We start from the raw sequence: 144179 nt of genomic DNA, 5'->3' as shown, positions 1-144179 counted from the left end.
AGAGATAAGAAAGTTATATATAAAATTTGAGTGTAAGAAGAAAATTTTATGATAAGACCTACACCGATTCCTTCTATAATTACTTAGTGTATACGAATTACATACAATTGAGAGTGAATGGACCGTTGGATAAGTAGTTTCACTCCAAGACCATATCCAAACAAGGAAAAGAGCTTAAAGCGAAAACATAAATCATATGCCTATGCAACCTCACTCATGTGTAAACTTAAAGCGAAAACATAAATCCTAATTAAACGTCGGGGTTTACTCGCTTGTTATAGTTTTTATTGTGTCATAAATACTCCTATAGCATTTAATTTTGACATTTTAATTCTAGTGTTACTTTGGTATGTTTTTGAGTTGTTACTCACTACGACTATTCCCCAACATACATTGGTCACATCTCGGATAAATATAGTTGACCAGGCTATACTCATCCTAAATCTGATTACGTATTCTGAGGCTTTGTCATAGAGTCCAACTTGTCTTAATACTTTTGTATGGTTTTAACTATGACATTAAACTGTTGCATGCATGAATTTGTACATTTATGAAAACTAACATTTTAATTTAATGAAGTGTGGTAGGCGTGAAAGTGTTTTGTCAGAGAGTTTTATTCCCTTTACATTTATAGTTTGTATATCTTATGTGGTTCGATATACTTAATTCACTATAAACAATGCCCTGATACCAATCTGTCACAACCCCAAACCAGAACGGTGGAATCGTGCGAGGGGCGGATGACTTCATGTAGTATCATAACAGTTGAACAAATAGTAAAGAAAGCAAACAAAACCATCATAAATATAATTTAAAAGTTACATTGTTGATTGTAATACATGTTTCAAAAGAAATTACATTATGATGATATAATAAGTTTGAAATTGACGTCTTAGCGTTCCTTCCCTAAAAACTATTGTTACTTGTATTACTGAATCTCTGAGAAACACAAGTAATTTTGAAAAAGTGTCAACAATTAAGTTGGTGAGTTCATAAGCATTTTTATGGTATGCCTTTTTGTATAAAGTAACTGAGTTTGTTTCTAGAAAATCCAATATTTTCCGTAAATGAATAGTAATTTTAAAAGTTCCAAAAACCCGAAATGCATAAGTATTTTCCATACCTAAAATAGTGTAAGTAGATTTATATATGTATATATAACTACTAAGGCGTTTAATAGCCCCGTAAATCAAATGTTTTAAAACTTCATGTGAGTTTTATAACCGTACTATTGCCCAGACTGTCTGTCACAACGTTCTTCAAGCATTGGAATGATATGACGTTTGTCACCTAAGACCTGTCGGGCAAACTGTAGCTAACAGTTTAGTTGCGCGATTGTCAATCCTGTATAGATCTATACACAAGTATCACACTCTCCCAATAAGAGATTATGGTATATAAAACACGACTTAAAATGCGTACGTAAAAGTACGTGATGTCAAATGTCTCACAAAATTTGTAAAAATGTGAAAATATAGGGGTATGAACTCACTTGGTAAGTGTGATGATTTGAAGAAAACGAGACTTTTCTCGGGCAGCACTTTGACCGTGAAGTGGGAAATTTCTCGGGATTTCTGGACCTTCGTCGTAGCTTGGATACATAACCGGGGTGTCGGGATAGTTTCAGGAGGCTCTAGAGTGATAAAATATGGGAGAAGTTGTAAATTGGCAAGTGTAGCCGGAACCCTCGCATCCTATTTAAAGGAGGGAACCTGGCCCTCGTACGATGGGTGTACGTTGGGCGTACGTCAGCGATGACACCACCCGTGGACACCGGACTTCGGATGGGACAGGCTAGAGTTCATAGGGAAGACATAGTAGATCTGAGGCCTTGCATCGGGTACGCTGGGCGTACCTTCGTACGCTATAGCGTACCCCCTCAGTTTGTGTGCCCCGATCTTCTAAAATGTGTAACTTTCGCATACGAGCTCCGTTTTTATGTTCTTTATATCCATGAGTAGGTGAGAATATAATCTACAACTTTCGTTTAGACTTCGTTGGCAAATTTTGATTTTATTTTTAATTATATATTTTTAATAGGCCGGGACTTGAAAAGTCCGTTAAAATTTTATAACTTCTTCATCCGATTTCCGTTTTCGTCTGTCTTTTTACCGTTGTACTACTATTGTTGAGATCTTCAATTCTCATTTAGGTCGTGTCGGCAAAATATCACTCTATCTCTATTTCGAGTTTTTAGTTGTCTACCTCTACTCTGAAACTTAGAAAAATCCTAACTTCCTCATACAAAGTCAGATTTGGACGTTCTTTTTATGTACGTTCATGGTTTAATGATATCTACAACATTCGTTTAGATACCTAAGGCTAAAAAGTAGTTTTATTGAAATTTCACATTTTACGCTTAACAGTGTTTTACCGGTTTTGCTGCGGATTTTTGATTGGTCATAACTTATTCATTATAACTCGGATTTTTGTGTTCTTTATATTTCTGAAAACCTTGATACAATATCTATTACTTTATGTATCCCAATTGATACTTTTGAACATTGCATTTCTGATGTTATTTTTATTTATTTATTATTTCAAAATAGATTACAATACTTGACATAGGTCATTACATTGACTTGAAATATCGGGTTGTCACATATATGCTTTGCATTATAACAATACATGTCTCATTCGGAACCATAATGTAAACTTTAACGTGTTAGTACAAGTCTTACAATAGTTGATGTTTACATGAGGACATAATTTCCTAGCTAACAAATGCTAGTTGTGACAATGGTTCTATACCATCCTGGGACACTTGGTGATAAGATATATGATAAGATCATCCAGTTTACCCATATGTAAAGGTCTCAAGTTCTCTCACAATAAGTAATGTCTTTTTCTCACTTTCCAACCAAAACATCCACTCTTCCATCTTTGTTACAACAATTAAAGCTAATAACTCTCTCTTTCTCTTAGCTTTTGGTGCTGCAAATCTCCTAGATCTTGACGTCAAATCCAAAGTCAAGTTGCCTTTCACACTTTTGCCTTAATGATTGATTCTCCCCTACTTGGGTTCAAAATCCCATTTGTTGTTGCTCACAACCGATCAATGCCGATGTTGGCTCTATCTATGTGATTTCTAGCTCTCTTTCTTCTTGCGAGGGATTTTTGATTGTCATATCAATGACTTTAACATTTTAAACATAGTATCACAAATTGCACCCATAACATGTGATCTTCTCGTAAAATGTGATCACAGACCGATCAAGATCACGACCAGCACAAAGTCACCTACCAAGGTATACGTATAAAAAATGGTAAGAGGGTTTTAGTAACATAATGGAAATCACTAGCAACAATGACAGATGATGATATTAACATAATTATTCCGTCTTCTTTGTGATATTTTACCTTGTCGTGCTCCAATTGAACCTTTGTAATGATCTTTCCAATCATATCTAAAACATTTGGGTGAAAACACACACAAGACACTTTGCAACGACTGTAGCTCTCCTATGCTTCTAAACAACAATCAGATAAGTTGAAATTGTTCTCCAAAGGTGGTGTTGGAACCTACATTTGTTCTTTCATCCATCGATGAACCTTCAATCCCAACTCTCGAGTCACAAAAGTGGGTCATAGGCTCAATCCAAGATAAGGTCCTTAATTTGACTATAATACATACTGAATGGTCATACTCTAATGACCTTCCATTGCATAGAGTAATCGATACCTATCGAACTAGACTCTTGTATTTACAAGTCAAACACTAACATGTAATACGTCTTCCATTTCTTTTATCCATCTTGTGTTTACCCCCTGATCCTTATTCTTTTGATTATTGCAGGTTGGCTCACAACCATATCATAAAAGTTATCAGATATACCCACTGGCTACTTAGCCTTAACGAAGGCTGCAATCCGATCACCTTGATCATTTTCTTCTTAAATATTAAGACTAAAATTGGTTATTGCATAGAACAAGATACTCAGAATCACTCAAGTCACTTACATAGATCTGCATTTCTCAGAATCGATTCTTCATGACTACTTGGGCTCAAACCAAACCCACTATCCTAGATGCGATCATGACACGTGTAATAACAGAAACAAACAAAACAAGCTTAAGTACCAGTGCCTTAGTAACCATGTGACCCTTCTTGATCCAAGCACGAATCCTGTGCCAGTGGTAGGATGTGGTGAAGGATTATGATTTTGAGATCCTTTACCATCCAGGGAAAGCTAATATGGTGGCCGATGCTCTTAGCCACAAGTCGGTCACGGCTCTGATTAGAGGTATTTGTTTGAGGATGACCGTAATAACTTCACTTTTGGAGCAGATTCAGGATGCTCAGATCAAGGCTATGAAGGAAGAGAACCAAAAGCGTGAGTGTATAGTGGTTCAGGTGGCTTCCTTTGTTTATGATAATTGAGGGTTATTCACTCTCCATTGGAGAGTGTGGGTGCCGTATTGGGGTGGTGTGTGTCAGGTTCTGATGGAGGAGGTGGACAAATCGAGATTATCCATTCATCCTGGGCGAAAAAGATGTATATAGATCTTTGTCTAGGTTATTGCTGGCCCTTGATGGGTTATGAGCATTCTAACACTCCTAAGTGTATATGCAACCCTAGAATACCTTGGATCTATGTTTGTCTAAAATACATGCAAAATATGATTTCCAAGGTTCATAATCCTATCTAGCATACATGGGGAACTTTTTAACATAAAAGATGGCTAGAATTACATACCTTGTAAATGATTTGATTCCTTGAAAACCTTGAGAGCCTAGCACGCCAAGTGTGATGCCTCAAATGTTTCACACAACACCAAGTGCTTAACTTTGAGAGAATGTATAACACTTCAAAATCGGCCTAGCCCTCTTCTAACTTCATGTAGCCGACTTTGGATGATATTATGTTCTTTATATAGTGTGTCACATCTAGGGTTACACCATGTAAACCCTAATGTGACATGACTCTTCATTTCCATGACCCATGGGTTTGTAACTCCCATGGAGCATCCATAGAGCATCCTATGGGTTTTAGCCCAAATTGATAATCGATGGAGCATTAGCCCACTATACAAGTTATGGATGATTTACATAATCAACCCATATATTTAATTAGTCATCTTTTCGTCACTTAATTAATTCTAGATTAATTCTTGATCAATACTAATTAAACAATATTATTAATATATTAGAGCTTATAATATATTCATAAACCATAAGTGTTATTTCTCTCATTTTAGTTTATCCAAATGAATGGTGCCATGCAACCCAAATGGACCATGTCGGGTCGGGTCAAGTACATACCAAATATAGTTATCGACTTATACACCTTATCCAACAGTCTCCCACTCGGATAAGTCTAATAACTATAACTGTAAGTATGACTTCAGGAACCGATCAACAATCGTAGCTCTTTCAAGGTCTCTCGGAACTGATGATTATTTCATTTCCATGCTAGTTGTAGGCTTAATGATTTGGAAACAATATTGCATATATAATTAAAGAAAACATAGATCAAAAGCATGTAGGGTTGTATGTGCACCATAGGATGTTGTAGTATACTAAAACCCATCAGGAGATACCATACCCCGATTTGTTGGGGGGAGGTTGGTCACAGGATTATGGGAAGGACTGAAGTGGTCCTTCAGACTATGGAGCTTATTCAGCATATCACGTAAAGATTGCAGACCGTTCAGAGTCAGCAGAAAAGCTTTGCCGATCGGCACCAATCCTAGTTGTAGTTTATGGTCGGTGATATGGTATTACTGAAGGTCTCACCTTGGAAAGGTGTGATATGCTTCAGGAATAGGAGGAAGTTTTGTCCCCGATATATTGGTGCTTTTCGAGTGATTTACAGGGTTGGAGAGGTTGCTTACAATTTTGATCTACCTGAGGAGCTCAGTCAGATTCACAACGTATTCCATGTTTCGCAGTTGCGAAAGTGCGTATTGGATGGGGGAGGCAGTGATTTCCTTGGATGATATTCAGGTCGATGAGCGTCTGAACTATGTTGGGAGGCCGGTGGCTATTTTGGAGAGAAAGATGAAAGTTCTGCACAACAAGGAGATACCTTTGGTAAAGGTATAGTGGCAACATCAGATGGCTTCCGGGTGGACCTGGGAGCCGGAGGCTAAGATGCGGGAGCATTATCTTGAGTTATTCTTCACAGAAAACTTCGAGGACAAATTCTAAACCATGTGGGAGAGAATTGTAACATCCCAATGTCAAGGCACTCCTAAATTAAACCCCTTTAATTCATTTATGTTGCAATTGGTCCTAAAGTTCAAGAAATATATGTGAAAGCGCCTTAATGGCATTGTTGTAATTCTTGGGCCTTCGGAGTACACCATGGGTACATGGTGTACGCTGAGCGTACTAGGGCGCACCCTAGTATGTTGGGCATACATCAGTGTATGCTAGGCATACTTAACAGATAAGGAAAACCTAATTTTTAGGGTTTGGTTGGTATTTAAGCACTCTTATTACCTCATTTCCTTCACCTTATCAGCCTCCACCCTCTCATGCATGTTTGTAACCCTAATATCCTCTTGAGGATCCATTTCTAAGCTTGTGTGCTCTTTGGTGCTTTTGAAGAAGAAGGAAGGTAGAGAAGACCACCTTGAAGGAGTGAAGCTTTCTAGATCCAAGATCAGACCAACTTTTGGCACCATTTTGAGGTATCAGGTTCTGAACTTGGTGTAGTTTCTTGTAGATCTTCTTTTGGGTTAGTTGTAGGTTCTTTTTGTCCCAAATGTGGTGTTTCATGAACAAATCATGTTCTTGACCCATTAAGTTGTCCTATCAGACCCTTAGAGGGTCTTGTATCATAAAAATGGGTTTCAAATGGTTGGTTTTGCTCCATACATCTTGTAGAATGTCTTAATTGATTAAGAAGTTGAGATAAGCACTTAATGGGCATGTAAACTCATAAAATTAAAAACTTTATGAGTCTAGAGTGTATTTCAGCCTTGGATCTGAAATATAGGCGTAAGTACTTAATCCATTAAGCTCTTAATGAGTTTTGAAGTTAGTAAGAGTATGCTCCGCGTACTCGGAATATGCCCTACGTACAAGGTCAATCACCCCAATGGTGGTCAACATGTGAGGATGGACAACGCCCAGCGTACCTTTGGAGTACGCCCCGCGTACTCGTAGTTGGTCAATTCGGTTGGGTTGACTCAGTTGACTTAGTTGGTTTGACCAGTTGACTTTGACTTTAACCAATTTTGACCGATTTTGACCTTAAGGTCATTTTGAGTATTTGAGATTCTAATTGATATTGGTCATTTGGCTGGATTAGGAAGCAGTTCGAGCTGAGACTTAGAGTTGAGTCCTCATAAGTTTTTGTCTAGTTACACAGTGAGTTTTCCTCATTGTATTTGCAGGTCAAAGGCACGAAGGTCGGCCCATTGATTTGATGTCCTAATATTGATTGATATGCTAAGTATGGAATAGATATGCATGTTTATGCTACTTCTTGATATGCTATGTTGGTAGATCTGTAGGACTAACTGTGATTTTATCTGCATGATTATCTGTATATGATATTATTTGTTATATGTTGACTTATTGTGGTGCGTTGAGGTTGTACTGCTCCGTGTGGTAGCCAACAAACCCTGGAGCATTCCAGATATGAGTTAAGGGGTCGGGTAGGGCATGTCAGACCCATACTGTGGGCTCATAAGCATTCCAGGTACGAGCTGAGGACCGGTCAGTATGCCAAACTCGTACTGAGGGCTTGATTGTTGTTTAATCTAATGACTGAACTGGTCAAGGAGCAAGCAAGACGTAAGCTATGAGCCCGGGGGCAAGCCAGACTTAAGTTGTAGGCTCAGGGGTAATCCAGTCTTTTAGCTGCGGACCCATTGGATGTTGTTAATTTTTTATATGTTATTTGGTTATGTGGTTGTACTTTGGGGGAACTTACTAAGCAATGGCTTATAGTTTTGGGTTATGTTTCAAGTACTTCGGATGACTGTGGGAAGGAAAAGGCGTGACCATACACATCGTCTTGTTATGATATATGATTTTGGGAAAACTCTGATGTTAGAAATGTCTTGAAAACTATTTTGTAAAACTTTATGGTTTTGGGTTGTACGACCACTTCCAAATTGTCGAACGTCGAAGCTTTCTATTAGTGTAGAGTTTGATAGCTCTAATAAGTTCATCTTTATTCTTAAAATAATTTTCTCCTAACTCTTGAGCTAAATCATGTTTACTTTCAGAATGTGACAATACCCAATTATCAACATTAACTACATCCATTCCTTCTAAACTAGTAAAATTTGAAGGTACCTCAATGCTCCATCTATATGTAACACCCTGGTTTTCAGGTATTTTCAAATCCATCCCTTGGCTTTAAATTATGTCATTTTGGTCCTTGGATTGAAAGGAAGTAGCAATGGGAATCCCTAGTGGCAAGATTCTAATTTTGGGGCAGGAGGTGGACGCTAAGCGGACTAGGGCGCTCCCTAGTACGTTGGGCATACACATATATAGGTTGGGCGTACTCATGTACGAAGGAAACCCTAAATTTTAGGATTTGTGGATATTTAAGCATCTTTATGGATCATTTATCCCCACCTTTTCATCCTCCAAAGCCCTTGAGTCGTTTTTGGCAAACCCTAGTCCTTTAAGAGTGTTTTTAAGCTAAAAGTGTGTTCTTGGTGTGCTTAAGGAAGATGGCGTTGCATGAAGGAGCTTAGAAGTTGAAGCAAGCTTGTGGATCTTGGATCGTTACCTTCTTGGAAAGCTCTAGAAGGTAAAAAGTATTCACCTTGATGCTTTGTTTGCTCAGATCTCATTTTGGTAGCTATATGTTGTTCTTCTAGTCCCGAAAGTCCCATTGTTCTGCATGTTTGGTTTTGGACAATTTGGGATGTCCTTTCAGACCCTGGGAAGGGTCCTAAGCCATAAAATGAGGTACCTTTAGCTAGTTTTGGCTCCTTGTTTCTTGTAGAAGGTCTTAATGGAGTAAGACCTAGCATTAAGGACTTTTTGGATGTGAAAAGTCATAAAGTTGGGAACTTTATGACCCTAGTATGCCTCTAGAAACTTTATGCCCCTAGTATGCCTTTGGACCTTGGATCTGAAGTATGATCTTAAGTGCTAAAGCCATTAATCACTTAATGAATAAGTTAGATCTGCGAGGGTACGCCCCGCATAGCCTGGTGTACGCCCTGTTTACCCGGTCATCCACCCCAATGGTGGTTCTCTGAGAAGCCTTGTGTACGCTGAGCGTACCTCGGGAGTATGCCCTGCGTATTCGCATGGGTCAGCCCATGTTGAGTTAACTCGGTTGGGTTGACTCGGCTGGGTTGACTCAGTGGGTTTATGGACTTTGACCGGTTGACTTTGAGTTTGACCATCTTTGACTTTTGAGGGTATTTTTGGGTATTTTGGGATTTTGATGGAATGGGTCACTTGGTGGATGTAGGTATTGAGTATAGAGCTGAGACTCGGAGTCAGGCCTTATCAGTTATGTTCAGCTTATGAGGTGACTTTTTCCTTACTGTTCTTGCGGGTCGAAGGCACCAATGACGGCCCATTAGATTGATATTATGTTATGCATGCCATTGTGCTGTTGTGATATGTTAGATCGGTATCCTGGTAGATATGATGTTTCCATGCTTAGTGGTCTATAGATCTGTTTGACTGACTGTAAACTGTTATATGATTATCTACTATATGTGCACATGTTTGGTTGGTGGCTGAGGCTTCACTGCTTTGTATGTAAGCCAAGAGGTTGGGGTATTCCAACTCGATGGTTGAGTGCCTAGGGTATTCCATCTCGAGGATGATTAGACCAATAGTATGTTGGCATTCTAACCCGATGGTTGAGGGGCCTGGGGTATTCCAACCCGATGATTGATTGGACCCGTAGTATGTTGGCATTCCAACCTGATGGTTGAGGGGCCTGGGGTATTCCAACTCGAAGTTTGATTGGACCCAAAGTATGTTGTTATTGTATATGTGTTATTTTTTGTGTTGGTACTTTGTGAGAATCTCACTAAGCTATAGGCTTACAGTTTTGGGTTATGTTTCAGGTACCTCAGATGATTGTGGGAAGGTAAATGCTTGATTGTACACATCCTCATGTTGTGTCTTGTGATTTTGGGAAAAACTCTGATATTAAACATCTTTTGAAAATTACCATGTAAACAATTATGATTTTTGGTTGGTTGAAATAGTTGAAATTTATGAAATTTTATGGATGTTACCTTATAGTTACATCTCCATTGTTGGTTTCACCTTTCATCTCCACTTTCATCTCCTTCATTGTCCGTGTGAAATCCACTGTCCACTGCATTGTCCACAATCACAAATTGAGAAATTGTATTAAATTGAAGTCCTCGTGTTGAATCATGTGTGGCATAACAATAGTATGATTTGTAGGTAATAAGGTGTTGCTTATTTCTTCTTCTATCGAATTCGAATCATGAGTTCTGCGCACAATTAAAAATCAAAATCAACAAAAAAACAATATAAATATTTTTTGAAATTGATGTATAAAATGAGTTTTAATACATGGGTGTTATATCAGTTTGATTTTTATTAGTATTGACTTCAACCTCTAAGTATAGAAATGTTGCTTAGTTCATGATGAAGACTAGGCACATTAAACATGATCTCAATGTTATTATCATCCTTAGTTGCGAGATGAATATAGTTCATTACCTTTCCAACAACTGATGGATATCTGCAAATTACTTTTATATGGTATGGTTGCTTATCAATCAATGTTGTAATATGGATTTTGTTGATTAGGCCATTGAATTGTAATCCACTTTTAATTTTGATAACTTTAATTGGGGACTTGTTGTAAGTTATATCTTCTTCTCCGTCATAAATTTTTCTGTCCCAATAGCATCACAATGTAACAAATTTCGGTACCATATCGAGAAAAATTTATAAATAAACAAAAAAAATTATAATTTTAATTGACATAATACGTTAATATAAAACACATTATATTGATTGATTGCACAACCTTAAAAAAGACAAATGTACTGAGAAATCATATTCATGTACTCAACTAAAAAATTATGAAATTGAAATTATGCAATGAGAAGTATATAATGATGATTCAACACAAAAAAAACTAACTATGGTGTTGCACCAACAGAAACAACCAAATTAATATGTAAAACAAAATTTCAAAGTTTAAATAAGAAAATTCAACAAAAAAAACTGGCTCATAAATTGAACTCGATATTGTAGGACATTATGGCAATGGAAGAAGCGTTAATGGAGGTTCCGCTGATGTTAAAGGATACTGGAGATGGAGATAGCAGTGCAGGGAGGATCGACCGAAGAACGTTGGAGGAACGTTAAAGGCATACGAGTGAAGAATTATTACATGAATAAGCGAATTAGGAAAATAGGGATTTTGTTTTTATGTTTAGATAAAAACTACCATTAATTTGTAGTTTAGTTTTAAACTACCCTTACTCTGTAATTAATTTTTTAAAGCACTACAAGCTTGGTTAAAAATCCTCCATTATCAACATGGGGATATTTGAAACATGGCCGAATCTGATGATCAACCAAAGAGAACCTTCATGTTGTAAAATTGACCAACTCGAAAATGGTTATACGTAATGACGCATCTAACAAATGATTTAACAATTCTAACTACATATACTCTCAATAACCACATATTGGGTGTGTTTGACATAGAGCGTCTGAGAGCTTGTAATTTTTCACACTTGACAAAACGTTCCAACTTCATATATTTTGAACCACTATTAATGTTTTCACATGCATCTCCATTACTAAAAACAATTTTAATAGTCTTGTTTTCCGACTTCATTTTCAATTGAAAGAACAAGTTAATAACCACCTTGAAAGATGGTAAAAAAAGTATTAAAGAGACATGGTCGGCCGTGGGCACATGTGGGGTGTGCGATCATACAGACATGCGTCAGAGGGCCCAGAATTATAATTCGAGATATGTCACTAATCTATACTAATATGTTGCTTTTCCATTGTTAATTTGTTACTATCCGTTGTCAATCCAAAATTTTAGCGGCCCAGTCTTAAAATGTGTTTTATTAGACTTTTAAAACTTTTAAGTGGCAAAAGCAGAAAATCACAAAAAACATGATTTCATGATTTTTGAAAAACCATTTTTTTGTTCCTGGTAAAAAGTTGTTTTAGAAACAACTTTTATACTTACCAAACATCTTTTGGACATTTTTTATTTTTAAAAAAAGTTAAAAATCCAAAAGTCATTTTAAAAGCAATATCAAACATCCTCTTAATTTCCATACAAGGCTTTTAAAATAAATGGACCGGCTCTAAAAAAGATGATAGAAGGAGGAAATATGATCGAATATATAACACAAATTTCAACATATCTCCGAATAATTGGCACTTTGACGATATTCACAAAGGGTGTCCATTCAAGAAACCTAAAACATCTTAGATTTAATGGTTTTGTCAGAAAAAACATTTTGCAGTATTCTTATAACAACTAGATCGAGCTATACATATCTAATTAAACTATATCCATCAAATGAATGGTTATTTCTTGATAAATCATAAATATTGAAAATGTAATTATTTTGTTATATAGCCACTCCTTTCTTGGTAATTTTTGGTTAAACGAAACACAAATGAGATACTTGGAAAAATCGATGGACCAATCATATAATATATATATATATATATATATATATATATATATATATATATATATATATATATAAATAAGGTTAGATTATTTTGTTTTCACTATTGTGTGGATATATAATTAATTATGACCAATCATTTTAGTTATTTTAATAAATTAATTAATACATATTAAATGTTGAACATATAATTGATATTAATTACATCTTCAGCATTTAATATGCATTAATTATTTTCTTAAAATAACTAAAATGATTGGTCCAGAATCAATCATATATATACACAATAGATACTGAAAACATTTGAACCTATATATATATATATATATATATATATATATATATATATATATATATATATATATATATAAACTTAAAATTATTAACAAGAACCATAATTCGTCTCACCAAGTCATAATGAGACGATCGTGAAATCACACGGAATTTGAATGGAAAAAGGTCAAATCATCTATTTGACATCACAATGACTTAATAACTTGACATGCATAAGATAAGGTAGAAGATAACCATCACCAAAATTATAAACGATATAATTGCTTCATATATGAAAACATGTTTTAAAACTTGTATATTTAGTGACTTTTGCTTAAGATTTGTGCAAAGCATGTTTGATAATAAAGTTTTCGAACATATAACATCTATGTACCATAAAATTAACATATTTCCTCTATTATATATAAACTTTTAACACTTTTGTTTTTATGTATCTCATTGAAATTGTAACATTATATATTATTTAAAAACGCTCATGTCAAATTGAGCATTTGCTCATCAGTGTTATTACCTAGCGTGGCATAAACTGTAATTTACTTTAATATCAGGGGCACTTTAATGATAGTACATGTATATAATAATCCCCATAAACGAACAGTTGAACACCCGCCATATTCCATCTTCTCCCAAAATCAACTTTTTTTCACACACTTCTCTCTTCCACTGCCTCAAAAACCTCACAAGAAGATTCATCCACCATGGCTATGGCTTTCAAGATGGTATTCATTATCCCCCCTATTAATTTAACATTTTCTACTTTTGATTCTGCCTTAAACTCTTTTTAATTTGGATGCGTAACTCGTTTGCGAAGCTCATGATCGGTTTCCATCTTCGAATTCTTCTCTCTCATATATTCAGTTCGATTAGAACTTTTTTGATTTCTTGATTGTTTGATCTGAAATTTCATGAAATTGCATGGTCAATTTTGTATACCTAGATCGTGAAATTATCTGTTAGTTGTGTGAGATTGAATTGAAATTAACGATGAACTGATTATTATGTGTATGAATTACAGGCGACAACGGGAATGTGGGTGACGGATGAATGTAAGAGCTCGTTTATGGAGATGAAATGGAAGAAAGTTCATCGATACATAGTGTTTAAGATCGATGAGAAATCGAAATTGGTTACAGTTGATAAGGTTGGTGGCGCCGGAGAAGGCTATTCCGATCTTGAAGCTTCTCTTCCCGGCGACGACTGCCGTTACGCCGTCTTCGATTTTGATTTTGTCACCGTTGACAATTGCCATAAGAGCAAGATCTTCTTCATTGCATGGTTTGTCCCCTTTCTCTAATCTCCCCTCTTATTTTTTTTATAATAATTTTATTAGTCCAAAAAAAAAACTAAACGCAATTATTTTTTAATAGAGTAACAAAAGTAATGCTACCATAATGTTGGTGATATAAATGATGGAATACAATACACATTTTATTTTCCTTAAATCTATTTATTATAATAATAATATTGATAATAGCTATAAATGTGTTCATTTAATACATATAAATTTAAATTTTACTTTATTACCCACATTAAGTAAATACATCTGACAATTATATTCTTAGTGTCATCATATTATGAGATCAATCCCACAAAATTTTAAAAATTAAGCTTTAGATTTCTTCCATATGTGAAAAGAAGATTCCGCTAGGAAAAAAAAAGTAAAAGGTGTGAGAATCGTATTCTTCTTTTATTAATTTTTTAATTTTTTATTAAAGTATAAAACAATTTTACAACTCCATCTCTAGCTAGCTTTGATATTACGAAAGAAAAACTTGTAAATAAAAATATATGTTTTCAATTACCTTCTATACAAAAAATAGCTTTTTTCCTAAAATATATTTATACCAATTTGGTAGTAATGCTTACAAATTACAATTCTTTTCTTAGAAAACACGAATGGAAATGAGATCTATAAATTGCAAAAAGGTAATCTTTATTGGAAAATCTACTTTGAAAAATGTTGTAATAAAGTGTCACTTTATTTGTACTATATAGACCAAAAAAGTTATTCTTATTTCGTGTATGAATTCTTAGAATTACATTTATTGTGGTGAAAATATGAAAATAATCATTAAATATATAACTTGCAAAATATACATTTATTTAATGTAAATATTTCATTATAAAGTACAATTTTTATGTTTCTTTTAGGGCTCCAAGTGCTTCAAGAATAAGGGAAAAAATGTTATACGCAACATCAAAAGATGGATTAAGAAGAGTGTTGGATGGCATCCACTATGAAGTCCAAGCAACAGATCCAACTGAGATGGGATTTGATATCATTCAAGATAGAGCAAAATAATTGATTTAATCAAAATGGTTATTTACTAATAAAAAGACTAATTAATCTTGATTTCTCACTTGTTATTTTCGAAAGAAGAACTTAAAAAATTCATAACAATAATAAAGTTACATGTTATGAATTTGATAATTTTTTCTCTGAAAAAAAAATCCAGGACCAAAAGAAGTAAAATGGCGGCTACCATATATTTTCGTGTCGAATTTTATATCTGTATATGCATATTATAAACCTATGTTTCGATATGTTTATACAGAATATGAATATTCGACTACTGAAAATTTATGTAAGAATTGCTAATTTGCTTCTATATTTACCAATTTAAGAAAATAATTAAAAGCATATTTTGTCAAATGGTTAAAATTTAGCTATGGTCTATATGGGATGAAACAATGGACGTTGTTTAAAACAATTTGGTTTTGAAAAAAATTGATAAAAGTGATGGATCATGATAAGGTCTTTTTAGTAAATAACCATAGATTAATGATATGAGATTGGATCGAAGCTATATAATATAATGACCCCTTCACATCATGTTTTGGCATATTTCAATCAATTATAGAGTTGCCATCTTGTTCTTATCACTAGATATCCACTATAAGTTCTTGTTGATTAATGCACTAATGATATAACTTTATGTACTAATTTTGTAATAATTATTGTCTTTTTTTTCTTATCTAATGGAAAAGGCCCCTTTTATGTTTCTCTCAATTAGTTTTGGGGAGAATTTAAAATTCAGCTAATGCTTATGATGAACTATTATTGCAATCAATCTTGGGGAGTTTTGGATGTTTAAAGTAGCAAGTGCCTTTCGACTTCTTTTTGGCCTCTTAGACGATTTACCGATTGCATGTATCTGGATTGCTACGTTTTTTTATTAGCAATTTGGTATTTTGCTATTTCGTTTACTAGTATTATGTTGATTCTTTTCTTCCTTTGTTTTGGGTTAATTTTTCAATTTTCAATTTTTTTGGGTTAATTTTTCGTTTTTCAATTTTCAATTTTAATATGCATTTTGGTTTATTTGTTTGTGGTTCGCGTTCGCTAACCTAGCAAGAATTAATAATTGTGCCAACTACTATAATTTTAGAGTAAACTATAGAATTAGGACAATACTGCAATAATGGTATATACCCATTGTTCTTTGGATCGAGTGCAAATATATTTAAAGTTGTAAATATTGTCATGAGTGTTTATTAATGACTATTTTTTGTAATATTGTCTATATAATATCTTATATTATTTTAAAAGCTTTTTTTATAATTAGGGATCGGCAAAATTGTCTTTGAAATTTGAATACATAATAGAACGGAAAGAATAGCTTTTATGGTAAATATATATTTATTTATATAATAAACACAAATATTGCTAATAGGCCTCCACATTTGGAGTGCGATGAGGAAGACATTAAAACTACATCTGAAGCTGAAGAATAGCTGACGAGGCAATCCTTTAGTGAAGATGTTTGCATATTGGTAGACAGAAGGGATGTGAAAGTCCTGAATGTGATGGATAGAGACATTTTCACGAACAAAGTGGATGTCCATATCAATAGGTTTCGTGCGTTGATGTTAAACAGGGTTGCCATAAAGGTAAGTGTAGAAACATTGTCACAATAAACAAGAGTATCTTTAGTGTGTGTGTGTGTGGGGGGGGGATAGAGTTAGAGAAGTAGGTTTCTGAGCCAACATGCCTCGACAACGACATTAGCGTCACCTTGGTACTCAGCTTCGACATTTACACAAGAAAGATTGGCATGTTGTTTAACTGACCAAGAGATTAAGTTATCATCGAGAAAAACGAAATAGGCAGATGTGAGTTTTTACGAATGGGAGAAAAAGAATTAGTTTGGAGAGTGGTGAATTTTGTTTGGTTTGATGATGTTGAATTTGGACCGAGTTTTTATATGATAAGAAGTAAAAAGGATGAGGATAGTAGTGTTGGATTATGCAGAAACAAAGAAGCCATAAAGGAACATACAACGGAAGTGCAAATAAATCATAAACGTAAAGCGGATCCAGATCAACCTATCCATTGCAACAAAACAACGAATAAAGAGGGTTTACAGATTACATATATTAGTAGTCTTTGATCTACGTGTTCTAGCTAGTTGATTGGATGTTGGAGGATCCAAAAGAGAATCTCAATCAAAAGGAAACCAGTTAAACTCAATCTAAAGGAATAAATCATTTCAATTTTCACTAAATTTAGTCATGTAATATACTCAAATTATCATATTTAGTTTAAATTATATATATATATATATATATATATATATATATATATATATATATAAATTTATGATTTTAGTCTTATTTTGTTGTAGTTTTAGTCGATAAATTGTTAAATCTAATTGTCCATGTGCTATTTTTAAAAGAACAATATGCAATTTTTTTGTTTTGTAGTTTGTTTGTTATATCCCTTCCCTCAGCGAATTCTTTCTCCTCCCAGTACTACCTTCAATATATCAGGTCTTTAGGAGAATTGCTACCAAATCATATCAATAAAATTGAAGAGTTAAAGAAGAAGATTATGCATTAAGAACCTATATGAAGTGAGAAACTTGGAAAATAAATAGAAGTTGATTGTAGAGTGGTTGGCATACTAACACCAACATATGCATTGTGTTTTTTGATCATAGTGATAAATTGAACATGTTAGTGGATAACATACAAACAATTCACATTTCTAATTCATTCTCCCACTCCTTCCCCTATTTCATTCGCTATATCTCACCCCACCTATGCTAAATTTATGGCAACTCACCACCACAACATATAGACAACATAACATACTTGAAATTTAATGATGCTTTTTGACATAACACATTTGAAATTTAATGATGTTTTTTTGTAGTAATCAATTGTATTATTATTTTTTTGTACATTAACATGCTAAAAGGGAGTACTTCATACATACTTCATTAAATAGTTTGTATGTCAACATTTAGCAGTTATTTTACTTAATTCCATTTCAACTTTGCTATAAAAGGACACCAAACATGAATGTCATGAGATATTGGTAACTCATTCAAAGTTGTACTTTTTGTACATAATATTTTAATTTCAAACAAATATTAATAAAAAATAAAAAAAAGTTATCATCAATGATCTCAAAAGAACAACACAACAAAAAAAATATGGGTAAAACTATAATTTTACAATAGATTAACACTCCATTTGGGTATTTCATATGGTCTAAATTTATAACTGATAAAATGTTTCAAGGGAGTACTTCATACATACTTCATTAAATAATTTGTATGTCAACATTTAGTAGTTATTTGACTTAATTCCATTACAACTTTTCTATAAGAGGACACCAAACATGAATGTCATGAGATATTGGTAACTCATTCAAAGTTGTACTTTTTATAGAGAACATTTTAATTTCAAACAAATATTAATAAAAAATACAGAACTTACCATCGATTATCTCAAAAGAACAACACAACAAAAAACCAAAATAGGGGTAAAACTATAATTTTACAATAGATTAACACTCCATTTGGGTATTCCATATGGTCTAAATTTATAACTGATATGTGCATATCTATACATATAATTTTACATCATATCTTAATATTTCTAGTTACTTATATGCCATTTATAGAACAAAAGGCACTTAAATAGTTATGTATTGTGTTGTAGGGGTAAAAGACATACTCGGATCAAAAAGGAAGTAGGAGTCTGGAAGCTGGAAGCTAGGAATTTGAATCAAGTCTTTAAATGAAGAAAAATATACTCTCCACGTCGTGGTGTCATTCCCATGACGTGGTGTTTTGGACTCTCCTGATGGATCTAGAAGACTTGTTGGATACGGGATAACCATGAAGGCCACAACATGGTTGACTTACCATGTCATGGTGATCTATTTTCGGGAAATTATAAATAGACGTCATTCTCCTCTGAATTTGTAACTTTTGCTAGAAGCTACTGTCGATTTTCTAAGGTCAAGTATCTGTTTTGAAGCTTAGAAGTGAAGAAGTCGATCATAGCTTGGGAATTGAGAGCATTAAGGGAATACAACCCTTTATTACGATTTTCTACTTAGTTTAATCATGTTTATTACAATGAATTTCATTTTTATGAGTTTGATTGTTGAAATCATGGGCTAAAACCTTATGACTTTAGTTTAGTGTAGGTTTGCTTGATTTTCTATGGCTTGATTTATGGTTAGGATTAAGTTTTATTAGTTATTTGTTGCATTAGCTTATTAAAGAACCTTCTATGTTTATGAGAACTAATTTTTCTGTTTATTGTTGAGTTTGATCTAGATTGCATGACCATCTTTCTTAACTAAACTTGAATCTTATGATATTTGTGAATTGCAAAAATTATAGGACTAGTGTTTTGACCAAAACCTATAGTTAAATAGAAAAGTGGGTAAATAAATGTAGGAGCTAATATATGATGACCAATCATATATTGAATTGAATCAATAAACCAATTTGATCAATCTATTATAAGCCTATTTTAACTCGAAAAAAACACTTGTAAAGTTGTTAGTTTATCCATCTGATCACCGTATGAATGAGTTTGCTTGCTAAAGGATTACGTTAGTGAATATTAACATGGTCATCTTAAGAATCGGTAACCAATGAAACATTAATACATTGCACTTCCATAAATCAACCATAATAACAAGTAAATCGAAGCTAAACGAAAGTCTCTTAATTACCTTTGTTTAAATCGTCTTTTATGTTTCTTGCTTTTAGTTTTAATATTTGCCTTAATAGTTGATAGTTACTTAGTTTAGTTAATTAAGTTTCTAGTCTTTCAAAACTAAAGAAAATCCATTTTCCTATAATTTAGTTAGTAGTAGAAAAAAATTAGCTAATCATTTCGTTCCCTGTGCTCGATAATTGTCTATTGTGCTATACTATTTTCAACAAGGTACACTCTCTTAGGTAATAATTAGTAAATCAACCATAATAACAAGTAAATCGAAGCTAAACGAAAGTCTCTTAATTACCTTTGTTTAAATCGTCTTTTATGTTTCTTGCTTTTAGTTTTAATATTTGCCTTAATAGTTGATAGTTACTTAGTTTAGTTAATTAAGTTTCTAGTCTTTCAAAACTAAAGAAAATCCATTTTCCTATAATTTAGTTAGTAGTAGAAAAAAATTAGCTAATCATTTCGTTCCCTGTGCTCGATAATTGTCTATTGTGCTATACTATTTTCAACAAGGTACACTCTCTTAGGTAATAATTAGTTACATTAGTAGGATTAACTAGTGCCTAAATATTCAAGCATCAATAACTTATTCTTATAGAGTAAACCTAAAAGATGGTCTATTTTTTTGTAATATTTGTCAAGGTTATTCCAAAAGGAAAAAAATGTCTGAGAAAAGGTTATTACTGATAGGCTTCATTGGTTTCTTATATTTATTTTGTCATTTTAAAAGCATTGAGTCATTGACAAATTACATTTTTTTCCCACCTCCACCACCTTTAAAATATAAATCTCTGCCCCTCACTATTGTAAACTTTCTTCACTCTACTAATATTCAGGATCGTCCCAAAGACTGGGCAAGAGACTAACTAGGGCCCATTGTTCCAAAGGCCCCATACTTTTCGACCTAAGGTAATAACAACTAGATATATTTCATTTTTTCCCATATCCAAGCTTAAAATTAGTTAAATACATGTTCAACTCGTTATGAATGAAGAAGAAAATCATCGGATGTCACCCCATTCTTATCAAACCATTATATGAAATAGTTTATTAAATTAATAGATTGGAATTGTGTGGTAAGCATGCAAGTTTGAAGTGATATGATTAGTTTTGAGTTTCTTTTAAAATAACAAAATTTAATTTAAAGCAAGCTAGTCCACGAGTTAAAAAGGATAAGAATTTATTTATTAAAGTGCATCCTTTTGTTTATAGTAGTTATATGGTTAGTATATTCGTAGTAGATATTGGCAAGAAGTATGTAAAGGCATTCTTTGTAAAAACATGTGATTATAAATAACAATCAACAAAATCTAATAAGGGCATTTAGTAAGTGACAAACATCTAAGACAATGTTAAATTAATTCCTTCGTTGGTATGGTAAACTTACATAAAGATGATATTTAATGAAAAATTAACTAAATTCCATCGATGGTATGACTTATTTGTTTTTCATTGTTTAACTTGATATATTATTTGTAGTTTTGCATCTAAAATATATTGCAAGTATATATCGTAAGTTACATGATTTTTTTTTATTAAGTTTCATCATCTAAGGCCATTTGTTTCTCTCGCCCTAGACCCAAGGTATGTTTGGAACGACCTTGCATATATTTCTATTCTTGAAGAATTAAAAGATCTATTTTCAAGAAAATTAGAGCCTTAAAAAGAAGGCAACACGAGAATCATCAAACAATAGTGGTAGATCCATGATGATGATAAATCAACAATGTAATAACATTGTAGTCTTTCAATACGTAAAATGTTCCTAAACCAATACCACTTCTACTCAAAATAGCATATATAAAGCGGAATGGATGAGGTGAGATGGGGCTAGGTGGTGGGTCTCTACCATAACAATAAGAATAATAATTACAACAATAACAAAAGTATAAATTATGGGCAAAATAGAAATTTGATCATAGTTTTATGGGCAAAAATTGTCTTGATTTTATCCCTAAATACATCTCCAAGGTGATGTAGATAAATCTAAATTTGAAAATTCTTTATCCCTTAGGGTTTTTGGATGTAACGCCTAGTTTTTCAATTTTTTTTTTTTTTTGAAAAAGTTTAACAAATAAAAACGGTAATTATATAATTAGAAATATAAGTGAGATAACTAATTAATTGGAAGAGAAAATAAATGTTAAAAGCATTAGTTTATGTTAATTAATAATTTCAAAGAGAGAAAAATATCTGGTAAATAATTTTAAAGGAACAGATCAAGTGACAATGGAACGAAACTTCTAAAAGGGGGTATAGAGGACCTAGGAAGGGAATAGAGCATCATGTGATGCTCCATGATGAAGATGCGCTATCCTTGGAGGTAGATGTGCCACTCCATAATCAAGGTGCATCACATGTGTTCCTTTGATGAGTCACGGTATCACTTGATGAGCCAATTATGGAAGATAATCATGGATGATGCTCATGCGATGATGTTGATGGAAGATGATCATGGATGATGCTCGTGGAAGATGCTCATCGATGATGATCTTGGAAGACACTCATTGATGATACTCATGAAAGATGCTCATCGATGATGCTCACGGAACATGCTCATCGATGATGCTCATGGACGATGCTCATGAGGTTGAAGATTCTAGAAGTGCCCATATGGCATTCTGTGATTTGTTGAAAATTAAGGCATCCCTTTTATGGGCTAATTATGGATGGGTCTAGCCCATCAGAATTAGGTTTTCCCATGCTTGCCTATAAATAGGCTCATATTCCCATTCATTATTCTTTGTGAGTGCGTGTACCCAGTAATTTCAAGAGATGAATCATCGTGAGGTTGAGTACACATCCTTTGGAGTAGTTAGCAAGAAAAGAGTTTTTTAGAGCTTGAGGTGTAAACTTTGTGTGTGATTGTAATTGTTCTTATACGTTTAATAAAATACTCTCTCTCTCTCTCTCTCTCTATATATATATATATATATATATATATATATATATATATATACATATATATATATATATATATATATATATATATATATATATATATATACATATATCATTCACCCGTGGATGTAGGTCGCCTTGACCGAACCACGTTAAATATTATGTTCAGTTTTGATTTAAGTTTGTCAAAAGTTTTATTCCACAAGTTTCACCAAAGTTTGTTTGAAATTTGTCTGAAGTGCTTAACTTGTTTGGTTTTTACCCAATAAAATGGTATCGGAGTTATGGATAAGGATGGGAGAGTTAAGATCGAAAAGTTCAATGGAAAGGATTTCAGTTTCTAGAAAATTCAAGTTGAAGATTACATCCACCAGAAGAATTTATATGAGCCATTATCCGAAAGAGAACCTAAAGAAATTAAGCAGAGGAATTGGATTTGTTAGATCAGAAGGCACTTTGTGTGGTGAGATAATCCTTGGCAAAGGATGTAGCTTAAAACATTATCAATATGAAGACGACTCATGATTTGATCAACGCTCTATCTAACATGTATGAAAAACCTTCGGCAACAAATAAGGTTTACTTAATTTGACAATTGGTAAATCTGAAGATGAAAGAGGGTGGCTCAGTGACTGAGCATGCTAATTAATTTAATTTAATCCTATCGAGGTTGATGTCGGTTGAGATTAAATTTGAAGATGAATTCATGGCATTGCTATTATTATCATCATTGCCTAATAGTTCGTCTAGTATAGCGATAATGTATAGCAACTTAGTTGGGGGTACTAAGCTGACATTCGAAGGCATTCTTAATATAATCCTTGGTGAGGATGTACGCACACACAGTGTTGGAGAAGCTCCTAATAGTCTTCTGAGTATCAGAGACAAAGGAAGGGAGTCCAATAGAGGGTATAGGGGTAGTGGAAGATCAAAGTTGAGAAGGAGAGGTGCAAAGAACAATAAGATTGACATTACCTGTTGGAACTATAAAGAGAACGATCATTTCAAAAATTTGTGCCTAAAGCTGATGGCAGATAAAGGCCAAAAGGCGATGAATATGGCAGAAGATTTAGAAGGAGACACACTCATTTGTTTAGTTGAAAACTGAATAGAATCCTGGGTCTTGGATTCTAGTGCATCAGTTAATGCTAGTCCTGTTGAAAAAAGTGTCTAAGCCCATAACTATAATTGGTATGTACTTGACCCGATAATAGCATGGTCCATTTGGGTTGCATTCATCAAAGCAATATGTTAGGAAGGATATTTGAGTAAGAGTTTATTTATGATTTATTAATATATTATAAGTATAATATATTAATTAAGGAATCATATTATTCAATTAGTATTGATCAAGAATTAATTTAGTGATCAAAAGAGACTAATTAAAATGATGCATATGAGTTGGGCTAAAGATCCATGGTTTGATTTGTGATGGGCTTATGGATTAATTCATGAAGTGTTTGTCCAAATCAAATGGATGGGTCATGGGCTAATGTGTATGGATTAGGGTTACACATGACCCATGATATTTTACACACACATACACACACACACACATATATATATATATATATATATATATATATATATGTATGTATGTATCTCTAGGTCCAAAATCGGTTACACCTTGTATTCCAAGAAGTAGAATCCGATTTCTAGTCTCCATAACCTCTCTATATTCATCCTAAATTGTTCTTGGTGTTTTGTGATTCCATTTGAGGCATCACACTTGGGGTGCTAAGCTTTCTTCAGGCCAAGTTATTCAAGCTACTACACAAGGTAATATTCTAACTAGTTTTTATGATTCAAATATCACCTTGCATGCTAGTTTAGGCTTCATGCTTTGGAAAATGTTTATTGCATGTATAATTAGTGAAAACTTAGATCCAAAGCATTAGAGTTGTATGTGCACTATAGGAATGTTAGAGTACATAAAACCCAGTAGTGGTATCAGAGCCTAGGATGTTTTCTATTGTATTTATGCAACTGTGTAATTTCCAAATCTAAAAAAACTGCAAACTTGGATTCTGCCAGGCCTACTCGACGAGTCCATATATGAACTCGACGAGTAGGTGCCTTATGATGATGAACTCGTCGAGTTCATTAGTGCACTCGACAAGTTGGATTAGGAACATTACCACAAACTGTTTTGGTTCATAAAATTTGATTTTAATGATATGGTAATGTTAATCCCCTTCCAATAACATGATGTTTTGTCAAATTCTAAGATAACTACTAGATTTTTGGTAAATACTAGTTATTTGTAAAATTTGAAGTTATCATGAAACATGAACAAATTAGGTAAATTTGGTAAACAATCATCCTATCTTAATTGGATTAGTTAATTTTATCTATGTGTGTTCTTGATTAAGTTCCATAACTTGTCCTCAAGTTATGGAACATGAAAAGTCCTCATTTATGAAACCATTAACTAAAGTAAGTTATAGAATTGTAAGAGTCTTGGAAGGTTTCATAACTTGTACATAAGTTTGGAATTGGAAAGGTCTCATTCAAGGAACATAAAAGTTCATAAGTTATGAATTTCAAAAGTCTTGACAAGTTACAAAACTTGCCCTCAAGTTTTGGAACTTGAAAAGTTACATTAATGAAACTTTCATTCCAAACCCTAGAGTTTTAAAAGTTTAAAAGTCAAACCTTATATTATTATAATATTAAAGTTTAATACTTATATATATGTATCAGACAAGTCAGCCTTAACGTTAGTAGGCCTCATTCACGAAGACGGTCTATAAGGGGGTATAAGGTTACTGCCTATAAAATGGTGGTTTAATGGATGTCCACTCTCACCCACCGCTTCCTTGACTGGTGGAGGGTCGTTAGCCAAACGAGTAGGATAGGACACTAATTCTCATTAATAAGTATAATGAAAATTATTAAAGTAACTAAACTTTTATAAATTCTCAATCTTAGTTACTTTAGGAAAAATGTGAAAATGGTGCTATTCCATGAAATTGCACTTTGCACCTTGTTAAGTCGGTAGTGGAGCATGTGTGATTAACCGACACACTAATTTGGGACTGAAAATGTGTGACAAAGGGTAGCTTGGTCTTAATCATGGATCAATGGAGCATGTGTGGTTAAAGGGCACATTGATTGGGTAATTTGTAACATCGAGAGTACCAAGCTAATTTGCATGGTTATTCACACCTTCTTTGATCCTCGGTATCCCAGTCACAAACTTGAAGGGCATAATCGAGATTCAAACATGCCATTGAAGAGTTCAATGAATCTCAAAAGAATCTAGGAATTTCAATTCATTTAAAACCTAATATTCAATTTCATTTTTCATGTTGGAAATTGGCAAATCGTCATTTACCTACCTTCAAATATTTTGCAATTGGATTACGACATCCCTCTTCCGAATTGTAAAATATTGTGTTAGGTCCTAGCCTTAATATCTCATTTTGGATGTTATATTAAGGATCATTATCTAATCTAAACTTTGTGTTTCTTTTCAGATGTCTACTTCAAACAATGCTTGCAACACAATCCCTTCCGGCTCTTTCTCCCTCATGAACTTATGTGGGAGGGTCATCTTCGATGGATCGGATTTTCATGATTGGATTGGAAACATAAGAATGGAAATTCGTTATGAGGACAAAGAATATGTCCTTGATAAAGAGCTTAGGGATATTGATGAATCCACTGCTGCTCTCGAACAGATTGTTGAGTACAAAACCCATGAGAGGGACGCGACCAAAGTGTAGTGTATAATGATAGTTACCATGATTGTTGAGCTCCAAAAGTCATATGAGGATTTTTATCCTTATGAAATGCACCAGGACTTGATGGAAAGGTACCATCAAAGTGCTCAGCGGGATAGGTATGAGATCATTGCCTCCATGATCACGACCAAAATGAAGTATGGAGAGTCCATCACGGCCCACTTGTAAAAGATGCAAAGGTTTGTGGACCGCTTGCTGAAATTGAATGTTAATTTCGATAAAGAGTTGGCCATAGACATTATTCTACACTCTTTGCCTCCTTGTTATGATCAGTTTCGTATGACCTATCCTATGAACAAGGAGGAGGTCACTCTAAGAAAACTTCAAGGTCTGTTGACAACTGCTGAAAGCAGTTTGAAAGGCAAATTTGTTGTATCTACTCCTATTGCAACTACCCATGTCCTGGCAATTGGACATGGAAAGGGAAAGAAGAGGAAGACTCCTTCCAAGAGTTATAAGGGAAAGTCCCATGCTAGATCCTCTTCCAGTGGAACCAAAGTTGGTTCTGTCACACCCTCTTCCAATCCAAATGAAGCCGAGTGCTTCCATTGTCATGAAAAAGGGCACTCGAGATGAAGCTGTCCGAAATACTTGCAGGACATAATGGATGGGAAGATCCAACTCTCCTTTGCAGGTATTTATACTATTCTATCTAATAACTCATCACATGCTAATTCTTGGGTCCTTAATACAGGATGTGTCTTCACGTTTGTTCTAATTTGCAGGGACTAAAAAGAAGTAGGGATGTGGAGCACAGGAAGATGAACTTAATCATGGGGAATAGGGGAAAGTCATCTGTCACCAAGATTGGAGTTTACTCTTTATTACTTAGTAATGGTTTAAAATTAGAGTTGAATAATTGTTGCTACTCATCTGATATGGCGATGAATATTATTTCCTTTCATAGTTTGTATGAACAAGGTTTTACCTTTTCTTTTAATAATGAAATTTGTAGTATTATTGTTTATTATAATGGTGTATTTTATTTTGAAGCAGTATGTCACAACCAGTATTATTAGCTAGGAGATTCTATTTTCATGTAAACATCAACTATTGTAAGACTTGTACTCTAAGTGAATATCATGCTATATGCTAAAATTAAATCATCCATTTGAATCCAAACTCCTGATTGAAGTTCAAAACCTAATACAATACATCTCATATAGTCAACTATGGGTTGAAAACCCTAAAAATCCCGGTTCAAGTTTATTATAGACTAGGATCCTCTTATTGGGCCTAATGGACCAGTAAACTTTCAATTTGCTATTTTGGGCCAAGGAACCCTATTTGGTCTCTAATTAGACCCACATCCATGAAACTAAAGTATTTTGGGTCATGTGGGCCTAGAATGATTCATCTTATCTCTAGTGGGCCATGATGGGCCTTAAATGATTTCATAAGCCCTAATAGGCCGTAAACTATATTATTGGGCTTCATTGGGTCGTGAACCCTCATAAGGGCCCAATGGACCGAAAATCTTCATCTTGGGCCTCCTAAATTCGAACTAAATCAAGAAAGGGCCCAAACTCTTTCATTCTCTCTTCCTTTTCCTTTATACTCAGCCCAACAACAAAAAAAAACAAATAGGAGGGAAGGAGAGAGTTGACTCCTCAATAATATCTAGTGAATATCCATGAAAGAGTGCATGTATCCATGCAACCCTCAAATCACACTCTTCATAAGTCAACCCTCCCCTCTCTTATCTCTCTCTAACTCTCGGCCTCTCTCCTTCTCCAACCTCACTCACCAATTAATTCAACACCTTTTCTCTCAACCTTCAACACTTTTCCACTCTCTACCTCTTAAGAAATTTGTGAGTATTAGGTGTGTTTTCAAGAAGATCATTTCAAGCTTCACATTGTGGTAAGATCATACAAACTCAAGTTGATATACTTCATTTTAAGCTTAATCACTCCTCCTAAACACATGTTTTTCGTGAATCATGCTTCCTAGAACTTCCTAAGTTCGAAAATCTTCTCAAGAACACATCTAGGGTCGAGATCTTCTCATTCCCTCACCAAAAACCAAAAACTTCAAAGCAATGTGAGTTCATACCCCTATTTTCGATTTTTACTTTGTTTTGGGGGAGAATACAAGTTGTTTTGTGTAGATCTATGTGTGTATGCATGATTTTGTGTGTTTTCCTAGTTATATATATGTTTATGTGTTATAAACTTCATGGACTTAAAGATCTACTAAAAGATGATGATATTGGTTTGAAATAACACTCATTTCAACTCATCTTATAAGAAAAAGGTTTAAAATACATTTAGGTTACTTGAAGCTAAGAAAAACTCATGAAAAGGGCTAAAATCAACAAAATGACAAAAGTATGGGTTATTTATGTAACTCACGACTAGTAAGGGGCTCAAAAGGAAATGTTTGATAAACATGGCTAATCTCGACATTTGAGACCTTACAAGGACTAAAAATATAAACATTTTCATAAATGGGCCTTGTTTGGGCTTCTCACGGTTTTGGGCCCACAAATTGTAATTTTTGATCTTTTATGGGCTTAAATGTCATTTTCAAGAAAGTTATGCCAAAAATGTAAATTTTTGACAAGAAGGGTTAAAGTTGTGAAAATATAAAAATTTGAGCCAAAAAGATGAAATTATCTATAGTGGGCCGAATATATATATTTTTATAAAAATCAAGCCAAAAATGATATTTTTGACAAAAGTGAGTTAAAAATGTTATTTTTATAAAAACTAGCCTTAAATGCAAGTTTTGTCTAAAAAGGGGCCTAAAATATTATTTTTACTAAAATTGTGCCTTAATTGTAAATTTTTGGTTTAATGGGCCAAGAATGTCATTTTTACAAAAAAATGGGTCTTTTATGCCATTTTAGTAAATAATTGAGCTAATACTAGCAAAATAATAACAAACATGCTAATTTTGCCATTCTCATGTTATTGGACTTTAGTGGCCGATTTATATGCTTGATAAGTCCTGAATACTCTTTATAAGTTTATTGGGCCTCATTGACTCATTAACATGCTCGACGGACCTTGGATACTCTTTGCGTGCTATTTAGGCCTGTAAATACCTTACATGTGAAATGGACCCTAGTTGTCCTTTTACATATATTTTGGGCCCATGTTATAAATCTCATTACTTTCGGGCCTGGAAATGACTTACATGTTTAGTGAGCCTCAGTTGTTCACTTACATGGTTCATTGGGCCTGGAATATGTTTTATATGTTTCTCTTCGCGTAAATTTGATTAAGGATCTAGTGAGACGTGTCGGTTGACAGCTATTGAGTGTACGATCGTAGCCTATAGTTATAACCAGAGTCTCTTGGAGGGAGAGCGGGGGTTTGTGTATAGATCTATACGGGGATGACACCCCACACTTGAGCTGTTCGCTACAGTTAGACTACACCAGTCTAGGGTGACGAAAACTTTGTTCTATTTTCCGTTGGCGTCCATAAACGCCAAGACAGATTAAATTGTCATTATCTAGTATGGTTATAACGACTCACTTAGAGGAATTAACATTATGAAATTTATGGGAGACCATTCTCTTTTCTCTTTGGATTACTCGGGAACATACTCGCGTCGGTACTCAATCTCGGGGGTTGATATACCAGCATTTTCTTTTACAGGCAACATAGGGTTGTTTGGGGGCATTCTCTTTACATTCTCTTCATTCACTTTTGGAATTCTATTAAACAATAACACACATGCATTAATACAAGATCGGACACAAACATACTAAACTATTTTAAGAAAATACAGGATTTTTTTGTGATTACAAGTTATAAAAATCATTTTCTCAAACATGCTTATGAATTCACCAACATCTTCATGTTGACCTTTTTTTTTTTAAATTAACTTGTATTCTCAGGAAACCGTTGAAGCAGGTTGGGCTGAACAATCTAAAGGATGTTTGGTTATATTTTGTTTCATCATACTTTAATTATTTTGGCATGTAATATTTAAACACAATACTCGACGTAAACAATGTATGTTGTTATATTAGATGTGTGATAATGATCATGTTATGTTTCAATTATATATTATGTGATGATACTACAAGGATGAAGTCACACAGAAACCCCAGATGTTTTCACCGTCTGGTTCGGGGGTGTGACACAATACATTTCAATGGCATATATGAAACTGCTATGGTTGTAGATAACTTAGTAAATAATGTGTTGCATATTGATTCTTCTAATGATTTGGATAAAGCATACTTATGGAATTGTCGTCTTGGACATGCTAACAAGAGGCGCATAGCTCAACTCCTAAAGGATGGAGTGTTGGAGTCAATTGACTTAAAGTCAGACGACACTTGTGAATCTTGCTTACTTGGAAAGATGACAAAGTCACCCTTCACTGGCACTTGTGCAAGGGGTGAGGGTCTGTTGGATCTCATACACACACATGTGTGTGGACCCTTCAGAACCTCCATAAGGGATGCCAACTGCTTCTATGTGACTTTTATTGATGATTACAACAGATATGGCTATGTCTACTTAATCAAGCATAAGTCAAAAACCTTTGAGAAGTTCAAAGAGTTTAAGCAAGAATTGGAGAATCAACTGGGCGGGAAGATAAAGATTCTTCAATCCGATCGAGGAGGAGAGTATCTTAGTATCGAGTTCCACGACTATCTTAAGGAATGTGGAATTGTTTCACAATTGAGGCCACCTAGGACACCACAACTTAATGGTGTTGCTGAGAGGCGCAATTGAACCTTGTTGGACACGGTTCGTTCTATGATGAGTTGAGCTTCATTACCTATCTCATTCTGGGGTATGCCTTAGAGACTGCAACCCATATCCTTAATCTAGTCCCAACTAAAAAGGTTTCCAAAACACCTTACGAGATGTGGACACGGAAGGTTCCCTCATTGGCACACATCAACGTTTGGGGTTACGAGGCTTTTGTGGGAAAAGAAACTCATGACAAGCTCGAACCTTGTAATGAGCGATTGTAACGCTTGTGTTTCCGGGCTTGCCATTTTTAGCAATGTAATAGTCTAGGTTAACCTTTGTAACTCGGTTTGAAATAATAAGATTGTATTATTTGAGTATTATGTGTTTTGTGCTTAATTGCTTAATTATGTGGTTTGATTAATTAAGAATAAAAATAAGCATCGAAATTTAAGTGTAAAATAAACTTTATATCTTTGGTAAATGTTGTAGTAGTTGAAACGAGGTTTCCGAATATATAAAGAACGCCCAAATCTGACTTCGTATGAGGAAGTTATGATTTATCGAAGTTTCGGCTTAGCAGTGTGCAGCCCGAAATACTCGATTTGAGATCAAGCGGTTTTTAGCCGAAGCAATCTAAACGAGGATTGAAGGTCTCGTTGTTGGTATCAAAGCGATAAAAAAGTTAGGTGAGAACGGACGTCAAACGAAGAAGTTATGAATTTATAACGAAGTTTTTCTGTCGCGGCCTATTAAAAATAAATAATAAAAATAAATTCGAAATTAGCCGACGGAGTCTAAACGAAAGTTGTAGAGCGTAGTCTCACCTTCGCGTGGATATAAAGAATGTCGAAAACGGAGTTCGTATGAAGAAGATATGAATTTCCGAAGTTTATTAAATATTTTATATTTAAATTAAATCTTTAAATCCGGCATTATCCGAAGAAGAGTCAGCAATCCGATCCGAAGTACGCCCCGCGTACACCGAAGGTGTCGACACTCGCAGCAAGTGGCTCGGATGACGCATGCAGTGACGATTTCGGAAGCAGTACGCCCCGCGTACTCCGAGGCTCCAGCCTCCTATAAATAGGATCCGAAGGCAACCGATTCTTTTGTTCATTTTCTCTCTTCTCTCTCCCATTTTGCATCGTTTTGCATGCCAGAAATACCCCGAAGCCCCGATATTATTCTCAAGCCCCGAGGCAAGTCCCGAGATCCCGAAGATCCCGAGAAGTGCGGTTCCCGAGCCGAAGCTCTGCCCGCGAGAAGTTCGATTTTTGTGAAGATCTTTTAGATCTGCTGAGGATTATTACTTCTACAAGTCGTAGTGCTGCCCGATCATCTTCTGATCAAGTGAGTGTATACTACCTTTCATAAACACGATAATAATACAAGTATGGTTTGAGTGTATTAAGTATATTGTTGTTTATAGGTGTGAGTGTGTAGTTACCTTCTTCCATCACATTATTATAAAGTATTTTATATAAAATACGTGTTATGTGTATATATTTTGTTGTTATATGTGTGAATGTATATTCACTCTCTTCTATCTCATAGATATGATTTATTCTCTATGAGATATGTGTTATGTGTGTGTGTGCCTCATCTGTTATGTGGATTATGTGTTGATTAAAGCATGCTATACAGGTTTTTTAAACTATGTATAAAATTGTATATTTTTATCTACTAATATGTTGGGTAGAACATGGGTAGATAGTTGGTGTGTAATAAACAGATGAGAGGCCTCGTTGTTGTTTGATTTAGTCATCTAGCGGAGTTTAGATGACGACCACGGGCTATTCTAGACAGTCTTGTGGAAACATTAGCAGGTTCGCCACCTGTAGGTGTTAATGAACTTGGGTGTTCATTCGCTGTACTCCATCCCCCTCATGGTTGCCTTATTTGACTTATATTGCCGAGGAACCCCCGAAGCATGTGTTGTCGCCCCGATGAAATATTCTTAGACTAGGTCCCTTATGTTAGTTGTTTTAGGGACATAAAGTGAGAATAACGGGAATGGGTAATTGGGTTATTGTTGGTTGGTGGAAATTAAATATGATTATTTATTGTGGGTTGAAAACCCTATATGCTCACCAGGCTCCCAAGCCTGACCCACTCAGTTTTATTTGTATTACAGGAAGTGGCGCGAGGGCATAAGATGGATGAACCATCAAGTTGTTTTGTTTACAAGTCTGTATATGTATATATTTGTTGAATGACTTGTAATGTTATCGTTTATGCTTATTGGTCTGTATCGGAACATGACACCCCGAGTTTTGATTATATAAAATACATTTCTTTTATGAAATGCTTTGGTAAACATTGTTTTATCATGTTTTGTTTTTGGGAACAAATTCCGCAACTCTTTCAAATCAAAAGGATTTACTCTGAAATTATTTTAAAAGCATAAATGAAATCGGTCTTTTCTAGCCGAGATTTTGGGGATGTCACAGCGATGTATTTTCATCGGCTACCCATAGAAATCCTTTAGATATCTCTTCTATAGACCAAGTGACAATGTTGTCTTTGTTGCTAGGAAAGGAGTCTTTCGCGAGAGAGAACTCATATGCCAAGGGGACAGTGGGAGGCAAATTGACCTTGAAGAGCTTCAAGAGTTAAGTGATGAAGGAACCTCAAACACTAGCACTCAACTTGAGGAGGAAACTCCCGTTGAACCAATTGACGAGTCCTTACCTCTGAGGCGTTCTGGTAGAGTTAGGCAGGCTCCTGAGTTTTATGGTTTCCATATTACTTCTGAAGGTGATACATTTATTAGTGATAGCACACGAGTAAACTTAGATGAGCCTAACAACTATAAGGAAGCCATGGCAGGCCCCGAGTCTGCTAAATGGAAAGAGGCAATGGACAACGAGATTCAGTCCATGTATCAAGTTTGGAACTTGGTTGACAATATACCAGGCTATAAGACAGTCGGGTGCAAATGGATCTTCAAGAAGAATACTGACATGGATGGAAAGTACACACTTATAAGGAAGGATTGGTTGCGAAGGGCTATACTCAAACTCCTGGAGTTGACTATGATGAGACCTTTTCACCAGTGGCCAAAATTAAATCTATAAGGGTCATGCTAGCCATAGCTGCATTTCATGATTATGAAATACGGAAAATGGATGTCAAAACTGCTTTCCTCAATGGGAAGTTGGCTGAGTATGTTTAAATGAATCAACCAGAGGGTTTTGCCGATGAAAAGTACCCTAATAGAGTGTATAAGCTTGGGAAATCCATTTAAGGATTAAAACAAGCATCTCACAGATGGAATCTTTGTTTCGATTAGAAAATCAAAGATTTTGGCTTTTCGAGAAGTGAGGATGAGTCCTGCGTGTATGTGAAAGCTAGTGGGAGTATAGTTAGCTTTCTCGTGTTATATGTGGATGACATACTGCTCATTGGAAATGACATCCCAACCATGCAGGAGGTTAAATCCTGGCTTGGGAAGTGTTTCACTATGAAGGACCTCGGAGAAGCAGCTTACATTCTAGGGATAAGGATATTGAGAAACAGGAGTAAAAGACTAATAGGACTTAGTCAAAGTACCTACTTGGACAAGGTGTTGAAACATTTCAGCATGCAAGATTCCAAGAGAGGAGAATTACCTATCCAAAGCAATGTCAGACTGAGTAAGACTCAAAGTCCGAGTACTAATGCTGAAATAGCATAAATGATTCGAATACCATATGCTTCTGCAGTTGGCTCGATCATGTATGTTATGACATGTACTCGCCATGATTTAGCTTTTGCCTTGAGCATGGTTAGCAAATATCAAGGGAACCATGGTAAAGCTCATTGGACTGCGGTAAAGAACATTCTTAAGTACTTGCGAAGGACTAAGGACTTGATCCTTACCCTTGGTGGGAGTGATGACTTAAGAGTGGTAGGGTATAGTGATGTCAACTTTTCAGACCGACAAAGGTAATTTCCGCTCTCAGTCGGGCTGGATATTTACCCTAAATGGAGGAGCAATAACTTGGAAAAGTTCCAAATAGGAGACTGTAGTTGATTCAATGTGCGAATCAGAGTATATAGAAGCAAGTGAAGCATCGAAGGAGGAGATATGGCTAAAGAACTTCATCGGAGACATTGGAGTTTTACCGACTATAAAGGAGCCCATGGAGATTTTCTGTGATAGCAATTATGTGGTTGCCTTATCCAAGGAACCAAGAGATCATAGCAGATCAAGACACATCAACATAAAGTATCACTTCATAAGACATCAAGTAGAAGAGGGACTCCTCATGGTTAAGAGGGTATCGTCAGAAGAGAATCCAGTAGATCCCCTTACGAAGGGACTGAGTAGGGTTAAGTACTTGTGCCACGCTAGTAGTGTCGGGCTAAAGGACGATATTAGTTTTAATGATTAGATAGAATTTCAGAAACTTGTAATAGTTAAAATGTAATTGACATTTGATGATTGAATAAAAGGTGTTTTTTATGTATAAGTAATGTTACTATTTTATGTCAATTATTTACTATTGTTTCATTTTGCATGTTTTGACTTCCAGAATAATTATATTATTCAAACTATCCACAGTCGATCATACTTTGGAAGTAGGTCTTGAAAGAAGACTGTCATGAATGGGTTTTTGTATGATTGTCTAAGGTGTTAGACATAGCAAAAGATTGCTACAAAAATTCATGAGTACTCTTAAAATTAGATTTGAGTATTGGAATAAACCCACACTCACATATCACTTCATGGAATTTATCATGAGTGATTGTGAGACGGTAATATTGTATAATCTTCAAACCAAGATATATGAGTTGGCGATTATTTGTTGATTGTACATTAATAGTGCGAAAATGCATCAGTAAATCGATGTTATAAAACGTATTGTTATGTATGATTCAATGAAAAGTTAGTACAAGCATATAAGTCGAAGTTTATCTGTTCCTTTTCTCCTAAGAGGATTAAAAGCGATATCTTAGGCCCCTCGATGATTTTGTTTTGACTTATGTGCCCGACCCGGGCAGAACTCTATTGATGTGTTCAATTAAGTTCTATGTCAGACAAATTGGAAATCAGGAAACAAACTGCAGAATAATAAGTATGACTATGTTCCATGTATTTTTTTTGCATGATATCTTGTAGAACAGAGGATTATATGATCACTTATCTAATGGACGCGTCAGAGTTCAGCAGCGGTTTTTTGAGAGCTACGATTGCTAATCGGATTTTAAGCTACATTGGCAATTACAATTATTAGACTTATCCAAGTGGGAGACTGTTGGAAAAGGTGTCTAAACCCATAACTATAATTGGTATGTACTTGACCCGATAGTAGCATGGTCCATTTGGGTTGCATTCATCAAAGCAATATTTTAGGAAGGATATTTGAGTAAGAGGTTATTTATGATTTATTAATATATCATAAGTATAATATATTAATTGAGGAACCATATTATTTAATCAGTATTGATTAAGAATTAATTTATATAGTGATCAAAAGAGACTAATTAAAATGATACATATGAATCGGGCTAAAGATCCATGGTTTGATTTGTGACGGGCTTATGGATTAATTCGTGAAGTGTTTATCCAAATCAAATGGATGGGTCATGGGCTATTCTACACACACACACATACATATATATATATATATATATATATATATATATAGGTCCAAAATTGTTTACACCTTGGATTTTGTGATTCCATTTGAGGCATCACACTTGGGGTGCTAAGCTTTCTTGAGGCCAAGTTATTCAAGCTACTATACAAGGTAATATTCTAACTAGTTTTTATGATTCAAATATCACCTTGCATGCTAGTTTAGGCTTCATGCTTTGGAAAATGTTTATTACATGTATAATTACTGAAAACTTAGATCCAAAGCATTAGGGTTGTATGTGCACCATATGAATGCTAGAGTACATAAAACCCAATGAGTCCTTCCAGAGATGTGATGCAGAACATCAGGCGTTACCAAAGGATGGTCAGAATGGAAGATAACAAGTGTTTGGATATCATGGGTGTTGGAGATGTGGTTCTTAAAACGACTCTAGGTACGGATTAGACTTTGAAGAATGACAAGTTCGTTCTAGATCTAAAGAGGATGTTGATATCAGTTGCGGAAACTTGATAACAAAGATCATCATGTTACATTTGGTGATCACAAGTGGAAAGTGAAGAAGGGGTGCTAAGGCTCGAAAACATGGTACACTATATATGGTGAAGGTTTCCAAAGATCACGCAATCGTTGTTGAAGGAGTTGGGACATCCACTCTATGCCACCAAAGATTTGTTAATATGAATGAGGAATGAATAGGGAAGCTTGTATCTAAAGGGAGAATGTTATATCCAATGATTGTGGCACATTATTCTAAGCCATTCTCTATTAGTAGATAAAAGAAGGTCAGTTTTGCGAAGATAAGAAATTCGTTAGAGTTTAGGAAGTCAATTTCAGTTCATTTTGGTGTTACATTTCCACTTCATTTTCTTCGGTGGGAGGATCTCAAAATCATGGAAGACCTATCACCGGTCAGAGGATAGGCAGATGTTCAGGAAGCAGTGGGAGCTCTGATAAATACAGAAAGAGTGGCAGCTCTAGTGATAATAGTAATAAGGGTTGAGTTGTAGGTGTTTCAAAGATTAAACCTCCTATTATCAAGAGGACCACTAAGCAATGTACTACAATGAGGTATTCTCCATCAACTAATGACCCGTTGATGTGTGAGAATAAGTCAAAACCAGATGTCTTGAGGATGAACTCCATACAGTGGGAGAAGGCTAAGGATGACAAGTTGAGCAAACTATAGAATAGTGATGTGAATGATGAGCATTTGATTTGACATGCGAAATTAAAGAACACACAAGGAACATGGTGATTTGGGCGTTTAAGAGATGTATTCGATCATGAAAGGTGTACAAAAAAGTATAAGCTAGATCTAGACAAATAAATAGCTCACACTAACACTCTCAATGTTACATCTCTCAAGCACACCTCTATAAGTGGTATGAACCCACCTTATATGGAGGTGTTTACATGTTTTTTTTTCTCTCTCTCTCTCACACTCTTTTTCTATCTCTCATGTCACAAGGCTACTCTACCACATGCAAGTGGGTCTACAAGAGTCAAACCACAACAAAGTCATACGTGGATAACTTTGCATCCCAACATTCTCCCCTTCAAAGTTAGGAATGGATGACCTGCTTCAAATCTTCCAAAATCGAGCAACTTCATGAACCAAGCCTCAAGTGTGACACATGTAGAAATGAACTTCAAATCTTCAATTCTTCAATGATTTTTCCAATTCGGGTTCTAGAGTGTGAGAACTTACAAACCGAGCATCAAAGGATAATTAGGAGTATCCAAATCTCCAAAAAAAAAAAAAAAATTAAGCATAAAAGCACACCCCAAAAATCTACAATAAATCCAAATCCATCGTGAACCGGGAAAACCCAAATCACTTTCGAATCTCCAATTGAATCATTTCATAAAATCCAAATGCTTGAAGTCACTTCGATCTTCAAGTACGCGTAATATGAAAAATTCAACTTTCGAATTTCCATATCAAAATCTCTCTCCCTTTTTATAATCGAAAAATAATTATAAAACCAAAAAGAGAATGAGAAAGCGTTCAATTCGGAAATTTTCTATCAAAAACTCCCCTTTTAACACATGGTATAAACATTTTGCTTAAATCTGGAAAATCCAAAAAATCTTTAATTTTCAAATTTATTCACGGACCGCCTTTGACAAAATTTCACAAATTTGGATAGAAATTATCAATTTTGAAATTCTGCAGTGACCCGGTGCGCCCAAAACAGTCTAAGATGCGAAACACTCCCTTAATTATGAAATTGGGCATAAAGTGTTAATTCACATTAACTGTAGGAGCTTGTTTCGAAAATAATCTCATTTCTTAGAATTTTTAGCCCAATGTCGAAGTTGGGTAAATTCTGCCATTTCTCACGAACTCCAAGGATTCGAAATGAAACTTCAACTTTTGACTTCATTTTTACACCCATTTCGAAGTTGGGTAATTTTTGCCATTTCGTTGAAAGATTAGGGGTGTGATTTGAAAATGTTAGTTTTCTTCTTCACTTCGTTATATAAGTAGACTACTAATCATGGCTAAGGGCATCTCCAACTCATTCCCAAACTCCATTTCTTCCTCCATTCTTCTCCAACCCTACCCCATTTTCAACTCCATTTTTATGGGGGAATACTATTTATATCTCCAAAAGTGGAGGTGAAGTTTGATTGTCAATTTTAGTCCATTTTATTTTTATTTTATACATTTCTAGTTTATTTTATCTACTAATTATAATTTAAATATAATATTTAATATCTATAAATATAGAATTATAAAAATGGAATATTTTAGGAATATACTTTTTGGGGTAAAAATGGGATAGAAAATGAAATAGCGTTGGAGATGAAACACTATTTACCCTATTTTTTTTACTCTATTTATGGGTAAAAAATGGACATCGGTTGGAGACGGTCAAGGAATCTCAACAACGAAGAACGAGAACAAATCCACTGCTTTCGCTTTTAGTTTGTTCGATTCTTGAATCCAACCCTTCTAAATTAAAATCCATCAACCATCGACATCAGGACTTTGAGAGCCCAAAATTGAATTCAATAACGGATCCTTCAACCCTTCGTTATCTATCCTTCTTCCCTTTCGTTATCAATCAAGCTCCAAAACTCATCCTTCGCTTTTAATCATTCCACCTTGACATCGAATCATCAATTTCCAGTTAAGAGCAAGTAATAGCAACCATCGATCCTTAACCCCATCATTCGAAATGTTCTAACCCAAGCAATTGAGTTCAATCATCTGTTTATTATCAAGATATTGACACAAAAGCGAAGTCAAAATTGAACTACCCATAACGAAGCCTTCAAAATCAACATCAATACTCTGTGACACCAAAATCGATTCAAGCCACTATCCTTTGATCTCGATACCAAGCCTTCGGTCTCAGTGAGTAACTATCGACATCACGTTAGAACTATAGACATCGAACCAAAATCATTCATCACAAGATCGATTCCTTCACCCATTGAAATCGAATCATTCCGTTAAGAAATAACATGATCGACTTAAAGTCTTAAGAGTTTATGTTTGTGAAATATTGTACTTTACTAATCACGTGGATTGTAAATATTATGGAAATGGTTGGTTTCATGTTGGTTGAAACCTGGAAAATATTATAAAAGCAACTGTTATGCTGCCCAAATTTCGTTATAAAAGACAATAGAAATTTGAAAATTCATTAAGTCTTGCGTATCTCAATACTAAAAGACTTCAATCAAATATTATTCCTAAACAACAAAATCATAAATGTTCAACAATCTTATAACCGGAAGTTTAGGACTAAGATGCCTAGACACGTTATTAGGATCGAACACTCCATGGTCTCCCTATTGGTGTCACGTTGTTTCTAACCATATGAGTTAGGTTCGTTTCCTAAGTCATTTGAGCTATGTTGTTGGGTATACTAAGACTGCGTGTCTTAGTGGGAAAACTCTTTCTTTTCATAACTGTTAATCCTTAGAGAACGACTAACAACAAGTATAAGTGTCATATTATTGATCTTGTACGGTTTGACCGCCCGCTTGGGAGTTACTAGCTACAACTATGTCTGAAGAGACGGATTTTGGCGTTGACGTTAGTACCATTGTATATTACCACATGTTATAACAGGGTACGAGATTTAAAATAGTCCCTATTAAGGTGTCAGTATAAAAGTGTGGTGTCATAAGTTCGGTTATGGGTTCATCATAAAATCTCAGTTTCGTTTTGTTACCTTATAGAATCGACATTTGGTTTATACGGGGATTTTGTTTACTGATACTAGTTGAAAGAGACCGTAGGTAGTGGAATAGTTTGTGACCCAAAACAATAAGTTTCAATACTAGAAATTAAGTTATATAACACTTAATTAATATCATGACACGACTAATTAAGGTTTAATAACTTACAGCTAATGAGTTATTTATTTAAACTCTTTGTTCTTATACGAAAACACTATATCTATGTGGGAAGAGTTTGCCCCACTGGTTAAGTGTCAGTTCCCAAATTAAGTAAAATAATGCTTAAATAATACCACGAAATGATTTTACAAAGTTTATAAATTCGAAACTTATTAGTTTTACATATAAACTATACAAACGCTTGTACAATATTTCTATAGTAAAGTAGGCCATTTTATGTTTTCACAAGATACGATATGATTTTATTTTATATAAATTGGCACTTAAAATCCTTATATAAAAACATTTTGGTCATGAGAACCGTATAATTTTTTATGAGTTTGACTTACTTATATGTAGTTTGCCAAATTTTGAAATTTTGGATTTGAACACATAATGTTTCTAAATGAGACCAAATACATTTTTATAACTCAATTATCTTATACGTATACCGTTCTATTTCTGAAGCTTGAAATAAGAACCTCTTAGCTTTTCCTTTCATGTCTTTTCCCGAAAAAACTAATCCCAAAGGCTTTAAACAAATTTTCCCATCAGCAAACTTCTTCAAATATCCTTGACTCTTCACAATTTCTGGAGCAACCTTTACTTCCTTTCCCAGAGCAGCACATAACTCAATATCAGTTAAGGCTAGACAATCATAGTAATTATCTATAAATATTTTTATTTGACCAAGACCAAGTCTCAAAATCTCTTTACCTGTCCCTTGAAGTTTCGAAGCATCCATATCTTTGAGAATTAATGCAACTTGAATAAGATCATTCAATTTCATCAGTGGAAAGTCATCAACTGAAAAATCACAAACAGTATTGTTTGCCCTTACAACATGAAATCGAAAGTTCTAAATCATGTGTTCAAACATCACATCCTTAGTCACACTTATCACTCGAACAATCTTGATAAGGGACCAAACTTCCTCCTGCTCCTTTCCCAACACAACATGAAACCTCATCTTCATATGTAGAAAGTCTTCTTTATTCTCAAATTTCTCAATAATCTTGTATTGTGATGTGATGAACATCATTTCATTGATTAGGAAATGAAGTTGATTCATATCTGTGTTCTCTATTGCTTAACTCTTTCTTGGCTTCTTTTCGAATGCATACATTTCATTGTATAACACTCTTGCTTCAATATTTTCATAGTTGTGCAACTTCTTTGGATCACCTTTATCCATTGTAGGAGGATCATTTTCTCGAAGTCTCAAGATGCTTTGAATTTGACGTTGCTTCTCCAATTCAACTTCTATCTCAACTTTTCTTTCTTCTTTTGATTTTTCAATAACTATCTCTTTTCCTTTTCCCTTGTTGGCTTCTTAAGACTTAGGTTTTGAAGAACTTCCTTCACTAGCAGAACTAATAACAATGCCTTTAGCAATTGGCCTTGTAGTAATTGTAGTTGCCATTGTTGGTTCTACCTTCGAAAATTTTGGTTTTGATGTAGGAACTTGTGCTTTGAAAATCTTTCCAACAACCTTTGTTTCTTCAGTTGATTTTGTTGTTTTTCCTTTACCAACATCTTTCTTTTCTCCCCCTTGCACCCCTGTAACAACAGGCGGGGCATTTGTTGGTAAGAGATTAATAAGCTGAGATAATGGAGCCAACACCTTTTGAACTTGAGCCTCGAACAAGCAAAACTTTTGAGCCAAAAATTCAGAAGTTATGATAGAGGATGGGCCAGACTTCGAAACAAGCTCCTTTAATTCGACAAGCATGGAATTAAGTTTACCAAAGCTATTCACATCGGCAGTTGCTTTCTCATCAAACTTAGGAACAAAGGATTGATGTGTTTAAACAAATGTAGTAACAGCAACAGCCATAATGTCAACTTTCTCAAGAATCGAAGAGTATTTTTGATCCAACTCACGAAGCTCTATAGAGACACTGACTTTCATCTCTTTAACCTTGTGATTCACATTTTCACAAAAAGTTTTGACATCTTGCACAAAAAGAACATGACATTCCTTAACAACATGCTTCAAATCCTTGAGCTCATCATTAAAATTTGAAGATGAAGACTTCACTCGTAACTCATTATTTTTATCCAAGACATCAAGCTTGTCTTGAAATCGAGACTCGGTTTCTTGAATCATCACATTCAACTTGTTTCAAAGACGAAGCTCTTGAGTTTTGATCATAATGTCAACTTCAGTACCAGATACAAAATTCCTGCCCCCTGCATCTGCTTGTGATTGCAACAATGAATTAAGTTTCCGGTTGATAATTTTAAATTGCTTCCCTGACATAAGCATGTGGTCTGGTATGTTGTCTTCTTCTAGATCAAATTCTAAATCAGCAAATGATCCTCCAAACCCTCCATCATCAGTATTATCATCATTGGTTGGTTTAGGTGGCTCAGTGGATTGAGACGAAACTAGAGAAGTGATGGGTTGATTCATAACAAGATCAAAGGTTGGTGAATGAGTTGTAGAGACAGTGGTGATAAATGGTGGTAACAAAGTATTGGAAGGAATGAATGAGATTTCGAAAATACCTTGAGTAGAAACAGGGTTTTCATTTTTTTGAGACTCCTTCACTCATGTTGACATTTACATCCATATCAGATACGTGTGTAATAATGTCTGAGGTTTGAACCTCCTCATAAGATTACTTGGTTAACGAAACCTCTGGTGGTGTGACTACAATGTGCTCAGGAGTTGATACTTTTGTTGAATCATCAGGAATAGTAGTTGTGTCCACTATAGAAGTTTCCACATAGCTACTTGAAATACCTATCTACTCAATATTCAATTTGATAGGAGATTTCTTCTTGGATGAAACATCACCCAATGGTGTTTCAGGAACTTCATCTTCTACCAGAGAATCATCACAAATAATAAACTTCCTCTTCTTGCTTTTATTTGAAAGATGCTTAGCCACATCCTCAGCCCTTCGCTTCTTGGAGGATGGAGAAACATGAACAGGAACTTCACGAAGAACAAGACCTTTTCTTGTGACATGTGGCTTTCGAACCATAGATGGAGAAAACCTAGACGATCTTTTAGGAGATGTTCGTGATCTGTGAGCTTTCTTTTTAAGACGCTTGAATACCCCAGTCTTCGAAGGAACAACTTCCTTTGAAAGTGTATCAGTTTCATGCTCAACATGTTTCTCTGATTTTTTCGAAACTTTAATTACCACTCCATCCTACTTCTTTGGTGAGTGATCATCTTTTTCATCAGGAACAACATCAGAATTCTCTTGTTTGCGAGACTTCTTGGAAGATTCGTCATCACGTTTCAACAACACACCAATGCCATAATTTGGATTGATAGTAATCAAATAGGCCTCCAACACTAGATTCGAAGGATCAACCTTCTTGAGCATACCATCAGGAATCCTAGCAACTATAGGCAAAATGCTCACATCATCTTCAATCGACTTTGGATAATGATACTTCAAGAATTCTGTTTTAGGCTCATCAGCAGACACCAAAATACTTTCCTTGTCATAAGCATGTTGAAGAATGAGACTCCAATACCTTGCACATGAAACCCCATCTGCTGCATTCATGTTTTCAATACTTTTTCACAAATTCTTTCCACATCTTAGTTGCATAATCCACAGGCAAATCATAGTAAATGCATGCAACCATAGCATAAACCTCCATGCATCCTTTGTCTAAACCAACACTTCAACCTGTGAGGCGTCGGAGGTAAATCCCAAAGAGAAAGTTCCATAAACTGGGAAGACCGGACTTCTTAAATTCACTGATCTTCAATAGAGTAGGTTGATAACCCATCTCATTGAACATGTGTACCACTTGTTCATTCGAAGCTCCGTAGAAAGGTGGAGAATTAGGGATTGAAAGAATCTTGACAAACAATTTCTTGGTAAGACGAAACTTCCTGTTATTGATCAGATTGAAGGTCACAATATCCAATGTCTTATTGTAAGAAGCAGTAGAACCAACCATGGACAACCAAGACATTGGTACTTCAAACGAATTGAACATCGCAATCGATAAAACAGAATGTTTCAAGGCAACGATGAGCATCTTGAGTTCTTCAAGGTACACGGTAACATCACCATCCACTTGATAACTGTTACTTTAGATCTTCATGATAGGTTGAGAAAATGCATCATCAGTAGTGTTGGATTGAAGATCAGCCATGATTAGGGTTTATGAGATCTTTGAAGAACAGAGAGATGAGAGAAGCATGAATCGTTTTTGAATAATTTGGGAATGTGTAAAGTTGGAAAGAAGAACCAATTTCCCCTTTTATATGTATCCAAGATTTGAATTTCAAATGGTCCCAAAATGTTATTCCAACTAATTTTCCTACACCATATCTTCTTGAATTAGGAACATTAAATGGTTTAGAAATATTGTACCTTATAATTACCAATTAGTGTGTTCAATATTCAATACTACAAATTTGGAATCATATATGTGTATTCAACAAACTATTTTAATTGCTAAACTACTTGAACTCAAAATGATTAGTGAATCAACAATACATTACCTTGATTACATTATCAAATATATCATAAAACTCAATCTAATTATTCTCAACAAAAACCAATTACTTATTTGATTAGAATCAAAGTAATAATCAAAAATTATTTCTCATAGCATCCTACAACGTTAATGGAAGTAAGCTTAATGGTTTAGCCTGCCATATCAATCACACAACACACAAATCCAACAAAAAAAATTGAATTCAAAGTAAAATCTATAAATAAACTCAAAATCATAAAATTAATGAAGTCTAATGATGAACAACTTGTGAAACAATGAAAACCATGATGTAGAAGTAAACAATTATGTATTTTAATGAAATTGATGAAGATTGTTGGATCATGGAAATGCTCTACAAATTATAAGTGATAACTAGATTAGAATATTCTCCTTATGTTTGTCAGATTCCCTTTTACTCTATAAATAGAGGGGGATGGTCATTAGTTTTTGTGTGCAGCAAAATGTAGTCTTTGTCTAGTTAGAGAGAATGGGAGAACTATCCTCCTAACCCATGTGTTCTTTATTGTAATATTTTATCTCTTTCTAGTAAATCATCGGATTACTCATCTTTGTGTTCTTCATATTTTATTATCATTAATCTCAAGATTCTCTTTATTCTGCACTAGCCAATCGTTTAAATGGGATCCTACAATTGGTATTAGAGTCGTACCTTGAAGATCTAAAGGTTTATTTCAAGGGAATGAACCTAATTGGCTACTTCTATCTTGTGATTTTGGATTTTTGTACAAGAATTTATTGGTTTCGCAACTAGAAATTTTTTTGATGAGTTTTTTGATTTTTGAGTGTTGATTCAAACTATCGAAGAATAAAAAATTCGTTGTTGTTCGATCAATTTTTTTTTTTGCTAAAAAACGAGTTTATGAAGTTTTTTTTATCTTATTGTTGAAAAATTAAAGGAAGGTGATATTTGTTGTCTAAATCATTTGAAGATTTTGGTTCGGGCATCTTAATGTTGTGGAATATAGACACATATCTTGAGTTTTATGGAAAAGATGGTTATTTTGGAAGATATCAAAGAAATTTCCGAGTTTATGCAGCTTGAAGATTTTTATCATGAAGAAAAGATTGTAGAATACCTCCTTTTAAAGATGTCATAAACATATTTTTGAGTTCATATCATTTTCCATATGAAAATTCATCATAGGTATGATGCTCTTGTTCTTTATTTAAAGCTGGTAAATCTTTATTAAAAGTCTTGGATGATATGAAGATGTTAAGAATATGCATGTAAATGTTTTACCCATGCTTCCTGACATATCCCTGTGACAAGCAACCCACCACCATACCTTTTTACTTTAACTATACAAATTTGTCCTTTAAAGTGATACCTTGTCCCATACTTTTCACCTTCCTCTCTCTTACTTTCTGTCACTTTATCCATTTCCCAACAACCCATCTTATCCCCATATGCTTTAGAAAACATTTTTATGGATAATCACAAAGTTATAACATCTTCAGTCTCAAAATTTCATGAAAAATGACTTTTTTCATTATCAACCCTCTTATCCTCGGTGATGAGCATCGCAACTTAAAACCAGACCAAGGTCCTAACCATACCGAGGAGTTAAATGTTATACCAAAGATAGGCTGCACAGCTCCCTGAAAACAACCTCTATGGTCCCTCTCACTTTGAGATACCGCAGAACTTATACTACAGTCGGACACTACCGTGATTGTCCTCGCTAAAGCATACCATAAAATTCCTCCTCCTTGCAACCTCCTTATTCATTGCTACCTCATATCCTGACTACCAAACCTTCAATCCCTCACCGCAGACCTTCCCAATCCACCAGAGACCTCTATCTTCGATGATCACCAACTCCTCACAACCAACTGCTCTACGCATCTCCCCTTCTTCTTCTCAAATTAAACTTCGCTATTTCATCCTTGGAAACCCTCTCAAAAACCTTCTAACCCTCGTTCAGCCTACCATACCACAACCTCTTTTTTTTCTTTTAACCTTTATGCTTTTTTTTTATTTAATACTCATTTAACATTTTACTTATCACCAATTTTTATAATACCATTTTTCCTATTAGCCATTTTTCTTGAGCAAACCCCCAACATATACCATATTCTTTTTACACCAGTTTATTCTTTTATTTTAAAAACCAATTATTTTTTAACACCAATTTTTAACATCGCAACCCATGATTTGAAGCAGTTTTGTGAAGAATAATTTTTACAAGACTCTATTTATTGCCTTCGCAAAAGAGATTATTATTGGAAAAAATTTCAAGCTGTAATTGTCATGATGGATTACTTCTTATTGATTATAATGAAAGAATTTTATTATTCTTCACATGCGGATTGCCCTTTAATGAAAGTCTGTCAACCAACATTACATGGATCAGTGGCTTAGGACTAGTTATCCTCCATACCATAGTCGAACATCATATTTTTCTTCGCAAGGTTTGCACTACAGTTTCATCTGATAAACAAAGTTGCTTCACAACCTTCGCTCTATGAGGATTTTGAGGACTTGTCATTCTTGATCTTCGGTTGATGAACCATGTGTCTTAAGAAGGTGGACTTTATTTATTGAAGACCGCTTCAAGAGTTTTGCCACCGCAGTTTGGGTACATCAACATTTTTCAGCACCACATAGATTTTTCATGCAAACTTCTTATTGTTACTTTGATAATTGTCAGACAGTTTCAGTGACAGAATCAATTGACTATAGATGATCAGAGAGTATTTATTTTACTCTCATTCTCTTTTTTTATCAAGACCCTTCTTATGTATAGGGATTATGCAAAGCTCTTGGTATTCGACACTCTCCGTCTAGATTTATTTGTTTTGATATTTGGGCATTGGTTACCAAAATAGGGAGAAAATATTATGTTAGCATCCAGATCAAATTTTATGATTATTTGAGATTGGATTTTCTAGACTTAAGAAGACGATGACTTATTTAGTGATGGGACATGACATTCATTTTTGTTTATCTTTGATTAAATTTTTGGCTTCACTAGATGTTTCCCGAATCCAGATTATTTATTATTCAAACTCTACTTTAGTATGTTTCATATTTTATCAACAAGTTATTCTTTTGTAGAATTTTGGGTATTTTATGATGGATAAATAGAGATGTTTCAAAATTTTAATGTCGAAGTGTGATTTCATTATGGGATCTTTAGTTCATAAGTTATTGCAGAACTTTTGGACTTGATTAGCTTGGTTCACTGATTACATTTGTAGATTGGGATCTTACTCTTCAACACTTGAGATGCTTGACCTTTGGTTCTTAGAATCCTTTGACGACACTAAAGAGATTTCATTGCCTATTTTTAGAGATCACATACACTTCAGACTTTTAGAGACATTTCAACATTTGGTTCTCAATATGTATCATTTTTATCACTACATCTACTAGTTGGATACTATGTATTTTAGTCTTTTATCACTATATTTATATCCCTCATCATTTGTGAGCATTTAGGGAGAGATTGTTGGAGCATGCAAATGCTCTACAAATTATGAGTGATAACTAGATTAGAATATTCTGTTATTGTTTGTAAGATTCCATCTTACTCTATAAATAGAGGGGGATGGTCATTAGTTTTTGTGTGCACTAAAATTTAGTCTTTCTCTAGTTAGAGAGAATGAAAGAGTTAGATCTCACAATCCATGTGTTCTTCATTGTAGTATTTTCTCTCTTTTTAGTAAATCATCAGATTACTCATCTTTGTGTTCGTCATATATTATTATCGTTAATCTCAAGATTCTCCTTATTCTACACTAGTTGATCATTCAAACAGGATCCCGCAGAAGCGATTAATAATAATTATAAGTGTACATGCACCCCAAATCTAGGTTTTATTATTATAGCAACCTACTTTCAAAACTACGAATGTAAAATAACAAGAGGGGTAGAATTACTAACCTTTAAAGTATAATCATATATACTTTGATTCCTTCAAAGATCTTGAACTCTTGACTACTCTTGGAAGGACTAGCACCCAAAATAGGAATGCCTCTAAAGGCTCACACCCAAAAGTCTAAAACCGTAGAAAATTGAGGAAGGGAGAGGACACTTGAGAAATCAGATTCTCTAAGTGTATAAAAGATTATGAATGAAGTTATGAAGGCTCTAATGGTCTATTTATAACTGAGGTAACTTGCAAATAAATTTGATTGGAATCAATTAAATAATCAAACTTAATAATTTCCTTATATGTTACCTGGAACTATTCTAGAAGCCTTCTAGGCCACCCAAAATTTTCCATCCCTTTTAGGGATTCTAGAATGTTCATCTTGCTCAACTATTGAATAATTAACATTTCGTCCTTACACCTTTAATCAATTCCTTATTAATTATAATTAATTCTAGTTAATTCCAAATTAATTCTAAATTGATTTCAACAAGTTTTTAATTAATTTATCAACTTATGATAAATTAATAAACTATTTATCGCACCCTCTTAAATCTTTTTTTTAGATACTTAAGCTCTTGACGGCAACCCTAAAAGGACTTTTTGTTATTATTCCCAAAGTTATACCAATTTAGTTATGACATTGGACACATATTCCCAACACAAGATACAGATGGTGTTTTGCTTGCGAAATATGTTGTGCATTGGTATGCCCTAACGCGAACCATAACCAATAGTCATAAGGGTATGTACATGTATGATTAGACGAGTAGATAAAAACTACGTAGTCTAAGTTTATTTGTTCCTTCTTGTAAATGGGAAGCGATATCTATGGGCATCTTGATGATTTGGTGCTAAGATATGAAGTGCTTGGTCGAGCCCTAACTAACCTGATGTGTTCGATGTAGACGTCAAATGTGATCGTAAAAAATCTTTATCGGGAAACATAATTTTTAACATTGAGATTGACCCACATCCATGTTTCATGTTCATACATATATCTAAAACAAAGGAATATTTTATCACTTATCTAAGAACTAAATTTTGATTCTAATTAAATTTTGGTAGATGCATTGGATGACTACAATTTATTGATAGTTAGTGAAGTATTAAGACCTGTAAAAGTTAATGACCTATCCAAGTAGGAGACTGTTGGAGATAGTGTCCAAGGTCATTAACTGTTTGGTAATATTTCTAATGATAACATGATTCTTTTGGGTTAGTTTCATAACACAATTAGCTATAAGGAAATGGAGAAAAATAGGTTATTAATTTATTAAATAATTAATAAATTCAGTGGAAATTATTTTGGAATTAATCAAATAGTATTAATTAATTAAAGAGCTTGAATATTATTAATTCATAAAGATTAATTTGAATATGCCAGAAGCTCCTGGAGAGCTACATGGGACGATTATACTTATCCCTAGATATGGATAAGGTATCTTTTGAATAAGGTAAGGATAATCACTAGGAGTTTGAATCCCTTTAGGATTTATCTATTCCCTATAAACAGGCTGCTACAGATCAAACCTTTGTTGTTGATTTCTCTCAAAAAATCGTTCGTCTCTCTCTCTCTCTCTCCCTCTCTCATCTCTACAAAAATTATGACTTTTTTCCTAGGGTTATTGAATTTTTGGAAAACCCTAAACTAGGGTTAATCCTATTAGCTTTTTGGAGTTGTAGGTCTGACCACATTACATGTATTCTACTTTGGTTCATTTATCCATTGCAAGAGCTGATAGTTTCGAGATCACAATTAAAGAAACAAGAGTTAGTATTCCATGTTTTTGTTCGATTTTTAAAGTTGGTTGCCATAAATAGTAAATCCTAGATCCTAGGATGCATGTACAAATAGGTTTTGTTTTTGTTTCTACTACCTTGATCATGTGTATTGATTCCATGAAAACCCAACCCTAATGCCTTATAGAACCCTAAAACATCATATAAACACCTACAAGTTTGTGGGTGTTAATGTTTCCCTCTTTCTCCAACCTCTACAATATATAAACTCCAACCTTGATTAACCCCATGTGTGTTCCTTAGATACATCGACAATCTTCAAGCATACAAATATTTAGACCTCAGCAATAAAAAGATAATTATTTCGAGCCATGTTATTTAACGAACCTGTTTTCCCTTTAAACAAAGTCCATCACCATCTCCACATTCTTACCATTTTCTTAATGAGTCTTAATAAATTGGAAAATATTTATTTAATGGAAATAATTATTTTACAAATGAAAAGTAACACATTATTTCATATTGTATGAATTAATAAGTCATGCACAATATTTTAGACTAGATAAATTCTATTATCTTTTACCTAAATGTTAAGAATTATATTTTATAAAGATAGTTTATAAAATTCACAAGTTTGGCTTTCTTTTTTTTACCTTGGAGCTGTAGGTTGCTAAAGGGGGACACGATATGGCTTTTTTTTCATATGTTTATTGAAAAGCCTTGAGCCTAAGAAAGCATCCATGAAACAATAGGTACATGGATGTCTAAAAGTGTAAGGAACTAATGGTTAATTACTTCACTTTAAGCATTAAAAGAGAAGGATTTCATTTTGGTGGTTGACACTTGTAATTACTGAAAATGCATTCTCTCTCACTCTCTCATTCACTTGTAATGTTGGAAGAGGTTTACTTTCTTGCACTTATGCTCTCTTGAAGTTCGTATTGGTTATGAACTTCAAGCTTAATAGTTTTAAGAGTTTTACAAGACTGACATCTTAAATCAAGTTGAGTTCTTGTTGGTGTCTCAAAGGTTTCCACATTCTCCATCAACTTTCAAGCCTCCCTTTGATGATTCAAAGACTACAAAGATTGTTATGTTCTTCTTCTTCTTCTTCTTCTTCTTTGGTGCTTGTTTTCTTTCCAAACTTTGCAAGAAGATCCACGGTTGGTTATAACTAGTTTATAATTGTTCAAAAATACTCAAGTCTTTCTTTGATAAAATATTTTTTAAAATAAATTTTAATAAAAACCCAACAATTACTGTCAGATCCATCCTTGCAAGTTTGGTTAGATTTTGTGATTTTTAGAAATCTTAGCTTTTGGAAAATATGGATAACAAGTTTTTGTAAGAAAATGAGTTCATACATATTTTCTTTGACAACTTTATAAATGTTATTTTATGTGACCAAATTTTTCATGCATATTTTGTCATTTAAAGTTGTCTTAGATAAACAAATGTTGTTTTATGTGTATGTTGATATGCATGATGTGCATAAACTAGTCAATGACCCGTTGTGTTGTTATGTTTGTTATTTTTATGAAAAATGATTGTAGTAATTTATTTATTCATATTGTATGTGATAAATTAAATAGATTAGTTTTTTTGGTTTATTTTTGTAAGTAATAGATTAGTCTTTAGAAATAATTTATATGTACAAAAATGTAACAAGAAATGAATCTGGAGCTATTTTTTGAAGACCAAAAGGCAATTTTCTTAACTTATAAGTGTGTAAGGAAATTTGTGACACTATCTGGAAACTATCACTAAATCTATCACTGTTGGTTATTTGCTTAACGGTTGTCGGACCTTTTGCGACAATTTCTACTACACTTTCTGAAAGTGTTGCATGTTGTTGAAATATTACTTTCAATAAGTTTTTTCAAGCGGGAGCTTCTACATTAACATTAGTAGGAGATTTTTTGGTCCCTATAAATGTCCCTTTAGGAATGAATTTGACATCTTTTGTGTTGGCTCACAAATATCTCATTAGTTGGTTATGTTTATGTAGATATGTTTTATTCATGCTTGTGTTGTTTATGTTATGTAATTATTATGTGGTTTATAAATTAGTTTTTAACATGCTAAAATAATTTTTGACAAAATAAACATCACATGGAGTTTGGTTTTCAAAATTTATAATGTGGACATAAGATGTAACAAACTATTGTTTTAAAATAAAATCCGGTTTTATAAAAACGTTAATAACGACAAATTTTGAAATACTAAATTATAAGTTTTAAAATAGTGATTTTGTAACTTATACAAACTCTAAACATATAAGTAATAAAATGAAGTTTTATTAGAGATATAAAAGTTTCAAATGCGCTCAAACTCAAACTTAATACCGATTATTAAATTTAAAACTGAATCGCTTCAAATTATATAAAAACTAGTTTTTTATATAGAACCTTTAAAATTGATTTTCTTTTGAAAATTGGTACCATGGTTGATTATATGCATGTAAGAACCATGATATCATATGTTTTTAAAACTAGAATTATAAAACATAAAAAGACCCCTTACAAACCTCAAATGTATGCAATCTATTTTGAAGAACACTCACATATATCTTGTATACACTAGTGAGATTAAGGTCACCTAACCACTTAGTGTTATCTTTTGATGGTCGGGGTGTATTCACGATTTCTATAATCAAGTTATAGGCCGATTAAATACTTTTTTTTTCAAACTGGATGATTTGATCGAAAATATTTTGTGATAAATGTCATCTAAGCAAGAGAAATTTGAGGCATAGAAGGGATCAAACATGTATAATTAAATTTGTTATTAGAGATCCCATAAATCTTGGAATTATATAGTAGGATATAACTAATAATCGATATCTACCGGGTTGGATTAAAATGAATGGGATAAAGGTCAACTAGTCATTTATTTGTTTCACAACTTGGATCCTAGACTTTGATAATTAATGTTTTCTCAAAAACTAAAAGGGTATTAATTATTAAAGAGTTTAAATATTTAAAATAATCAATGAATTTTGCTGAATTTTGTAGATGAGAACCAGATGCATTCTTACTACCATGCCTCAGTATGATCTTGTAAATCAACGTGAACATTTAACATTCAACGGGTACAATATTATCCAATGGACGCATGTTTTGAAAGACAATCTCCAAAGGGAAAATAAATTATATGTTCTTAAAGGACCTATTCCTGAACAACCTTATATTAAGAACATACTAAATCATAATATTTGGTGGAAGCATAACAATGATTTTATGTTTCTAAAGAGATATTTTATTCAGTTATTCCAGACCTCTAGGAGGAACTGGAAGGCTTAAAAGTATTTTATATGTTTCTTCCGGTTGAGCAAATATTTTGAAGATATAGTGATATTTGGTACGAAGTAGTTCACACAGAGGAAGAATGCAAGGCAGAAAAGAGTCACTATGTGTTCTCTAAGAGGCTATTAGTTTATGGAAAGGGCACCTTTAAGCCCAAAAGATCCAAGATGGAACAAATAGATGGATCATGTTTTTATTGTGGAGAAACTAGACACTGGAAGAGGTATCACTCCTCTTACCTAAAAAAAAGTCTGGAAGAAACTAGTACTTCAGGTATCTACTAGATAGAAATCTTACTTTTGATATAATACTCAAGTACTTGGTACTTAAATGTTAACCTAATATTTGTAAATGTCTTGTAGATATTTATAGAAGAGTAACCAGCTGAGCACAATCAAGTTGGAACTGCACTCATGGAGTTTAGTTTATTAATTATGCTAGGAACATAATGTACTTGTATTATGAAACAATGTTTATTTTGTAAAAATGCATGTCTTAATTGAGCTTGTGTGTGTGTGTGTGTATATATATATATATATATATATATATATATATATATATATATATATCAATTATTTTAATTTATGAATGATTGACTATTTACTTAAATCGTTTTTCATAACGATCACGTCCATATTCGGAAATGACTAACCTTCTATTTATGAGACTATATCTCTTAATATAATTATAAAGTAAATATCAATATTTTAATAAATAAATTAAGTTCTATATGCAAGCACCTTTTACTTAAACTTGTTTTATATCAAACTTATCTAGGGCATTGTTATCTTTATTATATAAACGTAATACACATATTCCAACTTTAAGAAATGGTAGTTTATTTAAAATACGTGAATCTTATTTATATATAAAAGATTCCTAATGATATTTTCACTAAAGTGTAGATAAAATAATTATTAAGGAACTATACACTATGGTGTATGACTTCCTTTCTAATGAATGTCTAATATTTAGCACAAGATACCAAATTAACTTTATTAATAACTATAGAAGTTGTAATTATATTTCACGTGTTAAAAGATAATTGTGAAATCTTTGTTGAAGGATTCAAATATAAAGTTGAGATACAAACCGATAAGAACTATCTAAAGTCTTAATGATAATAAAAGATGAATTGAATCTTACCTGGTAAGATTTACTTTATAATAAGTTCAAATGTCCTCTTATTTCCTTTGGATAACACCTATCACATGTACCTTAAGTACAAATACAAACTAATATGTAGATCGGACATTTTATTTATAAGTTTTTTGTATGGAAAGGCTCCACCCCTATTTTATTTAAATGTTTTGTGGATTTGAAGCATATATTGGAACAAATTTTCTAAACCCAAAATCTACTAAATACATATTTATATAATTCTCTAAATATGGCTTAGATTATTATATGTAAACTCACCAAGATCAAGTTCTCTTATTCCTCTGAAATCTAAGTTATTAGAAAGCAAGATTCTAATGAAAAAGCAAGTAGGAGGCACATGGAACTTGAAGCAACTCAAGATCCATAGCCTGGTGTAGTAATACTTGGCACTAGTTTTATCAAGGGATTGTGAAATGGTGAGTAATAGCTATTCATAAACACAAATTGTTCACATTAGTGGTAGAAATCATCTATGACTTGAGAAATGTGGAGTATCTCATTGATGAGCTCTTCTTGATGTTTTTTTTGACAAATCCATCAACTACCAAGATGCTATATCAGATCTCGAATCTGATAAATGAATTAGAGTCATGAACATGAGATCTAATCCATGTATATGTAATGCCCGCAGATTTAGGCTAGTCAATTTATAGACAACAAGCATCAAAATTGAGTTTTTGATGGAATATTATTTAGAAGGGGTAATCTTAACCAAGTTATAGTATATGTTACAAGGGTTTCGTACATATAAAGAACGCCAAAATCGGAGTTTTAACAAAAAAGTTATGGTCCGCCGAAGTTTTACGGCAAAACCGGCACGACGCTGGGAGACGTAAATAGTGAATTTATGATAGAGTGCTTTTTAGCCTTAGTGATATAAAAAAAGTTGTAGTATACGTTAAACCAAGAGCGAGCATAAAAAGAACGCCCAAATCTGACTTCGTATGAGGAAGTTATGATTTTTCTAAGATTTGGCATAGAAGTGCACGACCCGAAACTTGAATTTTAGATCGAGCGGTTTTTGGCCAACGCAACCTAAACAAGAATTTAATATCCCATTAATAGGGACTCAAGGATAAAAAGACAAACGAAAACGGAGTCCGTACGTAGAAGTTATGAATTTTACGTAGTCATTTAACAGTATAATCTCCTCTTACTGTTAAATTTAAAATCGGTCGATAATTTGCCAACAGAGTCAAAAGGAAAGTTGTAGATCTTGTTTTTAGCTACGCGTGGATATAAATAACATAAAAAACGGAGCATGTATGCAAGACTTATGATTTTTCTATGTCGGGAGGGTTCCGTTCGAAATCGGGTGACGTGGCACAATCCTGACCATTGCTTTCTGCCCAAGGCTTGCCACCAGATGCTGACATGTGGCATGGACTCGAAGAGTCGATCAGATTTTTAGCCTATAAATAGAGGTGCGGGGCAGCCTCATTCCTCACACCTTCAAACCCTTCTTTCTCTCTCTAGAACCTCTCTAAGCCTCCCAAACCCCCAAAGCCTAGGGTAACTCCCTAGCACGAGGCAGAAGTCCTGGAGCGCCCGGCGGCTCTGGAAAGAAGAGCCTTCAGCTCAGAAACTCTGCTTCGGCGGAGCCCGGTTTTGCGAAAAACCCACTATAAGTGAGCTACGCCTACCCTATCTTTAGTATAACTTATGTTTCAATATAGTAATGTTATTAGGACCTTATAATAAATATTTGGGCTATTATTATGAGTTATATAAGTGTCGTTATAATATCTTTTTAACCACTCGTGGTACAAGGAATCTGGTTTGGAGGGCCGCTTGGGTTGCTGGATTTCTGAAGTGTTATATGCCAAAATGATCCTGCCCACCGGTGTTCCATGTCTGGTCCCTGTCTGTACATAGTGGGTGAATAGTATTGTTTTAACGCTTATATAATAGTAATAATATCAAGACTATTAATTAGTCTCAGTGAACATTAGACTAAACTCTAGTGGTAATGATACTAGGTTTTATCGAAGGAAAATTTGATTTGAGTAAACGAAGCGTTGTCCGAGTACAGAGTCACCACCTTATCAGGTGAGTGCATTGTTACTTTCATCTTACACATAGATATGAAGTATTTTATATAAACTACGTGCTATGTGTGCATAATGTCTGAATACTTGTTGTCTATGCTGGGTAAAAGATTCTTATACATGTTTTAAATGATTTAAACTGTATATGTATTTTATATCTACAAAATGTGTTGGGTAAAACATGGGTAGATGAAATAGTTGTTGTGTGACAAAAAAATAAAATGATGAGAGGTGATATAGACCATGAGATAAGGGTGAGAGGTGAACCTTGAGAGAAGCCTTTTACCCAAGCGTTGGCCCCATCATCTAGCAGAGTATGGATGACAATCACGGACTATTCTAGAAAGTCCAGTGGAACACTAGCATGCTCACAACCTGTAGGTGTTTATTTGAACTGTGTATTCACCAGCTGTACTCTAAAAACCCATTGACATGTATTACGAGTGGATTCTCGGAAACAATACTGTCGATAAACGAGATAAAAACCCATTGACATGTATTGCGAGTGGATTCTCGGAAACGATACTGTCGATAAACGAGATAAAAACCCATTGACATGTATTGCCAATGGATTCTCGGAAACGATATTGCCGATAAACGAGATAAAAACCCATTGACATGTATTGCGAGTGGATTCTCGAAAACGATATTTTCGATAAACGAGATAGACCCTGGCAACTATGGGTTTAGTGCTTGTTGAGTAAACCCTGGTAACGATGGATTTCGTGCCTATTCCTTAGGATAACCCTTAGGAATAAATGAACGAGGAATAGATGATTCTTAGGGTAGAATAAATAAGATAATGGGGATGGGTAATTGGGTTAACTATTTGATGATTAAACATAATTATTATATTATTATGGGTTAAAAACCCTATGTACTCACCAGGTTTCCCAACCTGACCCACTTCAGCTTATTTGTATCACAGGTGTCGCTACGAAGCTACCTTACATTGAGAGACTTAAAAGAGATGTAGATCACTAGTGTAAATGAATGTAAGTTCTGTTTATGCTTATGTTTATGTATTGATGATGAGATCCCAAGGTTTTAAAATGAATAAAAATACATTTCTCTAGAAATGCTTCGATAACGTGTTTATCATGTTTTTCTGGGAACAAATTCCGCAACATTTTTATTAAAAGAAGTACTCTGATTTTTATAAAGCATAAACAAAATCGATCTTTTTTGGCCGTAAAAATGGGGATGTCACAGTATAATAATCAAGTATGGTCTTGATTAAACTTTGTGACAACCCAAGTTGTTCCGTTACATTTCCCCGTTACTGTTAACGGAATATTCCAGTTTATAAAAGTTCCGTTAATTAGAGGTCGTCAAATTAATAAACATTTCATTTGTTTACATTTAATATGCCGTTAAGTCGTGATAAAAGGAAATAAAAACACATAACACACATTTCCATTTAATTGGAAAATGTTAAGTTTTATTATTACGACCACTAAATCGGGTGCGACCAAAAGCCCCGTCTGACGGCAATATCGGGTAGAATTCCACTGAGCTCCAACTCCCACCCATATATAAAGGGGAGTAAACTCCATTTGAGCTCTTTCCACCCTCTCTCTCTATACTCTCTCTTTAGACTCGTTTTCGCCCCGAATCCGCAACCAAACGCTTCCAAATTGTAAGTCCGCTTACCCTAGCTTGTTCTAAACATTGCTAGCTGTAGTTATACCCCAAAAACCGTCCATGAAGGCAAGGAGTAAGGAGTTTATGGCCCAAGAACACTCTAGGGCCGTAAACCCCTAAAATGATGCCAAACTTGCCTTTAAACTCACCCTTAAGCTTGGAAACTAATTGGGGATCTAGCCTAGGAGTGTTTAAACATCAAAACACAATGATTTAGGGCATAAAAGAGATTTTACGGCCCAAGCACATGATTAGGCCGTAAACCCCTCTAAACCATGTCAAAATGCCCCCAAAAACACTCCCAAACCACCCTAGGACTTCATACATAATTTAGGGACTTAGTATTTGGGGTTTGGACAAATTAAACACAACAAAATGAAGGGTCAAAAGGAGTTTACGGCCCAGGCATGTACCAGGGCCATAAAAACCCTTAAACATCCCCAAAACATTAATTTTGTCCCCCCAAATGGCCTTAGACTATTACCAAAATGCTTAGGAAATTACCCACTACCATTTAAGCCCTTAATACACCAAAAGAAAGAGGGTATAGGAGCTTACGGCCGTAAGCTCCCTTGCTTATGGCTGTAAACTCCTCAAAAGGGGCCATTTCATGCTTCAACCCATTCACACTTTATGGTTTTGGACTTAGGATAATTCCATGAGCAAGTAGAAGCCTTAAAACACCCAAGGAATATGTCCCTAGGAGTTTACGGCCGTAAACTCCCTTGATTAGGGCCGTAAACTCCAAGTTGGTCCATATAGGTGCTTTAAACCCATTCACACACTTGATATTTGAGTTTAGCAAAATTCCACAATTGATATGGGACACTTTAGCACCCTATAACACCCTCACCATGAGTTTACGGCCATAAACTCATGGTGAGTAGTCCCTGGGCCGTAAACATGGTGTTAGGGGTTTACTCTTGGAGAGTAAACTCCATTCCTTAGCCATACGCACCCTTAAACGCTACCCGGGACACCCAAACACTTAACCAAAGTGTTTTCCGCTCCTGTGAGCGCGTATATTTGTTTAATCAGTATTAAATATACTAATTGTATGTGAGCATATGTTATCATATATTAAATAGGTCATTGTGTGTGTTCAAGTCCTTGCGTGACGCCGAACGCCCAAACGGCACCTTCGTCGGACCTACCTACACCAGGTGAGCTGATACCCCTGAATGAACCTTTTAAATGTTTTTACATGTTTTATAGGGGGGGAATACAAGTTAAACATGCCAGTTATCATATCAATCACATGTGATTGATAACCCGCATGCACCAGATTTTACTACACTGTACACTGTTTTACCGAGTAGGACACTATAAATGGCTTTCAAGAAGGGTTTTCACTTGTTCAAGTTCTTACTTTTATTGCTTTATCAAATTTCCATTTACAAACTGATTTATGAAAGATTCCCAAAGATTTCTAAAGGTTTTCACACTTATTTTACCAAAGAATACCAATGTGATTTTCCTGAGTATAAAGGTTTTTCCAAGGTTTTCATGTATACTTTTACTTGTTAGTTACTGTTGCTTCACTTATACTTATTTTTAAACTCCTACTCGATAACGCTTTCACTTCATGATGCGTTTATACTTGTTATTGTCTCTATTTCGCTTATACTTGTAGTCGCTTATACTTGATAGACGCTCTTACTTCACTTATCGTCGTTTCCACTTCGTGATACACTTACACTTGGTACACTTATACTTCACGATTCGATTATCCCACTCTGTAGCCTTATACTTCACGACTCGGATGTTCCACTGTACGCTTATACTTCATGACTCGGATATTTCACTGTACACTTATACTTAACTGTATGATTCCACTTGATACACACTCAAGCGTAGTTAGATGTATGTTTGTGCTTGTATAGATGCATATAAATAATGATTAAAGAACTTAGGAAGGATTGTCCGCCCTATTTCCTTTTCTTCGTTAAGATGTGGTCTGGTGGGATCGGATGTCCATCTGAAGATCGTTTGATTCATTAGTTATATATTATGTACACAAGCATAGACATACGGGTTTTCTTCAGTCAATTCAGTTAAGAGTCTCTACCTCTAGGTCAGCACTTACATTAGAAACCCACTAGTTGGAAGTCTCTACCCACTATTTGGGATGCATCTTCAGGACACGACCTTCTCCGTTGTCTAGTTGGTAACCAAAGTCTCCTGTAGGGAGAGCGGACATTGTGTGTATAGATCTATACGGGATTGACAACCCCGCACCCAGACTGCTAGCTACAGTCCCGGCCTACCAAGCCAACGGGTGACAAATGTCACATTTTAGACGCTTGTAGGGCATCTGGTACTCTAGTCAGTATGGTTACGAGTATCCCGGGTTACCTTATAATTCTTTGGCCTTAAGGTAACGGTATCACACCGTCAATTTACACTGTATGCTGGTATCACTTTTTCAGAGTCACACTGTTCCGACCTTACAAGACATATCTTTCATTTGATACTGTCTGGGGTCTGTATTCTTTGTTTTGACCTTACAAGACGTATCTTTCATTTGATACTGTCTGGGGTCTGTATTCACTGTTTTAGACCTTACCAGTCGTACCTTTCATTTGGTACCTTCTGGGGTCTATGTCTCCACTTGTTAGACTGAACCAGGTGTGTCGTTCATTCGATACTTCCTGGAGTCTATGATTCCCTGTCTTAGTCAGCAGTCCTCACTGGTGAGGCATATGTTTCCCTGACGTCGTTTGCTTTCTTTAATAATCAAATTCAGTATTTTGATAATGATAGCAATTAAGGGAAAACTACTTTTTACCACATAACACTTATCAGTCTTGGTAGAAGGCTGCTTTTATTAAAGAAAATATAGGATTTTCTGGAAAGAACTCTAATACACATTAAACACTTAAACTCCTACTTTATAAAGTTATTTGAATAAATGTCACTAAATACTTATGAACTCACCAGCATTTGTAAAAATGCTGATACTCGCTTTTCAAATAACTTGTATTCTCAGGTTAGCATTAGACAGGTACATCCCCGGAGCAGTTGATGAAGATAGCTTAGTGTCATGCCGTACTTACTTATATTTACTTGTATTACTTTGATGTATTAATGTAACCATGTAAAATTATTACTATTAATGCAATGTTTTGTTGTACTTTGATTACTATAATGCATGTGTTGTGATACTTGACATGACGTCATCCACCCCAGAACGTTTCCGCCGTTCCGGTTTTGGGGTGTGACAGATTGGTATCAGAGTATTGTTTATAGTGAGCTAAGTATATCAATTCATAAAAGATATATAGCCTATAAATACAAAGGGATAAAACACTCTGACCAAGAAGTATACTTTAAAATATAACCATATTTTACCAAAGTATAATAACATCCAGAATGTAAACACTCGAACAAAAGTATCACAAGAAGAACAAGAATAAAAGTCTTCGGATGTTGAGCATTACCGTCAAACCTGGGCAGTTATGTAATCGTAAGCTGGGATAAATGTAACCTGATCAACTACATTTATCCGAGATGCGATGAACGTGTGCTCGGGAGTGATAGTGGTGTGCAGCAGGTCTGAAACTTACCAACTAGGAATGCTAGAGCCAAACATAAAGTTAAAATACTATAGGAGTATTTTAGAACACTAAAAGATCCACACTAATCCCAGAATGAAACTCAGAAGATAAGAATCAAACAAGAATTAAAGTACCATAGGGGTATTTTAGAATCCATAAACAACCTTGCGTGAATAACTAAAAAGATCCTTATTGATATACCTACAACTACAGAGGGTGTACTCCCAAGGTTATATATAATAAGGATCCCATAGGCTAAGAATGTGTGGTTTCGCTCTATTTCCTTTTCCTCGTTGGGATGTGGTTCTAGAGTAGTATCACATATTCGAAGGCCTATCGGGTCTAAGCTATATATGATTTGTATACCCTGTGTAATTGTAGCAGGACTCGATATGGAACGTCCAGTGAAATGTTAATAATCTCTTAGGATTCTTTAGACATTTCCATTCTCGTGCGAACCCCGTAGACAACCCTATCCACTTCAATACTCGGCAAATGAGTTGATTCAGACCCAGAGAAGGTTCATTAAGAAGATTTCCTATTTGGAAATAAATGAACTGGGTCGAGACTATTGACCTCACCAAGTGCCTATATCTGTTAGGGACATCAGTGAGGAATTCGCCTAAACTTCGGAGATTCCTAGTCATCCATCATGAAGTGATGACACCCAGAGTTGGAATCAGAAGGAAGGCGGGGTTGAAATTCAATACGTCTTCACAAGGAAAGAACCCTAGGTAACTACCCAAAGGAAACCAACGCCGATTCCAGTCGAAGATACGAGGCAGACTGAGGGAGCCAGTACATGGAACCCGGGAATTGTCTTCCCCTCGTGATTCGTCATGCTAATACACCCATAAAATAATACAATTTAGTGAGTTAGTGGTTACACTACTCACGCTATGTGTTAGGTAAATCGTTGTTTTCCGTTGCCAGATACACGATTAGGGCATATCCCCGCATCTCTATTTGAGAGAATTTTAGCCATTTGCCCTTGTGAGCCTCTCTTTCTGCAGTTTTGTTCCGAACCGTTCTCAAATCTCTCCAGGCCAGAGAGTGAAACCTTTCCCAGTATAAAGGTAACTTAGTAGGAACGACTCGCATCTTATGGCCTTTCCCGATACTCATACACCTACTTCGATTACCAGGACTACATCATAGGGATGTAGGTCGACACTCAGACGACCGGTACCCAAGGCACAGGAAAAATTTATGCCTAATACGTTCAGGACAGAAATGTCCAGGGTTAACCATCATCTCTAATTGAATACGTCACGAATTGAATTTCAGGACGAAATTCTTTCAACTGGGGGAGACCGTGACAACCATTAAAATTCAAGATAGTTCTAGATTTGAATGGCCCTAGTTGCATATATAGGCACGACATATGCTAGATTTAGAAACTAGAGGCTAAGTCATAACCTACTTGAAACTTGCAAACAATTAGAAATGATGAATATTGTACATATATTTTACGTTGATATGTGAATTCTATAGCATCTTTAACTGTAACAACTATCCAAATTCGGGTCATTCTTTGACTCGAGAATTTATGCATATTCATGTACTCACATCATGTAAGTCCCCAATCTACTTGTGTATCAATCATATCCGTTTGATTGTGCGGAATCCCAATCAAACGGATGATGTCAGATCAAATAGAAGAGAAGGAGAAGAAGATGATGATGATGAATATTGTATGTATTGATATGAATGAAGATCCGGATACAAGATTGACACACACTAACACACACTCTCTTTTCTCTCTCTAGAACACCTTCAAATACACTCACATAAGCTCCTCTATTCTCTTCTATTCATCATTCCCTACTCCTCACCCCTAACACCTATATATATACAAGGGGAACATGGGCCGGAGAACATGGGTCGTAAATAGGTTTACGGCTGTAAACACTGACCTGTTTACGGTCCTTTACATAAAAATACATTTTCCTAGAAAAGTAAAGTATAAACCATAATATTGACCCAAAAATCTCCCCCTTGGTTTATATCTTTCTTTTCTTAATTGACGCAACAAGCTCCCCCTAAAAAGTAGCTGGCTTTTCTTGTTAATCTTCAGTTGGAGATTGGCTTCAACGTTTATCTTCGATTTCTTCACAGCATCAGGATGAACATATGAATCTACCATGAATGACTTCATCTTGAGCAGTTGGGCATTTCTTCAAGATTTGACTCTGAATGCACATTGGGTGAGGAGGCTTCTTGAAAAGATTCTTGAAAGATAGCACTTTCAGCTTGAGAATCTTCAGAGAGAGTATCTGAGAGAACTAATCTTCTGGATCACTTCAGCAGGTTTAAGATAGAACCAGACTGATCGAGGAGGCTTCAATGCAATCCGTCACATAATCTTCAATTTCAGCTTCACCTTGCTTCTGGGGTAGAAAAATTGAATGTTGAAAGAATAATCTTCATTTCTTGCTCCTTCGAATGAGAATTCTTCGATGATCACGGATGAAGCCTTGGCTCAGAAAATCTTCGATACAGTCTCCATGAGTCTCATCTACACCTGAATTCACTTTTCAAGACAAAACAAAACTATAAAAAAAAACTTAGCGCATAATATTTTTGGAATTTTCATATTTTCTAAAAAATAAAACAGAAACAAAAATATTTTTGGATTTTTAATTTTTTGATTTTTGTTTGATTTTTGAATTTTTCTAATTTTTGTTTTTGTTTTTTGGTTTTGTTTTGTTTTGTTTTGTTTTGTTTTGTTTAATTCTCCCCCTAAATTTGTGCATAGAGGAAAACTATAAACAAATTTAACAAAAACAAAAAAAACAAAAAAAAATATATTTGGGATCAAAGTTGTGAGACAGCTTGAACTTGTTTATTAGTACCTTCACTTTCATGAGTAGATCTGGTCAATTGCCGGTATTGTGGTCCACTTAAACACGAAGAAAATTGACAAACTTTTCTAAATAAACCATTTAGCTGACGACGACCATGGGTATTGTTGTCCATTTAAATTAAGCAACGAGATCTACAGGCAACCTCTTAAATGGTTGAATTTTAGTTTCACTAGAACGTGTTCCCCACTTCCCGATATACCCTGGTTATCAAGAGCTCCTTACTTTAGGTGAGTAAACAATTATTAAGGAGGAAGTTAGATTTAGAAATAGGTGCATATGTTGTGTCCTAGGTCGGATATATTTCAGTTACGTAGATTGGAAAACATATGGCTAACTAGGATAGAGGGATTAAGAGGTAGAATGTTGCATATGCTGTGTCCCAGGTCGGATCTTCCGATCACGCAAAGGGGACAACATATGGCTAACAGATAGAAATATTTCATAGATAAGAAGGTGTGTAGAAATAGAGTTGCATATGTTGCATTCCAGGTCAGATCTTCTAATCACGCGGAGGAAGCAACGTATGACTGACAGATAGAAAGCAAGAAAATAATTTCTTACATACCTACTTTATCAGAACCCCCCATTCGCCCTATCAGAACCAGAATTAAGGACATAAGTTCGTACATCAAGGAAAATTCGAACCACTGTTCTAGATGCACATTAATTTAGGGTATCACGTGGGTTCCCGTGTTTATCTCATTGCTCAATCTACCCGAGAGTCGTATGGTCTGTCCAAACAATCCTATCTAAATCCACACTGTTAAATCCTTCGTGCCTACCAGCACATTGAACACAGAGTCTAGACAATTCAGATTCAGTCCTTTACACATGTTTTAGACTGCCCGTTATCACTTTATCTTGATATCACTTCGCAAAAAATACCTACTAATGAAAAACTATGAAAAATTGTCTTTGAAATGAACCAGTGTAAGATAAACTCATGAGTATAGAGAAGAAAACACAAACCGTAATTCACTGATTGAATTTGCATCCAGAAGGTCTAAGAACAACACGCATAATCTCAGAACAAATCCGAAAATTCTTCATGTCATTAAGCACTAACCCATGAGTGATCACTTCCTTTCTTCCCTTACCGCAAGGAAACATACTCTCAAACAATGTTCTGAGTATTGTACAATTGAGAGATGCCTCCATATCATGTGCCTGGAACAACCACTACCAACAAACCGAAGTCTGATAATATGCCTCCATAGCTGCTCCGACACAGAGCGGGATCAATTGGTCTTTGGAACCCAGTCCATTCTGAAACTGGGTTGACCTTTTTCATCCTTGCACGGTTCTCTCTCCCATGACATATCCTGTTTATCACAAACAGAAGATGTAGAAATATTAGAATCATTATAAGATTTGGGAGATTGAGCCTTCGGAACCTATTTGTAGTTGGGTTTAACCCATTTCTTTTTCGATCTGATGGGTGGCTCAGTACTTTCTTTTGATCTTGATGTCGGCCGTTGAGATGACTTTGATTTTGGCTTTACGGGAGCATCTCTTGGATTTTGCTTCTTGGCCGGCATTCCCTTCTTGCCTTTGGGATTCAGATTCTTGGCCTTGTGGGCTTGATTCGTGGCCTTCTACGCGTTCCAGTCAGCATTGTCTGAACATGACCTTGAGGGGTTTCTTTTGGAAAATCTCCCTATTTGCGCGTTCTGCCAGCCTTGTGCATAGAAGGGAACGTATGCACAATTAGGACAATTTCTGGCAATGTGTCCAGGTGTTCCACAGTGAAAACATGTCCTTTTCTTCACTGTGAAGTTGTTTCTTCCTGTCCCTGGTGGCGTGTCCTTTCATTGTCTCTTATTGTTCCCAGATGCACACTTGCAACAAGCACTCTGTTGCGCTAGAATTGGTGGCCTGTATTTCTCAACGGCAGGTTGATCAGAAGCAGCTGAGTTCGAAGCAATAGATTCAGAGCTCAAGGAGATGTTGGTTTGTTGAATGGTTTTCTCCTTGTTCTCATCTTCTGCTACTTTACCTGCACATAAAGTAGAAACATTAGAATCGTCAACCTGAATACCTCCTGACACAAATCCAGATGGTTTGCCATAATAAAGATGTGCCTCCTTGTCAATTTCTTCCTGTGTCATAGGGATGGATGTGTAGTTATGATTGAAATGTGGAGGAACACTATCATACCCTAGACCTTTTTGTTGATTATTTTTAAATTTCAAACAATGATCTATCATGTTCGCAACTACTTCGCTTGACACATCAAATTTTCTAAAGCCAAAATCTACAGTTACAAATTTGTTTTTTAATGTGTCAAGCTCAGCAGTTAATTCAGCAAGTTGTTTCTTAATATAGTCATAATTTTCACATTTATTGCTATAATCTTCCTGAAGCTTCCTAAAATCTTTGGTTTTTGCTTCTAATTCAGCCTTCAGGGGTTTCTGTCCTTTCCTAAGTTGATATCCTTCGTATTTTAGGTCCTCGACTTCCCTTTTTAGCAAATCATTATGTTCACGAAGAAGTTTAATCGTAGCTTCACATGATTGAGAGCATGAAACTTCATTGACCGGGATGTTTGCATAACTCATTGTCTTTCCACACTTCAAAGCATCAAGTTCTTCAATTACAACAACAAGACTAAGATGATTGAGATCTTTTGTCTTCTTGATGACAGCTACGTTCATATCCCACGATTTTGGAAGTGAACTCAATAGCTTTTTGTTTATCTCAGATTTGGTCAAGAATATCCCAACTATATTCATCTCAGTAGTGAGTGTAGTAAATCGCTGCAACTGAGCTTCCAAGGTTTCTCTAGGGATATAATTGAACATGTTGAAATTTTGTCTTAACATATCCTAACGATTCTCTTTCATGTCTTTATTTCCCTCATTGACCTTAAAAGCCATTAAAAACACAAACTCGTCGGACCGCAAACTCCGGGGCCGTAAACTCGGAAACCTTAGCTGCTGGTGACAAATGCCACCACCCCCTCACTAATAACGACCAAAAACAATGATTTTTGCCCCTTTTTGCTCCAAAACTCGATCAAAAACCCGTTTTTATGAAAAACGCAAAGAACAAACCCCCCTTATTTTGCCACGATCTATCCAAAAACGTAAGAATCTTTCAAAAATAAGATCAAATAAGCTCCAGATCTGACAAAAATGACTGATACAATCGAAGTTCTGATACCAATTGTAAGTCCCCAATCTGCTTGTGTATCAATCAGATCCGTTCGATGGTGTGGAAACCCAATCAAACGGATGATGTCAGATAAAATAGAAGAGAATGAGAAGAAGAAGATGATGAATCTTGTATGTATTGATATGAATGAAGATCCGGATACAAGATTCACACACACTAACACACACTCTCTTTTATCTCTCGAGAACACCTTCAAATACACACATAAGCTCCTCTATTCTCTTCTGTTCATCATTCCCTACTCCTCACCCCTAACACCTATATATACAAAGGGAACATGGGCCGGAGAACATGGGCCGTAAATGGGTTTACGGCCGTAAACACTGACCTGTTTACGGTCCTTTACATAAAAATACATTTTCCTAGAAAAGTAAAGTATAAACCATAATATTGACCCAACACATCATGCATTGACCTAGTAGTAGAAATTAGGTAAGAAGCTTGTAGGAACTTAAGTCAAAGTTGAAACTAAGACTTGTATACTTGATTCTTCAAATTCACTTGAATCTTGGAATCACTAGATAGAAATGCCAATAAAATGGCAAAATCGAATTACAAACATTATGTTTAACTAGAAAAGAGTTATGAAACTCTAATATAATTTGAAGTTTCAAAAATTTATTATACTTTGATATCCGAAGATTTACAAAATCCCGAAACATTAAAAGCCCTAAAAACCTAATTTTTTTTATAAGTTTAACACAATAAATTCTATAAAATAATTATGGGTCTCTACATATCATTTTAATTTAATAAAAATTTGAAAATATAATCAAGGAAATAAAATTTTGATCATTAATATCTAACCTTATTTTATAAGCCAAAAATCCAAGTGTTATAATCAAAATTTTATTTAAAAAGTATATTTTATAAAAATTTGGGAACGGTTTATAAAAATAAGAGCAAAATGATTTAAAAGAATAATAGAAGAGAGAATCTCCCTCATCTCTCTCCTAAAATCGGCCATACTCTCTCCAATACACCATTTCCCCAAATCATTAATCATTTTACCACTTCTCACACTTCATCTCCCACTCCTCTCTCTAAAAACTTCTCTTTTCATTCTCTCTAAAAATGACGAACATAGGAGAATAATTTGTCGAAGAGATTTAGACTTTCAATTATTCATGAGTCCATATACATTTTTGTATTTTGGTGACCGATTTTGGTGAAGGGAAACCCCAAAGAGATGATGAGAGAGATTGGGTATCCAGAGAGACAAAATCTCTCTTTTCTCTCAATTCTTCTCTCCACCCCCCCCCCTATTCTTTACCTTTATAAATCAGCCTCAAAACCCACGAACTTTCAGCTAAATATCCGTCATTTTACTCAAACATATCCAACATGTAGAGTCATTCATTAGGGTAAAATCAAATTCCTTAAATTTCCTTCACTTTTCTTTCAAAAATATCGTGTTTTCTTTCATTTTCTTCTTCTCCTACACCTTTCTATTTGAAATTACGTGTACGTGATTCATGAACTTCAGATTTGATGATGATGGTTGTAGGTTTTCACCAAAAACATCTTGCATGTTGCTAGATGATGAAAACCAATGACCTAAACCTATGTCAAATCCAAGAAAATGAGTTTTTACAAGTTTTGATGCTCATCAACCACATGCATCTGAGTTTTCTTCTTATTCACATCTGTAACGCCCTGTTCCGAATCACTTTCCTAATTCAGGACTATAGCCAGAGGATATGTTATCATAAGGCTTAGGCCCTTTGGAGAAGATAGATCCATACCTATTTAGGTATGGATAATGTAATTGAGGTGATCCGGGAGTTGGGTTGCATCTTGGAGCCAAAAGGGTATATCGGTAAAGTGGTAGTTCGATCTCTTTATGAATTTGGGTATTATTCAGAAGGCTCTAAGTCTTGGGCGTGTTATTAGGAGCCTAAGGATTCTCGCTACCTTTTCGTGGATATAAGTTTCATCGGGAACAGACCTCAGATGAGGAAGATATGACACTTTGAAGTTATAGGCAATATTGGTCCCTAATGGAGAAAAGTGATAAGAAGATACCATGCATGCAAGGTGGCCAACGCGGAAGTACGCCCAACGTAAGCTGGGGGTATGCCTTGTGTAGAACAGTAAGTGGACGTGGGTGGGGGAGGCGTACTCCCAATGTACGTTCAGAGTCCCTAAACCCTAATATTTAGGGTTAAGCACTATATAAAGAACATTATGACTCAAACCCTAGCCTCATTATCAACCTCTCAACCTCAGAAACCCTAGATAGCCTCTCATCCTCCATTTTTGTGTGTTTTTGGCTTTGAGAAGTTCTTGGTGGTGATTAGAAGCTTGAAAGAAGAAAGAAGAAGTTGGAGAAGAACTTGATTATCTTGAGCTCAAGGATCCGAGATTACATCACCATTTGGCACTCATTGGAGGTATAAAGCTTTCAACTTGCCTCATGAATGCTTAGATCTATGTTAATGGAGTTTTGGACCTCTTTAGGTCCCAAGAATGAATTTTTATGGTTCAATTATGTTTCTAGGCTTAGGGTTGCCACCCTTAGTGCTAAATGTGTCCCTATGTCAGTAAAGTTTCAATCTATGAGATCCTTTTGTGAACCATGCATGAGTCCTAGTCATTTACATGAAAGTTAGATGCTATATTCCAAGTTTGGGTTCATTTGGTGGGTTGCAAGCCACCAAGTAACCGACTTTATGGATTAAGAGGTAGAAGTGGACTTGGATCTGTGATTATAGCCTTTGGAATAGAGTATTAAGTGTTTAATGGGAAAAGTGGCTTAACAGAGCAGTACACTGGGCGTACATGCATTTACACTTAGCGTACAAGCCATACAATTGTATGTTTAGCGTACAAAGGAGTACGCCCCACGTACTCAACAAATGTGGGCTTTGTGTGTTTTGGGCCTCGGTTTGGGCCATACATTAGACTTTGTTTCTTTGGGCCTTAGTGGGCCACCAAAAGTCAGTTATTTTGGGCCAAGAATATGTTTAGGCTTTAGGGTAAGGCTCATTAGAGGGGTTTGACCCAATTTAGCAAATTGGTCAATTAGTGGGCTTGGAAAGTCTACCTAGTATTGGGCCATTCATATTATGGTTTTGGGCCTTAGGTGGAGGCCCATGTGAAGGGATTGGGCCCAATTGGAAATTGGACCATATATTGGCCCCTGTGGAAGTGTTTATCTTTTGGGCCAAGGTTTGGGGAGAGTTCAATTTGGGACAAGAGTATAAAAGGGGTAGAATGGTCTTTTACCCCAATGAGGACTTATGGTTAAGTTATGAGAATCTCGGACTTATCTAATTAGTATGATAATCAGTAACTCGAGGAGTCGAGAGATCAGCAGTTCGGGGATCTGATAGCTAGCTGCAAGAGGTTTATCCGTGGGATTCTGCAATCAGCTTGTGAGGTGAGTTTTCTCCTGTAGGAACAGGTCGAAGGCACCAATGTTGGAACGTTTATGTATGTTAGTATGTTTCGGACTAAGGTCCGATGCCAGGCGGTTCCCGAGGAATGTTTGTATGCTTGATGTCTTTGTGATTCTTGTCTGTGCTTGTTTTATATGTTTCCAGACTTCGGTCCAATGCCGGGGAAATCCCTAGGATGTTTGTATGATTCTAGATTTCAGTCTGATATCAGGCATGGCCCCAGGAATGTTTATATGTATGCTTCCAAACTACATTTTGATGTCGGGTGGTACCCGATGAAGGAATGCATGTCTAGTTATACTTGTTGCATTTGTGATACTTGTATGTGTCTGGTAGGGAGGTGAGTGTGGGCGGGGTCCCGTATCTCATCATTAGCCGTGAGTGGACGGGGTTACATATCTCATCATTAGTAGAGTAGGGGCGGGGCCCATGATAGGTGAGGCCTTGGGACTAGAATATATAGTAGTGTGTATGATTATTTATGTACTCGTATGATTATATGTTATTGTTTGTACATGTATAGCGGGCGGAGCCCAGAGACAGGCGGGGCCTGGTAGAACCAAATATGTATACCGAGTGGGGCTCGATGCCAGGCGGGGCCTGATGCCAAACACTGTCTAATGCCGGGCGGGGCCCGAGGAAGAGGCGGGGGCCTAGTTTATGTGATTATGTGTATGGTATGTGGTAGCTTGGGGAGACTCACTAAGCTTCGTGCTTACAGTTTTCAGTTTTGGTTTCAGGTACTTCCGGTAGCAAGTGGAAGAGCTCAAGATGACTGCAGCGCACACACCATGATTTTAGCATGAAATGTTTTTACTCTGATATGTTTGAATGATGTTTATGATGTTTTGAGAAACAAGGACTTATGACTTTATGTGATGTTTTGATAACTATGGGATGTTTCAACATCATTTTGAACAAATCAAGTCCATGCATGGTCCTTAAACCAACATCCATGTGAGGATCTTCAAGATTAAATGCTAGATGATCAAAGTTTGTTGTTAAAAGTTTTCAAATATGTTCATAAAGGATTTATTCACAAACAAATACCCATTTTCTCCTTAAACTCGATTTTTTCCAGAATCCCAACAACAAAATGAAAATTTCTGGAAATTTGCAGAAAATAAATTACCTTCTTGAATTATTATAATTATTACAAGAAAATAGAGCAATAATTCACATAAAATACTTTTTATGGTCAATAAATTCTGGGAAATTTCTAATATGATCTATACACTTAGTAAAAATGTTCCATGAAGTTACATACATTTCTATGACGGTGTTATGTTGATTTCAAATTTATTTTTGTTAATGAGAAATAAATAGTAAAATATAGTTATGAATATCCAAAGCCATATTTAATAATTTTCTCATTTTCTGAACGTCATAAAGACTCCATGTAAAAATTTACAGATTTTCCATGACAATTTCATATTTTTCCTGATTTAATGAATCTTTAAGGGATTAAATTGATGAAAAATAGCTAAACTTACCCACAAATTATAAAACTCCATTCAAATATCGTATGTTACATATTATTTGTAAATAAAAAGTTTGGTAAATTTTGATTGTTATTAGTAATTGTTCATGAATTAATGATTACTTATGAGAATAAATCAAGGAAAAATAGTTAATCTATTCTAAAAATCACAAGAAATTACCATAACATCGTGTATTACAGTTTAACCATAAATAAAATGTTTGGGATGTTTTCTAAACTATTTAGTATTTATTTTCATTTTTAATAGAATAAATACTCAAAAATCATAAAAACATGTTAAGTTATTCAAAACCCAATTTTGATATTTTTCCCAATTTGTATACATCAAGTAACAATTTTACAAGAACTTTGAAGAATTCTCGAATCCGTTTGCCATTTATGCTATGTTTCTTACACTTAAAACCCAAAATTCCAAAAACTGGACTCCACTATATGAAAACCACTTTTGACATTTTTCCCAGCTTATATACATTATATAACAGTTTTACAAAAAGACTGGGAATTCTCCTTAACTTTTTAGTATTTGTCACGAGTTTATGATGTTTTCAAGGGATTAAATGGTGGAAAAATAGCTAAACATATTTAAAAATCATGAAAAATTACAAGGAGGTTATAGATTATAGTTAGAACTGAAATATAAAGTTTAGAAATTCTTAGAACTGATTTGATTTAGTTTTTGGATTTTTAGCTTGTAAAACCCTTCCAAAAGTGTTAAAATACATTTCAAACAATAACACAAAATGAGATTTGTCACTTGCAAATGTTAATAAGTCATTTTTTAAATCTGAATTTTTAGAAAAATATTTGCAACTTATACAAAATATAACTTTGACACAGTATTGGCATAATTCTATTGTAGAAGTTAAGTATGCTAGTGTTAGATTTTGATTAGAGACTCACTAGTGTATATCATTATCGTAGGGAATCAGTAGTGGTACAAGTGAGACTTAGTTCAAGGAATCATTAGCATCATCTTAAAGCATTGTGAGTATTCATAGCCTTTATTTTCGGTTTTTAAATATTTTGGGGTGGAAAAGCATGCCCTTACTATTGATGTTTGATGTAATTATATTGAATTGTATCAAACTTGATTGTTATATTTTGCGATATTTTGCTATGTATTTGTATGCAGCTTGAAACATGAGATCTTATCGTCTTAAGTCCCTTACACTTTACTCCAACCATTAACTCTTTGAGCCAATGGTCATTATGAATAGCACTATTAGGACTTGACAACTCCTCACTCGCCAAATTGTCTGAGTGCATTTTACCATGTTCATCTATGGAACAATAAGCATACATCTTAATAGGGCATCAGTCTTATGCTTGGTTGTGAACTAATTATTGATTGTTATGTGCATACAAAGATTATTACATACATAAAAACTTATTTACTCATTATAGCAATGAAACTTGTTTACTCGTTTTACAAACAAACTTTATTTCCTATGAGAATATGAACTTTGCATCTCATTTTGGCAACGTACTTTATTTCTCATGATGACAACGAACTTTGTTTATGCAAACTTATTTACTCATTTTAACAATGTACTTTTATTTAGGGAAACTTCTATCAAAACTTTGATTACGATTCATGAAACCAATATTTTTGTAAACTTGTGAACTCACCAACTATTTTTATAGTTGATGCTCGTTTTACATGGTTTTTTAGGAATCATCGAGTAAGTGGCACGTAGGGACACATCACTTGTAGGAGCATTTACATCTGTGATTTTTTTTGCACGTTTTAATTACTTTTAAAAGTTGTTCCAACTTATTGTAAATTGTAAAGCTTTTAATATTATGGTTGGTGTTGTCTTTTATCTTTTGCTATGAAACCGTTTGTACTGTTGTGCCATGTGTTTCCGCTTTAGTGGGATGTAACATTTGAGCCCACTTGGTTTTGGGGTGTTGATAACGATATAAAATTCAAAGAGTATGATTTTCTCTACAAGTATCCATTATCAAGATTAAGGCACTTGGAATGGTAGTTCCTTCTTATAAAACACTTAACTCAAATAAAGCACTAAAGGAGATAATTCAAGGCACAAACACTTGCAATAGCTTCAAAAGAAAAGCATGAAGTGAAGTATCCTAAGATACTTACGGATTTGTAGGAGTGAAAGTAAGAGAGTATGAAGCACATAAACAACTAGCCAAAAAAACTCATGCAAAAGCCTTCTTTTTATACTCTCATGCAAGACATGCCTTTACATTATAATAATATAAAGCAACTCTAGCATTTTAGAAGCATGGGAGACAAGGTATGGAGGTTGACAAGCAACCTCCATGCCTTAATATAAAATTCGGAAATGACATATGAAAGAGACAAAAATTGTTTAGCTAGTTTATTAACCATGATACATTAACTCATTATCTTAATCATGGTTAACCAAAGTGTCCAAAACTTTGTACATGACTTATTAAATTATACCATATGATATAATAACCAGTTATACTATCTTTAATTATTATCTTAACAAAACAATAATTACTCCTTAACTAGATATAAGAATTGATGTTATTTGTTAATAATAATATTAGTAATAAATATACAAAATGTGCCAACTTGATAAAGGTGTGACCCTATAGAATCATATATTATTATCAATATCACTCAATAATGATTATTGAGCATATAGATCCAACTGGTTCGAAGTTGATGAAGTTAGGCAAAACCTCCAAAGTAGAAGCTCACTCTATGTATCCACCAAGCAAGAATTAACCACCAAAAGATGCTAATTTTCATTTGTATTAAACACATCTTAAGCCTTACTGAATTAATACTAAATTAGTCTTAAGGAGAATAACTTATCAAACTACCAAATAGCCAAGTGTTCTTCAAAAGAAAGCAAGAGGGAGAGAGGTAGCAAAGTTATGGTTTTGGGAGAAAAGGGAAAAAGACTTGCCAAAATAAAAGTCATTGTTCTCTTTACAACTTACATGCATTTGTAAAGGACCATGCTTCGAATTAATGCATAAGTAAGCTATTGTAAGAAAGCATGGTGTGTAAGATGCAAGTCAAACAAAAAACCTTCAATTCCTCCATACTTACTAGTTTATGGAAAAGGAAAGGAGAAAGTGTGGGTTACACTCCAAGCCTTATTCTAACATGTATAAGTCATAAAATATGTGAACTTTTATAAGTCCAATTATTTGTACACAACATAGAAAATATACCATATGTGTATTAGTTGCTTTTCCCTCATGAAAATTTTATTTCATAAAATAATAAGTTTTTTTTGTTAAATATTATTTTCATAGAATAATAATTCTCTAATTAAATACAGAGTTGATAATATTTACTAGTGATCAAATTCTAATAAGTAATCAATAACTAGTCACTTGCTATAAACTGTGACCCTATAGAATTATATGTCATTAAAAAATATCATTTTATAATAACTATTGAACATATAAATCAATATATATATATATATATATATATATATATATATATATATATATATATATATATATATATATGGGTAAAGTGAATATACCTAACAACCTTATATAAGCTTAAGTACCTAACCACATCATACTACGTAATTTTGTATCATATTATATATATATATATATATATATATATATATATATATATATATATATATATATATATATTAAATATGTGAAAAATTTTAATAGTACTTGGCTGTGATTGGACCAAATTCTTAGGGGTATTTTTGTCTACACAGGCTCTTTTTTTAATCGGGTAATGGTTGTCTGTTCCACCGCATTCGTTATCCACCGCCTTCATCCTCCAATAGATACACTACACTGCATCTTCATATACAGTTTAACTAGATGCTTCCCAACCGACAACCTTAATCCTTCTTGGGTGTAAGCCCCACCAGTCCACCACTTCACGGCCTTATCCAGTTCTCATTTAATTTCTCCAGTTCCTTCCCTCCAACCTTCTTCTACCCTATGCTCCTTCGATCTACCCCAGCCCCACCGATTCTACCTCATCGACGACTTCATCCTCCGATGTTGTTTACTCCTTTTTTAGACCCATCAAATTTTTTTGGGTTCGCTTCACACCCGAATTCGTTTTCTTTTCCACCGCTTTTTCATCGTTTACCATAAAGAATTACAGACCTACGACCTCTAGCTCGATTTCATCATTCATCTTTCTTCTCCACTTCTTCCATATTTCGCTGTCGTCTTTGGGCTGTGATCATTGGAAATCGGTTGCGCCTCCATCGTTCTATTCAAATCGATTAAGGAGTTTAGTGTTACTTATATAGCATCCGCGCAACCGGTGGTGGTCGATTTGGTAAACTGCAATAATGACTATTTGGTAAATCGAACCGACTTTGGAAACATTACTATTTGATGTTGCTGTTGTTGCAAGCACGAACTAATTTCAAGCAGGTATGGTCGACATCGATTGCACTGCAAATCTCGATTACACGTGAGATCAAACGAGAATGGAGGAGGACGATTGCAGAGAAGCAACAATGTTGGGCATGTAAGTCTTTCTTTGCTTCCTCTGATTATCTACAACAAATAATTATATCAAATTTATATGCTATTTCATTTTTATTCTTTTATGCTCTTTGATTTAGGAGTCGAAAGTTTTATTTGCATTACCGTGGTCAAAATTCAAGTCGACAGGATATAACATATGTTTATGCTATTCTACTATTCTGTTTAGAAATCGAAGCCCTTATTTTTTTTTCATGGAAACTATCGGAAGTCGATTACAAGAATTGGAATCCTCTTACATGGGTTACCAAAATCAAGTCACATCTTTGTTCTCATCTGTTTCCCATTACTTCATGTGATATTGGTGTTTTTGGGATTTAAAGTACTTTCTAATTATTTTGCATTACCTTCGTGAGATACCAAAATACTCACTTCTTTTTTAATTTATTTGCTTCAGTGATTAATTTTTTGTGATGCTCTTATACACAAATTACATCATAGGTGAGCTCTTTTATCAAAATTTCTACTTTAAGGTTTGTCTACCACCTGCTCGATGAAATGCTTAAGAGAGAACTCATTGCTATATGAACCATGTAAGTGGCAGTTTAGTTTTCCTTATTTCATCATGAACTTCATCGATAGATTTTGTCATTGATTTGTGTTGTCTCTGCTGAGACGGATCTACCACCGCCTCCGATTCAAATATCGGATCCACCCAAAACTCGGCGAGGTTGAAGGTTAAATTTTCAACTTTGATCATCTATGCCATGATTGTTTTTTGTTTTTTTGGATATTAAAGACATGTTCATTCCATGTTGTTGTTCTTAAGTAATTAAAAGACGATTCTTTGATATATAATATACCTTTTCATTGCATGTTGAATCACTTTCTTTAAATATGTTATTGATGGCAAAAGCATATGTGATTAGTATTTAGTTTTCTTAATCTTTGCTGAAGATTATGTTTGATTATTAACAATGTAAAAAAAATTAGGTTGTCTTTATGACTTAATGTGCTTAATGGGTTAAGCATTTATATTTGATAGTTGTGCATGCTCGTTTTTTTTGGTTCTTAATATGGATCTAATGACTGGGCAAAAAACTCTCCATTGTTACAGATAAGCCCCATGGTGTTGACACTATAAATACAGAAAAACAAAAAGTGGTGCGGTTATTTCAAAGGTGACTTTGCTTGCTTCTGGAGGTGCAGGGCATATTTATCCATCTACTACAAATCCAACCGTACATTTATCTCATTTAAAGGTCATTATTTTAGTTGTTGTAATGGAATATATATTTTGGTAATTTCTTTACAGTCAATTGCGATTTGCTTTCTTGGGCGAGAGGAATGGAATCAGTCTTTCCAATGTTCCGGTTAGTCACTTTTCATATCCAAGAGAAATATTTGTTGATAGGCAGAAATTTATTCTTAAAATTAGTAAAGTAGTGGAAACAAGAAGTTATGTTTGTAACATGTATCTACATGATCTGTAACTGTGTATTTTACAACTGAACACTTTCTAACCCCCGCAAAGCGGGGGTCCTTCCCTAGTTTGCATTGTAATTGCCAAAAGTTCTTGAAATTCAACCTCGTAACTTGATTACTTCCAAAATCTTTGGACTTTCACCATTATCTTCCTTCAAATGACATCTTTCTGTTGAATACATCATGGTGGGCTTCATATACTACCGTTACAATTCAAATGATGTAAGAGGAATATAATAGTGAATGTCTGAAAATCTTGGAAGTAAATCAAGTTAAGGGTTTTTAAGAACCTTGGACGATTGCAATGAAAATATAATGTAAAACGATGTAGTATAATGTGGGTATGTACCTAAGCTTATATATATATATATATATATATATATATATATATATATATATACATATATATATATATATATATATATATATATATATATATACACTATAATAAATGAATATTTTTTTGTCACATGTCCCCTTCTCATTAATTTGGACACATGGCATTTTCTAAAATTTTTAAATTTTCTTTTTTCCACTTGTCATTTTATTGTATTTTTCATTTTATTAAATTAAAATTTCACATTTAATGTGTAAGGTAATATATATGTAAAGTATTTATTAGAAAGAGTTTATATATATAATGTATTCAATACATTAAAGTCTCATTAGTTTTAATAATTCAAAAATTTTCTCATTTTTCTTATATATTCAAAATTTTCAAATTGTTAAAATTTCATATTTATTTATTTTAATTAAACCCATGTAATACATGAGTCTCACACCTAATATACATACATACATACATACATATATATATATATATATATATATATATATATATATATATATATATATATATAGAAAAGTTCAATAGAGAATCATAATCATTGGTTCTTCAAGGAACCAAATCTTTTTTCAATTTCTAGAGCTTATTCTTTATTGAAAAAAAAATCTAAAAATATATAAATTCATATATTAACATTGTGAATGTGAAAAATAATTTTCGGATTCACCGTGTGAATCCGGATTCACCGTGTGAATCCGGATTCACGTTGTGAATTTTCAAAGATTCACATTGTGAATTTAACGTAAAAAGAATCGAATTTTATATTATTGGAAAAAAGATAAAAAGTTATGAATTTCTGTATTTTTAGTTTTTTTTTTAATAAAAAATAAGTTCTAAAAGTTGAAAAAAAGATTGGTTCATTGGTTAATTATGGTTTTCTATTGAACCTCACCCTATATATATATATATATATATATATATATATATATATATATAATTAAGTCAATGATAATATTTATTTCCTAATTTATTGTTATTAGTTTCATATTTTTGAACGTTGAATTTAAATAAATTGTGAGTTTATGAGATTTGATTATACTACGTATATTTTAGCCTTTAGACATTTCGCCTACCGAATGACATATAGGTCGAGTTTAGTTGTGACCGTTTAAGAATTTCTATTTTTTAGTTTTTGATAAAATATTTGATTTAAACAAAAAAACATTCTCTTTTTTAGTATCAAGATTTAGGTTTTAGTTTAAAAAAAACATTTTAGATCTAAAAGCAATTTCATATATTGTTTTAAAAAAAACTATTGAGGTTTTTATAATCAATTATAAAATTTTCCCTTTAAAATATTTATATATTCATCTTTTTTATATAATTATCATTTTATGTGATTTATATATTTAATGACAGTTATACTCATTTAACAAATAAAAGTTGTATAATAATCTTTTTTATTATAAAAAATAGATATAGTTCATATAATAATACACACCATTCTAGAAACATTCATCTAACTGACATACCAAATTCCACCCCTATCCACTATGACGTTTACTAAATTATTTGTTCACTATACGTGGCCACATTTTTTCTTATTTTCATAATTATAATAGTAAATTACACGAATGGTCCCTATGGTTTAAGGTAATTTGTGTGATTGCTCCTAACTTATTTTTTTTTAAGTAAATTACACGAATGGTCCCTATGGTTTGGGATAATTTATGCGTTTGGTCCCTAACTTATTTTTTTAACTCGGAATGTCCCTACTGTTTGTTTTTTTACTCGTTTGGTCCCTACTGTTTGTTTTTGTTACATGTTTGGTCCTTGTCTTACCTAAAACGACTATGATATAAATATGAAAAAATGATAGGGTAGGTAAGGTAAGATGAGAGGGGTGGGGTTGGAGGTGTGTTTATTTAAACAAATTAAAAAATCAAGGGCAAAATAGTCTTTTTATGTATGATAGGGACCAAGCGCGTAACAAAAACAAACAATAGGGACCTTCCGAGTTAAAAAAATAAATTAAGGACCAAATGCGTAAATTACCCTAAACCATAGGGACTATTCGTGTAATTTACTCATTTTTTTTTAACTCGGAAGGTCTCTATTAATTGTTTTTGTTACGTGCTTTGTCGCTGTCTTACCTAAAAAGACTATTTTTCCGTTGATTTTTTTAATTTATTTAAATAAACACACCCCAACCCCACCCTTCACCTTACCTTATCTACCTAACATTTTTTCCTATTTAAATACTAGTGTTTTTAGCTAAGATAGGGACCAAACACGTAACAAAAACAAACAGTAGGGACCAAGCGCGTAACAAAAACAAATGGTAGGGACCAAACGCGTAACAAAAACAAACAGTAGGGACCAAGCGTGTAACAAAAACAAACAACAGGAACCTTCCAAGTTAAAAAAATAAGTTAGGGACCAATCACGTAAATTACCCCAAACTATATGGACCACTCATATAATTTACTCTAATTATAATCTGAAGACTCTTGTACTTTTCTTTATTAGTAAATTTCATATCGGCGACACAATTTGTTGGAAGTTGACAAGATCTTTGATGCTCAAAATTTTATTTTGTTATATTTTATGTATTAAACTAAAAATGGACTATATTATGTTGTATATATTATTTAAATTGTGTTAAAATATTAATAAATATATGCATGATAATATTAAATTGTATATTAGTAAATTAATATGTCTATTAAACTGTACATATAGTATTTTAAATTGTAAATATGTCTTATAGACGATAAATCTTTTTTTAAAGTCTACACTTTAGAAAGAGGAAATTGAATTTGTCAAAGCCTAATTTACTTTTTATTAAATTTTATATATTTGCCTTCAAAGATGAAATTGTATGTGTTAAAAAAATATTACTAAAGAAATAAGGGTTATAATTTTTGTTCTATTAAGTTGTGAATACGATTAGAAAAAATATCATTGAATTTGGTGTAAGTCTGACAGAGTTCCGGTAGCTGTTCGACAGTGGCCCGACGATGGTCCGACAACAAGTCATAACTTGTTGTAAACTAGGAAATGAAAAAGTTTGTTTAACCCAATATAAATGTTGGATTTATCCATATTGGCCTTAATGAAAATATTTAAAAAACGGTTCTTAAAGTCCTTAACCTTTTTTAGTTTTCATTTGAACCTCTTTCTCTTTTTTTCTCTCTCTCTCTCTCTCTCTCTCTCTCTCTCTCTCTCTCTATATATATATATATATATATATATATATATATATATATATATATATATATATAGGATTAATGTCATAAAAACCCTCAAGTTTTCAGGGTTTTGTCGGTTTTGCCCAAAATTGAATTTTATGTCCGTTTTTACCCTAACATTTTCCAAAAAATGTTCGGTTTTACCCTTTTACCGGTGATAATAGGTTACCATTATATTAACTTCGTAAAAAAACCCTTAAGTTTATAGTTTTTTTTTTACGTTTTTACCCTTAAGTTTATAATTTTTTTTTACACTTTTACCCAATGTGTTTTTTTTCTTCATATTATACGTTTTCAAGCACACAACTCATATAAATATGTATATTACGAAAAAAATATACTTAGGGTAAAAGTGTAAGAAAAATTATAAACTTAAGGGTAAAAACGCAAAAAAAAATATGGTAAACTTAAGGGTTTTTTTTTTTGCGAATTTAATATAATAGTAACCTGGAAAATCTGTTATCACCGGTAAAATGGTAAAACCGAACATTTTTTCGAAAATGTTTGGGTAAAAACGGACATAAATTTCAATTTTGGACAAAACCGACAAAACCCTGAAAACTTGAGGGTTTTTATGACATTAACCCTATATATTTCATCTCATGATATATATATATATATATATATATATATATATATATATATATATATATGGTTAGGTTATTTTGTTTTCACTATCTATTGTGTGCATGTATGATTGATTCTGGACCAATCATTTTAGTTATTTTAAGAAAGTAATTAATGCATATTACATGTTGAAGATATGATGGGTATTAATTACATCTTCAGCATTTAATATGCATTAATTACATTTTTCTAAAATAACTAAAATGATTGGTCTAGAATCAATAATACATGCACACAATAGATAGTGAAAACATTTAAACCTAACTATATATATATATATATATATATATATATATATATATATATATATATATATATATATATATATATATATATATTTCAATCTCATGATATATTTTGGATAAAAAATTATGAAGGGTGGTAAAGTATAACATGTTTTTTATGTGAAAATGACAGGTTGTTCATAGTTGACCCAGGAGGTGGGCCTTGCCTTTTTTATCCAACAAACAACAATTGGGCCCACACCCAACACCTTTTGCTACATACATTTTCATCCATTACATATTAAAAAACGTAGCCCCACTCGTTTAACCTCCTTCAACAATGCAATATTTTCAATACTTTATTTGCTTTTTCTTTCTTCAAACTCAAATAATAAGAGATTTTGGTAAATTACACTAACAATGCCTATTTTATGTACAAATTACAAGGACATCCCTTATGTTTTTCAATAAGACAAGTATCTCTAAGGGCTCACACTATGTGTAGGTAAAAAGTTTTGTATTGAAACAAATTAGTTAATGGGTTTATGGTGTTACTATTCAAGTTTTCTCCATTTACTTTTTCTACAGTTATGGTTTTGAATGGGTGGGTTGGCCATTTCACTTAATAACTTGTTTTTATTATAGAGAAATTTATAAAGTAGTCAAAATCTTTAATAATCAAATTATTTTTAGTAAAAAAAATATGTGCCTTTAAAAAATAGCTTCCAAATCGTACGTGGATAAAGTCACATGCGATTTGGCATGAGCTGGGATTTCCTTTTAGTGGGTTTAAAATCGGTCCATGTTTAGCCCCATATTAAGTAGGTATAAAAACTTTATTTTTCTAATTTTTTTTATAAAATTACAGATGGTAATAGGGATGAGATTTAGAACCGGAAAACCGAACCGGAACCGGAACCGGACTGGAACCGGAACCGTTAGAACCTGAATATATAGAACCGGTTCCGGTTCCGGATTTAAAAATTAGATTTATCCGGGTTCCCGGTAATCCGAGTTTTGGTCCATCGGGTCCGGGTAAACCGGGTCTAAACACCGGAACCGGTGTTAAGAACCGGAACCACTTTTAGGGTCGGAACCGATTTTTGTGAAACGTTTAAAAGATACATATCTCATTCGATTCAACTCCGATTGACATTCGGTTTTTTCCAACATGTAGTTTAGAGTTTGTACATGATTTTAGACTATAAATTTGTCATTTTTAGTTTTATATTAATTAACTTACAGTCCCCCAAAGTCGGGTATCAAATCTGAAAGTTTTTAGTTTTTCAGTTTTTCAGTTTTTTTGTATTCTGTGAGCGTTTTAAAACACGCATATCCAATTCGTTTGAAGCCAGATTGACCTGTTGTTTTTTCCAACTTGTAGTGTATAGTTTGTATCTGAGTTTAGACTATAATTTTGTCATTTTTTGTTTAATATTCAATGATTTACAGTCCCATGAAGTCGGGATATCAAAATTGAAAATTTTCAACTTTTCAGCTATTTGTTTTTATACTTTGTATTCTTTGAAAATGTTAATACATGCATATTTCATTCGTTTAAAGTAGGATTGACATGCGGATTTTTCCAAAGTGTAGTTTAGAGTTTGTACATGATTTTAGACTATAATTTTGTCAATTTTGGTTTCATATTTAATGAGTTACAGTCCCCCAAAGTCGGGATATCAATATGAAAATTTTCAAAGTCCAACTCACTAAGTAGTAAGTAATTACCAAAAAATTTTGGTTTTTCCGGTTCTAAACCCACTTTATCCGGTTCCAATCTACCCACTTTGATGTTTTCAGGTTTTCCGGTTCTAGACCCACTTTACCCGGTACCGTACCCGAGTCGGTTTCTATATACCGATCCAGTTTCCGGTTCTACAAAATCTCGTTAACCGGTTCCGGGTTCATTCGGTCCGGGTTTGGACCCACTTTCATCCCTAGATGGTAAGATCCATTTGCGATTTACATCTTATTGACCAGCGAATTCATTTATTTATTATCTTTATTGTGAAAGTACAAGTCAGTTTTATATGATGTTTGCATCAGTGATTTGTACATTTAAAATTGGGAATTAGAACACATGCGATTTAAACTCTATTAAATACGATTCCTTCTAAAAAATCCGAACACCTTCATTTTTAACAAATGATCATATATAAACAAATCCTAAATGTACAAAACTTATTAAAAGATGTATAAAACATGAAGTATTTATATAACTTATAGAGTTTTCGAAAAAATATTGTTCTTAAGCGATTATAGAGTATAGAGATGATTTCTTCAACTTGAAAGTGTGAAAATAAGAGTTATTACAAATTTTAAGGTTGATATACTTTAGCCTCTTGGACAGAAAAGGGACTAATTTCATTGTCCGCTATACTGAATACGTGGTTAATATAGATAAAATTGAATGTGATTTTAATCACCCTCGATTTTGATGGCTAAAATTTATAATATTTTGATTTTGGGGTGAAAATAACTAACTTATTAAAGATTTTAGCTATTTTTATAAATTTCTCCTTATTATATACAAAAACTCATTCTAACATGTAAAATGGATTTTGATAGTTATACGTTGTCTATTTACATAGACAAATTTATTATTTTTAGGAACTGATTATTCTATAATTCGATTCATCAAAAGAAGGTATACACCCATCATATATATTATACACGTTAGTAAAACATGTATTTTATATGAATGAATCAAAATCTTAAATAAAAGAATCATCTTTTATTATTTATGGTTTATATAATGTTATCAACGTGGAAGTTTTTGTTTAATTTTCGTATTCTAAAGATTTTCAATATTTTTTCTATAAGATGTAATGAGTTACTTAAACAAAAAAGAACAATAATTTTCTAAGATTTAGTAAAATATTATAAGTATTCTTAAATTAGCCATAAACTAGGGTGGTATTATCTCTGATTTTCGGGCCTAGGGAGGGGGGGGGGGGGGGGGGGGATAATCTATAAAATTTCTATTAGACATTGATATTTTTGTAAATCTTTTGTTTCTCCAAAAAAAAAGAAACAATATATTGGAACACTTTTGTAATTTATTTTCTACACTGTTGAGAAAAATAATCACGATGATTTGATGATGCATTTCTGTAAGAAAGAACACAATCATGAAAATATGTTTGGAGAACAAGATATTTTATTCAACTATGATGAGGAAATTACACAAAAAGAAAATATTACAATCTATCTAATCTACCTAAGAAATCTCATCTCATTTAAGGACTACATCTTGCCTCTTACCTTAAAATGAATAACATAACTATTTATAGGGTAGAAACAAGTCTAGGCAAATAACCCATATGTCATAAAAGAAGACCCATTGTCATCATCCATGGAAGACTTTGAACCTTACATTCTCCCCTCGAAGTATAGAATGGAGACAATGCTTCAATTTCCAAAACAAGCCTCTAGCAAATAAGAAATGATCTTGTGACGAGGAATATCAAAGAAATCCACGAATCTTGATTGTTCAGTAGTCTTCAAACCGGGTTCTAGGATATAGAAATACGAAACCAAGCATCAAAGTAAAAATATCACCTTCAAGCTACCAATGGCTTAGAAGTAATATTTTTCAACTTCATATTCTAATGTAATCCCAAAGATTGTCAAGAATACAAACCCGCCATAAAAAACCATTTCGGCATTAAGAAACCAAATCACTTCTTATTTTGAAGAACTCCTCCTCAAAGTCACAATGATCCTCAAATATGCTAATGATATAAGTCACCAAAAAATATCATGTAACAAATAATATTTAAGATTTGTAACTTCACTTGATCGAGAAATCTCTAAAAGTTAAAGTCAATCAAAGCACCACAATCATTGGTAGAACCTTTGGGATCCCCGTCCTAAAGTTCATCAATACCTAAATATGATATAACCACTTTCATATCGCTACCACAAGCTTCATCAAATATCTTCAATTTGATAAATCACAATCCAATTTCGAATGGCCATATCAAATTCTCCCACTTTTTATAATAAAAAAAGTGATTATAAAACCTTCAAATGGTCATGAAAATGATCTTGAATTGGATAAATCATTGCTATGCTCCCCCTCGAAAAAATGGAATAAACATTGAAATGTAAAATCCGAATAGTCGACAAAAAATGTGACATTTTGCGAAACATGACCTTCCGAACCGCCAAGACTTGTTGGAATATCATATTTACTGTTCACGAAAAAACCAATTTTGTTCATCAGCCCTTGAATTTGTAAACATTTTTGAATTTAGACCAAAACTGTTACACTTCTGAAACTCTGGGGAACGATTATGTAACTTTGATCATCTTCCCCATTTTGCATCTGATAAACTGGTAAACGAATGCCATAAAAACAATGAACAAAAAAATGTTTGTTCCATTCATTCAGATCGCCCTCGTTCCCTTTTCAATTACTATCATTCCAAGCACCATGGTTCTGATTGACTTCACAATACTGATTGTGATTGTTCTGACAGACAAATTCCGAGATTAGGAATTGAATCAGATTCCAAAACCAAGATCAATTCCAATTCCGATTCCGATGGATTAATTCCAAGAAAAAAATTGCTTTAGACTTCCGATGCTTTGAATCTACCTTCCGAATCGATATATCTCTGCCGATCACTTTGTTCCGAAATCTTCCGATCAAAGGTTCTCCAGTTTCGGATTCTGTGAGTGAGAATCAAATTCCGATTTCAATTAATTCCAATTTCGATTTCTATTCCAATTGTGAGATCATTTGTACCCAATACTTGAAAAACACCAAATTGATTTTCCCAAATCGATTTCCAGATCAAAAAAGTTGATTCAACAATAAACATCACCATCTCCATCTGTTCTTCATCTTCCTCCGTTCTTTATCAAATTCATCAAACTCAAAAACATCGAATGAAAATCCATGATGAACAATAACAAACTTCATAAATCTCCATGAACATTAGCTTGAATTTGAAGCATGATTCCATAACACCAAAATACAATGATCTTCAATAACTTGTGTACAAATTCATCAAATCCAAATCCGATACTTCAAAACTCACTTTGATCTCCAAAGACCCGCTCTGATACCACTTGTTGAGAAAAATAATCACGATGATTTGATGATGCGAAATGTAAGAACGAACACAATCACGAAGATATATTTGGAGAACAAGATATTATATTAAACTATGATGAGGAAATTACACAAAAAGAAAAAATTGCAATCTATCTAATCCACCTAAGTAATCTCATCTCATTTAAGGACTACATCTTGCCTCTTACCCTAAAATGAATATAACATGACTATTTATAGGGTATAAACAAGTCTAGGCAAGTAACCCACGTGTCATAAAAGGAGGCCCCTTGTCATCAACCATGGAAGACTTTGAACCTTACATACACAGGGGGAAAACCTGCCAACATATGAAAATCTTAAACATATTGACCGTTTCTGCAAACAAAACCGCACGTATGCCTTTTTCTATAAACTGTAGACAGATTTTTAATTTATTTTTTATACAGAGATCAAACCTACCAAGATACGAAACTCTTGTGGGCAAAGTATTAAACGCAAAAAATTCTAAGGAACAAACTGTGACATCCTCAATTTTATAGCTAAAAAAGAACGATTTAATTATGATTATTTAAAAATCAGAGTATCTCTTTTGAAGAACAATATTGTGGAATTTTTTCCCAAAAAAAACAAGATAATAATATTATCGAAACATTTCCGAAAAAATGTATTTTATTTATATTAAAACTGTAACATCCAAAAACTCAGATAAAATTTATATTTTTAAATTCATTCCAATTATATGATAATCATATCAAAACAGTCGGGAGTATATCATTATAAAATATAATCAAAGTACGAAATCCCAAAATCACATGATGCGGAAAAACTTAGGTGGATGTAGTGCGATCAGGTTGGGTCTTTCTCTTTCGAGCTGGAAGTACTTGTAACATAAACTGAAAATCCTAAGAACAAAGCTTAGTGAGTTCCCTCAAAATACCCCATACCATACATGCATAACAATCAAGAGTTTATGGGTGCTTTCAACCCCTTCGGTCTCTTTCAACCGGTACTAGGTATATTTTAACTCCTTCGGTATCTTTCAACCGGTACTGGGTATATTTCAACCACTTCATTCTCTTTCAACCGGTATTTGGTATATTTCAACCCATTCAGTCTCTTTCAACTGATATCCGGTCTATTTCACCCCTACCACTACCACATAATATCATAATAAAAGAGTCATAGAGACATCAAGCAAATACAAGCATAACAGAAAATTATCACGAAAACAATCTGATAGGTTTTACATAAAAGAACATTCCTATGTGCTCATACAAAACCCTAAAGCTTGGATCTAGGCTTCTCTATTTTACATGCAATTCATCCAAGACTTGAAAACCCTAATCTACCATACACTGAAAACGAAATCTATAATACAACAAGTTTAGATGATACATTTCAATGATTGCAAGAATCCTTGATCTTCAAGAGGCTTAGTGTCACTAGTGTAACACCTTTAATGGCTCATAAACACCATAAGCAAGAGAATGATGTAAATGAGAGAGGATGATAGGCAAAAATCAGCTCTAGGGTTCCAAGGAATCAAGTGGCCGATTTTCTAAGCCTTAGGGGTCTTTATATACTTGAGCTTCTAAGGTTTTAGTTAAAACGCTAATTGGATGACTTAGTCCCTAAGCAACTCGAGAACCTTCCGGAATAAGGCCTCTATGGCCGAAATTAAGATGGGCTCCTCTTAATTTCGTCCATTCCCTAATCCTTATGGATTCTTAGCCCAATATTCAACTATCACACAATTGACAGTTCTAGTCCCCTTTATTTAATTAATGTCTTTTAGCCACATAATTAATTCTTAATTAATTCTTGTCTAATAATAATTAAATTATATGATTTCTCTTTTAATATATTATCCATATAATATATTAATAAACCATAATAACCTCTTTCTTCATAAATCATCTTGTCAAGTTGCTTTGGTGAAGGCAACCCAAAAGGACAATGCACAACTAGCTCAAGTACATACCAAATATAGTTACGGGCTTAGACACTAATCCAACAATCTCCCACTTGGATAAGTCTAGTAACTACAATGCAAGTACAATCCGATTAGCAATTGTAGCTCTTAAAGACGCTGTCGAACTCTGATTTTATCAGTAACCTGTCCTTTAGATAAGGGATCGTATAGTCCTCCATTCTAGATATCATGTGGACAATTACATGGAACGTAGTCATACTTATTGTCCAACAGTTTGTTTCTCGATCTCTGATTCTTCTGACATAGAACTTAATTTGAACACATCAATTCAGTCCTGACCGGGCCCGGCACATAAGTCAAACAAAATCATCGAGGGGCCTAGATATCGCTTTTACCCTCTTAGGATAAAAGGAACAAATAAACTTCAACTTATATGCATTTACCATTCACTCATCAAATAATACACAACAATGCGTTTTATAACATCAAGTTACTGATGCGTTTACACATTATCAATGCAAAACCAACTTGCAAACACTAAACCATATATCTAGGTTTTAAGACCATATGATATTATCGTCTTGCGATCACTCGAGATAAATTCCATGAAGTGATGCCAACAATCGCGGGTTTAATCCAATGCTCAAATCAAATTCATAAGCACTCATGAATGATGTAGTAAACTTTTGCTATGTCTAATACACTTTAGACAATCTACACTCCAGTTCATGAAAATCTTCTTTCATACCTACTTTACTTATAAATAGTACTCCTTTATTTAATCATCAAATGTCAATTACATTTATCTATTACACGTTTCGAAGCTATCTAATCTAAACTAATATCGTCCTTCAGCCCAATGCTCTTAGCATGCTGCAAGTGCTTAACCCTACTCAGTCCCTTCGTAAGGTGATCTGCTGAGTTATCCTCCGGCAATACCCTCTTCACTACAAGAAGTCCCTCTTCCACCCGATGTCGAATAAAATGATATTTCCTATCGATATGTTGTGATCTGCCATGATCTCTCGGTTCCTTTGTCAAGGCAACCGCTCCTTCATTATCACATAAAATCTCCATAGGCTCCTTTATGGATGGCACAAATCCAAGGTCTTCGATGAAGTTCTTCAACCATATTGCCTCCTTTGACACTTCGTTCGCCGCTATGTACTCTGATTCGCATGATGAATCAGCTACGGTCTCCTGCTTGGAACTTTTCCAAGTCACTGCTCCCCCATTTAGGGTAAAGACCCAACCCGACTGCGAACAATAGTTGTCCCTGTTAGTCTGAAAAATGGCATCAGTATACCCTCTCACCCTTAAGTCATCACTCCCACCAAGGACTAGAAACCATTCCTTGGTCCTCTAAAGGTACTTAAGAATATTCTTGACTGCTGTCCAATGTGCTTTGCCAGGGTTCCCTTGATATCTGTTGACCATGCTCAAAGCGAAGGAGATATCAGGGTGAGTACAAAGTCATTGCATACATGATTGAGCCAACTGCGGAAGCGTAAGTTACTCGGCTCATCTCTGCTATCTCGACTTCGGTACTCGGACTTTGAGTCTTACTCAACTTGGCATTACTTTGGATTGGTAACTCCCTTTTCTTGGAATTCTCTATACTAAAACATTTTAGTACCTTGTCCAAGTAAGTATTCTAACTAAGTCCTATTAGTCTTTTACTCCTGTTTCTCACTATCCTTATTCCCAGAATATAGGCATCCTCTCCAAGGTCCTTCATAGCGAAACACTTCCCAAGCCAGGACTTGACTTCCTGCAACGTCGGGATGTCGTTTCCTATGAGTAGTATGTCATCGACATACAATACAAGGAAGCTTACTATACTCCCACTAGATTTGACATATACACATGATTCATCCTCGCTTTACAGAAAACCAAACTCTTTGAATTTCTCATCGAAACAAAGATTCCATCGGCGAGATGCTTGTTTCAATCCATAAATGGACTTCTCAAGCTTACACACTCTATTGGGGTGATTTGCATCGACAAAACCCTTTGGCTGACTCATGTAAACATCCTCAACCAACTTTTTGTTAAGGAAAGCGGTTTTGACATCCATCTGCCATATCTCATAGTCATGAAATGCAGAAATGGCTAGCATTACCCTAATAGACTTTATCTTCGCAACTGGTGAGAAAGTCTCATCATAGTCAACTCTGGGAGTTTGAGTAAAGCCCTTCGCAACCAATTGCGCCTTATAAGTGTGTACCTTCCCATCCATGTCAGTCTTCTTCTTGAAGATCCATTTGCACCCGACCGTCTTACGACCTAACACATTGTCAACCAAATTCCAGACTTTGTTGTCGTAGATGGATTGAATCTCGCTGTCCATAGCCTCTTTCCATTTTGCAGACTCCGGGCCCGCCATGGCTTCCTTGTAGCTATTAGGTTCATCCAAATTTATTAGTGTACTATCACTAATAAACTTATCACCCTCACTTGTTATATGAAAACCATACAACACGGGTGGAATAATAACTCTACTGGAACGTCTAAGAGGTAAGGATTCATCAATTGGTTTAACCGGAGTTTCCTCCTCGAGTTGAGCACCAACGTTAGAGGCTCATTCATCGCTCGATTCTTGAATCTCTTCAAGATAGATTTGCCTCCCACTTCCCCTTGTTTTATGAGTTCTCACTCTCAGAAAACCCCTTTCCTTGCAACGAAGACAACGTTGTCACTCGGTCTATAGAAGGGATATCCAAAGGACTTCTATGGGTAGCTGATGAAAATACACCACTCACTACGAGGTTCGAGCTTGTCGTGAGTCTCTCGTCTTACGAAAGCATCGCAACCCCAAACCTTGATATGTGCCAACAAGGGAGCTTTCCCTGTCCACATCTTGTGAGGTGTTTTGGCAACCTTCTTGGTAGGGACTAAGTTAAGGATATGGGCGACAGTCTCTAAGGCATACCCACAGAATGATATAGGTAGCGAAGCAACACTCATCATGGAACAAACCATGTATAGCAAGGTTCTATTACGCCTCTCAGCCACACCATTCAATTGTGGTGTCCTAGGTGGAGTCAATTGAGAAACGATTCCGCGTTCCTTGAGGTAGTCATGGAATTCAAGACTTAGGTACTCTCCATCTCGATCTGATCGAAGCATCTTGATTTTCCTGCCCAACTGATTCTTCACTTCTTGTTTAAACTCTTTGAACTTTTCAAAGGTTTCTGAATTGTGCTTGATTAAGTAGATATACCTATATCTGATATAATCATCGGTGAAAGTCACATAAAAGCGGCTCGCATCCCTTGTGGTGGATCTAAAGGGCCCACACACATCGGTGTGTATGAGATCCAATAAACCCTCACCCCTTTCACAAGTACCAGTGAAGGGTGACTTGGTCATCTTTCCATGTAAACAAGACTCGCACGCGTCATCGTCCCTAAGGTCGAATGACTCCAACACTCCATCCCTTTAGAGTTGGGCTATGCGTTTCTTGTTGACATGTTCAAGACGACAATGCCACAAGCATGCTTTATCCAAACTATTGGAAGAATCGATACACAACGCATCATTTCTTAAATTATCTACAACAATCACCGTTTCATATATTCCACAACAAGGCAATGCTTCAAAATAGAAAACACCATTAAGATAAGCACTAATAAAACCCTTTTCATTATCAAATGAATATCTAAATCCTTGTTTATACAACCCATGAAAATAAATGATGTTTCTTGCCATATATGGAAAATAGCAACAATTATTTAAATCTAGTCTTAATCCATTACTAAGCACTAAAGAGTAAACTCCAATCTTGGTGACAGGCGACGATCTTCTGTTCCCCATGATCAAGTTTATCTTCCTATGCTCCACATCCATATTTCTACTTAGGCCATACAAATCAGAAAAATGTCAAAACCACATCCTGTATCAAGAACCCAAGAAATAGGATGTGATGAATCATTAGATTTAATAATGTAAATACCTGTGAAGGACGACTTGATCTTTCCATCCTTGATATCATGTAGATACTTTGGCAGCTTTGTTTCCAATGACCTATTTCGTGGCAATGATGACACTCTACATCCTTGGGGTTGGAGTTGGTTTTAGCAGAACCAGCCTTGCTTCCACTAGAAGAGGTACCATCATGGGGCTTTCCCTTATGGTGGCCCTTTGAGGGAGCCTTACTCTTCTTACCCTTTCCTTGCCAATTGCCAAGACTGGGGCAACAATAGGAGTAGGATTTTATGCAACAAAATTATCCTTGAGGTTACTCTCGATAGTCCTCAATAGACCTTGCAGCTTGCTCAACATGACTTCCTCTTTGTTCATGTCGTAGGTTATGTGAAACTGGTTGAAGCATGGTGGCAACGAATGAAGGATGATGTCAATCGCCAGCTCTTTATTGAAGTTAACATTTAACTTCAGCAGGCGGTAAACATACATTTGCATCTTCTGCATATGAGCAGTAACAAACTCTCCATCTCTCATCTTGTTCGTGATCATCGAAGTGATGATCTCGTACCTCTCCTGCCTCGCACTTTGGTGATACCTTTCAACCAAGTCCTGATGCATTTCGTAGGGATAGAAGTCATTGTAGGACTTTTGTAGTTTAGCAATCATCGTCGCTAGCATGAGGCAATGGACTTTCATGACATCATGCTCATGGGCCTCAAAGGCAACGATCTCTTCGAGAGTGGCAGTGTTCATGTCCACCTCTTCCAGCTCTTTGTCAAGGACATATTCCTTGTCCTCGTAACGAGTGACCATTCTTATTTTACGGATCCAATCATTGAAATTGTTTCCGTCAAAGATCACCCTCCCACACAAGTTCATGAGTGAGAATGAGCCGAAGGTGTTTGAGCCGGAAGCGTTGAACAGTTTGAGCCGGAAGCGTTGTTGTTCAAGTGCAACATTTGAAAAGGAAAAGAGACAAAGTTTGATTAGAAATGAATCCCCAATTAAACACCCAAAATGAAAAATTAGGGCTAGGATCCAACAACATTATTTGCAATTTAGAAGAGGGATGCCGTAATCTAAACAACAAATAATTTGAAGGTAAGTAAATGATGATTCACTAATTTCCACCATGAAAAACGAAAGAGAATTAAGTTTTAAATGTATTGAAAACTCCTATATCCTTTGAGATTCATTGAACTTTTCAATGGCATGTTTAAATCTTGATATGCCCCTCGAGTTTGTGACTGGGATGCCGAGGATCACAAAACAGGGTGTGAATAACCATGAAAATATACATGGTGCCCCCAATGTTATAGTCACCTAATCGACGTGTCGGTTAACCACACATGCTCCATCGATCTATGACAAACATCGAGTCACCCTTTGCCACCTTTGCTTAGAGCCCAATTAGTGTGCCTGTTAACCACACACGCTCCACTAACGTCATAGAAAGGGTACAAAGTGTAATTTCATGGAATTGCATCAAATTCACTTTTTCCTAAAGTAACTAAGATTGGGAATTTTTGGAAAAAAATTTAGTTACTTTATAAATTCATTATAATTTTAATGAGGAAAGGTTTACCCTATCCTACCCATTCGGCTAACGACCCTCCACCAATCAAGGAAGCGGTGGGTGAGAGTCGACACCCATTAAACGACCATTTTATAGGCCATAACCTTATACCCCCTTATAGATCGGCTTCGTGAATGAGGCCTACTAACGGTAATACTGACAGTTTAAGTTATACATATATAATAATTATTCTTATAATATTATATTAGTATAGGGTGAATTTTAAAATTTTAAAATTCAAGGGTTTGGAATTTAATAATTTCAAAATTAAACTTTTCATCCAAAAATTAAATTCCAAAACTTGAGGGAAAGTTTTGAAACATTTGAAAACTATCTAGATAAAAATTCAAATAAATAATTAAACAATTAGTTATGGTGATTATCATTTTGATCTAATCCAATTTCATGCAAGATAATGACCAAATAATCCAAATAATTAACATTTATCATATAAGGAAGTAGTTATTCAATTAATTTGAAATTATCTTTTATTTTGGCAAGGATAATCATGCAATATCAATAAAATTTGTATTTTATTAATAAAAAACGATTTGGTAAATATCCCACATCAAAATAGGCATGAAATCCCGAACTACACTCTGTCTGACAACCCGACTTGTCGAGTCCCCATATGGACTCGTCGAGCCAACATTAGGACTCGAAGAGTCCATCAGTCAGATGGCCAAAATGATTTTTTTTTCAAGCATGAATGAAACACAAAGCATCAAATACAATAGAAACCAATCAAGTCTCTGATACCACTGATGGATTTTATACAAAAGAACATTCCTATGTGATCATACAAAACCCTAAAGCTTGGATCTAGGCTTCTCTATTGTAAATGCAATTCATCCAAGACTTGGAAACCCTAATCTAGCATACATTGCAAATGAAATCTATAATACAACAAGTTTAGATGATACATTTCAATGATTGCAAGAATCCTTGATATTCAAGAGGCTTAGTGTCACAATTGTAACACCTCTAATGGCTCACAAACACCACAAGCAAGAGAATGATGTAGCGGAGAGATGATGATAGGAAAAAATCGGCTCTAGGGTTCCAAGGAATCAAGTGACCGATTTTCTCAGCCTTAGGGGTCTTTATATACTTGAGCTTCTAAGGTTTTAGTTAAAACCCTAATTGGATAACTTAGACCCTAAGCAACTTAAGAACCTTCTGGAATAAGGCCTCTATGGCCGAAATTAAGATGGACTCCTCTTAATTTCGTCCATGCCCTAATCCTTATGGATTCTTAGCCCAATATTCAACTATCACACAATTCACAGTTCTAGTCCCCTTTATTTAATTAATGTCTTTTAGCCACATAATTAATTCTTGTCTAATATTAATTAAACTATATGATTTCTCTTTTAATATAGTATTCATATAATATATTAATAAACCATAATAACTTGTTTCTTCATAAATCATCCTGTCAAGTTGCTTTGGTGAAGGCAACCTAAAAGGACCATGCACAATCGGGTCAAGTACATATCAAATATCGTTACGGGCTTAGACACTAATCTATCACAATCATCACGCTACAAGCATAAGCTAGTGGATCGACATTGGTACCTTTGACCCACAAATACAGTGAAGGAAACTCACCTTAAACTGAAGGTATCAAATCACACTCAAGTTGATGACTTGCAAAATCCTTTCACTCCAAATCACAAGTAAAATAAACCTTAATTAGAAATTAGGTCAATAGCCACCATGAGGGTCTAAACCCTAAATATTATCTTTAATGGAAAAAGCTACTAAATCCTCGGCTTATTGGGCCTAACCTACCAAGGCCCAAATGCAATTAGCCCCAAGGCCCAAAAGATAAGCCATTTCAAAAATGTGTCCAAGTCTAAAATCCCATCACAAAAAAATTCATGGCCCACCAAGGGCTCAAAGTACCTAAGTCCCACACATAGCCCGAAACAAGCCCAAGGCCGACTCTGATGAGTACACTCAGCGTACCAATCAGTATGCTCGACGTACTTACACCCTTGGATTATCAGGACTTTAGACGCGTACGCGTAACGTACCCCAAGGTACGCCCGACGTATGTTGCAGCTGGCCAAAACCTCATTCTAAGGTTTTAATTAGTTAAGACCCAACATCCAATTTTAGATCCAGGCTTATTAGAGTGCATTGAGCCATAAATTTGCCAACCTTATAATTTTGCATGTCTTAATAGGGAAAATCGTGGATTAAACCACATTATCTTCATGAAACCACCTTCAATCCTTGCATGATTGAACTTAATCCATCAGGACTCCATTTTTATGCTCAATGGACGTTAAAAACCACTAGGATCTAACATTATAAACTTCTGGAGTAGCTTATACTCTGAAGAAATACCTTAAGGACCATTTTATGATGAAATAAGCCCTAAACTACAAACTAACACATGGAGTCATCAAGGTAGAAGCTTTTTACCTTCAATAAGCTAGAAATGATGAGAAACCTCTGGATCCACAAGCTCTTTCTGACACAATGCTTATTCACAAATCTTCTTCTTCTTCTTCTTCTTCTTCTATAAGCACCACACACACAAGCTCAAACTTTAGGGAAAATGGATTAAGGTTTCGAGATATGACTCAAGAGGAAAAGGAGGCTGATAAGGTGATGAACTTGAAGGGATTAATGAGCTTAGATATGGTGTAAACCCTAAAAACTAGGGTTTGCCTCTGGCTTGAGTATGCCGTGCGTACGCATGGGTACGCCCAACGTACGTAGGGGTCATCCTAAAACACGCATGCCAAGGGAGTACGCCATGCATACCCTGTATACGCCCAAAGTACTCTCGGTTAGTCATTGATTAATTTAAATAATGTTTAAGGTTCATACCTAGCGACTCGGGTGTTACAGTTCTCCCCCACTTGAATTAGACTTTGTCTTCGAAGGTTGTTAACCGAAGTAACTCTAGGTAGTGCTCCCTTATCTCTTCCTCAGGCTCTCAAGTCCACTTAGAACCCTTACGGTGTTGCCATTGCACCTTCAACAATTCAACAACCTTGTTCCTCAAGGGTTTCGTTTTCATGTCAAGAATCGCCACCGGTCTCTCGATATAATTCAAACGATCATCTACTTGAATATCCTCCAGTGTGACAAATGCGGAATCATTAACCAAAAATTTCTGAAGCTGAGAGATATGAAACATGCTATGAATCTAATTGAGTTCCTCAAGGATATCCAAACCATACGCAACCCGACCTATCCGTGCCAAAACCCTGAAATGACCGATGGACCTGGGGCCTAACTTGCCCCTCGTCCTGAATCAAATGACACATTTCCAAGGCGACACCTTCAGGAGAATACTATCCCCAACCTAGAACTCCAGGTCTAATCGGCGTTTGTCGACATAGCTCTTCTGCTGATTTTGTGTTGTCTAAAGTTTACTCCGAACCTGCTGAATCAACTTGGTCGTCTTGAGTACCACCTCAGTACTCCCCAGAACCCGCTGACCGACCTCACCCCAACATATCGAGGTCCTAAACATCCTCCCATAGAGCACCTCAAAAGGAGGTCGATCGATGTTGGCGTGATAACTGTTATAAGAAATTTCCGCTAATAGAAGATACATATCCCAAATGCCGCCAAAATCCGGAACGCATGTTTGTAGCATGTCCTCCAATGACTGGATGGTCCGCTCACTCTAACCATCCATCTGCGGGTGAAGAGTCGTGTTGAAGTCTATACGATCACCCAACTCCTCGGGGAACTTCTTGAAGGGTTTTGAGAATCCTAACACTCCTATGGTGTACATGGAACCCTAGATGCTTTGGATCTATGTTTTCTCTATTATACATGCATACATTCAATTTTCCAAAGCATCATCCCAACTAGCATACAATGAAGCTTAGACAACATGAAATACAAGTAAGATGACATACCTTTTAGTGTAGTTGGAACCCTTGGACCTTTATGAACTTTGTGCCCCAAGTGTTGCACCTCAAATGGAATCACAAAACATCACCAACAAATGGAGGAACTTGAGAAGATGTCACTTGCACTCATAAAATCGGCTTGCCCTCTTGTGTTTCCACTAGTGCCTCCTTAGTGCCGCTTAAGTCCCAATTTCATGAGCTAGAGGGGTTCTTATATAGTGTGGCAAACTAGGGTTACACCATGTAAACCCTAATGACTTTCCATATCCCTCATGCTCCATGGGTTAAAACCTCCATGGAGTATCCATGGGTTACCACATGGATTTAGCCCAACATGAAGAACTATGGATCATAAGCCCACTTATATTTAATTAGTCTCTTTTGATCACAAAATTAATTCCAAATTAATTCTTGATCAATACTAATTAAATAATATTATTTCATATTAATATAATAGAACTTATAATATATTAACAAACCATAAATAACCATTTCTCAATTATCCATACTTCATATTGTTCCAGTGCCATGCAACCCAAATGGACCATGCTACTCTCGGGTCAAGTACATAATAGTTATGGGCTTATACACCTAATCCAACAGTCTCCTACTTGGATAAATCTAATAACTATTATTGCAAGCATGACTCCAACCCGACTAGCAATCGTAGATCTTAAAAGCTGTTGTTGAACTCTGACTTAGTCAATGACGCATCCATTAGATAAGGGATCATATATTCCACCATTCTAGATATCATATAGACTGAGACATGGATTATAATCATTCTCTCTATCCATCTGTTGTTTCCCAATTTTCGATTTATGACGACAGACTAATTGAACAAATCAAATCAGTCCAGGCTTCGCCAAGCACTTAGGGGTGTCATCACTAAATCATCGACGGGCCCACATATATCGCTTTTATCCACATGGGGCAAAAGGAACGGATAAAATTTGACCCAAATGCTCGCTTCTACTTACTCATCAAATTACACACACTGATATGTTTTATAACAACCAAGTTACTGGTGCGTTTATATATGTCAATGTGAAACCGACTTGCAACTACAACTCACACGTCTCCGTTTCAAGAATATAAGATATTATCATCTCACAATCACTCGTGATAAAATCCATGAAGTGATTCCGATGAGCGTGGGTTGAATCCAATACTCGAATCTTATTCCAGGAGTAGTCATGAACACTGCAGCCAATTTGTCGTAGACAAACTACAGACCCATTTATTACAGTCTTGCCTTCGTACCTACTTCCAAAGTATGATCGACTGTGGATGGTTTGAATAAGCTAATTATTCGGGAAGTTAAAACATGCAAAGTGAAACACAAGAATAATACTAATCCTATATGGCCCCAAAACTTTTGATTCATATTGATTAATCAATATCCATTGTATAATGTTTCAAATAATCAACTTAATACTTGAATTAAAACAATAGTCATGCCATGCTCCAAGCATGCACACTATATTTGTCTAAACAATAGTTTTTCCATGCTCCAAGCATGAACACTATGTTTTTCTATGGTCATTTGTGACAACCCTATATTTTTCCAAAAGCAGTGTAACGCTCAAATGTCAAATACAACAAAAACTATTTGGAATCAACTAAATTAACCTCGAAAATAAAGAGTTAAAATATCTAAGTTGGGATGCATCAAATATTAGATAACGTGCCAAGGTTTCCAAAAACATAAAGAACGTTCAAAACCGGGTTATATTGAAGAAATTATAACCACTCGTATATTTACGACACGCCGTTAAAACGCTATTTAACGTAAAAAGTGAAATTTCAATCAAATGCATTTTTTCCTTAAGTATCTAACCAAAAGATGTAGAGTTCGTTAAACTGTAAACATACATAAAAAGATCGTCCAATTTGGACCTCGTATGAAGAAGTTACGAATTTCCAAAGTTTCGTAACAGTAGTAGAGGGCTAAAAAACTCGAATTGAAGATCGAGTGTTATTTAGCTAACGCAACCTAAATGAGAGTTGAAGATCTCCACGATAGGAGTAAAATGATAAAAAGACAAACGAAAACCGACGTCGAATAAAGAAACTATGAATTTTTAACGGACTTTAGGAGTCCCGGCCTATTAAAAATATATCATTGAAAATAAAGTCAAAACTAACCGACGGAGTCTAAATGAAAGTTGTAGAGCATAATCTCACCTACGCGTGGATATAAAGAACGCGAAAAACGGAGCCCGTACGCGAAAGTTACGGAATTTAGAAGATGGAAGACTGGATTACGCCCCGCGTAATCCAAGAGTACGCCCCGCATAATAGGCCCAGTGTCAAGTCCCATCGGCTCGAGTGCTCTACGCTAGCTAGACCAGGGACGTAAGCCGTGACGCATTGTTACGCCCCGCGTAACCGAAGTACGCCCCGCGTACCGAGTAGGCCCAGCGTACTCCGGTAGTACGCCCCGCGTACGAGGAGTTTCCAGCCTATAAATAGAGAGGTTGAGCTTCGGGTTTTTGCACACCTTCTCAAACTCTCAGTCACTCTCCCATACTTCTAAGCTCCATAGATCATCCCGACGCCCTTGATTTCCGCACTCGAGCCCCCGAAGAAAGATATACGCTACCGAGATCCCTGAAGAGCCCGAAGACGCAACTTTCCGCGGTCGAAGTTCTGCTCAACTCTAGCCTCTCTCTCTTCAAACCAAACGAGTGAGTTCATACCCCTACTTTTCAATTCCTTTCATGTTTTGGGGGGGGGGGGGGGGGCAAGTACATTACAAGTCAAAGTATCATTTTATAAACATAATTATAATATCTATCTTATAGAGTATTGATACAAACATCTTTATGTTTAAAGGGCTATTATATCACCAAGTTACTCTTTATAAATGGAAACATGCTTTTTGAGAAACTATAATGAGTATAGTTAACAAGTTATTAATACATTTTACATATACATCTTGACAAACGAAATACTTTCAAATGAAGTAAAGTCTTTCTTATCGTAAATCTGTCTATACCAAGTAATTTGAGATATTCAAACTTCAACGTACTCGTATGTATGCATTTCAAGTCCTGTATTATATACCATAATCTCTTGGAGGGAGAGCATGATACTTGTGTATAGATCTATACGGGATTGACAACCCCAGACCTAAACTATTAGCTATAGTTAGACCGACAGGTCTGGGGTGACAAATGTCATAACACTACAACACCTGAAGAATGTTGTTACAGGCAGTCAGTGTCAATAGTATGGTTATAAAACTCACATAAAAGTATAAAAACAAGTTTGATTTACGAGATTCATATATGCATTCAGTTTTCCACTTTATTTTTAGCACAAAGTTTATCATTATTATTCAAGTATGGAACATACTAACGCACTCCAACTCTGGAAACTTTTCAAACCATTTATAGAAAATATTGGATTTTCTGAAAACCTCGTTCATCGATTTACTACTAAAAGGACATACTTTTCAATGCAAAACACTTATGAACTCACCAACTTAATTGTTGACACTTTTTCGAAACCACTTGTATTTCTCAGGGAATCAGTAATACAGGTAACCACCAGCTTTTGAAGAAGGAACACTAAGGACGTTTATCATTAAACATTCATATCATCATATTGTAATATTCTTTTGCAAATATGTATAACGCAACAAGATACGTTTTTATTATATATATGATGGTTGTGTTACTTTCTTTACAATATTCAATTGTTGTGATACTACGTGAAGTCATCCACCCCCGAATGTTTCCGCCATTCTGGTTTGGGGGTGTGACATCATTACTTTGAGAAATAGATTAATTGAAAAACATTTCAATTATGCTCATTTCACAATTCCAAATCCTTATTGCAAGTGTAAGAATTCCAAATTCTTGCCTCTGCTAGAAAGTGTTAGATTCTAAACTATCATGAAATGATTCATTTTGTAATATCTAGGTACAAAAACTCACAGAGACTTGACCAATGATATTACAAAATATCCCTTTGGAGATTGTTACAGGATAATTCCATGGAAATGAAGTCTCAAATTCAAAGTACATTCCTTTGAACATCCTTCCTGCATAAAAGTTTCTAACTTTCTCATCTATTCTTCAACTCCCAATGTGAAACATTCCATATTTTCCATACAACAATTCATTATTAATAGACTCCTGTCTATCAAAATAATGTCAATATGGTCCATCAATTACTATACTTCCAACTGTCCTTAAGCGATCAATCCTTGGCGAACCTTAGATTGTCCTTAACAGTTGCTCAACCACTTTAGTCATAACCGGTTCCAGTCCTTTTTCCCTCTTAATGCCCAAGGAATTTGGAAAAATTTAGAACACAAGAATATTATAGCATATGCAATCGATCTTATACCCGAAGCATATGGGACACGATTCATAATGTCTAACATAAAGACATGATACTTGACCAGTCTTTTGCTTTAATGTTTTTATTTTCCATGCTCTCACAATTTGAGTTATGAAAAGGGATGCCGTAATCATAATCAAATTTTGAGAACGCAATTAACATTTCCATATATAGAATTTCCTTATGTTGAACCATTCCAACATAACATTCATGTATATTTGACTAAATTTGATTAAAATCTCAATCTAAGCTTTTAGATTTGAAATGAAGTACAAATTCCTCTCCCTTAATTATAGCAAAACAACTTTTCAAACCCTGCGACTTGAAACTTTTGTTTTCTATAATTAACATTGCCAACTTGCAACACTTACCATAATAATTATGCTCCGACTAGCATAATAATTATTAACTTACCAGCATAACACTTATCCTCCCACTAGCTTTGACATGTATTCAGAAATCAGTTGGACTTCTAGAAATCAATACTTATTGAATTTCTTACCAAAGTTCTGATTTCTGATACGAGATGCTTCGATAAAACTTTATCTAGGCTTCTCAAAATCATACACCTTTCCTTATATAGCTCATATGTATGTTTTAACAATTTTAGAACTTACAACAATAAGTCTCAAATGTTTAGACCCTTTGCCATTTCTCACAATTCAAATTATGAAAAGAGATGCCGTAATCATAATTGAATTTGAGAATGGAAATATCACAATTGCTATCTTCTTAAAATCTATTTAGTGAAAGCGTTCCATCACAATCATTTTCATGAAGTGGAGAGAAACCTTATGACACTTAGATTTTATGGTGTATGTGTTCCTATCCATGTGAATTTGTCAAAACCATAATCAAAAGACAAGATTAGTGACAAATCCAAACTCTTATGCACTGAATATGTTTTAATCTTAATTTCTTGCCACTTGGTAGCACAAGGGCCTACCATTGCTTCCTAGGCTGATATTGTTGGATTAGTGTCTAAGCCCGTAACTATATTTGATATGTACTTGACCCAGTTGTGCATGGTCCTATTGGGTTTCCTTCACCAGAGCAACTTGACAGGGTGATTTATGGAGAGAGAGGTTATTATGGTTTATTAATATATTATTGAATATTTTCTTAAAAGAGAAATCATATAGTTTAATTAATATTAGACAAGAATTAATTAAGAATTAATTCTGTGGCTAAAAGACAATAATTAAATAAAGGGGACTTAAACTGTCAAATGTGTAATAGTTGAATATTGGGCTGAAAAGCCTTATGGATTAGGCATGGACGAAATTAGGGATGTGTCCATCCTAATTTCGGCCATAGAGACCCTATTCCAGAAGGTTCCTTGGACTGCTTAAGGCCTAAGCTGTACATTAGGGTTTTGACTGAAACCCTAGCAATACAAGTATATATAAACCCATAGGGCATCAAATTTCAGAATGGAAACCCTAGAAGAGTTCATAGCCAAAATTTTGCCTCCTCCTCTCTCTCCAATATCATCCTCTTGCTTGTGTGGTGTTTGTAAGCCATTAGAGGAGTGACATTTGTGACTCTAAGCTCCAAGACAAGAAGATTCAAGCCATTGTTGAAGAGGTAATCATCTAGATCTGTTTTCATATCATAATTTCGAAATATGTATACTAGATCTAGGGTTCATAAGTCTTGGACAACTTGCATGTATAATAGAGAAACCTAGATCCAAGCTTTAGGGTTTGCATGAGCACACATGATGTTCTTTTGGCTCAAACGCATCCGTGGTATTAGAGACTGGTTGGTTCTATTGTATTTGATGCTTAGTATTTCAATCATGCTTTAAAAATTCAATTTTTGGCTCTCTAACTTATGAACTCATCGAGTCCCAATGTGAACTCGATGAGTCCATATTGGGAACTCGACGAGTCGGACTGACAGATAGAGGATATCTCAGGATTTCTTGCTGTTTTGCTGAAGGATAATTACCAAAACTGTTTTTGACTAATAAAATATGATATTATTATTATTATGTGATTATCCTTAAAAAAATAATTACCTATTAATTGAATAATAAATTCCTTATGTGATAAAACTTGATTATTTAAATTATTTGATGAATTATCTTGTGAATAAAATGGAATAGGTCAAATTTAGATAATCCTTAAATTAAATGTTTAATTTTAAATTATTTGCTAAAATTTTTAATTAAAAGATTAATTTTGAAATTATTAAATTCCAAACCCTAGAATTTTACAATTTTAAAATTCACCCTATACTATTATAATATTATAAGAATAATTATTATATATGTATAACTTGAATGCTAGTCTTACCGTTATTAGGCCTCATTCCCGAAGCCGATCTATAAGGAGGTATAAGGTTATGGCCTATAAAATGGCTGTTTAATGGGTGTCCACTCTCACCCACCACTTCCTTGATTGGTGAAGGGTCGTTATGTAACAACCCGATATTTTTCAAAGTCAATATAACGATCTAAAGTCAAGTATTGTAACGTATTTTTGAAATAATAAGAAGAGCGTCAAAAATGAAATGTTCAAAAATCTCAATTGGGATATATAAGGATATATAAAGTGATAGATATCGTAACAAGGTTTTCAGAAATATAAAGAACACTAAAATCCGAGTTATAACGAAGAAGTTATGACCCATCGAAGATCTGCAACAAAAACCGGTAAAACACTGTTAAATATAAAACACAACACTTCAATAAAATACTCCTTAGCCTTAGGTATATAAATGAAAGTCGTAGATATCATTAAACCGTAAACGTATATAAAAAGAGTGTCCAAATCTGACTTCGTATGAGGAAACTATGTTTTTTCTAAGTTTCAGAGATAGTAGTAGACAGCTAAAAACTCGAAATAGAGATCGAACGACTTTTAGCCGATACAACCTAAAGGAGAATCGAAGATCTCGGCAATAGTAGTTCAATGGTAAAAAGATAGATGAAAACGGACATCAAATAAAGAAGTAATGAATTTCTAACGGAACTTTCCTGTCCCCGCCTACTAAAAATAATATAATAAAAGTTAAAGTCAAAATTAGCCGACGGAGTCTAAACGAAAGTTGTGGATCATAAAATCACCTACGAATGGATATAAATAACATCAAAATCGGAACTCGCATGCGGGAGATATGAATTTCCCAAGTTCGGGGAACGATTTCCCACCCTGTCAGAGGACTCGCGACGTGAGCCAGTCCATGCTCACGGCGTGAGCCGGGGATGGATAAGAATTCCAGTGTTGGACTGTCAGAAGACAAGTCATCAGGTGGATAGGATCGACCTCACGACGTGAGCCACTCCATGCTCACGACGTGAGATCCAAAATCACTCCCTATATATAGAAATCAAGGCCTTCCGACTTTGGTTGCTGAAATCCATCCTCTCTCCTACTTCTACACACTACTAGAAAAACAGCCTTTTACGACGCGCAATGCGTGTCGTAAAATGCTCAGACAACGTGGAAATGCGTGTCAAGAAAGGCCCTGTCATAACGAGAGACGACACACTTTGCGCGTCGTTTATAGACGACGCGCATTTACGACGCGCAATTATGACACACGATTTATGACGCACATTAACGACATGTAATGCATATCAAGGAAGGCCCTGTCATAAAGGAAGACAACACGAATTTGCGTGTCGTTACCTTACGACGCGCATTTACGACTCGCATTGCGTATCATTAAAACTCCTGTCAAGAATGGCCATGTCATAAATGAAGATGACACACATTTTTGCGTATCATAATTTTATATGTTTAAAAAAATATTACTTATAGATTTAGTAATTTTCAAATTAAATTTGAATTTAATGTCTCATAATAAATAAAATATCATATACAAAAATACAATCCATTGCATAAAATTTAATGTCATACAAATAATCGTTCCATGGAAAGATAAAACAAATCAATAAAAGTTGTAACGGAAATTTACAAACTAATTAGATACAAGAAATATGAAAAAATTGAAATCCCTAAGATTAATAGTTCAAACAAAAGCTTCACGTGAGATACATACAGTTGGACCGGTAAGTAAGGATGTTCCTAAATCCACAATAGCAGCACAAGAACACATACACGATATCTTCTGCAAGAAGGTGCCAGTCCAAAACTACTGTTGAAGGTTGCCATGATAGCTGTTAAGATTTAAGCATAACAAGAAACCAATCAGTGACTATAATAAGCTAGAAAACAAGCAACTAATAAACAATATAAACAACTAATTAAGTCAAAATATGACTATGCATACAAATTGGCAGCAAACAAGTAAATAAATGAAGAAAGTTACCTTCCATTGAAATGGATTAAAAAGTTCAACATATTTTCCATGGCCTAAAGCAGGTAAGTCAACACGAGAAGGAATGTAGTCAACACGAACAACAACATGCCACTCTTTTGTAACAATGTAAGCATCAAGTGTAAAAGTTAATACAAACAACACCAAGTCTGAACCAATATCAGAGAAAATAAAGTAATCAGAATGTGCACATGTACACATGGCGGTTTAGCAAGGATAAAACTAGAATAGACAAACTTACCTTTCTGTAATGAAGTAATCATAAAATTACATTTTTATTAGGAAAAGGCCATGAAAAAAGAGCAAAAAATGAAAAGGGTTTACTCTAAAACCACATGTAATCTTTGTAGGGTTTCTACAACAACATGTAAACCAAGAAAATTTGTAAGTAGCAGAGAGAGATATTAAGAATAAATACGAATTATATTTTATTAAGTAATAGAGAGAAGCTAATCTCCCTCTTTTAATTTTAATAATTTTTGTAAATTGTAATCATATTTAACAAATTAATCATTTATGACATTTAAGAAAAAAGACGAACAAAGCTGCAGCCAGGTAAAAAATAGTAAACAAATAATTTTTTTTCAAGACCATTGTAAAAATATAAACAGATAGCACAATAACAAGATAACATGGAATCTTCAATTGCATATCTTTATAGTGTATCTATCTTTGGTGTTACCTAGGGTCCTCTTACAAGTTTATATGCATGTATGTGACAGCAACAAGTTATATGCTGAGATTCAAGATCAAGGATCCTCTTCTCTATCTTATCTGCAAAACTGAACAACACCATTATCTACCTTTAGTTTAAACAACATTAGAAAGAGCTAAAAACTGATATTTATCCAAAATTTCCATTGAACTATTATGCCCTGTAAAAAAAACTAGATTTATAGAAAGAAATCATGTAGATGTTTAGTTTTTCAATTCCTTTATGGTTTTGCATTTTTACAAACACCTGGTATACATTATGCAGTTCTACATTTCCCACAAAAAAAAAATCAAAAACTCATTCTCTACATATGTAGCTAGAACCAAAACATCTTTTAGACTTCCCTAAATAAACACTCAATCCCTGTATTATATTTATATATGATCTCACCCATACTCCCACACAATATTAGGCACGCTTATGGTATGGCTTAGTGTATCTGGAAAAGGATGTTGTTTAAGTGGCTGCTCAGCTACGATGCTGTAGTTTTGAACCCTTGCTGACTGTATTTCTATCCCTTTTAGTTGTTTGCTAAATGTCGGATTGGATCTCTCATAGATCTCCTGCTATCTCAAAATTTATGAGAACGAAGAGAGCCCCGAATTAAAATAAGAAAATGATAAAGTAAGAGAAAGAAACCTAGGGCACATACATGGAGAAGAAGAGAATAATATTCGAACCTGATGCCTCTTCCTTTTTTGTTTCCTGATTTTCAATGCCTCCAATCTGACCATGAACCTCCGACTTCTAATCCCAAATCAATCTTCTATTTTTGATCTTCAACCTCCATTTTCATCCTTATAGTTTCAGAACCCCAGAACTGACCTTTCTACCTCATATTTCTGATGAAAGGTGAGTCTCAAATCTAAAATAACAATGAAAAGTATCCGATTCAAAATGGATTATGGTAGAAGGGAGGTGAAGTGGGGAACCCCAGAACTGACCTTTCTACCTCATATTATGTGCATACATCGATTGTGGAGGAGGAACGACCACCTTTACCTTACTCGATGCTTGAATCGTACCTATCTATGGCTTCATTAGTTCATAGATGGCGATAGGGAGAAGTTCCAAAACCCTAAATCTCCTTGTAAGTATGACACAGACACAATGTAACGAGCACTAAATCGTAGTCTTCTAAGCATGAGGATCCGTAAATGGTTGGCTCTTAAAGAAATGCTTGTAAACTTGAGCAGTCTTTGCAGTCTCGATGAGGTGAGGTGAGGTGAGGTGGGATCGAGGTTGCCGGCATGAAGAGGTTAGGAACTTCAAACTCTTAATGATTATGAGGTTCGAAGCTGGTGGTGGCGGCTTAGGGCTTGCGGAGAGAGAGAGAGGAAGACGAACTGCTTAAAGGATTATTAGGGCTTTTTGGTAGAGGATTTTAGAAGAAGAAGAAGGAGATGCATCGGCGTGCTGTTTAATTTTTTGTTATTTCATTCCCCCCCCCCATGAAAACGCGCCTTCCTAAAGAAAAATATAAAGCGACAATTTTAGACAACACGCTTTTTAATGATAGGTGCCCTCCATGTTTTTAAGTTTTTTGTTGGACACTATTTTTAGGGCACGCACAAATGCGTGCCCTCTATCCTTCAAATTTTGCAAAACCGACATTATTTTTTAGGGCACGCACGAATGTGCATCCTCTATCAGCGAGTGTCATTGTTTGCGCGTCATTAAAGGGATGTTTTCTAGTAGTGACACGCTGTTAAGCCCCTCTAAACCACCTCGACACCCAGTAACGTGCTGAAGCCGTGAAGGAAGCCCGAAGTCCCGAAGTCCCGAAGTCCCTGAGATTTCCGGGAAATCGACGTCTTTCCGGTCGAAGTGCTGCCCGAGCAAAGTATCGTTTTCTTCAAATATTCACTTCTACTATGTGAGTTCATACCCCTAACTTATCTTTTAAAGGATTTTAAATGATTTTATGGGGGGTGGGGGGGGGGGAATACAAGTAGAAAACCATATAGTTGTATACTTGTATAATCAATCACATGTGATTTATAACTAGCAAAACAAGTGGATCTCTTATACTTCAATCTATGTTATTAAACAAACTTTTTCAAAACAATTTATATACTGACATCAAGTCATCTATAACTATTCAAATGGTTAAACCTCTTTATCAAACTCTTTTAAACTTATATACTGTCAAAATCATGTTTATATAGATATAGTTATATAAATAAGGTTGAAAGGACTTAGGACTGATAACTCACTTTATTTCCTGTTCCTTGTTTGGTTGTGGACTTAGGGTATCGGTTGTTTGTCCGAGGGTCATTTGAATCTTAGTTATATATTAAGTATATGTGTATAGATATAAAAGTTCTTACATCAGTTCAACACCTTTGGTTAGAAAAAGTGTACAAACATACCCAGTCATTCAAAAAACATTACTAGTAAACTATAATAGGTATAGTTTAGAGGATTACTACTCACTATTTCTAGTACAATGAAACATAAAAGAGTCGGTTCATACACGAGTCAGTTCAAACATACTATAATGAGAAACAGGGAGGAACATACTATACAAAGAGAACATACGATACACTAGAACAAATAGAACATACTATACAAATACAAGAATACTATAACATTAATGTGAGCCACTACTTCATGGCATGGCAATATACTATTGTGTCATGTTTTGTAACCAGAGTCTCCTGGAGGGAGAGCATGAATTTATGTATAGATCTATACGGGATTGACCATCCTTCACCTTGCTGCTAGCTACAGCGGGAGCTGCAGGTGTACGGGTGACAAATGTCATACCATTTTCGATGTCTTCAAATGTCGTGTTTTACTAGTCAATCAAGTATGGGTACAATCATATCTCATTTTACCTTAATTAGACAAACTGGTTTAAGGTAGTTAGTACATTGGAAGTTACTTATATACAATACTACAATACATCGTTATTTTCCCATTGCATTCACATTGTGATCTTCTCACATAAACGGTAATGTAAACTATATTTTGGTAATGATAGTCATACTTGGGAAAGATACACACTTTTACAAACACACAACATACGAAATATTCGGGTCTTGGTAGAAGGCTACTTTTAGTAGGAAATATAGGATTTTCTAGGAGATACAAATATTTACTACAAACACTTACAAACATTTACATCAAATATTTTCAAACACTTTCATACAAACAATGTCACTAAATTACTTATGAACTCACCAGTTGTAATGTTGATCTACTCTTTCAAACTAACTTGTATTCTTAGGTCACCAGTAGATAGGTATGTCTGGACCAGGCTTTTGAGAAGACGGAGTGTGTTCAAGACTCGTCTTTATTTTGATTATTCATTTTTGGTGTATTATAACTATATATAGAACAAACTTGTATTAAATTATATTATTAATGTAATGGGTAATGTTGTTGCTTGTTTACTATTATGCATTGCCGTACATGACGTCCTCCGCCCCACAACGTTTCCGCCGTTCCGTTTTTGGGGTGTGACAGATTGGTATCAGAGCTTTGTTTATAGTGAATTGAGTATATCAACCCATAAAAGATATGCAACTATAAACACATCGGGATTAAAATACTTTGACCAAGAGTTTATACTTTTAAATAATAAAATATTTAACTAAAGTATACATGCAAGCATTCATACTAGGATCAGTGTTATACTAGAACAGAACAAACGTATTATGGTTGTTGGATAGCACAAGCAGGCTTGGGGACATATAACCAGATCTGGGAGGGATATAACCTAATCAACTATATTTTTCCGAGTGATTAGCATGTGCCTAGGAATGGTTGTGGTGTTGCAGCGAGTCTAAAAACTTACCAACACTACTACAATGGAGACCGAAGCTTCTACAACCTAAATGAGGGGGGCTCAGCAGACAGAGTACTTCCTATTATGGTTCGTCAAGTTGCTCGCAATGCTGAGCAGGGAAGAGCGAACTTTGACCAAGTCATGGAGATCCGGGCTAACCCCGGAGCCAACACAGTACGTCTTCACCATCTAACTGATGATCCAGACTTTGTAAGGTATCGTACTGACTCCCTACAGGTAGAGTTGAATGCCTATCGATATGAAGTTAGGAATATTCGTCAGAACCAAGTGGTACTACAGAGAAGAGTTTAGGAAACAGAACAATAGTTGGATGAAGCCAATGCTGAATCAAGTACCAACCAGAACAACTCCCCTCACGAGTAGAGCCATTTCTACTCTCTCTTTTGGATAATTTAGGTCTATGTATAGACTTTAGTATTAATTTCATGCTTATGTTAGGACCTTGAACTTTCAGTCGGTTAGATCTATCTACTATCAAAAATTTTCTTGTTTTGGTTTTATGTATGACCTATTCCTAGGTCATTTTCCCGAACTTATTATATTACTAATGCCAATACTATTGACAAACATCTACTCTCATGGGAAATCTTTATCCAACTACTTTCATACTTCTATTGTTAGAGCTTCATCACAATCATACTTTCATCTGTTTTATTGGGCTATGACGACTTATTCCATGGACCACTATCATTATACTCTCAATTGAATTCTTATCAATATCCTCATCTTTGCAAACTTTTCGTTGAAAGATGCCTCCATGTCGATCAACGAGACGCAATCCTATGATAACTCCAACTCCAACTCAACCACCACTACCGCGTCCACAATACAACCCGAAAGCTATCCAAGCTATAGTGGCTACGACTGTTTCGACAACCTTAGCTCAATTTAATGCTAGTGGTACTAGCGGGAGTGGAACAACCGTGCATTCCACTCAAGGTGATGCTCTAGTGCGCTCTAGAGAGTGCTCGTACAAGGACTTTACCAACTGCAAGCCCAGGTCCTTCAACGGGACTAGCGAAATCATTGCCCTCTCGCAATGGTTCGAGAAAGCAGAATCAATATTTGAGATTTTTTCCTATCCGGAAGGAAGCAAAGTTAAATTTGTTGCCTGCACCTTCTCAGACAGAGCCTTAACCTGGTGGAATAGCCATGTAAAGTCACTAACTCTAGTAGTGGCAAATTCTATGGGCTAGGAAGCTCTGAAGGAGCTAAGGATCGAGGAATACTGCCCGAGGGGCGAGGTTCAGAAGCTTGAACAGGAACTCTGGAGCCTAACCATGAAGGGCTCCAACATAGTGGCCTACATTACCAGATTTTGCAATCTTGTGACACTATGTCCGGGAATGGTCCCTACTAAGGGAAAGAAAGTCGAGATGTATATCTGGGGGCTGGTGCCTGCATTTTAGGGGAATGTCTTAGCTTTAAACCCCACTACCTTCGACAGTGCCAAGCGAATGGGACAACGGCTCATCGATCATGGAGTCCGCACCCTAACTAGAACAACAACCCTGGCCATCCAAGAACCCTCCAAGGCCGCTGACAACAAGCGGAAGTTTTGGGATAACAAGAAAAAAAATGCGACGCAGAACCTTGCCAAAAAGCAACAGGTCGTGGCTGTTCATGCTGCGATAACACCTACTGCTACTGCACCGATGAAACAGTATGCTGGGAGCTTGCCCAAGTGCAACAAGTGCAACTTCCACCACAACGGACCCTGTCGGGAAATGCAGTGCGCTGACTGAAACAGGAAAGGGACACTGCTCTTTCTAATCAAACTTGTCTCTTTTCTATTTCAGATGTCGAACGCGAACAACAACGCTTCTAGTTCCTCTGGCTCGTTCTCACTCATGAACTTGTGCGGGAGAGCGGCATTTGATGGGTCCAATTTCAATGAATGGATCCGCAACATTCGAATGTGAAGGGTTTTGAGCATTCTAACACTCCTAAGGTGTTCATGCAACCCTAGAAACCTTGGCTCTATGTTTGACTAAGATACATGCAAAATTGATTTTCAAAGGTTCATAATCCTATCTAGCATACATGGGGAACTTTTAAATATAAAAGTTAGCTAGAAAACATACCTTGTAGTAGTTTGGATTCCTTGAAAACCTTGTGAGCCTAGCACCCCAAGTGTGATGCCTCAAATGTCTCACCCAACATTAAATGCTATTGCAATGACTTGAGAGAAATGTAGAACACTTCTAAAATCGGCTTGCCCTCTCTATTCTTTCTAGTGGTCACTAGTAGTCAATTTTGGTAAACTTTATGTTACTTATATAGTGTGTTACAATTAGGGTTACACCATGTAAATCCTAATGTGACATGACTCTTCATTTCCATGATCCATGGGTTTACACCTCCATGGAGCATCCTATGGGTCTTAACCAACATTTAGCCCACTATACAAGTATGGATGATTTACACAATAAACCCATATATTTAATTAGTCACCTTTTTGATCACTTAATTAAGTCGAAATTAATTCTTGATCAATACTAATTAAATAATATTATTAATATATTAGAACTTATAATCTATTAATAAACCATGACTGTTATTTCTCTCATTTTAGTCTATCCAAATGCATGATGCCATGCAACCCAAATGGACCATGCCAAACCGGGGTCAAGTACATACCAGAAATAGTTATGGACTTAGACACCTTATCCAACAGTCTCCCACTTGGATAAGTCTAATAACTATAACTGCAAGTATGATTTCAGGAACCGATCAGCAATTGTTGCTCTTTCAAGGTCACTCGGAACTGATATGATGACGATATGCCATTTAAGATAAGTGATCATATAATCCTTTATTCTAGATATCAGCCAGAAAAATACATGGAACAATGTCTTACTTATTATCCAACAGTTTGTTTCTCAATTTACGATTTGTTTGACAAAGAACTTAATCGAACACATCAATTTAGTTCTGACGGGGCCCGGTACATAGGTCAAAACAAAAACATCGAGGGGCCCATATATGGCTTCTAATCCAAGAAGGAACAGATAAACTTCGACTCATATGATTGTTCTGTTGGAATAGTGTCTAAGGCTGCAACTATATTAGGCAAGTAATTGACCCGATTGTGCATGGTCCTTTTGGGTTGCCTTCACCATAGCAACTTGATAGGATGATTTGTTAAGAGAGAGTAAATATTATTAATATATTATGAGAATATATAAAGAATAATATATTGTTAATTGATTAATATAAGTCATAGAATTAATTGGAATTAATTTGGTGACTTAAAGAGATTAATTAAATAAGAGGGTATAAACTGTCAATTGTTTGATAGTTAAACTTTAGACTGTAAATCCATATAGATATGGATTGGACGGATTCTAGAAGCTAAGGATAGCTATGGAAAGGATTTGGATAGCCTTAAGAGAAGATTATCCAATTAGGGTTTAGGTTGTAACCCTTAAGGAGTCTACAAGTATAAATAGACCCTATGGCTAAGGGAAATCGGCACTTCATTAAAAGTAAGAGAACCCTGGCCGATTTCCTCCCCTCTCCTCTCTCCCAAATCATCCTCCTTGCTAGTTGGTGTTTGTAAGCCATTAGAGGAGTGACAATTGTGACTCTAGAAGCTCCAAGACAACAAGATCAACAAGGAATTCAAAGGTACGATTCTATATCTGTTTTAACATTGTTCTTATTCCTAAATAGTCATTAGAAGTCTTGGATTCAAAGCATGTTTAATTAGAAAGCCTAGATCCAAGCATTAGGGTTTTGCATGTGCACATAGGAAAGTTCTTATGGCTAAAACCCATCAGTGGTATCAGAGACTAGCTTGGTTTTCATTAAATTGTTGCTTAATTGTCTGAAACTAAACTGCAAAATTCGATTTTTGTGTTTCTGAGTCATGGACTCGGCAAGTTGGCCTGACTCGGCGAGTCCCTTGGTGCACTCGGCGAGTCCAAGCGTCAGGAATGGCCAGATTCGGGATTTCTTCATGATTATCTTATGGAAACTTACCTTAATCATATTAGATCAACCCTAATCCGATTTTTTGATATATATGACTATTATCTTGATCTAATTAAAGATATTTATCAACTAATAAAATTTTTAATTTCCTTATATGATAATTGATTAATTGTTTTGATTATTTTGGTAATTATCTTGCAAGAAATCTTGAATAAATCAAATATAGATAATTAGGAAATTAATTGTTAATTGAAATTATTTGTTATTTGATCCTCCATGTTTTAAATGTTTAAACATTGTCCTCAAGTTTTGAAATTTATATTTTGTAATTAAAAGTTTTAATTTAGACAATTTAAATTTCAAACCCTAGATTTTAAAATGTTTAAAATACAACCCTATACTAATATAATATTTCAAGATTAATATATATATATATATATATATATATATATATATATATATATATAACTAAAATGCTAGTCTTACCGTTAGTAGGCCTCATTCACGAAGCCGATCTATAAGGTGGGTATAAGGCTGCGGCCTATAAAATGGCGCTTAATGGGTGTACACTCACACCCACTGCTTGCTTGATCGGTGGAGGGTCGTTAGCCGAACGGGTAGGATAGGGCAACCTCATCCTCTCATTAAAAGTATAATAGGAAATACAAAGTAACTACACATATTTTAAAATTTCCCAATCTTAGTTAATTTAGGAAAAGTGAATTGATGCAATCCCATGAAATTACACTTTGCACCCTTGCTAAGAAGTTAGTAGAGCGTGTGTGGTTTACCGGCACACTAATAGGTTCTAAGCAAAGGTGGCAAAGGGTGATTCATTGTTTATCATAGTTCGATGGAGCGTGTGTGGTTTACCGGCACATCGAATAGGTGATCGTTACAATGAAGGCACCATGTGAATTTGCATGGTAATTCACACCCGCTTTGTGATCCTCGGTATCCCAGTCACAAACAAGAGGGGCATATCGAGATTTAAACATGTCATTGAATAGTTTCAATGAATCTCATCCGAACCTAGGAATTCTCAATACATTTAGGACTAATAGTTAGGTTTTATGGTGGAGAATTAGTGAATCGTCATTCACTTACCTTCAACTTATTTGCATGTTAGATTACGACATCCCTTTTCTAATATGTAAATGTTGTTGTTGGATCCTAGCCCTAATTTTTCTTATTGGGTGATAATTAGGGATTCATATTCTAATCTATCTTTTTCCTTTCTATTTGTAGATGTCGAACGCAAACAACGCTGCTGCTAGTTCTTTCACGTTGATGAGCCTTTGCCAAAAGGTCACCTTCGATGGAACGAACTTTAGCGAATGGGTAAGATACATTCGCACTATTGCTCGCTATGAGGATAAGGAGTATGTCCTCGATGAGAAGCTCGAGAAAATCAACCACGAAATTGCTACTCCGGCTGAAATTACCGCTTTTGAAACTCATGAGCGAGATGCAACGAAAGTACATTGCATCATGATAGCCACCATGAACTCCGAATTCCAAAAGTCCTACGAGGACATGTAGCCGTACGAGATGCATCAAGACTTATTGGAGAGATACCACCAAAACGCGAGACAAGAGCGTTATGAGATTTTCACTAACATGATTTCCGCTAAGATGGGTCATGGAGAATCTCTTACCGTGCACCTGCAAAAGATGCAAAGGTATGTCGACCGCCTTCGCAAGTTAAATGTTGACTTTGGGGAAGACTTGGCGATCGACATGGTGCTTCACTCTTTTCCTCCAATGTACAATCAATTTAGGATGACCTACCACATGAACGAAGAGGAGGTCACCCTAAGCAAACTCCAAGGTCTCTTGAGGGTTGCTGAGAGAAACTTCAAAGACAAGTCTGTTGCACCAACTCCCAATCCACCCGCTGCTCTTGTCTTGGCTATTGTTCAAGGAAAGGGAAAGAAGAGGAAGGCTTCGTCCAAGAACTATCGCAAGGTTAAAGCCGAGATGGTGCCTCTTCTAGTGGGACCAAAGTTGATCCCGCTAAGCCCTGCCCTAACCCGAAGGAGGCAGAGTGCCACCACTGCTACAAGATAGGACATTGGAAGAGAAGCTGCCCGGAATACCTGCAATCCATCAAGGAAGGAAAGATCAAGCCATCTTTCGCAGGTATATATACAATCAAATCTAACGATTCTAATCATGCTATTTCTTGGGTTCTTGATACCGGTTGTGGTTATCACATTTGTTCTAATGTGCAGGGACTAAGAAGAAGTAGGGATGTGGAGCAAGGAAGAATCAATCTAATCATGGGAAACAGAAGATCGTCGCCTGTGACCAAGATTGGAGTGTATTCTTTAGTGCTTAGGAATAATTTATGTTTAGATTTGAACAAATGTTGCTATTCGCCAGAAATGGCTAGAAACATCATTTCATTTCATGGTTTATATAGACAAGGTTTTAGATTTTCTTTTAATAATGAGAATGGTTCTATTTTGGCTTATCTAAATGGTGTCTTTTACTTTGAAGCTATACCATGTAATGGAATTTATGAAACTGTTATGATTGTTGATAACTTAGGAAATGATGTTTTGAATATAGATTCTTCCACTAGTATGGATAAAGCATCCTTGTGGCATTGTCGTCTTGGACATGTCAAAAAGAAACACATAGCCCAACTCCAAAAGGATGGAGTGTTGGAGTCATTCGACCTTAGGGAAGATGACACGTGCGAGTCTTGTTTACTTGTAAAGATGACTAAATCACCCTTCACGAGTACGTGTGAAAGGGGTGAGGGTCTATTGGACTTAATACATACCGATGTATGTGGACCGTTTAGATCAACCACGAAGGATGGGAACCGCTTCTACGTGACTTTTACCGATGATTATAGTAGATATGGGTATATCTATTTAACCAAGCAAAAGTCAGAAACTTTTGAAAAGTTTAAAGAGTTCAAGAATGAAGTGGAGAATCAATTGGGCAGGAAAATCAAGATGCTTCGATCCGATCGAGGAGGAGAGTACCTAAGTTTTGAATTCCACGATTATCTCAAGGAGTGTGGAACAGTTTCGCAATTGACGCCTCCTAGGACACCGCAGTTGAATGGTGTGGCAGAAAGGCGTAATCGAACCTTATTGGATATGGTTCGCTTTATGATGAGTCGTGCTTCACTACCTATCTCTTTTTGGGGGTATGCCTTAGAGACTGCCGCCCATATCCTGAACCGAGTCCCTACTAAGAAGGTTGCCAAAACACCTCACGAGATGTAGACAGGGAAAGCTCCCTCATTGGCACATATCAAGGTTTGGGGTTGCGAGGCTTTCGTAAAATGAGATACTCACGACAAGCTCGAACCCCAAAGTGAGCGATGTATTTTCATCGGCTACCCACAGTCATCCTTTGGATATCTCTTCTATATACCGAAGGACAATGTTGTCTTTGTTGCGAGGAGAGGAGGTTTCCGGGAGCGAGAACTCATAGGCCAAGGAGACAGTGGGAGGCAAATCGAGCTTGAAGAGATTCAAGAGTCGATAAATGAAGGAACCTCTACCGCTGGCACTCAACCCGAGGAGGAAAGTCCGGTTGAACCGATTGACGAATCCTTACCTCTTAGACGTTCCGATAGAGTTAGAGTTCTACCCCAGTTTTATGGTTTTCATATTACTACCGAAGGGGACACATATATTAGTGATGGTACACTAATAAATCTTGATGAACCTAATAGCTATAAGGAAGCCATGGCAGGCCCGGAGTCCGCGAAATGGAAAGAGGCAATGGATAGCAAGATCCAATCCATGTATGACAACAAAGTTTGGAATTTGGTTGAATATGTACCCGGACGTAAGACCGTTGGGTGCAAATGGATCATCAAGAAGAAGACCGACGTGGATGGAAAAGTACACACATATAAAGCGCGATTTGTTGCGAAGGGCTTTACTCAAACTCCCGGAGTTGACTATGATGAGACCTTCTCACCAGCTGCGAAGATAAAATCTATTAGAGTGATGCTAGCGATTGCCGCATTTCATGATTATGAGATTTGGCAAATGGATGTCAAGACCGCTTTCTTTAATGGAAAGTTGGCTGAGGATGTTTACATGGCTCAGCCAGAGGGGTTTGTGGATCCGAAGCATCCGAATAGAGTGTGTAAACTTCAGAAGTCCATTTATGGACTTAAGCAAGCGTCTCGCAGATGGAATCTTTGCTTCGATGAGAAAGTCAAAGAGTTTGGATTTGTACGAAGCGAAGATGAGTCTTGTGTATATGTCAAAGCCAGTGGGAGTATAGTAAGATTCCTCGTTCTATATGTCGATGACATATTACTCATAGGAAACAACATCCCGACTCTGCAGTAGGTTAAGTCCTGGCTCGGGAAGTGCTTCGCTATGAAGGACCTCGGAGAGGCTTCTTACATTTTGGGAATAAGGATAGTAAGAGAAAGAAATAAGAGACTAATTGGACTTAGTCAGAATACTTACTTGGAGAAGGTACGAAAACGTTTTAGTATGGAAAACTCGAAGAAGGGAGAATTACCGATACAAAGTAATGCCAAGTTGAGTAAGACTCGAAGTCCGAGTACCGAAGCTGAAATAGCAGAAATGAGCCGAGTACCATACGCTTCCGCAGTTGGCTCAATCATGCATGCTATGACTTGTACTCGCCCTGATGTAGCCTTCGCTTTGAGCATGGTTAGTAGATATCAAGGGAATCCTGGCAGAGCACATTGGATTGCGGTGAAGAATATCCTTAAATACCTTTGGAGGACGAAGGAATGGTTCTTAGTCCTCGGAGGGAGTGATGACCTGAAGGTGCGAGGGTATAGTGATGCCAGTTTTCAAACCGACTGGGACAACTACCGTTCGCAGTCGGGCTGGGTCTTTACCCTGAATGGAGGAGCAGTGACATGGAAGAGTTCCAAGCAGGAAACCGTAGCTGATTCAACGTGCGAATCAGAGTACATTGCAGCGAGCGAAGCGTCGAAGGAGGCAATATGGCTGAAGAACTTCATCGGTGATCTTGGAGTTGTACCTGCCATAAAGGAGCCCATGGAGATTTTCTGTGATAACGAAGGAGTGGTTTCCTTGACAAAGGAACCGAGGGATCATGGTAGATCACGACATATCGACAGAAAATATCACTTCATTAGACATCGTGTAGAAGAAGGACAACTCGTAGTGAAGAGGATATCATCAGAAGATAACCCAGCAGATCCGCTTACGAAGGGACTGAGTAGGGTTAAGCACTTGCAGCATGCTAGGAGTATTGGGCTGAAGGATGATATTAACATATATTAGATAGTATTAGAAACGTGTAATAGATAAATGTAATTAACATTTGATGATTAAATAACGAAGTTTTATTTATGAGTAATGTTACTATCTTATGTTAATTGTTTAGCTATTGTTTCACTTTGCATGTTTTGACTTCCAGAATAATTGAGTTTATTAGGAATAATCGAATTGTTCAAATTGTCCACAATCGTTCATATGTTGGAAGTAGATATGAATGAAGATTGTCATGAATCGGTGCGTAGATTGTCTAAATGGTATTAGACATAGCAAAGGATTGCTGCGACATTCATGAGTGCTTATGAACTGGTTTTGAGCATTGGAACAAACCCGCGCTTGCTGGAATCTCCTTATGGAATATGATATAAAAGGGTGATCGCAAGACGATAATATCATATAGTCTTAAAACCTAGATATATGGTTTGTTATTTGCTGATTGATTGTACATTGATAATGCGAAAACGCATTGGTAACTCAATGTTATAAAACGCATTGTTGTGTATAGTTGATTATTGAAAAAGTAAATGCATATAAGTCGAAGTTTATCTATAACTTTTATCTAAGAAGGTAAAAGCGATATCTCGGCCGCTCGATGATTTGATTTGACTTATGTGTCGGGCCCGGTCAGAACTGAATTGATGTGTTCGATTAAGTTCTATGTTGAATAAATCAGAGATCGAGAAACCTAAATGCTTGACTAACCATTCCATAGGATTGTCAGCATGATATCTAACAAAGGACTGTACGATCCCTTATCTAAAGGACAAGATTGATTAGATCAGAGTTTGACAGCGTCTTTGAGAGCTACGATTGCAAACCGAATTGTACTTGTGCATATAGTTACTAGACTTATCCAAGTGGGAGACTGTTGGAATAGTGTCTAAGGCTGAAACTATATTAGGCAAGTAATTGACCCGGTTGTGCATGGTCCTTTTGGGTTGCCTTCACCATAGCAACTTGATATGATGATTTTTTAAGAGAGAGTAAATATTATTAATATATTATGAGAATAATATAAAGAATAATATATTGTTATTTGATTAATATAAGTCATAGAATTAATTGGAATTAATTTGGTGACTTAAAGAGATTAATTAAATAAGAGGGTATAAACTGTCAATTGTTTGATAGTTAAACTTTAGACTGTAAATCCATATAGATATGGATTGCACGGATTCTAGAAGCTAAGGATAGATTCAAATCGTCCAAGGGGATATCTATGGAAAGGATTTGGATAGCCTTAAGAGAAGATTATCCAATTAGGGTTTAGGTTGTAACCCTTAAGGAGTCTACAAGTATAAATAGACCCTATGGCTAAGGGAAATCGGCACTTCATTAAAAGTAAGAGAACCCTGGCCGATTTCCTCCCCTCTACTCTCTCCCAAATCATCCTCCTTGCTAGTTCGTGTTTGTAAGTTATTAGAGGAGTGACAATTGTGACTCTAGAAGCTCCAAGACAACAAGATCAACAAGGAATTCAAAGGTATGATTCTAGATCTGTTTTAACATTGTTCTTATTCCTAAATAGTCATTAGAAGTCTTGGATTCAAAGCATGTTTAATTAGAAAGCCTAGATCCAAGCATTAGGGTTTTGCATGCGCACATAGGAAAGTTCTTATGGCTAAAACCCATCATGTTCTACTACTTGTTGAATCACACACAAAAGCATGTTTTATAACATCGAGTTATCAATGCGTTTTCGTACAATCAATGCATAACCAACTCATAGACAACAAGTCATATCTCTAGTTTTGAAGACTTATATGATATTACCGTCTGACAATCACTCGAGATAAATTCCATGAAGTGATACCAGTGAGCGTGGGTTGAATCCAATACTCAGAACTTATGAGCACTCATGAGTGTTGTAGCTATGTCCAACATATTAGACCTCTACAAGCCAACCCATGACATTCTTAATTCATACCTACTTCCAACATATGACCGACTGTGGAGAATATGAATAATATGTGATACATAACATAAATATTCTGGAAGTCAAAACATACGAAAGAAATAATAGTAAATGATTGACAAAAGATAGCAACACTTTACTCATAAATAAACACAACTTTTATTCATCATCAAATGTCAATTACACTTTACAAATTTCAGAACTATCTAACTACTAAAACTAATATCATCCTTCAGCCCTATGCGCCTCACATGTCGGAGATGATTAACCCTACCCAGTCATTTCGTGAGGGGATCTGCTGGGTTCTCATCCGATGATACCCTCTTTGCCTCGAGGAGCCCTTCTTCTATTCGATGTCTGATGAAATGGTATTTTCTATCGATATGTCTGGATCTCCCATGATCCCTTGGTTCTTTCGCTAAGGCAACTGCACTTTCACTATCATAGAAAATTTCCATAGGCTTCTTTATAGATGGTACAACTCCAAGGTCTCCAATGAAGTTCTTCAGCCATATTGCCTCCTTTGCTGCCTCACTTGCTGCTATATACTCTGATTCACAAGTTGAATCAGCCACTATCTCCTGCTTGGAACTTTTCCAAGTAATTGCTCCTCTGTTTAAGGTAAAGGTCCAGCCTGACTATGAGAGGAAATTATCACTATCAGTCTGGAAGCTAGCATCACTATACCCTATAACCCTCAAGTCATCACTCCCACCGAGGGTAAGGATCCAGTCCTTAGTCCTCCGTAGGTACTTGAGGATATTCTTTACCGCGGTCCAGTGAGCCTTGCCAGGATTCCCCTGATATCTGCTAACCATGCTCAAAGCAAAGGCTACATCAGGATGAGTACAAGTCATAGCATACATGATCGAGCCTATCTCGAAAGCAAAAAGTACTCGACTCATTTTTGCTATCTCAGCCTCGGTACTCAGGCTTTGAGTCTTACTCAATCTGGCATTACTATGGATGGGTAACTCTCCTTTCTTGGAATCTTGCATGCTGAACCTCTTCAGCATATTATCCAAGTAGGTACTCTGACTAAGTCCAATTAATCTTTTACTCCGGTCTCTCATAATCCTTATCCCTAGAATATAGGCAGCTTCTCCTAGGTCTTTCATAGCAAAACACTTCCCAAGCCAGGACTTAACTTCCTGTAGAGTTGGGATGTCATTTCCTATGAGTAGTATGTCATCTACATATAGTACCAAAAAGCCAACTATAGTACCACTAGCCTTGACATATACACAAGATTCATCTTCACTCCTCAAAAATCCAAACTCTTTGACTTTCTCATTGAAACAAAGATTCCATCTGCGAGGTGCTTGTTTCAATCCATAGATGGATTTCTCAAGCTTACACACTCTATTAGGGTACTCTGTACTGACAAAACCCTCTAGATGACACATGTAAACATCTTCAGCCAAACTTCCATTAAAGAAGGCTGTTTTGACATCCATTTGCCATATTTTATAATCATGAAATGAAGCAATGGCTAACAGGACCCTAATGGACTAAATCTTTGCTACTGATGAAAAGGTCTCATCATAATTAACTCCCGAAGTTTGAGAAAAGCCCTTTGTGACCAGTCGCGCCTTATACGTATGTACATTACCATCCATGTCGATCTTCTTCTTGAAGATCCATTTTCACCCAAATATCTTATGACCTGGTACATTTTCAACCAAGTTCCAAAATTGATTGTCACACATGGACTGTATCTCTCTGTCCATAGCCTCTTTCCATTTAGCAAACTCGGGGCCTGCCATGGTATCCGCATAGTTGTTAGGTTCATCCAGACTTACCAGTGTCTCATCACTGATAAGTGTCTCACCTTCCGTAGTAATATGGAAACCATATTAATTCTCAGGTGCATTCCTAACTCTCGTGGAATGCCTCAGAGGTATAGACTTGTTAATTGGATCAACAGGAGTTTCCTCCTCAGGTTGACTGCTAGGGTTTGATGTTCCTTCACCACTTGACTCTTGAATTTCTTCGAGGTGAATTTGCCACCCACTGTTTCCTAGGCTTATGAACTCTCTCTCTCTCTCTCTCTCTCTCTCTCAAGACACCCCTCCTTGCTACAAAGACCACATTCTCACTGGGTCTGTAGAAGAGGTAATCAAAGGATTTCTGTGGGTATCCGATGAAAATAAACCTCTCACTTCGAGGTTCAAGGTTATCATGAGTTTCAAGCCTCATGAAAGCCTCACAACCCCAAATCTTGATGTGGTCTAGATTAGGAACTTTTCCAGTCCACATTTCATGAGGAGTTTTGGCAACTTTCTTTGTAGGAACTAGATTAAGGATATGGGCGGCAGTCTCTAAGGCATACCCCCAGAATGAGATTGGTAGCAAAGCTCGACTCATCATAGAACGAACCATATCCAACAAGGTTCAATTACGCCTCTCAGCCACACCATTCAACTGTGGTGTCCTGGGAGATGTCAATTATGAGACAATCCCACATTCCTTAAGATAGTCGAGGAACTCTGTACAAAGATACTCACCACCACGATCGAATCGAAGCATCTTAATGTTCCTACCCAATTGATTCTCGACTTCTTTTTTAAACTCTTTAAACATTTCAAAAGTCTCTGACTTATGCTTGATTAAGTAGACATAACCATATCTACTATAATCACCTGTAAAAGTCACATAATAACGATCAGCATCCCTTGTGGCAGTTTTGAAGGGTCCACATACATCTGTGTGCACTAGATCCAACAAACCTTCATCGCTTGCACAAGAACCAGTAAAGGGTGACTTTGTCATTTTTCCAAGTAAGCATGATTCACAACTATCATCTGACTTTAGGTCAAATGACTCCAAGACTCCATCCTTTTGGAGTTGGCCTATGCGTTTCTTGATTACATGTCCAAGAAGACAATGCCACAAAGATGATTTATCCAAGTTATTATTATTAGAAAAATCAATACACACCACATTATTTCCTAGGTTATATACAACAGGCACAACTTCATACACACCATCACAAGGTAATGCTTTAAAATAAAGAACATTATTAAAGAAAGCATTTATTCCACCAACTTCATTATCAAAAGAAAAGGTAAACCCTTGTTTGTACACAACATGAAAGGAAATAATATTTGTTGCCATTTCTGGTGAGTAACAACATTTATTCAAATATAATGTAAACCCACTACTTACAAACAAAGAATAAACTCCAATCTTGGTGACAGGTGAAGCTTTCTTATTCCCGTGATCAAGTTTATCCTTCCATGCTCCACATTCTCACTTCTTCTTAGTCCCTGCAAATCAGAACATAGGTGAATTCCACAACCTGTATCAAGGACCCAAGAATTAGAATAGGGTGAGTTATTAGTCAATATTGTGTAAATACCTGCATGGGCGGGTTTTACTTTCCCATCCTTAATATATTGCTGGTACTTTGGGCAGTTCTGCTTCTAATGCGACTTTTCATTGCAATAGAAGCATTCAGCCTCTTTTGGGTCAGAAGAAGAAGTGACGAAACCTTTCTTGGTTCCACTTGAAGAGGAGCCATCAAGGGTCTTACCCTTGGTACCCTTCAAAGGGTTCTTCCTCTTTTTCCCTCCACTTTTCCCGATTGCCAGGACAAGGGCTGATCCTGGAGTAGGAGTAGGAGTGGTAACAACCGACTTACCTTTAAGACCTGTTTCAACGGTCTTTAGGAGTCCTTGAAGCTTGCTGAGGGTATCTTCCTCCTTGTTCATGTGGTATGTCATGTGGAATTGATCATAACATGAAGGTAAGGAGTGAAAAATGATGTATATTGCTAACTCCTCAGGGAAGTTTACATTTAGCTTCAGCAAACAGTCCACATACCTTTTCATTTTATGCATGCGGCCCGTGATGAGTTCACCATCCTTTATCCGGGTTGTTATCATGGAGGAGATGATTTCATATCGCTCTTGACTAGCACTTTGAAGGTAGCAGTCCATAAAATCCTGGTGCATCTCAAAAGGATAGTAGTCCTCATAGGACTTTTGGAGCTCGACTATCATAGTGGCCAACATGATGCATGCCACTTTGGTAGCATCTCTTTCATGTGCCTCATATTCAGCGACCTCCTAAGGAGAAGCAGACGAATTGGGTACCTTAAGCTCCTTGTCGAGGACATATTCCTTGTCCTCATACTGAGTGATCATCCTGATGTTCTTGATCCAATCCATAAAGTTGGATCCATCAAAGATGACTCTCCCACAAAGTTTTATGAGAGAGAAAGAGCCGGTAGGATTAGAGCCAGAAGCATCATTGTTGGAAGAAATCTGAAAAGAAGAAAAACAAGTTTATATTAGATATAAAGATAGTCCTTAATAAAACACCCAAATGTAACATTAAGGCTAGGATCCAATCACAATATATTATAACTTAGAAGAGGGATGCTAGAATCTAAGATATAACATATTTGAAAGGTAGGTGAATGACGATTCACCAATTTTCACCATGAAAACGAAATATAAATTATTAGGTTTTAACTGGTTTTTAGAAACTCCTAGATTCTTTTAAGATTCATTGAACTTTTCAATGGCATGTTTCAATCTCGATTGTTCCCTTCTAATTTTGTGACTGGGATGCTGAGGATCACAAAACAAGGTGTGAAGTAACCATGCAAATTACTTGGTGCCCTTAATGTTTTTCACTCAATCGATGTGCCGGTTAACCACATGCGCTCCACCGACCTATGAAAAACCTTAAGTCACCCTTTTCCTACCTTGTTAGGTCCAAGTTAGTATGCCAGTTAACCACACACGCTCCACTAACGACTCAATCAAGGTGCAAAGTGTAATTTCATGGGTTAGCACCTTATTCACATTTTCCTAAAGTAACTAAGATTGGGAATTTATAAAAAACTGAAAGGACCTAAGATCAAACAATTTATCAAACAATGACTATCAACAAGAACAACGAAGATTCACGAAGAAAAACTTTCACTAAGAATAATAATCTCACAAAGAGATTATCGAATGCACAAAGCGGCCATTAGGGTTTGTGAAAGATGATCTTTCACAAACTTGTACAAATGACTATATAGAATTAATCTAGGCAATCCCTACAAATCAGGGATATACCAGCTAACTAATAGACGATAACTATGGAAACTTGATAAGTACTAAATCTGTTACAAAATGTTGAATAGAAATCTATACACTGAACAACTGGTATGATGACGCTGAGTTATGCGCTGGCGCTGAGTGACCAGTTTCAAACATCATCATATTTTAAGTTTTGACCTTACAATCTCCCCCAATATGATGATGTTCAAAACCAGCTAGACTAGAACACCTCTGGACAAAAATTCTTCATACTCAGCTTCAACTTCTACTTTCACTGGCCAGTAAGGACTATCCAGCAGCTCTTGTCTTCTATTCAGTAACTCCATAGCAATTAGTATATGAAACTCTCCAGAGAGATATCGATGACTCATGCACATTTTCCTTAAGCCAACAAGATGATTTGTTGGAGCCCTTTGAATCTCTGCAGTTCGCTGAAAACACATTTTTCTGTTCTTGTCAAGATAAAACATTCCATGTTTAGGAATAGAAATGAACTGATGTTGAACCGGCTCAACACCAATGGGAAAAGAGTTGTTTTATTCTTCAACACCAAAATTTAGAACCATCACATCTTCACCATCAACCTGAAATCTGGTTCTTCTGTTTCTTGGAATTGAGGAACTTGAACCTTGCTGCTGAGGACACTCTTTAGGAACGAGATCAAGACGCTGAACTTTCTTAATCAGTAAATGAAGAGCACAAGTCAATTCTGAAGAAAGAGCTGAAGTTTGCTTGGATGCCAACTCGAGCAATTCCATCCATTCAGAGAGTCCATATCTGATCAGCTCGTCTCTCTTGACAACTTCAGTGTACGGATGTTGAGGACCTTGACGAGTGATCAGCAAAGTAAGAATTTTTTTGTTACGAGGTTTTGAGGCTTTAACTTTGATGATCCTATCATTTCTCACTCTTCGTTTAAGAACATCTTGAAACCTCTTGCGATCAATCCTATCGAGAACACTATCAGTCCTTGACTTACTGCTACTGGGAGGAGGCTGTGAAGATTTAGATTTAGACTGATATTCTAAAAACATTTGCATCTGAGCTTCAAAGGATCCTTTGGCCTGAAGTTTGTGCTGAATGAGGGATTCATCGGCTTGAGCAATATTCTTTAGAAGCTGAGCTTTATTGGCTTCATCAAGGATTTGCTTAACTTGATCAGGAGACATGTTCCATTCAGCTGCCAAATTGGATATGCTGACAATGGACTTAGATTTCTTGCTGGGAAGAGAAGTGTTAGCATGTGAATCAGATAATTCAGTATCTGCTGCCTTACGCTTTCGAGATAAAGGATGAAGATCCTCGCTAACTACATCTGAGTCTTCACCTTGAACTGGCATAGCGGGATCAATGAAGTTCATGTCTAGCATCTGACACTCATCATCATGTTCATATTCATCATCATGCTCACTCTCTTTAGTAAGCTTTTAAGTTTCTGTTAGTTTCTTAGAGTCGTGCACAGGCTGTGATGGCTCAGTCTGTTTAATGATGTTCTCTTCAGATCCATGCTCAACAGAATCAGTTTCTCCGCTTTTTTGATCATCATCATCATTTGGGCCAGGAGAAGGAGTTGACAGAAGAACTCTCTTTAGTTGTTTGACATCAGCCTCAATACGTAGAAGACGCTGACTCATGTCTCGAGTCAGTGTAAGAAGCTCATTAAATGCTGAGGCCGAGATTTGAATGAAATGAGTACCTGGAATTTCTTGTGATCGATGTTGCTCCCCCTGAGAAGGTTGCTCCCCCTGAGATGGTGGCTTCCCTTGAGATGGTTGCTCCCCCTGAGCAGATGGCTCCCCATGAGCTGAACGAATCCTTTCAGTGACAGAAATGGTATGGTGAGAAAGTTGAGGAGAGATATGACCACCTTCTTGACTAGGATCAGCTTGTATTTCAGCATTAGTGTCGTTGATATCAGCAGCTCCTTCGTCAGTGTCATCGTTTTGGGAAGGAATAGTATATGGATTCGCGATCCATTCTCGCATCCGATCAGAGATGCCAATGTCATTTGCCATTGGATCATCCTGATACATTCGTACTGACATGCGTGGGCATTGGATGGGGTTTCCAGAGTGGGAGTAGTAGGCTTCAGCGAAAATATTATCCAGGACAAGAGCAATCTAGCATGGAAATGGAACATGATCAGCTCGTACATTGGCACGAAGAAGTTAGACTAGCTGATCAAAGAAGAAAGCCCCATAATCAAGACGTTTGTAGAGAAGAAGGGAACATACAACTTGTTGCTCAAAGGCACTCAATTGATCACCACTATGAGATTTGTGATCCACAGATTTGCAAAGTGCCCGGGTGAAGAACTTCCATCCTGGAGTCATACATTGACGCAGAATGAGAGATGGTCGAGCACCAGCCTTGGAGTGATCATAGCCCAGTTGATCAAAGAGGCGTCGACAGCGTTCAATAGTTGGAAGCTCAGAGAATGGTTCAAAAATTGGTAACCTGAGTGCAGCACTGAGGAGATCAGCGGTGATGAAAACTGAGCGACGGCCACGCCCAATAGTGCCGGAGATGACGTTGTTTTCATTATTAACTGTTGCGGTCTAGTAGAACTCACATACTTGTTTGGGAAAGAAATCTGATGGAACCTCACTGATAGCGTATCGAAGTCGGCAGGAAACTAGAAAATTGACAAAATCATCAAGTCCAAGACCGCGATGAACATCTGGTATATCAGGGTTGAAAACGACATTTGTTGCTTTGATGTATATGGGAAGAGGAGGAGAGTTTGGAGTTGGGATGACTCTTCTTGAAGTGGAGGAGAAAGTAAACAGTGATGCCGCCATTGAAGACAGTTTGGATTCTAGGGTTTTGAAGAGAGAGAAGGAAATTTGAATTATGGGAGGAAGGTTTGGGAGAGAGGTGGGGAAAAAGTTTAAATATGGGATTAAACGGTTTTAAAAATGTAATGATTATCGTTTTCGAAAATAACTGCGTATCTTAACAAACTGTCAAATCAAAAAATAGCCGTTGGGTAAAAAGAGCCGTTGTACTAAAGAGGAAACGACAATCAGTGTCTGCGGAAGCGCTGAGATCAGTGTCACTAAAAGTTACATGCTGAAAGATAGTATGTCGTCAATTCAAGGTACAACTTGCTTGTTTAAGTTTAGCAAGGTGGTTGGTGCGTGTGATAGATATTGGTTTAATTATCTAACCATCGGCACAGAGTGTTGAGTCTTTATCAGTGAGTGGTGCTTCTTACTAAATCATTAGACACTGAGTGAGAAGAAGGTGAAGAGAGGATTGTTGCGTGTGATAGACCTTGGTGTTTTGGTCTAACCATCGGCAAAGACCGTTAGACTCTCATCAGCATGTGTTTTGTCACACCGAATCACAGAATTAGTGTAAGATTGGTAAGAAGGGATAGTTGCCTGTGATAGACCTTGGTGTTTTGGTCTAACCATCGGCAAAGACTGTTAGAACCTCATCAGGATGTATTTTGTCACACTGAATCATAGAATCATTGTAAGATTGGCAAGAAAGGATAGTTGTGTGTGATAGATCTTGGTGTTTTGTCTAACCATCGGCAAAGAGTTTCAAGTTATTATCAGTGTATGGTTTAATACAGTGAATCATTCAACTTTAGTTTAGAAGATTTGTAGAAGAGATAGAGATAAGAGATCATACAATGTACTCAGCATGGTAAACATCATCAGCACACCATCATCAGCAAAAAATACATTAGTTTATAAGACAATAGCAAACATTAGTAAAACATTTTTTAATCCAGAGTGATCATTCCAAGTTCTCCAATAATGTGAGCAGTGGTTTGAGTATCCAGGGCCTTGGTGAAAATAGCAGCTAGTTGATCTGAAGTCTTGACATGTTCTAGAACAACCTTGCCCTTCTCAATATTGTCTCTGATGAAGTGATGTCTGATCTCGATATGCTTTGTCTTTGAATGCTGAACAGGATTCTGTGTGATCTGAATAGCACTGGTGTTATCACAGTATATAGGAGTCTTTGTGAATTTAAGCCCATAGTCTAAAAGTTGATTTTGAATCCATAAGAGTTGAGCACAACATCTTCCAGCTGCAACATACTCAGCTTCTGCAGTGGAGATAGCTACTGAGGTTTTCTTCTTGCTAGACCAGCTGATTAGTCGATTTCCAAGGAAATGACACCCACCTGACGAGCTCTTCTTGTCTAAGTTGCATCCCACATAGTCGGAATCAGTGTATCCAAAGAGTTCAAGTGCTGAGTCACGAGGGTACCACAATGCCAAGTTCTGAGTGCCTTTTAAGTATCGAAAGATGCGTTTAACTGCAATGAGATGATACTCCTTTGGATTAGCTTGGAATCTAGCACAGAGAATGATTCCAAACATGATATCAGGGCGACTTGCAGTGAGGTAGAGAAGAGATCCAATCATTCCTCGATAAAGAGAGTGATTAACATCAGTGCTGGTGGGATCAGCGTGTAGCTTATTAGTCTTGGACACCGGAGTAGAAGCCGGTTTGCAGTCGCTGAGAGAGTACTTAACAAGCATGTCAGCAATATATTTACTTTGACAAATTGGGATACCTGATTTTTGTTGCTGAACCTCAAGACCTTAGAAAAAGGTCATCTTCCCCATCATGCTCATCTCGAACCTTTGAGACATGATCTCAGCGAATTCCTTGCTCAGCTTCTCATTTGGAGAGCCAAAGATGATATCATCGACATAGATTTGAACAAGAATCATGTCTGAGCCTTTGTTTTTGATGAAGAGAGTATTATCAATTGCTCCTCTTCTGTAGCCATTTTCAAGAAGGTATGATGTCAGTGTCTCATACCAGGCCCTGGGAGCTTGCTTCAGTCCATATACAACTTTATCTAGTCTGTACACATAGTCAGGGTGCTCTTTGTCTTCAAAGCCTGGGGGTTGTTTGAGAAATACTTCTTCTTCTAACACACCATGAAGAAATGCTGTTTTGACATCCATCTGGTAGACAATGAAGTTCATGTATGAGGCATATGCGAGAAACAGTCTAATTGCTTCAATGCGAGCAACCGGAGAAAAAGTCTCCCCGTAGTCAATAGATTCAATTTGAGTGAACCCCTGAGCAACAAGTCTTGCTTTTTTGCGAGTAATAATACCATCTTTATCAACCTTGATGCGGTAGACCCAGCATGTTCCGGTGATGGTCTGGGAATAAGAGTCCAAACCTTGTGCCTTTCGAACTCATTCAGCTCGTCTTGCATGGCTTTAATCCAGTCAGCGTCTTGAATAGCTGAGTGTATCTTGTCAGGTAAGATCATTGAAACGAAATTAACATACATGTAAAAATTATTAGATACACGAGATCTGGTTCGGACACCATCATGAAGATTCCCAATAATTTGATCAACAGGGTGATGTCGATGTTCAGGAGCTGATTCCAATGGATTTGACACTGAAGTGTTATTACTGAAAGGAACATGAGTTGCAGGAGAATCTTTAGTTTCAAGGGTTTCATCAGCATCGGAAAAATGAGTTGTCGAGCTGACCGCAGTACCTTGATTTACAAAACTTGGGTCTGAAACGATAGGATCAGGAATAATAGCTTCTTCTTCAGAATGAGAAACTTCATCATATGGGCAAGAGAGAAGCTCTTGAAAGATAGAAGAGGAATGAGCTACTTTTTCATCAGTGTATGATTCTTCATCAAACTTTACATGAATGGATTCCTCAATGCACTGCCTGTTCACATGAAAAACACGAAAAGCCTTTGAAATAGATGAATATCCAACAAAAATACCTTTGTCAGCCTTAGGCTCAAATTTTGATCTGGGATTGCGCTGATTGAGAATATAACAAACACATCCAAACACGTGAAAGAAGGATACGTCTGGCTTTCGACCTTTCAGCATCTCATATGGTGTCTTCTTGTGAACCTTGTGAATTAGAGAGAGATTATGAGTATAACATGTTGTATTAACAGCTTCAGCCCAAAACGACATAGGAAGACCAACATGTATCATCAAGGTTCTTCCTGCCTCAATCAGTGTTCGATTTCTTCGTTCAGCAACTCCGTTTTGTTGAGGTGTGCGAGGAGCTAAAAAGTTCTGCCCAATGCCTTTAAAATCACAAAAGTCTTCAAGAGTTGAATTCCGGAACTCAGTGACATGATCACTCCTTAGCTGCTTAACTTTGAGACCAGTCAGTGTCTCGTTTTGACGAATCAGGGAGATAATTTCTTGTGCAGCATGACCTTTCTTCTTCAAGAAAACCACCCATATAAATCGAGTAAACTCATCCACAACCCCCAGAGTATACTTGTTTCCTCCTAGGGAACGAACATGAATAGGTCCAAACATGTCCATGTGAAGTAAATGAAGAGGAACGGATATGCTAGAACATGACTTGGGTTTGAATGATGACTTGGTTTGCTTTCCTTGTTCACACGCTGAGCACACCTTATCTTTGACAAAACTGAATTTTGGGAGACCTCTAACTAGATCTTGATTGGATATTTTAGACAAATTTTTAAAGTTCAAATGTGAGAACCTTTTGTGCCAAATCCAGCTGAGATTGGTTTGAGATTTGGTAAAGAAACATTGCATCAGTGCCTTGTCACTTGAGAACATGTCGAGAACATATATATCATCTTTTCTGCTTGCTGAGAGTGCAATGTTCTTGTCAGTGTTGATGACTCTTCCCTCCTTCTTTGTAAAATGAACTTTATAATCAGCATCACACAATTGGCTGATTGAGATAAGGTTGTGTTTGAGCCCCTTTACATATGAAACATTCTGAAACACCACATTGTTGCACTTGATGTTCCCATATCCTTTAGTAAACCCCTTTCCATTGTCTCCGTATGTAACTGCAGGACCACTTTTCTTGACATAATCTTCCAGGAGAGACTTGGATCCTGTCATATGTCTTGAGCAACCACTGTCTAGGTACCAAAGATGCTCTTGACCCTACAGTGCTGAGAAACTAGTTAGAACACATTGACCCATTGTAAAATGGGTCATTCACAAAGTTATTTGACAATAAATTATAACACTCTTTAGGAAGACAGTTCAAAGAATTTGATTTAAGAGTCAAATTTTCATTTCTAACTTTGATGTTGTCAGCTCTTAAAGATGTTTTATCAAACGAGCATTCACTGATCTTGTGAGAGGTATCACCAGATCTGTAACAAACTCTAGTACCAAAGTTTTTCTTGGTGAGCAGATGTCTAGATTTAACACATTTGGATTTGTAAGATCCACCAAGTGAACTTTGAGTCCTTTTGTTTGACATTGAATTACAACTGAATTCAGTGTCAGATGGATTATGATCAGTGATGGATGAGGAGCTGACATCAGTATCAGATTTGGACTTATTCACTGAAGCACTACAATTAGGGTAATGCTTAAGTTCTTCATGAACAGCATGAAACACTCCATTTGAGATAGGAAAGGCAATAATATTTTCAGTGAGAGGAGTTGGTCTCACAAGATGTGCAGGGTAAGAGGTAGGATCAATTCCGGTAATTTCAATATCACACTCAGTAACACCATTAGAATTAGTAACACAGTATTCATCAATTAGACTCTGATTAATAAAAGTGTTACTGATAAACTTGTTTTTGAAACTATCTTTCAACTCATTCATGGAATAAAATTCAGATTCTTTTTCTTGAGATTTAAAAACCTTTTCAGCTTCAGCAAAATTTTCCCCAAGAATTTTCTCACATGAATGAGGTATTTGAGTAGAAATGACATAATTAGCATTTTTGTGAGATTTAGCCCAAATTTGTAGTACAGTTTGTTCTTTGTTCAAGAGATCTTTAACATTATCAATTTCAATAGACAGAGAGGAATTTGATAAACTAGTGACTCTTAGATTTTCCTTAGTAGTATCAATAATGTTATTTTTCAGGGATAGTTCGGTTTTAAGAAAATCAATTTGATTTTGCAAATCCCTTATTATTTGGTTCTTCTTAGAATTAAGAACACCAAAATACTCAAACATTTTGATTTTTTCATTCATTGAATAGGAAACAAAATTTTGAACCTGATACATTGAAGGGGAATCAGTGTTGTGCTTCCTGGAATTTTCAACTGCATCAGACATATCATCATCAAACGAACTTTTGCTGACTTCACATTCATCAGCATGTTCTATCTTAGCCAGCAGACATTTAACTTCATCATCTGATGACTCCTCGCCAGTCTTCCATTTTTCTTCTTCAACGACAAGAACTTTATGTTCCAAGTTCTCTGCTTTCAGCTTTTCAACCAACTTGTTGTACTTCTGCTTCCAGTATTCGTCCGAGTTTTGGGTTCTTTGCTTGCATTCTTTTGCAAAATGATCAGTGCTACCACAGTTAAAGCACTGAGCTTTCCCTTTCCTTTTAGTAGCATGTTTCTTGTCAGCATCTGATTTTTTTGAAGATTTCCCACTCATCTTCTTCTGAAACTTTGAGAAATTACGGCCTGATTTCTCAAAAGTCTTCACAATTAAGGCTACACTAGCAACAACCTTTTCCAGATCATCAGTATCACTTTTAGAAGAATCAGTGTCTGAATGGTTTTCAGTGTCTGACTCGGACTCTTGCCTTTTGTTTGAAAACAGTGCCACTGATGACTCACGCTGAGCATCCTTCAGCAGCTCCTTTCTCTGGAGATTTGATTCCTCATAGTATCGAAGGTTTCCATAAAGACTTTGTAAATCCGTTGTGCTGATGTTCTCACTATTCTTCAGCACATCAACATGATTCTCCCAACCTGCACCAAAAGAATCCAAAAACTTCTACACTAGAACAGTTTGATGCTTCAACTGATCTAGTCTCCCCAGATCATTAACAAGAGTATTAAACATGTTAAAGGTTTGATTCAGGGTTTCACCTTTCTTTGCAAAGAAATGTTCATACCTTCTGTTTAGATCATTTATCTGAGTAGCCTTGACTTCCGCAGTGCCTTCAAAAGATATAGTCAGCGTGTCCATCATTTCTTTTGCTGAGATGCAGTTCTGAACCAGCCCAAAGATATTGTATGGCAAAGCATAGCTGATTGCAGCTCGAGCACGAACATCGAGACCATTCTTTCTTTTGTCATCTGCTGTCCAGTTTTCTCTAGGTGTTTTCTTCATGACACCATCAGGAACATTCTTTTTCAAGGGCTGATACGTCGGAACATATGGACCATTGTCGATGATGTCCAACATGTCTTCATCTACATATTCTAATGCATATAGAGCTTTGATTTTCCACATAGCAAAATTGGTTTCATCAAATGGAGGAATTTTAGCAGAAGGATGATTTGATGAGTTTAAAGAAGAAGATGATGAAGCCATTTGTTTGATAAGAGAACACTTCTCTAATACCAATTGAAAGGACCTAAGATCAAACAATTTATCAAACAATGACTATCAACAAGAACAACGAAGATTCACGAAGAAAAACTTTCACTAAGAATAATAATTTCACAAAGAGATTATCGAATGCACAAAGCGGCTATTAGGGTTTGTGAAAGATGATCTTTCACAAACTTGTACAAAAGACTATATAGAATTAATCTAGGCAATCCCTACAAATCAGGGATATACCAGCTAACTAATAGACGATAACTATAGAAACTAGATAAGTACTAAATCTGTTACAAAATGTTGAATATAAATCTATACACTGAACAACTGGTATGCTGACTCTGATGCTGACGCTGAGTTATGCGCTGACGCTGAGTGACCAGTTTCAAACAACATCATATTATAAGGTTCGGCCTTATAAAAACATTTAGTTTCTTTAGTATCATTATACTTTTAATGACTATTTAAATTCATCGTCCTACTCGTTCGACTAACGACCCTTCATCAATCAAGGAAGCGGTGGGTGAGAGTGGACACCCATTAAGCTGCCATTTTATAGGCAACAACCTTATACCCCCTTATAGATCGACTTTGTGAATGGGGCCTACTAACGGTAAAACGAATTGATCTTATACATACATACACACACCACACACACACACACACACACATATATATATATATATATATATATATATATTAACTTATAATATTATAAAGTATAAGGGTTGAATTTTAACTTTTAAAATTCTAGGGGTTGGAACTAAATTTTCCTAGACGACTTTACATGTTCCAAAACTTGAGGGCAAGTTTTGTAACTTTACAAAACTTTTCAACTAATATATTATGAGTTATTGTTTATTAAAAATGAAGACTCATTTTTTGTAACTTATGTGTTCTTTTAGTGGATTTATTACAAGGTGACTTTTGGTTATCCATAACTTGAGGACAAGTTATGGACTCCATTAAAACACATCATGATCATGAATTAACTACCAATCAATAGCACATAATTCCTATGATCTTGCAAGAACTCATCAGAATATGAATATTCATATCAAAATTTCAAGAACATATGAACACATATAAACATGGAATTTTGATATTAGCCATTGTAAATGGATTAGAACAACCATTACACCATCTAAAACAAGTTTTAAAACACCAAAACTGTTTAGGGTAATGTTTCTAGTCCATTTCCTACAACAAAAATCGAAAATCTACACTCTGCCTGGCCAACTCGTCGAGTGTAGAAACAGACTTGCCGTGTTGGTTGAAGATACGCTTGGACTCGTCGAGTCCCCCCATGGACTCGGCGAGTCCCCTGTGCAGACAACAATAATTTCAACTTTTTCAGCTATTTTGCATCAAGTATCAAACAAACAAGCCTAGGCTCTGATACCACTGAAGGGTTTTGAGCATTCTAACACTCCTAAGGTGTTAGTGCAACCCTAGAAACCTTGGATCTATGTTTGACTAAGATACATGCAAAATTGATTTTCCAAGGTTCATAATCCTATCTAGCATACATGGGGAACTTTTAAACATAAAAGTTAGCTAGAAAAGATACCTTGTAGTAGTTTAGATTCCTTGAAAACCTTGTGAGCCTAGCACCCCAAGTGTGATGCCTTAAATGTCTCACACAACACCAAATGCTATTGGAATGACTTGAGAGAAATATAGAACACTTCTAAAATCAGCTTGTCCTCTCTATTCTTTCTTGTGGTCACTAGTAATCGATTTTGGTGAGCTTTATGTTACTTATATAGTGTGTTACAATTAGGGTTACGCCATGTAAACCCTAATGTGACATGACTCTTCATTTCCATGATCCATGGGTTTATACGTCCATGGAGCATCCTATGGGTCTTAGCCTAACTTGATAATCCATGGAGCATTTAGGCCATTATACAAGTATGGATGATTTACACAATCAACCCATATATATTTAATTAGTCACCTTTTTGATCACTTAATTAATTCTTGATCAATACTAATTAAATAATATTATTAATATATTAGAAATTATAATATATGAATAAACCATGAGTGTTATTTCTCTCATTTTAGTCTATCCAAATGCATGATGCCGTACAACCCAAATGGACCATGGCAAACGGGTCAAGTACATACCAGAAATAGTTATGGACTTAGACACCTCATCCAACAAAATAGTCACTCGTTACGAGGACAATGAGTATGTCCTCAATGAAAAGTTGAAGGAAATCAACATCAACACTGCCTCTGCTGAAGAAATTGCTGCCTTTGAGGCCCATGAGCGTGTTGCTACGAGAGTCCATTGCATCATGCTAGTGACTATGACTGCAAAACTCTAGAAGTCCTATGGGGACATGTATCCCTATGAGATGCATCAAGATCTGTTGGACCGGTACCACTAAAATGCTAGGCAAGAGAGGTACGAGATCATCACTTCAATGATCACAGCCAAAATGGGTAACGGAGAGTCCCTTACTGCTCATCTGAAAAAGATGTAGAGATATGTTGATCACCTACTAAAGTTGAATGTCAACTTTGATGAAGAGCTGGCAGTAGACATCATCCTTCACTTCTTGCCTCCCTGTTACAACCAGTTCCTCATGACCTATCACATGAACAAGGAGGAGGTCACTTTGAGCAAGCTTCAAGGCTTGCTAAGGACTGTTAAGAGCAACCACAAAGACAAATATGTTGCATCAACTCCTACTCTTGCTGTTGCCCCAGTCTTGACAATTAGGCAAGGGAAGGGTGAGAAGAGGAAGGCTCCCTCAAAGAGCCACCATAAGGGAAAGTCCCATGATGGCACCTCTTCTAGTGGAGCCATGTCTGGCTCTGCTAAACCCAACTCCAACCCCAAGGAGGGATAGTGCCACCACTTCCATGAAATAGGGCATTGGAAACGTAGCTGCCCGAAATATCTACAAGATATCAAGGATGGAAAGATCAAGCCATCCTACGCAGGTATTTACACTATTAAATATAATGATTCATCACATGCTATTTCTTGGGTACTTGATACAGGATGTGGTTTTCACATTTGTTCTGATATGCAGGGCCTAAGAAGAAATGGGGATGTGGAGCATGGAAAGATAAACATGATCATTGGGAATAGAAGATCATCGTCTGTCACCAAGATTGGAGTTTACTCTTTAGTGCTTAGTAATGGGTTAGGATTAGATTTAAAAAATTGTTGTTATTCGCTAGATATGGCAAGAAACATCATATCTTTTCATGGTTTGTGTAGAAAAGGATTTAGATATTCATTTGATAATGAAAACGGTTCTATTAAAGCTTATCATAATGGTGTTTTCTATTTTGAAGCATTGCCTTGTAGTGGAATAAATGAAACTGTGATGGTTGTAGATAATTTAGGAAATGATGTGTTTTGTATCGATTTTTCCAATAGTTTGGATAAAGCATGCTTCTGGCATTGTCGTCTTAGACATGTCAACAAGAAACGCATAGCCCAACTCCAAAAGGATGGAGTGTTGGAGTCCTTCGACCTTAGGGACGATGATGTTGGGTTTTGAGCATTCTAACACTCCTAAGTGTAAATGCAACCCTAAATACCTCGGATCTATGTTTTCTCTATTATACATGCAAATATGAATATTCCAAGGTATTACCCTATCTAGCATACAATCCTTGATACTTGGGTAATATAACAAGTTAGAATACATACCTTTTAATGAAGCTTGAAGTCTTGAACTTTAAGAGCTTAGCCCTAATAGTGTGGAAGCCTCAAGTGGAATCACAAATCACCAAAAGACCTTGGAAAACCTTTAGAGAATATGGATACTCTGCTCACACTTATGAAATCGGTTATTGCCCTCTTTAGTGTATCCACACTAGCCACTAGCCTAATTTCATGAACCATAAGACCCTTTATATAGTGTGGAGGATTAGGGTTAAACCCTAATACCCATGACCTTTCATTTCCTAGGATCCATGGGTTAAAGCTCCATGGACTATCCATGAAGACTTAGCCCAACCTAAATGAACTTGGCCCACTACACACACACACACACACACACACATATATATATATATATATATATATATATATATATATATATATATATATAAGAGTCCATATTTAGTTAGTTCCTTTTGATCACTTAATTATTTATAAATTAATTCTTGATCAATACTAATTAAATAATATGATTACATATGAATATATTAGAACTTATAATATATTAATATAAATCATAAATATACTATTCTCAAAAGACTATCCATAAAATTGTGCTGGTGAAGTGCAACCCAAATGGACCATGTCAGGTCGGGTCAAGTACATACCAAATATAGTTATTGACTTAGACATTAATCCAACAGTCTCGCACTTGGATAAGTCTAAAATTATTATTGAGTATGACTTCAAAAACCAACTAGCAGTCGTAGCTCTTAAAGCCGCTGTCGAACTTCGATCTTGTCAACGAATTGTGACCTTTGTCAATGACTTGTCCATTCGATAAGGGATCATATATTCCTCCATTCTAGATATCATATGGACTGAGACATGGATTATAATCATTCTTGCTGTCCATTTTTTGTTTCCCGATTTCTGATTTATGATGACTGACTGATTGAACAAATCAAATCAGTCCTGTCTTGGTCAAGCACTCACATGTGTCATCATTAAATCATCGAGGGGTCCACATATATCGCTTTTATCCCGAAGGTAAAAGGAATGGATAAAGTTCGACTCTTATGGCTTGTTCTACTACTTGTTGAATCATACACAAAGGGACTTTTTATAACATCGAGTTACCAATGCGGTTTTGTGCAATCAATGTACAACTAACTCATAGTAACAACTCATATATCTAGGTTTGAAGAATATAAGATATTATCATCTCATGATCACTCATGATAAAATCCATGAAGTGATTCAAATGAGCACGGGTTGAATCCAATACTCAGAACTTATGAGCACTCATGAGTGTTGTAGCACAACTTTGTCCACCAACTTGGACCT

The 144179-nt window shown here is 35.5% G+C and overlaps 1 protein-coding gene across 1 annotated transcript; it reads left to right on the top strand.

Moving 5' to 3' along the window:
* Positions 1-13458: 13458 nt before the first annotated feature.
* LOC145102440 (actin-depolymerizing factor 5) lies at positions 13459-15895 on the top strand. Its single transcript, XM_079039836.1, has 3 exons — positions 13459-13604; positions 13901-14160; positions 15037-15895. The coding sequence occupies exons 1-3, from the start codon at positions 13584-13586 to the stop codon at positions 15185-15187; spliced, it is 432 nt and encodes a 143-aa protein (XP_078895962.1). The 5' UTR covers positions 13459-13583; the 3' UTR covers positions 15188-15895.
* The last annotated feature ends 128284 nt before the right edge of the window (positions 15896-144179 follow it).

This window comes from Lactuca serriola, chromosome 4 (assembly GCF_051521515.1).
Source record: "Lactuca serriola cultivar US96UC23 chromosome 4, Lser_US96UC23_V15, whole genome shotgun sequence".
Classification (NCBI taxonomy): domain Eukaryota; kingdom Viridiplantae; phylum Streptophyta; class Magnoliopsida; order Asterales; family Asteraceae; genus Lactuca; species Lactuca serriola.
Note: the sequence above shows the minus strand (reverse complement) of the source record. Positions and strands in the feature narration are given on the sequence as shown.

What these genes read in the sequence shown, in the direction of transcription:
- LOC145102440 (XM_079039836.1), top strand. Translation starts at nt 13,584, where the DNA reads ATGGCTATGGCTTTCAAGATG. An exon ending in TGGCTATGGCTTTCAAGATG is followed by an intron (nt 13,605 to 13,900) that starts GTATTCATTATC and finishes TATGAATTACAG; the next exon opens with GCGACAACGGGAATGTGGGT. An exon ending in AAGATCTTCTTCATTGCATG is followed by an intron (nt 14,161 to 15,036) that starts GTTTGTCCCCTT and finishes TGTTTCTTTTAG; the next exon opens with GGCTCCAAGTGCTTCAAGAA.